The sequence below is a fragment of the Apteryx mantelli genome, chromosome 13 (genome assembly GCF_036417845.1).
Source record: "Apteryx mantelli isolate bAptMan1 chromosome 13, bAptMan1.hap1, whole genome shotgun sequence".
In the NCBI taxonomy this organism is placed as follows: domain Eukaryota; kingdom Metazoa; phylum Chordata; class Aves; order Apterygiformes; family Apterygidae; genus Apteryx; species Apteryx mantelli.
This window is the reverse complement of record NC_089990.1, coordinates 22,833,715-22,977,893: the sequence shown is the minus strand read 5'-3', so window position 1 is coordinate 22,977,893 and position 144,179 is coordinate 22,833,715. Positions and strand designations below refer to the sequence as shown.

Genomic DNA, 144,179 nt, shown 5'->3' with positions numbered 1-144,179 from the left:
AAATCACCCATTTGACCATTGGGCAAGGGCCAGCATTCACTGAGAACCTGGCTAGTGGCAGCACTTTCTCAGATTCCTCACAATGGGCTGCTTGAATTCGCTTTTTAACTACACAGAGGTCTGACATCAGCCTTTGCTGGCAAAATAGTCTCTAAAAAATGTCTGAGTACCTGGTGTGCTGCAGCTGCATATGTACACAGAAAGGTTCAAACGCAGCAGAGCCTCGAGGATTCAAATTTCTGATAGGGAGCCCCATTACAAATTAGCTATCGAGTAAAAAAGACCTAGATTTATTTAGAAACAAGAAAGAAAGGACAAAGCAGCGAAACATTTACTACAAACTGTAGTATCTCCACTCTTTCCTGAGCTCCATGTCTTCCTGCCCCATTTGTTTTCACCCACTGCATTCACCGACTGTTCCTCTGGAGTAGGGACCGTCATTTAGGACGTGCGTACTAGCCATCTGCATCCCATGCACACAAGGGGTCTCCTTCACTATATCTTAAATACCTACAACCACTTTTGTGCTGGAGCAGATGCTCAGCACTCATGTATATGGCCTCAGACATTGTTCTGGCACACCAAAAACAGGTTCTTGCATGAAATTAGCTTGTAAATACCCGCGAGGAGCAGAAGGGAGATGGATGTTAGGAAACAGGCATCCACACTGGTTACAAACACACACAGTATCAATCCGATATCTCATTTGCGTGTCAAAACAATCAAACGACAAAAGGCCAAACCGGAACTGTCGTCATGACTTTACATTTACAGCACCTACACGTGATTTTCCAAACGCTATCTGCAAAGAACTACCTCTGGAGAGAAACTGAGGCACCACGCTCAGCGATGCAGGCACGCTCACACCCCGAGACCGTGCCATAGCCACCGAGCTCTTTCGTTTCTGTCTGTGTTTACCTCATTTCTCTGCTCCATGCTAACTCACCAGAAAGCAGAAGCAGAGGAAAACTGCTTACAGATAAGCTGAAAATCAAACACAGAAGCAAGAGATGGCTTCATGCTATGGAGCCAGAGCAGTCAAGCGATGCTGCAGCAGTTGCTCCCAATATTTACATGGATTACTTTTCTTTCACTGGGAAAGGGTGCAGGGGACATGGGAGGCTGCGTGCAACAGTTGGAGGGTTCCGTAGGTCTGCTAATGCAGCCCTGGTATTTCCCTAAGGAACCCTTTTGGACTCAAATGGTCCTAAGGAAAAATTGGGCTAAGACGTGGTTAAAAAGACCGAGAGGGTCAGTCTCTGAAAAGTTCAGCTTGCAGCCACCTTTGTGCAGAACATCAGCACCAGCTCTCCTCCATCCGTGGCCAAATCCTGCTGTGTCCTCCCACCTATGTAACACCAGGCAGACGGGGAGCATGCAGCATAACTCTTCACTCTTTTTCTTCCCGTGTTCCTCCCAAACCTGATTCAATTTCCTATGCATCAAGACAAAAATCATATTAATCTGTAGGGGAAAAGCTAAGCTACTCAGACGATTTGCATCTGATCCCAAATTTCCTTCACACCCAGTGCGTACATTTTACAGATTTCCACCATAGCATGACTTTCATCCCTCCCTCCGCTCAGCACCTCCTTGTCTTGCAGTGCAAGATTGAAGTAGACAAGTGTGAAAGAATCATATAGGGCTCAACATCATTAGGCTCATTCTGAAAGCACAAGAGTTGACAGGTCTGAGGAAGCAACTTCCCGTTTTCCCCTGGGGCTCAGATTTGGGGGCACAGAGGTTGGGGAGGGAGAGGAAGATGTTTCAGAAAATAAAGCAGGGAGGCTGGGTGTTTGCCTTTTCCTTTGCAATCTTGGGGCAGTTGTAAGGCTACCAGGCAGTCAAAATTATAAAGAATTAAATAACTTCGAAAGCCTCGAGTTAAACATAAACCTAAACTGCGAAAACACAATGCAAGTTCAGCCTGTTAGAAATAATGTGCTGGGCAAAACATTAACACATTTACACTTGAAAGTTGTGAAAGAGTAGAATCATCCTGTTTAAAATGTATCAGTTAGATGAGATCTGATTTCAGGGCAGAGCATCCCACGGATACGTAAAAGAAAGTACTTGAATAGCCGTCATAACACAAACATTCATTTATTTTCTGCCAAATAAGATCAATGTCCTCTCTCTGCAAAATAATGCCCCCTGCAAAGTGCTCAAGTTCAACTTGTTCACAGCAAAAGAGGTCACAAAAATCAAATGCCCCAAAATGTTTAATTTATTAAACAGACTCAGTTGCACACTTCATGGTATTTGTCCTTAATTCAGACTACAATATTTGTACCAAAAACAAAACAAACAAAAAAACCCTCACATACCTTCATCTTAGAGTCTAGCAGATCAGCTTTGCCTGAACAGCACTTTTCCTGACCCAGGCAGTCACTGAAATCAGACTTCACCCACTGAAAAAGCCCGGTTGCCCAGCTGTTGAAAGCTCATGACACGACTATTTTATATGTAACTATTACCTTGTACTCACAGCAGCTAAACCCCACCATCCTTAGCGACCCAAGGAAGGTAAGTGGCATCTCTCAAATTAAATGAAATCAGCAGCTTACAGTAATAATCTTATCTTTTCTAAAGGAATTTTTATTTGTATGTGGAAAGCAAGAGCGAACTGCTGAGGATCAAGTCAAACACATCCCCTGCAGCCAACGCCATCAAAGAAGCAGGCAGCTACACCTTGTACAGGCTATAGCTTCTTGCTGGCCTTTTAGCTTCGCCTTTTCTGAAAGCTTAGCCATAACTCAGGCTAGACAACCCAGAGGCTCAGAGCAGAGCAGCAAGGCTCAGAGCAGAGAGGAAAGGACTCTGACACATAACCAAATTGAAGCGGTACTTCGAGGTACCAGTGGCATCTCTCAGCCTCGGAAACGTAAAGCACCAGAGCTCCAGAAGCAGATTTTTTAAGTTCAGAAGACCGACAGCCTCTTCCACCATATGTTTGGTTGCTAGTTAGGAAGGTTTGGCATTTTCGGGTAAGTGCTTCTTTTGAAACCCCCAGGTGAAGAGCAAATTTGAAATTCAGTGATGTTCTGCTTCCCAGCTCCCCAGTCTCCTGCTCCTCTGCCGTCCCAGCGCAGCCACGTGGGGACATGCTGGTCACCAAGTAGCTCACGGACTCGGTCCTTCAAGGACTGTTCTCAGAGGCCCTGAAGTCGTCTCAGTTTGACTCCCAGATTCCTTAGGACAGGAAAAGCTATATAAACATAACATCACCTACACAGCTCTGTAGTGCTACATTTTCCTAATAAATCCAAGATGGAATACTACATAAGCAAAGGCAATTGCTAAACTGTTTAGTTTAGTAGCAATGATAGTTCCTGTGATTTGCTCTTTTTCTTAACACTTCGGTTCACAAATTCATTAAGATGTATAAAAAATTAGCTTTATTTGCTCCAGACTAGATTTCTAATTCTTGTCGCTCCAAATAAAAGATTGAAAACATAACCAAAGTGCATCCAAAGGCTCAGAAACTAGAAGAGAAATAAAAAGCAAACTCAGGTTATTACTTCTGTAAAAAATATCACCTGATTGGGAGGGCAGGGCTTTTTCATGATTTTTTTAAATAAATACACCTGACAATACCGCTTACAATGGGAATACATATTCATTAATTTCCAGCCCAGTGTCAGCTTTCTAGATAATCCCCAAACAATGACTGTAAGAGAATACAGACACTCCAGACCATCGTTATGCCTCAGGTATCAAACGGCATCGATGAATAAGAGGTGGAATAAATATTTTAAAGGGGCTGCATGTAGCAAGTCTAATAGACGGGCTTTAGAAACCCACAGTTCCCCACCTGAGCGATTCGAGGCACACGGCGCAGTGACATTCAAAAGCCACGTCAGGTCTGCATTTCCAAAAGCGAGCCAAGATTTGTGGCGTTCCCATCTACGCCTTCCCTACATGAGCTATTCCAGCCGCTCAGCTTCCAGAGGATGGGCATTTGGCACTTCCCAAAATCATTCTTCCCCATCGCGCCTTGGTGCCTAACACTGACGCTTCTGAAAATCTGTTTCGTCTCTGTGTCTCAGTTCCTCAGCTACGACATGGGGACGTTTCCTCAACTGTAGTTTTGTAGTTCCTAAGGTTGCTGAGAGGAGTTGATTAATCAGCATTCAGAGCGTTTCTTGAAAAGAAAGCAAACGATGCATAGAAAATCTCTTATTTGTCGTTTACTGATCTCTGATGCACTTCAACCTGATTTTGGAGAAGTCCTGCCTGTTAAAATTAAAACCTGACAAGAAGAAACCCTTCCTGTTATTAAGGTGCTTGCCAAAAAACTCAATTGCTAATATAGCTGTGCAGCACAGAAAGCTGCTACTGAAACCTTTCATGTGTCTCTCTACACGTCAAACTCCCTTTTTCTTTCCTTTTATCTTCATATTTAGATAATTCTCACTAAAAGCAAGGTGGCCGTTCTGGCAAAATTACCATAGTGTCTCTTGATGGACTTTTAAGATATCTCCTGTTTGTTATACAGTACTTTGAATGTGCTTTGCCAAGAAACGAAACATTGTTTATTCTTGTATTAGGAAGACAAAGCGTCTCCCGCTTAAGCACTTCATCTCTCTTAAAACGTGCCGTGTAGCAGAAAGCGAGTGGCATAAGTGAAAGGAAGAGACTCCTAACTGCAATTGAATTTCAATTTCATTGATTAGTAGTATAGCCAGTATAAGGAGATTTAATGCCCAGCCTAGTGTAAATTGGATTCCAATTGCTATCTCTGTGTAAAAGGGGGTCTCACATAAAGGATTAAATGCAGGCCAAGGTTTCACAATGAACCCACTGGCTCATTCACAATCAGCTTTGTGTACTCATTAGAAAAGGGAGCTAATCACCCCAGTTTGTGCTGGTTTCAGAGCTGCAAGCACAAAGCACTCTGACCTCCCACTGAGAGGCACAGACAAAATATCCCATTTTCTCCCATGTATGAAAAACACTCATTTTGTGCCTCCAAAATTCAACGTTCTAATGGACCCAAAATAAAAAATAGCTACGGTGAGCAAGATTCAGCTACCTCTAACACCACGACTGTATTGCTTAATATTGGGGGGGAACTAGGGAAATTAAACATCTGTCCAGTGAGGACTCTGCGAGTGACCTAGTTTTGCCGCAGTGTGTGGCTTGTTTGTGAATGCACTACGAGCATGTGCAACGGCCCAAGCGTAGAAAATTCCAAAGCAATCACGCAGGTAACCAAAAAGATCTTCTACGTTTTCAAAGGCACGTAAAAACGCATTGACACACTTGGCGCAGCACAGAAAATCCGAGGAGTTAAACCAGAAGTTACACGTAGGAGAAGCAGGACGCTTTGCCGGCCAAGGTGAGTGAAAGCTTTTGCAGCAGCTAACGAGGCGCAGAGCAGGAGGTCGGTAGCCACACGGCGTGTTTACGGGCCCTGGGCCTGCCGGGGCTCCCCCGATGCCGGGCGGAGGCGCGCCTACGTGCATTGCACATCCTCGGCCTCCCTTCGCCTTCCCCCGGCAAAGCAGGCTGCCGCGAAGCGAAAGGCAGCAGAACAGCGGCCGCCCCGGCCCCCGCGATGGGGGTCACCCTCACGGGCAGGCGGGCGCCCAGGGGAACGGGCTGCTCTGCCAGGGCCCGCGCGCCCCGGCACGTTGCCCCGCGAGACGCCGCCGCGCGGCGAGGCTCGGTCTCGGCCGCTTCCCCCGCGTTGCCAGCACGCCGCTGGCCGCCCAATTTCCCCGAGCGGATCTGTACCGCTGCCCCTCCCGTTCACAATCTCGAAATGGCTCCGTGTCACTGCCGCGAAACGCAGGATCGGCAATGTGGCTGTGTATTTTTAGCATAACAAACGTTTTGTCCTTTTGGAGGGAAGTTAATTACCCTGTTTCCTCTTGCTCTTCAGCGGCTCTCCCGCTGCAGCCCGTCCCCCCCGCGCGCCGGGGAAGGGGCGACCCGGCGGCGAGGCATTTCGGCACCCGTGCGGGGCCAGGCCCCACCTGCGAGCAGCGCCGCCGGGCGCCCAGGGACGCGCAGAGCACACCGCGGGCAAGGACTGCTCCCAAAGCTCGGGAACAACGCCACATGTCAGAGGTCCCAGCCCAAATAACACGCGTGGGGTCTGTCCCCACGGCCCCACGAGCATGCAGCGACTTTCCGAGAAGAAACCTGCTCTACCCGCAAGCCCGAAGAGGGGGCCGCGGGCCCGCACACCAGCCGCACACCTCCCTGCCTTCCGCTCCGGGTTTCCCCCGCGTACGCTACGCGCGTCCCTGACACAGCGGGGCCCAGCTGCCGATAAAAGCCAGAAATGACGACGGTAATACAGGTGATAAGTGATGTCACGGTGACACCACTGACTGCTTGCAGGAACAGAGTAAAACGAGACGTGTTATTGCGCCGCAGAGCCGGTGGAAGAGACTCGGCCAGATCTCGCTCAGAGAGAGGCGTCACAGAAATCGTAGCGCTGCGCTCAAACGAATTCCATCCACGCCACGGAGCTTTGGGGGAAAAGTAAAACACAAGGCTAGCTTGTATCAGCAAAGATTAGATCTTTGAAACGGTCAGTCCTTGCAATGCATTAAGTCATCCTTTGGGTAGACCATAATCCTCGTTTTCCAAATTCTCGTTTACTCCTGGCGACAAAGAAAAGCACCCAGGCCGTAACAGCCATCCCTTCTCTTCCCAGCAAAGCGTCAAGTTTGAAATCCCAAGCAATCCCACACGATGGGCCTGATTAACACCACACGCTTGTTGTGCGGAACTGCCATTGCTAAAACCGAGGAAGCAGCAATTCCTCTCCCTCTGCCAAAGAGGGCCCCGACACCCCGCTCCGCAGGTGCGGCCCCGGGACAGCAACACGCACAGCTCCCCCAAGCAGCGGCCAACGCCGCGGCGCGCAACGCGCCTGGCACAGAAACGTCATGCAGGGACACGAACTTGAGAGGGGGTATTTAACGGGTTGGAGGAAATCCGCGGATCTCTGCGAAGGAAGAAGTCCGAAGCAGGACAGTCCCAAAATGGGCTGAAGGAGCACTCTCGGAGATGGAGACAGTTTCCTCCATCCACAGAGGCCCCAGTTGGGCAAATAAAATCTTCTGTCAGCAGCTGCACACAAAGTCTCCATCGCTGGAGGAGAAAACCTGATTGTGCGTACAGCTGAGAAGATTTTATCTGGTCACTACCTATTGGTGCATAATGCAGTCAGTAAAAATAGCTTAACCTAAAATCTCATTTTTCTTCCAAAAAAAATATATATATACATATATTTATATATATAAAACATATATATGGATGCAGGCCTATGGCACCTACTCTACTCCAGATTCATTTCCCTGCCAATTCTCACATAAACGGAAAATGTTTCATTAAACGATATCTATTGACAATAGGAAGTCAAGTGTCCTAGATGCATTTCAGCCAGACCAATTTTAAACTTTTTTTTTTTTAATGTATGAGGGAAAAACAAACATGAATGACAGAAAAAAAGTCATAGGGCATTAAAACTACCTTATGACATTTTAGACTGAATCATCCCCCACACTTAGTGAAAAAACAAAAATGTATTCTAAGTCCTTCCTGCAAAAATCCTTAACTGTGGAGTTGTAACACACAGGCCAGTTTCAAATTCCTGTGTCATTTAACAATATTAGACCTTAATTTATTGTCCCAGAAAGTCACTACTTAGCTTGATATTTCAAGCACATGATGCCTTCACGATATATTAAAGCACTTTTTTCAAAAATTTCACCTAGCATTTACCCGGCTCCACTAGCCCTCTGCAATGCACAAATGAATCTCTTTACTTCTCCATCAATATATTCACAAGATTCTCCCACCAAGATGATAATTCTCAATCTGCACTTATTTTCCAGATCATCAACTGGACTTCTGCACGGCTTACAACCTGGTCTTCGGCATTCTCAGCAAGAACAGCATTAGGCCCAATGATCGTTATCTCCATGACTTCAATTTTCCTCTCAGCCTCTTGCAATCTTAAACCAATGCTTTCCAACTTCTTATCCACTGCAGCATGAATAGCATCTCGCTTTTCTATAATGTCTGCCAACCACTTAGCAAGTCCAGCATTGCTTGATAAGCCAAATCCATGCCTCCTGACGGTATGAAACTGGAAGCACTGAAGCCTGACCCACCCAGCTAGAAGGAAGTTTGAAAGTGAAATATCACATCTTGGGCGTGTCCAGTCTTGCTCATTTTTCCCCAGCAGCTATTATTACTGAAGACAAACAGTAACCAGCATCGCATTCCCCGGATCAAAACACAACATAACAGCAACAACTGCAGGCTCCCAGAAGTTGCCCACCTTTGCGATACATCGATCAGCCTTCTTAAAGATGCACGCATAGGTTAATCGCAGTTGAGCCAGATTAATAAGCTTTTCAGTTCTATGTATTGGACTGCAAATGCCATGTATTATATTCCAATTCCAGAGGTAATACGGCAAGACAAACTGCGGGGACTATACAATTTGTCTTTCAGAACTAGGCGAGGACAGAACGGAGCCTGCTGCTCACAGGCTGCTTCCCGGGGTGCAGGCAGTTGTTAAGAGAACCAAAACACTGCAGTCATTTCCTCGCGACTTCGGTCGTGTAAATTCAAGGTGCACAAAACAGATTTCATACAGGCAGATACCTTCATAAATCATGGGGAGCTAGGAAAAAAAAAACTGTGTAGGTATAAAAACACAGATTATCTTCCTTAGAGTAATATGCTCATTGATTTCCCTATTAGAAAATAATTCTGAACCATCACATCAGGGTTCGGGAACGATGACACCTCAGCAGCTTAGTTTCCCCCGTGCTTCCCCATGTATTATGTTCAGTCCCAATGACAAAGATGATCTCTTATTTTAAACGTACCCTACTTTTTGCCAGTGATCTCCGAGGAACCAAGAAACCCTTTAAAATGAAGGCACTTTGTGGGGGAGCGCAGGAGGAGCGAGAATAGAAAGACATTCGGGCGTCTGGTGCTGCTCCTCGAGAGCCACTTGGCAAGGAGGCAACAACGATTCTGCAGCGCGTGGAGGACGCTATGATGGAGTGACTTCAGGCTACGATGAAATGCTACTTCACACAGCACGTGCCCCCAGCCTGCAAGTCGCTGGCACAAGAACGCAGAATCAAAGAGCCATGGTGGTGGGTCTTCTTTTCTTTAAGAGCCACGTAATTGTTATGACTAATAATAATGGACCTGTTCCTGCTCCCACTGTCCTCAATGGGAGCAAAATCAGGTTTGGCATTTTTAATTGTGCCTGCTAAAATGGAAGTTATCAAATGTCATGTTAAGGGAATATGGGGCATGATCCTGGACAGCGCAGAGTGCTCCAAGCCTGATTCGGTATCACACTTGAGCATATATATTTAAATACCTGCATGAATTTTGCTCATGTCTACAGGACTATTTTAGGTGTGCACTTAAATCACATGGCTGGATTGCAGCAGAAAGAGAGGTCCACTGTGGGCAAGAAGAAAGAATTCCCCCACCCACAGCTCATTTCCAAAGGGCTGAGAACATCGGGCAAGAGGGAGGTCCCGCCGGTCACAGCTGGAGGCAGTAAATGGCCTATCAATGGTCTCGCCCAACGCAGTCCTTGGTATTTACTTTATGGTCAGGTAGGTATGTGACCGAGGAGGGAATCAGGGTCAGACAGAACCAATTAGGCTCCAAGAGTCCAATCTTGAATTATATCCTTAAGGACTCCAAAGCATTTGTTGCCAGAGCTAGTGGATGTCTCATCCTATTTACATAATATATGACCTAATTTTGTGTTCACTGAGTATTTAATTACAGCCGATTGAATACAAAAATGACTCAAAACACTCTCAGCACTAATAATTAATGTTTTAATTGTGATTTTTTTTTTTTTTTTACATGCAACATTGGCTTTAAATATTTTGGGCATTGGAAAAAAAAAAAAAAAAGAAGAAATGAAAACGTGAAGCTTTTTCCGCAGTCAGCTCTGAATGGATGGGTGCTCACTCAACCCAGCGGCCTCCTCTTTCTCCACGGATACAGCAGCCAGGAATTTTGTATTTCACACTACCACAAAATTAATAATTCCAGTCCATTTTGTGAACTAGAACCTCTGTCAGTTCACTTATACAACTCTGTCCCTCTGGGACAGGGCCTTGTCAAGCCGTGGAGCATCATCCGTTTGCCTCAGGCAGAACCAAGAAACAACTGTGTTGAAAAGGATTCAAGCACAGCTGCTCAACAATTACTCTTGCAGCACAAGACAAAGTGTCTGTATGAGTAGCAGCTAGCTATTCATCAGGATTTGTAAGATACTTAATGGGAACCTCCTTAATAAGTGTATCTTTCCAATGTACATGGGGCTACATCACCCAACTGTTCACAGGCAACGCAATCATTAGTCCTGACCATTTCTGGTGGAAGAGTGGGAATCGCTTTATAATATGGTATTCCAGCTAATCAAAAGAATTTGTAAAGGGAAGACTATTTAATCAAGCCAGTTCAAAATGCTTCCAAAACTGGTTCACACTTCAGAGATAGTGAACAGCTGAAGAAAAAAAAAAAGAATAAAAAATTAGAAAGGGGGCTAATAATGGTAGGACCGTTCACATATCTTGAATTGGAAGGGTTTGTGTGTTCTTAATATATCAGGAACAAACTCTTCAAGGTGTCACAACCATAATGCAATAGAGAAGTAGCTGTCTTCCTGCAGCATATCAACAGATATACTCCGTGTATTTTCTTCCCCAGGAATGACTCAGATAACAATAGCAAGTTGCAAATTAAAATCATACCTGCACTATTTGAAAGCTGCAATCCTTTATAATTAAGGGGGGGTTGCTTGTTTGGGGGGGGGGGGAATCACACTTACAAAATGTTTATTTCAAGCATAAGTGCTCATTGTTTTTATCCCTTTTTTTAATAATGTCAGCTTTAAAAAAATTCTAAAAGGTCTTCTAAGCAGAGGTTTATCAAATAAAACAAAGCATTAGCCTGTAAACCACTGTTCCAGCAGGGCCGCAGAGCACTCAGAACATCTGCGATGTGTTAATCCCACCCAAAGCTATCCACCATTTGTTTTCACTTTAAACCAAGCAACTGGAAGAAATTAACTATTATTTCAGGAATTACCCTGTTTTACCGAAACGATAATCTCCTCCTCCCAATTCTTCTGCTGAAAACATAATTGCACTATTATTTGGATATAAATGAGTAATCAGATACGAAAAACCCCAAAGTTGTAGAAAGGTCTTTTAGATTTAAGGTCAATAAAAATTATTATGCTCAGCATTTCTCTCTCTCAAGATATTTATACCATGCGCATCACCTTGGTATCCAAGTTCAATATAAGAAAAGCAGAAATTTGTTCACATACAGCATATTTAATCTTCAAATGCTTGAAAAGCAACAGCCAATATTTGCAACTCCCTTGTGACATCTTAGAAGGAGCAACGTAAGTACACAGGTTAAAAGGCCATGTACAGAACAGGACTTATGTGCCTAGAACGGTGCTTAGACAGACTTCAGGCATATCAGCCAAAGCCCATGATTTTGGTAGACCCTGAATCTGCCAGCACCTACGCTGAGTGGCTATTCTCCCTATCCTCATTTAGCTTGAAGCTTCCCTCTGCATCTCTCCAATTCTGCGCAGCAATTCCCCTCCATCCGAGAAGCGAATTGAACACCTTGGTCTCCTCCTGCCTGGGCAAATCCTCTCATCAAGAAGCTGCTCTGGAATGTGTCCAGGTTCCAAACCCCAGGGGGTCAGAGATCAGTGGGGATTTCACATTCACATTCAGTTCTGTTGGTTTTTTTTTTTTTTTTTTTTTAAAATCACCTTGTTGGGTGTCAAACTCCTCTATGCACTGTCCAATGCTCTGTATAATAGCCGAAGCGTTTAACTCAGATTTTTGGGCCATATTCAGAGATCCAAGCACTTAAGAGTAAGATGTTGCTGCAGCCAAGACTTCTATTGAATTTAATCCCAAGTGACCCCTGACATCAGAGCCACAATGAGTAATCGAGCACTTACCAGCTAATGTCTTTTGGCAACACTCAGTACAATCATGAGGAAAAAAAAGGATCAGAGGCAAACTCTGGATTTTGCTCTTATAGAAATATGGTTCAATGTTACCTGCTTGGGTCCTTGGGAGGGATGAGACAGTGATGACTATAGAATCATTTAGTGCCTTTCGTTCGAACATGAACAAAAACAGCGGCTAGAGAAGACTATCTCAACAGTAACGTCACAGAAAGAGTGGCAGAATTGTCAACAGTAAAATATAGGCCTGTTTCTACCATCATTTGATGAGATATGAGACAGGTCCCCTGATCTGGAGGCCTGGGAGACTTCAGTGCGGAAGAAAGATCAACACTGCCTATAAATATGCTTTAACACATTATCTTTATTTCTTCCAATTCCTCAGATTAGATTTGGTTTCATTTTTAAATGGAAGTTAGATTTTCCTCAACTCTGAATGCTCATTCTTCCTCTACCAGTCATACATACTTACCTATTTCTGGATTCTTAGAAATGAACAGCATTTTGTAATTACTAGTCTTGATTAATATACACAGCCTCAACCAATATGTTATTTGACATCTAACTACAGAGCACCTAAACAAACTTACATCTTGCAGAAGTCCAGAACATGGGAAAAATTCAGGGAAAATGACTCTAAGGACTTGCTTTATTTGTTTATTTACTACCTAGTATTATTCACTTTCTTAATCAGCATTTTTCTTTGAAGGTTTTGTTCATTTTAATGGCAAATACACAATGCGACTCCATACACTAATGTGTTTTAGTAATTAACTCCTATAGAACTCATCGCTTCTGACTGGAGCTCAACAGACCAGGAAGAAACTTCCCAGCCTCTTGGGTTTACAAGGCCTAAAAACATTTTTAGGGAAGGAATACACGTGATATTATCTGAACATTAGGGAAGATTCAAAGGATGGCGGTTAATAACTAATGAGAAAGAGCTAATCTCTGACTTGATGGTCTCTTCAGTGGCTCCATGCCTGTGCCATACCCTTGCTTCCTTCTGCCCAGACCAAGGTTCTGCACTTACGATGGAGGGGGGGGGGGGAGGGGAGCATGAGGCTTCCTTTGTCTTTGGCACCTTTTGTAGTTTGTTTAGTATTTTAATGAAATATTTACTGTTCTCGTATTTTATGCTTTAATTATTTATTATTGAAGTCAGTTTAAAGAGCAGCTATACTCTGAAAAGTAGTTCTAAAAATGGTACCTTGGGGCTCCATATTTATTGTGGTTTAGAGACTTTCATCTCCAGTCTGCTCTGTTTGCAAGTCAGGAAGACACCTTCTCTAAGTGCACACTTGCCAAACTCAGCCCAGATGCTAACGTGCAAGATGAGCTTTTCATTGTCCTGACATCACTTCTGTCAAAGCGAGCGGTAAAGATTCGTTATGAATCAAACGCTGAAGCAGCAGCAAATATAGAAGCCGGCTCATTCTGCCACAGCCCTATCAAGAAAGGCCGCAGCGGTGGCTGAATGCATGTAAGAGCACACACGAAGCTGTCACACTTTACATAGGCTGTAACGGCTACGGTGTCAGCTGGGATCCACCGTACAAGCAGAAGGGACCATCACCACCCAGAGAACTTTAGAAAGAAAAGACAGGGAAGTGGGGACAGAGAAAACTGACTTGGTTTTGTGGCACTCGGAAACAAAACTGGGAACAGACCCCAAGGCGCCCTGGTTTCCAGTTCACAACAGGTTCTTCTGCAGACAAATCGACCTTCCCTTGGAGGTTGGCATTTTTATGCAGTCCCTATACTTCAGTTCTGCAGCATTTTAACCACCTTACGTGGGACTGCTGGATGCTTGGCAGATAAAGAATCATTCCACTCAACATACAGAAGATACAGTAAAATACAGCTACATGAAATGCAAATTTAAAGGTTGATCTTGCATGTTTTCTCAGCAAGAAGTATCCCATGGACATAAAAACCTATTGTGTTGGCAGGGCCTTACAAAACCATTCTTGCCCTAAAACTCCTTAGATTGTCTTCACAAGGAAAAAAAGGGCTCTCAAGATCTCACCTTAGGTAACACGGGGCAACTTTCAAAAAGTGAAGTCCTAACAAAGGTTCTAGTTTTTCACAAATTACCATAGTCAGACAAGCCTGAGGGTCCCTCTCACCTGCCAACAAGTTTGAAAACATGTTCCTCAGTCTTCACTAGAAATATAGCTTGTGGCAGCGATGACTCTGTTACCACGGACTCCGTGAGTCTGTTACTGGTGCTGCACAAGCACAGAACAAGATGATTTCAAACAGCTCACAATCCAACTCGATATCCATTCTTAGAAGAGAGGAGAATAGAAACAAACAGACCATACTGGTCAATATGACAGTCATTTGTCACCAGCTAAACTGTTGTCAGGTTTCGGGCATTTCATTTTTCCTCCTCTCAGCATCATGGCGAAGGGGATGATTAAGAAAGATACCGCAGCAACTCTGTGGATACTAAAGAGCACTCTCCCCGCGACAGAAAGCGACACATTTCTTTGAGTATTTAGCAAAGATGCAATGGAAGTGGACAGCACAAGTCCAACAAAGGCTCTTCTTAGAAAGATGATGGGTAAGATGAGACTTGGCCACAGAAGTGGAGACGACAGAGTCATGCCCAGTGCGAGAGGAAACGGGCTGGCGAATAGAGGGGCTGAGATGGTCAATGCCGTAATTTCCTCTACCGCACCTTAACGAGGCCAAGCAAAGAGCAAGTTTTTGTTCTCCTAGCGAAGGAGGATACCTGATGTCTCCCTGCAATAAGCAGAGGGGTGGGATGTCAGAGGAAACAGCAATCTCAATAGCTGTCTGCAGGCGCCTTTCTATTCATTCGCTTTGTTAAGTAAACTAGGATTTATTAGCAGTTGGAAAGAGGGGCAGTGGAGTGGATGAAGGGCAGCTCAGGCATCCAGTGGTACAGAGATAAGAGCAATAAAAGGCTCTGAAAGGTTAGCTATGCAGAGCCCAGAGGAGACTCTGTGCAAAACTCTTTTCCATGTGCAAAACCCATGCATTTGTTGTTGTAAACTCCTGTCTTCTAGGTGAAAAGAAAGAATGAGAGAGTCGGAGACAAGGGTGTGGTTATAAAAGAAAGTACAAAAGGTGAAAAAAGACTTTCTAGTCCATGCAAAAGGCATTGTTTGATTTAACTAATATTTTCTGCTGCTACACATGTATCCATCTAAACACCTAAATAATCATTTGCTGAAAAATACACTGCTATTATTTATTGAACATTGGATACAATGTAAAATTGGACCCTGAGAGTAATTACGAGGTTCAGGATAATGCTACTATTATTTCTGGTACTCAGTTTCTGTAAATAGTGTCTAATGCGTCTCAGAAGCTCACTATTAATCACAAAAAATAACGTGTCTCTGTCTAATTCATAAACTGTGAATACCAAATACTTGCACACTGATTTTAAGAACTCCATTTTTCCAAAGCTTCTTGAGGGCTCCTAAGGAATAGCATAAAACAGATACTTTGCATTTTCAAATTTAAAATTCTGGAAGAGGCTCTAGACCTAACACCAGACATTTATGAAACTGAAATTTTAACCATCTTAACATCCTTAATCTTCATAATGTTGAGTACATCACATTTCTTTGACAACTAATCAATCAAAGGCATCATACCTTCTGTAAAGCTGCCAATTTAGTCTCACTTTGCCCTCCCTCAACAATGGTTTATTTTCTAAAGAAACTTCACTGTTTGTACTACATATATGTAAAACATATAGCAGAATGGATAGGGAAATAACAAAGGAAGAAAAGCAGCCAACATAATATTGTATTACGCAAGAACATAACCAAGAAATCTATGGCTTCCATGGCCTCTAGTCAGCCAATGACTCTGCATCCAACAAGGGAAAGTTTGCTTCCTCTTGGCTCTAAGCAGGCTAAGAAACTGCAAAGAGGCAACCAAAGACCTGACAGCAGTAACAGGCTGTCCTGAATGAACAAAGATGAGCAGCTAACATTTCTGGCAGAGAAAAAGCAGCAGACAATTTTGAAATATAGTCTGTTAGTTATGCTCAGCATTCATGAGGATAACACTACCAAAAATAAAGCCACCGAGTACATAACTATTTGTCCCTGACCTGACATAAACGTCATAAAAGAAGGAGGAAGCGTGGAAAGAGTTCAACATTAAAAACCAACAAAAGCAACAGCAGGAAGCTACTCAAGGAAATGCCAGTTGCAAAAATCACAGCGAATCTCCCCCAAATATGAAACTGAACCTCAAGAGATGCCCACCAAGAACAGACATCTCCAGGGGAATTCTGCCTAGCAGAAAGGTAGATCCTCCTATCAAGTTCTGCTCTTCTGAAAAGCACAAGGGTTTTCAAAACAAGATTGATTTCCTTAATGGGAACAACAGCACAGACTAATTCCATTATTTTCAATGGAGCTGAATTTGAAAGGTCTATTCACGCGTAATGGTACCTTCTGGGGAAAAGGCAGCAAGGAATCAATTTTACAAACCACAGTGATTGAGTCCATTTAAAAAACAACAAAAACAATCAAACCTTTCACAACAATTCAAAGAGCAGTCGTCAAAAGCATCTGATAGCCACAAGAGCAGATCATCTTTGCGCCGGCAGATTTGGTACCTCACTGTTCCACCCCAACCCATGTATGCCCACAGATACTCTGAACCAACCACTGCTGCCTGCAAGGTTTCACACAGCTCCTGGAGGCACATTTCCCTCTAGACACCTCTACTGCAAGGAATGATGTCCCAGGACACGCTCTGGCTAACTGACCTAAATTAATGGTACAGTGCCATTCCTGCAAGGGTTCCTGATACAGCCGTGGCTTTGGGAAAAGAAGGGAGGGAGTGGAGAAAATACTGAGAAAGTATGTCTGGAGCCAAGGTGAGCCGACACTGACTGGTAGCTGATACAACGAAATAAAAAGATCCAGGCTATAAGCCACCCCTTCCATGTAAAAGCAGAGCTGTCTCACACCATCACAGTATTGCTCTCAATCATCTTTAAGAAGTATCCACGTATTTCAAACCTGAGCCTTTGAATTACTTACGAAGACAGGAGAGGAGGAAGGAAAGAAAGAAAGCTTTCACCTATGGTTAAAGTTTAAAGCTACCCTTGAGCTTGTTGGCAGAAATCTGCATTGAAAGGTAATAAATTTCTGAATTCAAAAGTGTGATTATCATATGATCTAAGTGTACGGCAATCTCTCAGTTTGTATTGTTAGATTTTCTTAGAGGCTATTCATAAATTTGACCAGAACTTTCAGGTTACCTTGATAGTATCCTTGACAAGCTATTAAGCATTGCTGTTAGATTTGGGTGGGTTACCGAATAACCTTTTCATACCACATTAGTGATCATAATTTGCTGAACTAACATTTCCTGCTGTTGCTGTTGAATATATCAAATCATTTTTGAGCTGCTGCTCAATCTTAAAAGCTTGTTACAATCCACCCTAGAGTAGGCTTCAATTTAGTGTTCTGGGCACAGAAATTCCACAGAGCTTCATGACAAAAAGCACTACATAAGTTTTACTACACTAACCCTGAAATAAAGCACTAAGTAGTGCTCAGCCCTACCAAGTCCTAAAAGGACTACAGATACCTCCCATTTCATTTCCACAAGTTACACCAAATATCTCCTCTTCAGAAATTCTCGTAGCTTGATTTTAGCTACGTTAGACACTTCCTTAAAACAATTATATTCTTACACTGCTCCATCAGAAAGACAAAAAGTTTAAACACAAACTAGAAAGTAAACATTTTCTCCATGATAAAAGGTATCCAACTTCAGATTTAAATACCTTCACTGATTACCATTATGTTTTGGGGTGTCTTGCAAGCATCACATAAAGAAACAGCAATTCCCCAGCAAAACGTCAAAAGCCTCCTCTGCCCCTGCCCAAGTCAAAGCGCCAAGATACCCTGGCTGAGAAACCGTGACTTCCCCGGCCTGTCCAGCATCAAGGAGCTTAGTCAAGATGAGAAGAAATTCTGATTAGTTCTCCACGCAGGCTTCAGCTCATAACGTCCTAGAGTTGGACCTCAGTGAGGGGCAGAAGTTATTGGATATTGATCTTTTTCCAAAAAGAAAGATGCAAATATTTTTAAACTCGCACTTACCCCCTCCCCAAGCAAAATCTGTATCCTACGCAGCTCAGGAAGCAGCTTTCAGCAGCAGACTCCTCTTGTTTTAAAAGGGCTAAACCAACTCCAGTGCTACTTCTGAAGTCCCGAACCGCTGCACTAGCAGGTAGCATGTCCTCACAGTTGTTATTCTTCCTGCTTATTCTAATGAATCTTGTTTACTCCAGTTGTGTGCACCTCCAGACAAAAATGGCTCTTCAGCTACTGTACATCTTATTTGTCCTTGCTTCGGCAATAAGCACTCACATCAATGAGTGTTTAAAACAGTGCAAAATTCAAAAGAAACTCCCCTAGGTGGTCTATGCATACAAATAAGAATATATTTTGTTTTTTTCATAAAAAGACACCCTGCAGGTTTCAAGCTTCTCTCACTGCAAGAGATATTCTCGGGCAACAATGCTGATGTGGTGTAACCTGATCCGTATCGCTGAGCCCTGCCTTTGTTTTTGGCAGTCCTCTTTCAAGGTGACTAAATTAAAGTGAAAGTATTATTCCAAGCAGCTCGACGAGGGGGCAACGCTGTTTTGCAAAATCTAAAAGGCTAAATAAGATGAAGCGGGCCTCCGAGCTAAAGAATCGGCTCATAAAAAAGAAAAGAAATCCACCCCGCTAACAGCCTATCACTGGTAATATCGGAACTGGAGAGATTACACTAGCCAGGAGAAACCACCACCTAACCTCCAAATCAGATTCACTCAAAACAAGCGCATTTAACAGACAAGGTTGTGGGTAGAGCTGAAGAAGCTGCTTCCCAGACTCTGTGACTGTATGGAAAACCCCTCAGTGAATCGGAGAATATGAACACAACCGGTTCAGAGCTTGTCAAGCAATACAGTAGGTCAGCCCAAAACAGCTGGCTTGCCACTCACCCCAGGACTTCCAAAAACAGTACGCGCAGCGCATACAAAGAGGCAAATGAAAAAATATATCTACGCTCGCCTTAAGTCTATGAGCCTGAAATTGCTAAGAAAAAATATTTTCTGTCTGCACCTGTGTGAAATTGAGATTGCGGATGTAAGTGCTCTTAACACTACGTACTATGGCACTAACTAATACACTAATCACTGAAGGATGTTCAACAGTCCTGTTAAAATGCAACAGTGAAAACCAGATTTCCTAATCTAAGATGACTCCCAAGATGATATGATGCAACATTCCTTCCCAGTAAAACAAGGGCTTGTCAATCTGGGCACCTATGTACGCCCTAAGCTAAGGCTCCGATACATAGGCACAGAGTCTGAGCGAGTTGGCCCGTGCCCGGTGCAAACACTCTGGCCACACGTAATGTGTCAACGCATGCTATTCTAGAGGTGCTAAAGCATATTTTCAGTTTTTCCACATGGTAAATTACCTCTGATAGAGGCATTCTTCACACACATCAAGACTGTCCTTGACATTCAAGCCCGCCGCACATAAGCCTTTCAGTTTGTCTAAAAACATCATCCTTAAATGACGCAGCAAGCAAAATACTCAAGATAGCCTTGGCAAGTCGTTGCTGGATCTTCGCACCACTCTGTAAACCCAGCAGGAGATTTGGAAGGCAAAATCTCCAGGTATGGTATCTCCCTCTGCTGCCAAAATAGACTCCTTGTGTTGGAGACGCCTCAACAGCTTCTGGCTCAATCCCTTTGCAGCAGAGTCTCAGCATTTGCCAAGTTGTCCTTCCTTGCAGGATCTCTTCCAGCCTTGAAGAAGCTGGAGAGTAAAACCACATGTATTTCCACATCCACATCCCAAAAGCAGGTAAAGCAGGCCACACAACCAGGACGTTCGTACAGAAAGTTGAGCACCGACAAAGGCATAGAAGAAACTATGTGGGTCACCGCACACTAACGAAGCGAGGGAAAGCTTTGGAGCCAGTGGCAGGACCGCAGGGAGGGTCCTGAGGAGGTATATTCAGTACTCTGCAATGAGCACGCACTACAGACGTGAGGCCAGACTGCTGCAAACTAAAATAGCTGCTGCATAAAAGGCACAGCCAGCTCTGCATATTCAAGATCAGAAGAAAGATAAATGATGAGATTCTCTGTGCTATGCACAAAAGCCAAAAATCACCAGTGCATTTATAGTTCAATATTCTCCTAATCCCATCTTTATTTCTAGTGCATAAATAAAGCTCATTACAAATGATTTTCTTCAGAAACCTACTAGAAACCCAAAATAATTCATGAATGTGCTGTTTGCATTTATACATCCTTGACACCCACTGTAAACATCAAAACAAGGAATTCAGTCAGCCACATTGGTTGTAACACATAATTTCTCTTTTCTCTGTGGATTCTGTCGCAGCTACATCCAGCGAACACCTCCAGCAGCATCTTTTATGTCACTGGGCATACCTGTACACACGTGCACACACACACTTTATGGGGATTCTTCTGAGTCCACCTCGCTTTCCCTCATGAGTGAAAGCATTTCATTACAATACACAGGATACATGCACTGCAGAACTTATTTATACGTTAAAAAACCCCAACAAATATTTTTTTTCATCCTGACCAAAGACAAAGCTACCTGTGTCATGCGCTTTCTTTGTTGCGGTATTGCAGGGTACCTCCTCTCCTCACTCACAGCACACGATACCGTTTGCCTAGCAGATGCAGTAAATTGTGCAGCTATGACATGTATCACACACACCAAGGACGGCTGCAGATGTGAAGGTGATGGAGGAGTCAAAGAGCACCACAGCCTCTCCCGCACTGCAAGATCTGGAGCATCTGCCAAACCAGCCCCTGCTCATACAGGAGGCCACAGCCCCCAGGATCTGCTGGGCAACTCCCTCCCTGCAAACAGGGGCAAGGTTGATAAAAGAGGCCTTGGTTTGCTTTCAGCATTTCCTTCCTTGAGTGCTTAGGCTGGATGAAGGCATTAATAAGCAAACTTAGGGATAGCATTTCCCACTTTTTTTTTTTTTTTTTTTTAAAGACCATCCACACACAAGACGACGCACACGACACCAAACAGACCAAGCACAGAATCCAAAAAGCAAAGCGAGATCTGAGCAGTCACAGCACATCTTGCGCAGAAGTATAAACGAAACTTAACTCACTGTCTCTCCTTGGAGCACGCGCTATCGTGGTGAAGTACAGTAACCAGCCTCGTTGCCTTTACTACTCTCTGATGACGGTGAAGCACAGTGGATGCATATAACCTCTGAAACATCTTTAGTCACAGGGTGTCTTCAGCACAGAATACAATGCAAGTAGTAGGTAGCAAAGTCTTACCAGGTGACAGTTTATCAGACACATGAGATTTTGGGGAGGAGGAAAGGATGCAGGGAGACAGGAGTGAAGACCTCTCCCCTTTGGGGTTGCACAGGGGGTGGGAGTCTAGCTGACGAGGAGCTGGTTCACGTCACTGGCCAACCCGTACCGGGCAAAAGGGGAGAGCTTCCAGCACTGGTTTGCTCAGCCCCTTCTCGAAGATCACAAGCCTAACAGCAAGGAAGACCTGCACAGCTCACACTGGTTTTGCTGGGCACATTCATAGCAGTGTTGACGGGGGCATGGCCACCCAAATGTGTAGAAACCAGATCTTCATCTGACAACATCCATCTTCACCAGCTCTCCAGGGGCTGAACCGGGCCACCTTAGACAAATTCACCACCACAGCCCGAGCTATTTCAAAACTCCCCTTCTGATGCATCTACATATTGTTAAGAATCAGGTACAACGAGGAACTCGTATTGCCTGCTCTGCACTGAAATTATATATATGCGGTTCTCCTGATTGCAAGCACAGGGTAAAATTAACCATCATCAATTTTCCTCAAAAGGAAACGTGTATGTCAGCCTTATGCCATCAACTGGTAGGACTTTCCTGTCTAGCTCTTGAATGCCAGTTATTTGTGCATGTTTGAATCGAGAGGTATGGCAGTTTATTAAAAAAAGAAGAAAAAAGAGAAAGAGAACTACCTTTAACACATTTGGAAATACAATTAAACAAATACAGCTTCACAAATGAGTAGTTCCTCTGTCCCCAAAATAAAAAAAAAAAGAAACTATAGTGCAAATTGGAATTCTGCCACTAATGGAAAAGAACGTATATTGCTTAAGAAATAACCCCACCATTTTTGCGTATATTCATTATTTCCAGTTTGGCCTCCCTAAATTAATCGGTTTTAATCTTCCCTGCTAAACTGGCACAATGTTGACTTCAGCTTTTTGGTGTCCATTTGTTCTACCACATGACATCACGAGACGCCTGCCAATAACACAGAGATGCCTAAAAGCCTTGAAATTCTTGGCTTTGGGACTCCAGGTTTTCTGAGAACTGTTAATTTACTTTGGCTTAAATCCTAGATTTTGGCTCCACTTGAAAAAAGTATTTCTCGCACAGTAATTAAACTTGTAGTGGACAGCACCGAAGCAATCGGAGACAAGCTCCAGAACGAATATATTGTCTAGTCACGTCTCCAGGGTTGCTCTCCTTGCAGCCGTGACAAGCAAGCAGTGCAGGAGCTGGGCACCTCCTTTGCAATGTAAGCTCTAATTAGACAATTAGGGGAGAAGAAATGGTGTTTTCATTAGACAAAACTTTATATATTATTATAAAATTAGAGAAAGCTTAGCTGTCCATTAAAAAGCAGCTTAAATTCAGTCCACATAAAATTCAGAACAAGTCACTGCAGCAGCAGCAGCCAAATTACCTTTTCCCAAGCAACCGCTCCCGCGAGCACAGACGCACCCTTTTGGGGGCGTAAAGCTCAAAGCGGGGGCACTGCGCCTCTCACCCCTGGCAGCGATCCTCCGTGGAACGACGACAAAGCCAGGGGATAGCACAAAGACAGCTTCCCGACTCTCGAAAATGTCAAGGATACACAGGCTGGGCCCCCGGCCTGCTCCTTCCCCGGAGCTTAATGGGAATTTGGCAGCATTGCACTGCACCGCGCAGGGAGCAGGGGGAGGAGAACAGAAATGGCACAAGACGGCAGGTTCAAATATGTTACAAAATAGTCTGCAAAAATAGCTGGACCTTGTAAGAAATATACTTCTCCATGGAAACCACCAGACGCTCTGAATTCTGGCAGACTAGAGAAAACGCGTTTGTATTATTAAAGGAAATGTCTATGTATTTGGGGTTTTATAATTCTAACCTTCAAAAAGAGAGTAGCAATTGCTGGGCTCAAGAACAGGGCAGCTAAACTTCCTAGACCCTTCTCTTCTCTCCCTCTTCCCACCCAGTGACACTGTAATTCCTGGGGAACAGAAGGACAGGGGGGGAATTACTTTGCAGTTCTCTGCACTACTTTTAATTACAGATACGGAATGGAAAGAAGGGGGGGGGGGAGAAAAAAAGACACCCCAGGGTTTTAAAACACCTGTCCATACAAAGACGACACTTCCACGTATTTAGGTGTGGAACGGAGCAAAGCAATATTCCCGCAGTGCATTAAAGAGTACGAGGTACAGCTTTCAGCATCTGGGTATTCCAAAACCCCAGTACTCCAGCAAGCACAAGATGAGCCATTACTATTCTCTCCCTCACCCAAAACAGTTTCCACTTCGGATGCCAGGTGGGGAACTATAGATTAATTAACTCCCAACTGGCACTGATGGGATAATTATACTCGCCTGTCTCTGGATTTCACTATTTCCAGCTGAACTGCCACACCAGAAAACAAACCCTAACGCAGAACCTCCGCTTCTCCACTGCGTCCCAACAAAGCAGGGACCTGGTACCTATGGAGTCCGGCATACACGATTCTAAAGAAGTTAATAGAATATTTTTAAAGAAATAAAAGTGATGCAGCCTCAAAACATGAAAGGGATGGGCTACAAAGGAGCACTCATATAGAGAGCAATTATATTTTTGATATCTAATGGTTCTGCCTCAGGAAGCAAGAGCTGGCTAGCATCGAGCTGTATAAAAGAAAGGATTATGGGCTCACAGAAAAAGAATGCCATTTTGATTTGAAACCTACCAAAGCATAGGGCCAATTTGTTATTTTAACTCACAGTGCTTAATTCCTATAACAAGCCAGAATGCCATTAAGTAAGAAAAATACATGAAATACTTCTGGTACAAGAAATTAAAAATAACCTCACTTTTCATCAATGACTGTTCACTGAATGGGCCATTTTTTCCTTCTTGAAACCATCTTGTGTTTTCCCAATACATCTCTGCTACTCAGTATTTCCACAGGCAAAGGAAAAAAAAAAAACACAGAAAAAGACCCAAAGTTGTAAATTCATTTCTGAGTACCTGCTACTCCACACCACTCCTCAAGGCAGTTTATGATAAGTTCCAGCCGAGCGAGTCCAAACCCACCTGTATCGTACGGGGATCTCACAGCCTGGTCTCAGCCGAGCTTCCTGACCCCGGGTGATTTCTGTTAGCTCCTGTACACATTTGCATTTGTGCAAATTCATGACTTTCCCACCAACATCAAAAGCAGTTCCCATATGCATTTCTGTGATTTCTTCCCCATCATGTAAAACGCCCTTCCCTGTCTCGTCCAGTCCCACCAAACCACCACCTCCTTCACTCCTCCTAGCTCGGCCACTAGCCGGTTATCGCATTCATGCGTCGTCTCCCACGCTGCTTCTGTGGATGTTTCTGCTGACCTCAGAGCAGCAGGAGGGGACCGTCTGCTCCCGCGGAAGGGAGGCGCGAGGTGCGCTCCTTGCAACAGAGAAGGCGGCTCCGGATCCCACCCCGAGGCCGTACCTGCCTCACCCCCACTTCTTCCAACTGAAAACGCTTGCAGAAAGACCTCCAAGGAGCGGCAGGAGAAGACGCTCCGTTGCGGTAGGCTCTCGCAATGCCGCCTGGGTTAATGGAGCTACGAGCGACGCCAGCCGACTTTCTGCCCCTCGCTTTACTGTCGGCGCCTGCAAGAGTGGCATCAACACATTACCAGGGTTTAAAGTCCTCCAAACCCTCCCTTCCATTCATTTTACGCTGCATCTTGTCATATTTGTGAACAGTTCGGAGACTCTGTATTACCCGAGACGACCACCACGCTTATGGAATGGTAATGACACTTCAGCAGCACTAACTGATCACCTGGAAAGTCTTTGTGTTGACCAGTCAGGAGAGTAACTACGCTCAACCGCTGTAGCAACACAGCCTCCAATTTAACGGGGCATTTCCAGCTTGAAATTCTAAAACAATTCTCTTATTTAACCCAAATTTGGGAACATTGCAAACTTCAGTTTGCATCGGAAGCGTAAGCCACCTTGCAGGCTCCCTCTTTCGCACAGTGGCACGTACGCTGGTGCCATATATTTACCATAATCAGGATTTTAAAATAAACTCACAGCATTTAATCCGCAGGCCTACTACTCATCAACATGGGCAAAATACATAGTTTGCATAAGAAGAAAAAGATTTAGCTCTTCCTCAATTCAAGAAATTAAAGGATAATCTCCAATTATTTGGAATAGTTTTGTAGTCTAACATCTCAATTTGCCATTTTACTTTTACAGTAGTCTTTTCTTTCTTTGTGTGTTTTTTTTGAAGTGTCTTGTGTCCAAGATTATTAAAAAAATTATACAAAAATCTGACTCCTGCTCCCTATTTTACAGAAGGGGTATGTTCAGTGTGCTTAGTTTCAAAGCAATATGGAATATGATCTACTAAAAATATAGATATATATTCTTTCAGCATTAGTCCATTAAAAATAAATAATCAGTGCTAACGAGCAGACAAGCAACCCGTCTACACAGAGTCTGCACATGATCATTAGCAACAGGCGACATCTCCAGCAAAGGTCTAACGGAGAGAAACAGGCCACCGCGCAGCACAGGACTGGGGAACCACATCCACACCCAAAACCAGACGTTTCTTTACTCTTTGCTGGGGCGCGTTTCAGGCAGATCAATTCGCTGCTCAACCCTAGGAACACGCGAGCGGGCACGAAGGCAGGCGGCGGTCGCAGGCTGGGACAAGTGAGCCTGCTTCTTGGTGGCCCCGGCACGCGGGGCGTAAGGGACTCGCGCCGTCGCGGCCGCAGCCGGCCCTGGAGGGACGGCGCCCTGGCAGCAGCGCGTGCGGCGATCCCACCCGCAGCCAGCGTCCGGGGGCTCGCGGGGACGCGCACAGCCACAGGGACCGCCAGCTAGTCCTCGCGGGCAGCCTGCGCCGAGGGAGCCAGGCTCTCGCAGCTCAATGCTCCCACGTGGCTGAAGAAAACCCAAGCGCAGCTGAGGGTGTCCTGCTCAGAGACAGGCTAAAAATTGGCCATTTTAAGTTTTTGAAGCTTTTTAACACAAACAGTTCCAACAACAAATGGTCAGACTTCAGGTATTTGGGCTTTGCCCAAGGTATTAACACACACATTTTCTTCAAGATAACTCTTAAGCCAGTGTTCTTGCATAATCATTTACAAAACTATTTAGAAAGAAGTGCTGGTGTGAAACGTCTTGGTGGACACGCTAACCAGGAGCACAGACCGCAGCACGGCCGCCGCGTTACACCAGCTAGGAAGCACCCTGCTCTCCCATTACAACCCCGCTCGGGCTCGAAGGAAATTGCTCTTTGCCTCATGTATCTTGAGAATGGGAGTGTGTTTTGCTCTCCCCCTCATACAACAGCGAAACACTTTGGGGACCATATTTAATATACACCTGAAGTCATCCTTGGTCAGTGGGGACCTAAGTAGACCTGCAAATCCTGCTAGCAATGGGTATGCTCACCCTGTACAACACGAGGCCGTGGAAAACCCACCTTGGGTTCAAGTGCTTAAACAAGCTTGGCCACCTCCACCCCGGACTGCACGTAGCACAGCTGTAATCACTGGAATTTATACCTAAACGTGCTCTGCAAAATTACTTGTGTCCATAAAGTCCTCAGCAGAACCTTAGAGCTTGCAATAGCCAGCTCATGGCAGCTTTGGGTGAAATACAGGTAGGGAGAGGGCCCCGCGGCGTCGCTCCACGTGTGGGAGAGGGGCAGGCACCACGGCCATGGCCCCGGCCCGGCAAGCTCTGCTACAGCCCAGCGCAGCGCCCGCAAGCTCGGCCGTTGGTACCAGGCCCTGAAACATATGGTTGAAATTCAAGCAGCCTCCGAGTACAAAGGAATCGATCATCCCTGCCTCGCCGCACAGAGGAGGAAGGGAACATGATAAATGCTGACTGCCAAAGGACTTACTAGTCAACAAGTAGGTGACATTATCTCTATGCATTATCTGGATCCTTAACCCAAAGGAACAAGCCCTACAAAGTTTTGCCTGCCTTTTGAATACCAGTTGGGGGGGGGGGGGGAGAAAAAAAATCAGAACGAAACCCACAGCTCTAGCCAACGTCGCTAAGTAGGAGGACGTCTGATTTGATGTAGCTCTGCAAGCAGAAAGAGCGGTGCAACTCACTGGTGCGCACAGCTCGCCTCCAGCTGCAGCCTCGGCGCACGCAGGGGCCGCCGTAGGGCGGTCAGGACCATCTGACCTGCAGCGACCATCCAGCCTTGCGTTTCTAGAGTTTGCACCAACGCTACAGAGCAGAGATTTCACGGCAAAGACAGGAGTTGCTTCATCTCATGACTGCCAAGGCACTACGCAGCACAACTCTTACTCCATTTATACTTTTATGTCAGCAGCTAGTCAGCTTCAAGGGTTAATCCACTGGTACGTTATGTTTTTATCTAAATTTAACTAGGTAAAAAAAAAAAAAAATCACAGCCCCAGGGTTAGCACAAAGTATACTAATTTGTGTTGTATTATCATCACGCGTCTGATAAGCAGGCTTTACTGCATCTCACAAAACTAATGCTTTTTCTGCTTTACAAAAAAGAGCACTGTGCTGGAGCCTACTTGCAAATGGGACTCAGATGAAACCCAGAAACATGGGGTTTTTCCTGCTATCATTTCTTCCAAAACAATCATTCCCAGCTGTGTTTGAAACTCCTCATTTTTGTTAGGTAAATTCTAGCTAAATAAATACACTGGTAATGGTTAACAAGCTATCTTCTGACAAGACTGATAATCCATTTATACAAGTTCATGTGTGAGCCAAAAAAACCACTCACATAACATGCACGTTATTCTTCAGGAAGAGGAAAGATAGCCTCATGTCACACTCCCGCTATCCCAGCCCACTCCACTCCACCAAAAATGCCATCCTCATCTGTCCATTCACGTGCTTGCCACAAAAATCCCATCTCTGCCAGGCATAATAAAAAGCAACATAGAAAAACTCATGGAAATAACTTCTGTGAAAACTGAGAGATGGTATCAATGACAGAAGGAAAGATGTTCTAGGGAGAGATGCAATACTAAATGTCACTTATTTTCTATTATGAAATACTAGCTGTACTTCCTTAGGTGACATCTTTCGCTGACATCAAGGCCAATCTCTATGGCCATCACCTTCTCCTCCTATAAACCCCCTTGAAAACCCAGCATCTCTGAAACTTTACATTAAATTAGCCAAAGGGATGAAGTGAGGGAACGTCACGTTATCATTAAAAAGAATTTTTTTTAACCCACCTGAAAATCAAGCCATCAAATAGCCATTTAGGTCACTTCACTCCCTTCTTCCGTCTTTTCTTTCCTTATTCTGTGCCCAGTCCCCGGTTCGCACACGGGAGCCTGCTAGAGCAGCTACCTGCCGATGGCACCAAGACGCTGCCAACCCCGAAGGGGCTTCGGGGCACAATCGCAGTTCACCCAACGCACCCCCACAACGTAACGGATTCTGATGCGTTTGTATATTTGGGGGATGGAGGTCACTCTGTTGACTCATTTTGGCTGGCATTTACAGAACAGAGTGAGCATTAAATAAGATTTTGGTACCTAACTCTGGCCCCTTTCAGGATTCTCCCGTAAAAAAAATCTACTCTGCAGGACTACCTTTTAAGCAGAAAGTCTGATTTTATTTTCCTGAATCCATAAAAAAATGTAGAAGGGATTTTCCAGCTATCTTCTGATGTTTATAATGGCTTTTCAGAAGTGAGAAAATGACTTTCCAGCAAAACAGAGACATTTTATATAATAAGATCTGTCAAAAGCACAGACTAGTTAAAAATTTGCTAATTTTTTCAAATCACAGTAACCTCAGACGGGGGATGAAACCACAGCAGGTCCATAACTTGCAGGCAGAAACGTGGTTTTCACATTGATGTCTCATGAACAATCAGTTAAAGGGGATGGAAGAAGAGGAAAGCAAATTCACAGGTTTAAGCTGATGAAGCATCTTTCTGTACAGCTATGGATATAAAGAAATTACTTTAAAAATGAAATTTAAAGCAAGAAAAAAAAAGTGTGTTTTGACCTTCATTAGTTATTTATGTGGTATGAAGTAACTTTATACATCTGCCCTAAGCAGCTTTCTCCCCTTAATTGGAAGAATCAGGTTTTCTCCCTGCCCCTCAAGGACCTTGCAAGGCCTGATGGGTCAGCAGGAGGTGGAAACCCGAACTTCAGCGAGCCTTCCAGACCGCAGGGAGTCCTCTGCCCTTAGACACCTTGTAAAATGAAGCTCCGGTGCCTCACGCACACCTACTTTGTTTATACGCAAACGGGGGAGGCAGGGGGATCGCTGAGACATTTGTGAGGATCCATTGGCAGCGCGCTGCCCACGGCATGGGTCAAAAGCAAAATAAAATGTTTGCTTTGCAAAGTTCACCATTCAAGAGACCCTCTGAGCAGGGCAGCGGGGAAAGGGAAGGCAGCCGAAAGGAGCTGGCTCCGAAAGAAAGGCCAGCGCTGAGCGGGCACAGCAACAGCCAAGGAGGCCAGCAAAAGGCTTTCAGAAGGCTGCAAGGGGGATGGGAAGATCATTTTACACCGTTTTGTGTTTAAAGACACCTCCAAATTCTTCCTGATCCTGCGGCCGTTTCCCTGAACTCTTTGCCTTTCCTATAAAGTTGAATGTGGAGCAAAAAACTAATAGATGGAGCTATTAAACTTCTTCTCTATGGTTCCAGCTTTGATTTACAGAACAAAACCAATTCAGGCCAGAGGAAATAAACTTCATCGCTGTTAACATGGTGAGAAACTTTGGTGCGGCAAACAGCTTCTCTGTTGTTTGCGTTTTCCCAACATCAAGTTCAGTTTTCTCTTGTTTTCCTTTCTAAAAGTCCCCAAGAGGGCAGGAGATAATTGAAACGCAGCCTACTTATCCGCACGGTGCTCTCAGGCATTTCATTCTGTTACACCAGCCAAATTAAGATTTGAGCATTTAAACATTTCCCACAAACTTGCTCCTCCCCCTCCAAGCACCTCTGCAGTTTCAGGCAGTGAGAAACACCCGGGAAGCAGCGCTCCGGCTGCACCCGGAGCGGGCACAGTGGCCGGCGCGGCGCCCGCCCAGCCTCGGAGCAGGTGCCGGCCCAGGGGCTCCGCGAGGAGGACCGCCGGGACTTCCCGGCCGCCTCACCGCTGCCGTGGCCACACGTTTGCAAGGCTCAGATGAGACACACAGGTTCATAATCCACCTATCCAGACAAAATAAACACGGTGCTCTTTCCCTCCCGCTCAAGGGAGGAGGTGAAACTCTTCAGAAACACGTTTCAATACGGTCAGCAATATTTGGTGGCCTCATTTAGACCAACGTAAAGATGTGGCTGCAAAGCAGCTAACTCCCATTTCACTGCCCTGTGTTTGCAAACCTGCCCGGAGGAGACTTCCTTCCTCCTTCTCCTTTCATCACCGCGTGGAAAGCGGGGGCCCGCTGCCACGCCATGGGGCACACGTGCACGCTCACGCTCACGCCCAAGACGGCTTCCCGGCCGTTCCCAGCAGACCTGGAGGGCGCGTTTTCCGGCAGGTGGGACGGGACCCACGCAGGCTCTTGCTCAGGAACGTCAGGGCTGAGCTCCCGCCCGGCCCGCTGGACCTCAGCCCACCCGCAGCAGAGCGACGGACGGACAGACTCCCCCGTGCCCCTGGAGGATGAGTGGCAGATCCCACTCTGCCCCGCGGGCAGCTTCCTCGGGGTAACTTATGCCTCCCCTGCTGCCACCATGGCGGCGGCAGCAGCAGGGCGCCACAGGCTGCCGAGGTCCGGCCACGGCCGCGGTGACTGGTTTGCTCTGCTACCAAGTCCCTTGCAGGAGCGATTCAAAGCCTTGCCTGATTATACACAGTCTGCACGTGTGCAATGTGTATAATTAAAACTACAATGACAAAAATAAAACCGCACTGGAAACGACACATAGTTCATACTGAGGAGACCAAAAAAAGGAGGGGAGGAGCGGGGGGAGAAAGGCCCAGAAATGGCAACCTGGAGCAGCTCAGTTACCTGGGAGATCACACCGCTCCCCAGGCTACACTATCTGCTATTTTCTCGCACTAATATGATGTCAAATTCCAAAACCGTGTGAAGGTTGTTCACAGTTAAAGGTTCTGCTTCTAAAGATCAAGAGATCTCAGGCTCTGAAGAACTCAGTATGAGCCACATTCACATGCACAACTCATTGATAAAAATAATGCCCAGCTCTTCGGCTGGCGCTTTTCATCTGCCAATCCACAAGCAAGGAGAGACCGGGGAGGACGGGATCATTAAAATTGCAAAGCTAAGACAGTGAGCTAACGTGACTTGTCCAAAAATCATCCTTGCAGAGGTGAGCAGAGAAAACCCATCAGTGCAGAGCTTCATTCCACCAGTTTCTGCTGTGGACTTATACCCCTCAATGCCCCAAAGAAGCCACGGTTCATTAGCTGGACATCCTGCCAGTAGCTAAGACCATTTCATAGTCAATTTTTAATGGCTTTAAACTCTCTGATGTCAAAGCAAGTACTTCCCAAAACTACATACTTTTTTCTTCTACTTTTAGAGAATTTAAGTGAAGAATATTCATCGGTATTCTGTCCACTGCTTGGGCAGGTGAGGGGAGGTAGGTGTTCAGCACCAAAAGTATAATCAAGCGTTCAGATAGGCTTAGGAGTTTTAAAGCGAGACACCTGTAATAAAAGCAATCACAGTCAAGAAACTACTAAGAAGAGCAGTAATGGGATTATCTGTCAACACAAACAAAAGGATAAACACAAGCAGAACCATCAGTCCCTGAAACCTAATTCTTGTGTATTTAAACTGAGACTATGGAAAGGAGATTAAAGAATCTAAGGATCAAATAAGAAATTATTGATTGTAAGAGTCTTGCTTTAAACAAAATATTTGTTTATGGCTTAAGCTAACCAGCACATGAAGTCTATGGCAGTAGCTAATTTAACAAGAGATGCCACGAAACTCCACCATCCCCATCAAGCAGCCCACCACAAAGGGTCGGCCAGGAATACGGCAAGCGCTCAAATTAATGCCCAGGGAAACCTCCCTCCGTTGCCCCATTTGAGAAGCAGCAGCAGGGATGGGGGGGAAAAAGGAAAAAAAAAAAATCACAATACAGCTGAAACCAAGCACACAGTTGCATTCAAACCCCCTTTCACTCTGCCAGCTTTGCTTGCGTGAACAAGGCCAAAGTTGGAATGTTCTTCTGTAGAGTCTGAGAACGGGGAAACCAGTGGAGGTTTCTAATGCCAGCATTTCTCCCGAGGAGCCCTCAAACACTGCAATCTGCACGCAGTCTCCGTCGCGTTATGAACAACACTAAACAAAGATTGACTTAGCTCTGCCATCTGACACTGTCTGGAAAATGAAGTTCTGCAATTTAAAACATGCTATTAGTGTTGTCTCTTAAAAATGGTAACAGCTGGACCTAAGACGGGTGCACGCGAGCAGAGGCACATGCGCACACAGCCTCTCCCCGCTGCCGCGCACGCAGGCTGCAGCTGAGCGCGTGCATGCGAGGAAGGTATGTTTTTATTCCTCCCACTCTTTCACAGTAAACCTTGCCAGCTGCCCTCTTACCTTTCATATGTTCAGTACAGCTGCCAAGGCTCAATCCAGATGAAAGGTTTTAAGCATGACACAGAAACATCTACTCCACTTCACTTTCAATCTAATTACTGGATTCACCTGAGTGCATGTAGGAGGGAAGAGAGGGGCCTGGGAGCGGGAAGAGGCTGTGGCAGCTCCCAGTTAATTTGATGGGACCCAACTTCTGATCCAATTAAAATTCAGCTTTTGGGGACTGGCAGGACTATTTTCATTGCTGCCAATCCCAAATACCCAGATAACTGCTCCTGAAAGCCCACAGCTCTGTGCCTTCTTAGGGCCTGATCCCTTGGCTGCTATGATTAATGAAAAGATCTTTACTTACTTAATAGGATGGGATCAGGCCCTTATGACCCGAAGCGGCTCAGCGATGCCTACCAAGCTGACAGGTCAGCCATGGGGAAGGCTGGCCTCCAGTAAGGGGACCTGCCAGGCTCTTGTATAACGGGAGATTTTATTTCCCTCCCTGCCCTCTGCGCCACAGTAACAGAAACCCAAACATTGCCGCCCCACAGAAGGATTTCCCCACGCGGGTTTTGGATTTTCCCCCTGCCTGTTTCAGGGAGCCGTTCCCATCTCGTTACAAAATGCCCGAAGTCCACGCTAATCGCTCCCTGTACAGCACACACAATTATGAGCTCCCAAAGAGGAGCGTATAATAGAGCAGAAGGCTCCATATTCATATTCTTATGCAACTGTGCCTCTCTGCACATGACTGAGGAGATTTTCTGCAAACAGTTTAGCTATCCACCTAATGCTTACTTAATGGAAGTGTTTTCAGAAAAACACTACAAGAATTTTCAAATAGAAACAATTAGCATTCACAGTAATTTGCATCTACTCTTCCCCATTTCTAAAGCAGTGCTCTGCTTTAATATTAACCCCTGCTTGTTCAGAGACCAGTGCAGAGCCTACAGGAACAATTAAATTCCATGGTGCAAAGACTACATTGCAACGTACCACTGCTTGAAACGTAGGGGCACCATCCCTTGTTTTTAAAATGTTCTCTATATAAGCAAGCAGCTTTCGTCATGCCACGGCTATTCTCACCAGCACTCCATTTCCTAATTCATTTTCCTAAGCATCCACGAACCTCTGCAAGGGACTATTGATCAGATTTACAAGTATTCGCCAAATCATTCCCATCTCACCTAAGGGGCTTTGACTACACTACAGGAGGAGACCAAAGAAGCCAAGTTCCTCAGGAGGCTGAAAGGACCCTGGTCCCTGGGGTAGGCAGGGGGACGGAAAGGTCTCATTAGCCTGAAATTTTGATGCAGGCTCATTTTGAAGGCCAGCTATCTTGTGGACTATTAAATCTTGGAAATCATGCTAAATACCTTTAAACCAGAAAGTCTGGGTTTTCCAAAACATGAAACAGTATGTCCTACCTTTGAGTGTTTATGAAATATGAGAACATGAATATCTCACCATGTGGATTATTCCTCTGAAGACCCCCCATGCCTTGTACTCACAAGGCAGTTGGTGGCCCAAGCCGGTCGGCCCCTGGGGGAGGCACCACTTGTTGCACCTACATAACACGCAGGAAGGTGAGTGCATGGGGAAGAGAGGAAGCACAGCATAATTCCCACGAAACAAGACTGTATTTGCAAAGGTGCCCAGGAGAGTTACGGCTCAATCAACACAAGATGAGCATACTCTACGAGGCAAAGAAGAAAGGGAACAGCTTCTTATTATAACACAGCATCTTTCTGCTGCCTAGCGCAGAGCTCCACAAGATAGAGGCTTTTTTTTTTTTTTTGGTCTTCTAAAGCCCTAAAGGATTCCATGAAAAAAAGTCCAAGTTTAAAGACTCCGCATCTGACAGCATCTAAGCAGAGACCACTTGTGTAATGCAATGCTGTCCCCTGTGTAGGTGCACTACTATTCAGTCTTTAAGAGATCACATACTACTTCTCCTGCAGGACCCCTGCCTCCTTCAGCTCGCTGGTTTGATGGGAAGCAGCAAGTGATGCAAAACAAATGGGAAAAGTCTTGTCAGTCTCTGTCTTATTTGGTACTAAGTTCTATTTGTAATGTCGGCAGGGCAGATTTCAATTTATACTTATGTTACTAAAACATTTGAGTTTCGTAAACAAGATGGCTGGTGCGCCACAGAGAGGCAGGAATACAAGGAGGGTCTGCATCGCTCAGAACACCTCCTGGGGCATTTGGGATGAGCGCAGTGTCCAGGTATAAATGTCTAAGCATTTACTGAATGCTACCCAAACAGAAGTAATATACATAATCAACAAAATAGTGGGTTGTTTAAACCATTACAAAGAAAACTACACAACTAATGGGTTTCTGACTATTTCTCTTTGCAAAACATATCATTTTAACATGGGCATGGAAGGGCTTTTGGGGAAGGGTGGCTTTTGTTTGTTTTTTAAGGAAAAAAAAGTCCAGATAGCGTTATATTACTAAATTATCAAAACATGTCTGGTTTTGGTAAAAGGCACAACAGACTGAACAATGTAGTCCCACAACGGCATCCCCCAACAAGGTAAATTCAACAGGCCCAGGCTAGCGATAAATGAATGCCAGGTGAGGGCTGCTAACCAAATACAGAGAGACCCCCCCCTCCCTTGCTTTCTGCTACCCAAGATCATTTCAAAGCCTGCAGGCAAGTAGTAACTCCAGCAAGTGTGCATAGGGGGAAGGCTATATGCCATCATCATCCTCCAAGCAGCCAGCCACAGGAACCGAGCAGCAGATCCACACCGGCACTCCTGCTGCAGAGCACGAACGCTTCTCGCGTGTTTGCACTTCTTCCTCCACACCAAAACAAATACATTTCAAGATAAACCTCAGAGAGAGGTGATCCTAAACATCATGCTTGGCTCTGCCAACACCTTCCTTTGCCTACAACTTGGTATAACCAGTAAGTAATTGCAGAACGTAACAGAAACAACAGCAGAGATGTGAGGATGCTCACTGCGTTGCTATTTCCCACAGACACTAAGCTCCAAATAATGCTCCGAAAGCTGCATCATTCACGCCTTTTTTCCCGTGAGCTCAATTAAAGATCTGCTCGACCTGCCTACATGCAAAATTCAGCAGTGTGGAGAACTTTGAAATGCATTATAACCTGCTTTGGAATGGCCACTGGATCATTAATTCCCTACTTCAATGGAAATGTTTAAAATCCACGCAAGAACTGAAAAGGAGAACTGTCACCGCCAGTTTGGTGTTGCACGTTGTACAATGTTGCATCGTAAATGCTTCACGCTGCCACTAGCGGCTACGTACGCCGCGGTGCAGCTTCCATTTTCTTAACAGCATCAGTGAGATCCATGCACCGACAACAAAACAGTTTTAAAAAAACCTCTGCTGGACTCAGAAGACTGCAAGGCCCAGTGTGGGCTCCAGAATAAAATTTAAAAAGGAAGGGTTTTTGTAGCTACAGAAAAATGATTATTTCCCCAAAAAGCTTCCTTAAGGAACTAACTTCTGCCACATGATTTTTCCCTTTTAACACACATAAAACCTATATCTGCCTTTTTGTGCCTGATGCAATGCTGAGGTCAACTGTCCAAAATACAAAGGAAGCAGAGATCTCTGCAGAGATTAAAACACAACTCATCCTAAGATTGCCTTTGGTTCACTACAGCCTTTTGTAAGCACATGCTTAAAGACCTTGCTAAATAAACTGCACACCACATACATCCAGAATGACTTTCCTAACTCCAGGTTTTGAGAACGGAAAGGTTGCATGCAGCTAAAGCACTTCTCAAAACACTTCTCAAATAATAATTTATCCTCGTGATATTCCTTTAAGCTAGGCACGAACTATTATCCCCTTTTTGCAGATGGGAAGTCATAAGAAAAGGTTAAGGAACACTTTCCTGAGAATCCAACAACCTGCAACATGGTGTTCAAATTGTTCAAACACCTCCGAAACTCTAAACAGCAACAACAACAACAAATAATCCAAACTGGGATTAAATTTCAGGAGTTCCTGTTACATGTATTAACGGGAGTGCCTAAAGACCAAACAATGAAAGGAGGCCACAGTGCAAAGTTATGTACAAAAAGTAGTTGATAGTCCTTGTCAAAACAGGTTAAAGTCCAAACAGGGCAGCACTAGCACACTAGGGCAGGAAAGGGAGTCGAGCTAACCAATACAGCCTATCCGGTGAGCTGGCAACAAATGATTAGCTGCTGACATGATTAATTTTATTGATTAGCATAGCTGGAAAGGTAAAAGATTAGGAAAGACAAATGAAGAAAATGAGGTACCCAGCAGAGGAAGAGAAGAAAAGATCTGGAGCGAAGATGAGGAGAAAAGCAAGAGGAATATCTGGTGTTGCCTGTCTCCTCTCTCAGTTCCTCCCCACGGCCGCAGACTTGCGCCTCCCTGAACATAACACAGGCCTTCAGGCAAAATTTCTCCCCGGCTCAGTGAGAAACTGAGCCCCGAACTACAAACTTCTGTATTTTCTGAACTAAGAGGTCTTGGCCACTGCAACAGCCCAACGCAGGGTGTTTTCTGGATGTGTTCACCCCCCTCCCTATGAGTTATCCTGGCTGCCACAGAACAAAGCAAAGATCATTTTTTGCCTGCATCCCACAATACTGCTTTTTTCTTAAAAATCCACGTAGACTGTGAATTCCCCACGCGCCCGGCGAAAGGCCCGTCCCAGCTGCACCCAGCGCTTTCTTGCTGGTTGAGACGAGGACAGCGCCGGAGCCTGCGTGTCTGTGGCTGGCAGTCTGCTGTTTGGAAAGCTGTCCGCCCCCTGAGGAACAGTCTTCCACGTACCTGTGGGCTGGAGGCTTGTGATGGATTAACTTTGTAAATGATGAATTCAGATCTGGTTTCTGTCTTCATCTCTTTCTACAGAAGGTGCCAGCAAGGTGACTGGAGGCCTCATCGTGCTCGGGGTTTATTTGCGATTTCTCTGCTTTGTTTTTGGAGGAGGGGAGATGGAGAGAAGGCAGCTGTACCACGGCTGCCGAGGCAGCAGGGTAACGGTCTTGTTTTCAGGATCTGGACTTGGAAAGCCAAAGCAGCTTAATATGCGTGCGAACTTCCTAAGTACTGATTGCAGGAAAACAACATTGCATTTTTTTTAAAGGTCAATGCCTGTACAAGCACACATTTTGCACGGGTGAAAGTGATTTCCATGACACACTGAACAAAAGAGTGACAAGAATGTACAATACACATAAAATGTTAGCATCCCAGGTAAAAAGGAAAATTGCTACTTTTTGATTTGCAGATTTCTGGGGAAGTGTTTTCTAAAGCAACTTTTATATTTCACAAATTAATATCTCATTTTTTTAAATGCACTTTGTTTAGGAAAATCACCTGAAAGCCTATTCGAGATGACAAATATTATATCAGCAACAACGGAAAATAAAGGCTTAGGCAAACATATATACTCAAAACATTGCTCTTTTTCATTGGTTGCAGTCACTTACTCTAGTAACACTGTCATGCTGGGAAAATGATCTTTTGTCTATAACTGGTACATAGCTATTAAGCATTTTAGCATGTACCTATGATATTTTTCTTCTTCAGTGTGTAGCTCTACTTAGGCAGAAAAAAGAGAGGGGGAAAAAAAGAAATCAGCATTTATGTTTGGATAGGAAGTTCATAAAGCAAACATACAGTCAACAGCGAGATAGTGTTTACATTGCAGAAAGAGAGAGGATTAAAAAAGCTTTTAAACAGAAGCACAAACAGCTACCCCACTACAAAACCTATCGTGATGCCACGTCTACAGTGAGTATCCTGGGTCACTCACTAAACAACAAGGGTTATTTAGTGAACAAGAGAAGCAAGAAATTGTCCTGGCAATCCCCAGCCTGGGGATGCTGCTGAAATAGTAAGTACTGAAGCACAGATTTCTCAATCTGCAAATTGTCCCTACCAACCAAAACAACTATGTGCTTGGGTTTTTTAAAAAAAGAAAAGCAAACCTTGAAGACTCTGACCAGAAAGCAAGTTCAAGTGGACACCCGCAGGAGTGATCAGCAACCAGAGCAGGGCAGGGAAGAAGAAGTGGGGAGGAAGAGCACAAGAGACATCCTTCACTTTACTATTCTAAGGTGTAAAGACTTCTCCATCATGACAGATTTTTTTAAGAAGCTATCACACATTCATAACACTAATTGATTTTCATAGAGAAGAGAGCAGATGAGGTCTCTTTGGGAACTGCCTGCTACATTTCTGCTTGAAAGGAGATCACTGCTGGTGTGCCTCAGCTCCTTCATAAAAAATTTAATTAACAATATCTCCAAGAAGGAAACCACAGTTAGGTCTCCAGCTATCATGTGACTACCAGCACTCTGATGCACTGTGACAAATTAAAGCTAAGCAAACGATACCTGTCGCACGTTGAGCTGCCTGCATGTTATCGTCTGGACAGATTCGTGGGGAGGAGCAAAAATGCAACGGGAAACAGGAACAGGCACAAAGGGACCGAAGATGCCGGCACTCAGCCTGCTGGTGACAAGTTGTTTTCCTATCTGCCACTTCTCACGGCTGCACGTTTCTATCTGCGACCCAGCGGCGATGCCAGAAAGCAAACGCTTAACAAACCACGATTCCAGCTGATCTTTGCAAAATTACATTTCGGGAAGAGCAGAGATGGTGCCTATGAGCCCTCTGCTCTCGGAAGCAGAGGGAGGCCTGCAGAAACGGAGCCTCGCGCGTCCCTCAGGAGAGGCGCTGCACCGTCATGACTAAACACAGCCAGAAATAGCAAGCCACCATGTGCCGGTCTGGAAGGCCCATCTGGCCTGGCGATGGAGGAGAGGAGGCAAGAGTGGATTTCTCTCTTCCTCCTCCCCACTGCCACCCTCCCTGCCTTCCCCTTCGGGAGCTTCCAGCCCGGGAGCCTTCGGTCCTTCAGCAAACTGAAAGCGGCGAGGAAGAGCTCTCAAAATAGCAAGAGGCCCGATACTATAAACAGATTATTAAAATCACTTCTTTCTGCACACAGACTCCAGGCTCGCATGCAGTAGAAGGGAGCTCGCATGTTTAAATTTTCCCAACTGCACAGTAATTAGTGCTGATTTACAAGCTGACGGGCAGCGGATAGCATCAGCGCTGTGTTTTTAGGGCTCGCTTTGTTGCCATTGGAAAACTTTTACCATTGCAGACACGATACCAATACGCTTGATTTATTATCTATAACGTCAAAATTGAAAAGGTTAATCACCAGTATTAGTCAGTGAAAATTAGGCAAGTCTGAGAGATTATCACTTGAATACTGACGATGACACTGGAACCAGAGGAACGGGAGGAAAGCAGGCGCGCTCGGGCCCGTCACGCTGAGCGACGGCAGCGCGCCCTCCGTCCCTGCCTCAACAGGCCTCCCGCAGTCCTGACTGCGGACAGTCGGCCACACCATCGCCATCCCGTAGAAAGATTAGAGAATAGAAAGGGCCTCCACGAAACAAAGATTATGCAAAAAGCACGAAATACATTTTTTTAAGCGCTACTTTACGCAGCCTCAGAAGCCTTAGTAAGGTGCACGGGAGCTATTTGCACTGCACGTGACATTGCTGAGTTCAGCACTGTTGAGAGCAGGGGCAAGGCGATGCGAGGGCGCTCGCAAGGCTGACGAAATGCAGTTGTTCATGCTGTGCTGAGGGCCACAGACCCATCGGAAATGGCTCCGACACAGGGAACGGTTTAGGAACTGGAGTTATAAGAGAATCGTGAAACAGATGTCCAGACGAGTTGCACTCATTACACGTCCTACGCCACTTGCACAAACCGCGCGTGTAAGTCCTGGTGTCCTGGCCAAGTTCCCATCTGTACACTAATAGTGAGGCTCCATATGTGTAATGTTTCCTATAATTTCATCTGGAGATTACGTTCTTCAATTTCAGCACTAAATTGAAGTATAACAACTGCTTTGATTCACCTCAGAGGAAACTGTATTTCAGTCTTGGGTAAATTTATCCTTAAGAATGAGCTGCAGACTTCAGCTATGCTAAAGCTCTTTTGAAAGGCCGGGGGAGGGAAGAGAACAGTACAAATATACTAACTATCTACCTATCTCATCTCCAAGACAGCTGGCAGCACTATCTTTTTTCTTTAGTAGTTCAAAAAAAAAACACGGGATGCAAGAACTACTATTTTTATATGCGGAGTTAACATAAACATCATAGCTTTAGTCAAAAAGCCCTGTCAAACTGGCAATCTGGAAGAGAACGGCTGCCGAGCGCCCTGCTGCAGTGCTGACCGCCCTGCAGTTATCAAAAAGGGGGAGAACCTACTGCTGGCAAATGCCAACACAGTCCCCTTCCTAGGGAGAAAGACGGGACCTATGTATAGCAGCAGCACGTTTAGCTTGATGCATCTGTCACTGGTTTAGATGTGAAAAATTCCACCGGTCCCAACGTTTCTGGAATATGCAAATACTGTTTTGGGATAACAAACAGTAAAGCACATTTGCAAAAATATACAAAATTGAGGAAAAAAGACAAGAAATTATTCAATATTTGAAAATTAGATCAAGATGTTTTTGGCAGGAAGGTCAAAAGTAAAATTAAACCACAGCTTTTAATTACTGTGATAGACATACCATCAATGCGATGCACAATGCCATTCGTTACTGTATTTCCATATGAATACCCACCTCACTTATCCCAGTGCTGGAGGTCTATTCTAGCCTGAAACATGGGATTGAAAAATCAAAGCCCTGGCTCTACTTCGGGATCTATTTTACACTACTTTCCAAAACAAACAAAAAAATGTTTTAATTATACATAGGTTTTATTGCTTATGTAAAAATTAAATGAGACTGTGTCTCGCAGTTGCTGATCACTCATCCCATATGTGTTTGGAGGTTGGGAGACACTTTAAGAAGCGAGTTGAGGGGGAAGGGGAGAAATCATGTGTTTAATAAATATGTCTATTGACCATTTTCAAGGTACAGCAGCCTTTTAAAAAACATGTTTACTGTGCAGATTATATGCCATGTTATGCTCATCAAAGCAGGCTTTAATTTCACCATTTCCATGTAATCAACTATGTCTTAGTGATTTTTTATTTTAGAAAGAGGTAAACTTGAAAAGACTTGTATTTAAATCAGTTACTAAAATTTGAGTTCTGCCTAACAAGCCACTGTAGCAACTGTTTTTTCTATCTTTTTATTTATTAAGTACAGCAGTCCAATGGTCAGGAAGACATGCAAATTTAACATAAAATATTCATAATCAGTGCAGTATCTCCAAGAAACAAACCCAGAAATGGAATGGGGAACCTCACTGTGAGAGGTACAGTAAAGGTAGAGTTTAGCCTGTAAAACACCGCTCAAAATGAGACAGGTAGTACTAATAATGATGGGATAAAAAAATCTCCCAGTTCATGCACAAAGGTCAGAGTCTAGCCTGCACGTAATTCAACATTTGAGGCTTTTGTCATTTAAAGTGTGCGCAAAAGCTTACCAAGAGATAAAATAATGTCTTTCCTAAAGGGCCACATGACCAATAATTAGAGGTGGTGTTAAGTGTTTTCTGTCTCGCTCTTAATAAATAAATAAATGAATAAACAGAAGAAACAAAAACCAAAAAAACACCAACAGCACTCTGGGGGGGAACAAACCATATGTTTTCTCACAATGCTAAGGGATGGAAACTCAGCAATTAAAGAGTTAAGAGATGCTCTAAAAGTAACTCACCCTGATATGCCGAGAATTTGCTGGGATCTCACGGAGAACTGGGTGATTCTTACATACCATATGTTCTGTAAACGCTTGTAACAACACGGAGGGGAACCGAGGATGGAATTCCACACCTTGCTTTCCGAATTTCCCTGCTTTCTTTAAAAGAACAAAGTCCAACGGACAAAACCGGTGTCTGGAAGCTCCGTGACTGAGCAGCTCTCACCGGCTGCAATGAGGCCCGCTGCACTGCGAAGGTGCACGCAGCTCCGGCACCCGTGCCAGCCTTGACCTCGCTGCACCAGCGCCGGCACCGCTCCGGCACGGCTGCGGCAGGGCCAGGGACCGCCGCGGCACCGCACAGCACAAACCCCGGGCTCCCAGCGCGCCTTGCCCCCCACCCCAGCACCCTGTTGCCAGAGTCGCGTTGTTCACGTTTCACGTTGTCACTTCAGTCAACGTGAAAGATGCCATCACCTTCACTGGATAGAAGACTGGACACCAAAGGCGCTTTTTTATTCTGGTTTGCTTTTTTCCCCACAGCTGGTATCTAGGATATAGTAACTAACCTCGGAATAAACTGCAGCGAAGGCAAGGCAGCCGCACTATTACGTTAGCAAGGCAAGGTAAACCTAGGAATCGCCATTGGTGTTAACCTCCGCTTGCTATAAATAAAATACTTTCTCGTCCCTTGGCTTTTATTACCTTAGCTAACTCGGGCAAACACGTAACTGCGCGCAGCTGTCAGCTCCCACAGCCCAGCCGCTGCAGAGTCCCGCGCCAGCTCTTTCAAACATCGCTGGCACCACAAAACCACCCATCTTAAACCCGCAGACAGAACTGCTGGGTACACAGGAGACTTGAGGTTGCTTCTTGTCCCCTGCACCTTTCTTCGAGGCAGAACTCTCTCACAGTCGAACTCATACAGTGGCAAAAACATCCTGCAGCAACAAAAGCGAACAAAAGCATAAATCGGAGCGAGCAGATACCGCCGTATCGCAGTGCACTGTGCGTCCGAGCACGCGTGAACTTACTTCTTCAAGAGTTTTCTCATCAAGAATTCATTAGTGATGAAAAACACACAGTGAATATAATCATTTAATTTTACTTTTTTTATTGCATGGCAGTTATCTGGACAAGATTATAAAATAGAAGGCAAATCCTGTTTTTAAATCTATTATAATTTAGCAGATTTTGTATTCAATTTACATATGATGTCTATCCCAATTTCCCCCTTGGAATGTACAAATAACAAAAATTTCATTTGGGGAAAAGTGTTCTCTACTGTAGCTATGTGAAAAATCTAAACAAAATTGGAAAAACTGTTTGAATTTATTTATACAAATAACTTCGCAAAAATAGCCTGGAAAAATACAAGAACCCTGATGATCTTTTCTCAGTATTGCTTATTTTGAATGCTACTTGCAATACTGGGAGGTAAAAAAGCGTTCTTACAAACAACAAATTTTGAAGGTGATGACATCCCTTTGCAAACAGTAGCTGCTGCCAACAACTAGCCACATATTTTCTTTTTTCCTCTCTACCATACCTTCACTTTTAAGGAACACTCTTTTTAATTAGAACGAGAACTCATTAAATGGAAGGCCACGGGATTGCATCCTAAAAACCACTTGCATGGTAGATAAATGCTGCATTCTTGCCCAGAGAGTCTTTGTTTTTAACAAAAAAAACAAACAAAACAAAAAACACCACTTCTCCAACATCCAGAAAGTAAAGGGAGGGGGGAGGAACCAACTCCAGATTCAATCTCTACCTCTTGGCCAAAGTACCTGGATGCCCTTTTTGAAATCATTAGCTGAGAATCGGTTATTAGTGGCATTCAAAATGTTTTTAGATAACCTCAGTTGCAAAAATTCTGTAATGCATTTCTCACAGAGGCATACAAAAATATGTAAAATGTGAAAGCAAACATCCACTTGAATGTCAAAACGTTCATTTCAGGGTGCTTGAACTGCTTTTCACACTAAATTACTATACACAAGTATAGGCAGTATGACATTTTTTGAGGAGAAGGAGTTGAAGGGAAGGAAGAGGTTGGTTGCTTGCAATGGGCTTGTCTTTTCTTCGCAGACTTGATACATGAGATTTTTAGAGTTAACACCTCCTTTGAGATGAGCCTCTGAAGCTAATGTCTCACTCTGCCATAAATTCAGTACAAAATGAATTAAGAGATTAATTCACACATTGAAGGTCATATAAATATCTACAAGGACTGGAAACAATTTTATAGTGGAAAAGAAAAAGATTAAACCCACAAGAAAATAAAAAGGGTCACTGTAATATTGCTGCCGAAGAGCAAACTGGTGCCAGACAAGAACCACATGAATTTAAGATAGCATGCTCAGTCAAATACCCATCACAACCCGAACATCAGTCCCAGCTGCAAATCAACGTGACAACGCGGCCCTTTGAACTAGTAACGCAGAACTATCCCTGTGCTCATGCGCACTAAAGGCAGCAGCAAGTGCAAAACATGAAAAGTTTGGAAGTTGGAGCGCTTCAGAGTAAACTAGTTGGTTTTAGCTAATATTTGAAAAATGCTGTCAGCGATGAACGAGCACAGCCTAAGAATTTCCCCCACACACATCTCAACTGCAGTCCGGAGCAGCTGCGGTGCTTCCTGAAGACAAAGGTAGTGGACACTAAATGCCAGAAGAGGGGACGTTACAAAGGGATAATACATGCACACAGCATGCACTCCACACTCAAACTGTTTATCAGATTGTAACAGCACTGCGGCATCCAGGAGCGTGGATGTGCTGTTTTGTTCACATTTTAATGTGCCATCTTGCAGTAGATGCTTGCACAGCAGAGTAAATACAATCTCTATATATACCCTGTGTGGGCGTCAGGGGTTATTTCTGACTGTCTTCATTACACTTCATTGCCAATTTAAATATATTTTAAAAAAAAACTCAAAAATTCTCAAAGTGATTTCAGTCTGATTTTTATAATTATTTCCAGAACCTTTTCATTATGCAATTTCAAACACTGAAAGCTCTTCCTTTTACAAAGTTATCCTTGATGCAAGTCAAGCAAACCAGACGAGCTAAACCTTCTCCCCCCTCCTGCTTTGCTAATAAATACAGACAGGAATAACATTCGCAATGTTTAGCCCTGAGAACAGTTTAATAATAATGCTGCATCTTGCTTTATAAGGAGGGAGCTAAAAAAGAAACTCAAAGTCTTAATAGGTAGAAATATTGTGCTTCAATTGCAATAAATAAATAGTGCTGAACTGTAGAAACGTACTGATAGCAACATGCTGAAAGATGTGGGTTCTGGTAACCCTCAAGCTAAAGCCGATTAGGTTTTGTTACATAGGTCCTTTGTGTATTTTTGTGCTGCTATACCAGTTAAATTGACCTCTGCAGGCATGTGTGTTACTTTTATTGTTTAATGGCTTCACATTTTAAACCTAACTTAAGCTAGCAAAACAAAAACAAAAACAAAAAAAAACCCACCTTCCACTCTTGCCCATGTGCGAAGCCTGTCTGTGAAAAGGGAGATCTCCGCGCACGAATACCAGAAACTAAAACGCAGGGGCCGCCGAACGATCGGCACAACGGCAGCGGGATGCCGGGGCTCGCGGAAGGACCTGTGTTCGTGGCGATGTGGTTGCCCCACGGCACCGCGCTAGAGCGGCGAGGCAAAGGCCTCCCACGCCTTGCTGCGGGCCACAGCAAACGTTTCGGGGAGGATGGGGAATCTGCACAATGCCGCAACGAAACCGCACGAAGCTCAACACAAGGCAAAAATTCTTCCCAGCGTTTCCTTGTTTCTGACAGTTGTTCGTGCATAATCGGCTCTGCTACAAGTAAAGAACGGTAAACACAAATCCAGCCGCTTCCGTTTCACCGAGGCCAGCCCAGCACCAGAGCCCACGCTGCCATATTGCACACGCCGTATTTCCTCCCGGCAGCCGCCACGACCGCGGCCAGCAGGCCCACTGCTCTGCTCTGTGAGGTGATTAAAAAAACAGTAATAAAATAGAGAGGCCTGAGCAGTTTACGATAGGTGTCTCGTACTGAAGGAAGCGAAGGAGTCCAGCGAGCACGCCCACACCAAACCAACCCCCTCAGCTGGAACAGGCCGTGGGGAGGGCCTCCGCCAGAGAGAGGGGTGCAGAAAAGAGGAAAACTTGGTACCAAACGTGCTCAAGCTGAAACACCTTTATTTGCTCAGTTAGAGCAGCCTGACCTTGGGGAGACACCATTAGGTAGCTAAAGGGAAGTTTTAGCCAAGTTCTAAATATGTACTTTTTCTGAAGCTCCTAGGAAGCAGAATTAGTCAGTTTGGCTACAGGCCATAAAACATAATTACTTATGTGAAATATGTTTAAATATGTAACTACAATTGCTAATGGGAGAGCCTCGCACCATAAATACAGAGGGATTCCACGGCCTAGCAGCTCAGATGCAGGCAGAAAGCTGTAGATAATTCTCAAAGGAATAAGCTTCTCTTTAGAAAAAGACTTCAGAAATGAAAATCTAATTAATAGGTATACAATGTTAAAATGCAATCAGGCACTGATAAGGAAGGAGGGCGAAAACGGTAAATTTTTAGAACACATGGCCTCTCTCTCAAAAAATAAAAATAAAAATGCTCAGCTACTATGCAAAGCAAAGCAAAGCAAGAGGAATTTATTAACACAGTAACAGCCAGTCTCTTCCTTCAGAAGGTTCAGTGGTCACTAGAAAAGTAGCTTTCACTGGAGACACAAGAGAGCCACTGAAAAACTTCAGAGACACTGCAGAGCAGTAACAAACCTTTGAGATATTAAAATAAAAGAATGGTATATTAAGCGATGTGGTAAACGCAATTTGTCATTTAGCACTGTGAATCTATGGATTTTAATGACAGGGTCTCATTTACATTTAACAATCAGTGTACTAGAACATTTCTTGGAAACTGGGGATATTTTCTTGTCTCAGTAGGAATATATAGAAATTTCTTCTTGATTAACAATGGAGTAAAGGAGTTCTGCCCCGAAATCTCAGTCCTTTAGTTTCTCTCTAGAGCTGGATGAATATCAACATACCAAACTGCAATCCTGACAAGAAAGCTCTCCAAAATTCAGTTGTTTGCAATAATTATGTATTTAACAATTCTTCCACAAGAATAATATTTTAAATCACCTTATGATTTATTGTTCATTTAAACCACATATCTGCTTTAAAAACATTAAAAGCATATCTTGTTTTTAATAGTACATTTTGGATGTGACTTTCAAAAGCACTTACAGCAACTTAGAAGCATAAATCCCACTGATACTCAATGGTATCTGTGCCCTTAATGTCTATAGCCATTACTGAAAATCTCATTCTTTTCCAGAGCTTTGGAATTATTCCAGAGGTTGTATACATAGAAAGAAATGGCAAGTGTCACAAGATATTTTGTATTTTACTACAACACTATGCAGCTTTAGGACAGAAGTCAAGAATGAGAAATCCACAGAGCTAAAACTATAATGGGGAGTTCAGGACAAAGGGAGTGACCCGAGTCCAACTTAGCCAGTAAATTTAGGGTATGGTCAATCCTTATTGCATCCAAGCTGGCAAAAGCAGGATCCTCCTTCTTCCTCATTCTCACAAAGGCTGCAACAGAAACCACCGTCGGACCAACAGAACCCAGGTAGGAACTGGCCAAGCTGCAATGTCTCCCAAAAATCCTTCCACCAGTGGCAGTGCCCTGACAACTACGTACCAGAAACATCATCTCCCACTTCAACAAGAATAATCAAGGCTTCAGACCTTCATTATAACTAATTTAAACTCTTAAACAGTTTAGCTAGGCCACTTGAAATTTACACCTTTTGATAGCCCTAACTAGTTTTTGTGCAGTAGAGGAAACCCCAATCCTGAAAACATCAACCTTATTTACTCGGAGGTGTTCCTGCAATCCTCCCGTGTTGCTCCAGCAGAAGCTGAGCTTCAGCAGCGCTGACAATGAACCGCTGGTGTATAGCGGACTGGCAACGTCACCTCCTCGCGTTGAGCATGACCTGGATGGGATGACTACTAAGCTGCCAAGAGCCCCTGGCAATATTAGCTGTACTTAATCAGTGGAGCTCAGATGGCTGACATGCAACTGTGGAAAATTTTAAGGAAGCTGCAAGTGTATATGCAATTTTAAATGGACTGGACAAACCAGTTTTCAGTGTTTTTTTTAGCCACCACTGCTTCAAGCTTTCCTAGATTGTGGAGAGTACTATAAACCAAATGACTTCAACATTAATTCATGAATGAACATTCACTAGGTCCTAGCCCAAGGAACAGGTTAATCTCCAAGCAGCTATAGCGAACCTAGTTGAACTGTATGATTCAGTACGAACACACGAGCTTTTCACAAAAATAACTAATCTCTGTACCCTGATTCTCATCACCCTCACTCTGGCAATTCTTGGGAGTTGAGAGCCTAGAGCACCTCTGAAAAACCGGACCACTGACTTCCCCCTCTCAACTTTACCTTCTGTGAAAAAGGGATGAAAAGATTCCTTCAAGAAGATAACTAGTACCTAGCCACGGCCACAGCAGTGGGCCACTGGCCACAGCAAGGGCCACTGCCCTTACTTTTACAGTAGATCTGGCTAAAATTGATGGACACCAAGAGCAGGTAGCACCTGTAGGCAGTTACACAGACATTTGATGTTTCTGTGTCAAGTTTCTACAAAGCACAAGAATTCTTTATGAAGCAAAGCACATGGAGTTTGCTCCTAACAGACTTGGAAGTTGTACTGTTACGTTGTCATTAAGAGAGAAGTAAGAGTAGACAAGAAACTTCCCAGAGAACATGAAGGAAAATTTACACTCCAAACATCTGCTTATAAATCATTTACAGTCAAGCTTTTTACAAAAGCCTCTATCTTTTTGATTCCCTCCTCTTCCCTTTTAGATCATCACTTTTGGCCCGCTAATTTAATTTCTTGAACATTTGTGTGCACTTACTGGTTTGACTGCATATTGGCTTAAGCTAATGACAAACTCCAGGTAGTTGTATAACAAAAGAGCCAGACCATAATGAATTTTACGGTGTGCCAACATTACAGGCTACTGTATTCTGTAAAAGGCTATTGCAGGCAATAAAAGAGTCCTGCAAGAGCTCCATGTGAATGACTTCACTCTGCTTCGCAGCCCCAGCGGTTCTGTGTCCTGCCAGAGCATGGTCACTTCCAGCACCTCGCTGGCTCATGCATCTCTACTCTGTATTACCACGGGCAGTTTGAGACACGGTCTCAGTGCCAGAAATGCCAAGAATACAAGGCAGGGGAAGCGAGGGAGACAAAGCAAGCAGACAGGCAGTACTCAAGCTTCCCTGCCAGCACCATTACAGGCCAGTGTGATCATCCATCACTGAACAGACACCCAGACTCTCCGGTAACGGAACAAAGGTGTGAGCTGAACTTGTGTTTACCAAACGATACAGTGAGCCTTTGGTAATCACAGCTGCAAGCTTCACTTCTCCTTAAAACTAGCACCGGTAGCTGTGCAAAACTTGACTTGCCAGATGTGTCCAGACTCATATCTTGATACTCAAAAGTGACGATCTCCATAGAGCATCTCAAACTGGTGAAGAGTTTCCTTCTAAATTGTCACCTACAAATGGAGATGGGGGTGTGATGTTGCCTGTATCTCCAGCTCTTTCCTTCAGGCTCAGAGTAATCATCCAGAGTGTCATCCAAAACTTTTTGGCTGGACTACCTTTTTCCCCCAAGGGGGAGGGAGGGCAAGAACAAAGCAATTGCACTACAGATTCAGAAGAGGAATGGTCATTCCTCCTGCCCCAACACCAACATTAGCTCTAATCCTCCCACAGCAAGCATTTAAATCTGAGTTGCAGTCTAACCCAGACACCCAGCACATACTGTGAAACCCCGACCGTCTGGGTCAAACACATGCATCTGGCAAGTGACTTTTGCCTCTTGATTAAAATTGCTGATCCAGTATTAAATGAGCTATATATCATTTCCATGTGCCCTTGACTCTTTCTCTTACAGTCATGTTCTTGGACATACTTAAAATATGCTTTGAGATTCTCTCAAGAGAATGCACCTGAGTTCTTGAATCAGAATCTTGAATAGGCTCACTGCAAACACACTGTTCAACCCACTTAATCCTTAATTAGAGTTTCATTTTTTAACGTAAGGCTTCAACAGTCAGCAGAGGAGAAACATGTTAAAAGCATGCCAAGCCACTAAGGATTTTTTTATATGCAACATTTGTACTGTTGTGGCCATACCATTACTACATTGCTTTTACAGTCACATCACCGTAATCAACCACCCAGTATGGACGCAGTCACACCACTTTGGCAGCAATTATACAAGTATAGCCTATTCTTGTGGGACAGATAACAGTGCACCTCCAACTAATGCATCTCTGTAAGGGCTTCCACAGAAGGAATTGCACTGTTTGCTGCAAGTAAAAGGGAGTGAGGAGAGGAATCGCCCTTCATTAAAATACTTAACTAGCACAAAATTTGTATGCAAAGACAACTATCTACAGAAAAGACAACCAACATCTGCTTTGAGCCAAAAAATAATGATCGTGTCTCCTTACATCTCATGTTGTTACCCCACAAATCCAGTATTTTTACGCAAAGCAGAGAAAAGAGCAATCTACCTCTCAGAGCACTACTGTGGAAGTTAACACGGGACTACAGAAGAGACCTGGCTCAAGCAGGGCTCTCCAAGCTTTGCAGTCAGACCTACCCACTAGGTCCTTACTGTTGTCACAGGACATACTATTTACATACACAGTTTCATATAGCTCTCAAGTAAGAGCTAATGTCCATAATTATCAACTGAGGTAGGTGGAAACAAGACCAAGTATGAAAGAAGGGTTTCATCAGTTTAACTCATTTAGTTGAAGATGCCTGGGATAAGCCATTACAACTTCAATGTGCAGACAAGGATAGGAACAGCAAAGCAGCTGTTGTGGGGAACACAGTGCACTTCGCAATCTTTCATTTTGTTCTCCATAGTTGTCTCAAATGGAGAAAATATCCACTGCTGGGAATCAGTAAAGGTTTGAGTTTTAACTCAAAATCCGAGTTTGAAATACTAGAGTAATTTTTAAAAACTCTCCCACAAGATATTATTAGAAGTCAAACATTAAACTCACAGTTGCAAAACACTTAAAACCACTGGGAAGAAAAAGCGCTTAAAAAAAAAAAAAAAAGACAAGACATTCATCATGTTTTAGGACTAAAAGTATATCTTCTAGCTCATTTGATTACACTATTAAATACCTTGCATGGGCACTTCCTATCCTTATGGGCACCTGTCAGCAATCCAAAAGCAACTTTAACTGAGGTCAGTCACTGAATTCTTAACTCTCTCTCTCATACATCTGGTCACCGCAGCGGGAAGCTAGTGAGCCCATGGGATGTCCTGCCACTAACTATCCAACGTGAGAGGCTGAATGATTTCAGGAGTCGAACTATGCATTTTGTGAAATGACAAAAGTCATGATTGACATCATTCTTGGAAAAGATCTCTTCCGTGTGCAGTGAAGCCTTTCCCGTCAACTGTTAAAGTCATTCTTGTAAGTATGCACTGTACACAAATTTTATTAATAATGGATATTTCCAAGGTGTGCTCCTCCTGGATTTCTGCCTTTCTTTTGATACTGTACCTCTGTTTTGTATTTATTAAACAGACTTGAATTTGAAAGAAAAATCAAAATATTGCAAAGCAAAGCACCAATATTAATAGCTTACAATGTACTGACGATGTAGACAAAAGCATTCACTTTATTCCTTTCAAATTACAAAATATAAGTGAGTCCAACTTACTTTTAAATTACATAATTGGCTTGTTCTATGCCTGCCTTTTTTTCCCCAGAACTACAAGATGGTCTACCACATACTGTATGAAAGGAATCCATAGAGCTTTAAAAACAATAAAGAGCACTCCAATACATGCTGCTCTGTTTTCATCATTTGCTACGCACTCCACCAGCAGTCAATTCTCCAACTGTTCCAGAGCCCATTGAGTGTCTCCATTAAATTCAGTAGGAAATAGACTTCTAAGATGGGGAGGACTCAGATATTCTCTGTTCCTGACAGCATCTTTCTGAGAACTGCTATTTTTAATGATATTTACTACTGATAATCCTATAATCTGCAGCAATATCGAATTAAGTATTTCTTTCTTTTAATTTCTGCAGTTACATTTATTTGACAACAATTTTGTGGACCACAGGTTCACGGAGAAGGGAAATCTAGTTAACAATTTATATTGAACTCCCATCAAGTGGCAGGCAGTGGTACTGCTGCTGACGCGTTCTCATTCCTTCAACTCATCCATTTGAAACACCAAGTCCCCTCCCCCTCATTTACTTTTATATCTTGTTTTATTAAGGTATTTAAACTATAACCATCTTATATGTATCTATTCGTAACCCCTTTCCATTGAGCAACCACATCTCTCTACTTGTTGTCCTAATTAAGACTTGCTGTTTAAGCTTACACCACTTATGTTCAACCTGTGAAGGAACATGGGAAGACTTAAACCAAACAATCTCATTTTCCTTTTAATTCCCATAAAAAGCCTTTTTTCTGTTATTGCAGAATAAAAGCTACAATGGGATAGGCCTGGGTGTCCAAGGCCTCCATGTTCTCTAGATTTGTTCTCCAGGATTTTGAAAAGACAGCAAGAATTGGATGGGAGATTTTGCTAACCTTGAATGAAAATCCTGGGTATGTTTACTGGAAACACAAAAACAGTGAAAGACAGGAGTCAGCAGGTTTGGGGTTTTTTTTTTCCTACGGGGTATGCCTATGCATAAGATATCATCTACCTAGCCAACTTAAAATAGTCTCTCTTTCCTGCGTACATTCTAGGAGGAACAAAGTTACCTTTGTTAAGGTGAAGTTGTTGCAAGATTGTTAGACTTAGCAGGCCATAAGAAACATCATGAAATGTTGAACTTTCCTTCTTGATAACCAAAGTCCAGTTTAAAACCAACCAAATAAGAAGGAATCGTTTTGTTCTACACAACTTATCCTGGTTCCAGCAAATAAAAGTTTATACAAAAAAAAATTACCAATATATAAAATATTAATTTTTTTTCCTGAGGAGTGTAATTTCAAGACAATCTGTTACACAGCATTACCCAACCCAGTCAAATGCTTTCTTTGCATCAGGAATAAGAAAGTCTGGTTCCTGTTGCTTCACCAAAATGCATTCAGTTCAGTGTACGTAAAGACTGTATGAAGGCCACCTTCACATAATCAAGGCTGGCTGACATTACTGTATTCACTGAAAGACTACAGTTGCCTTTCATACTACTGCTTTAGTACATACTACGAATACATTAAAAAGGAAACAGATATATAGGTCCACAGTGATCTGGATTTGCTTTTGATATATTAGTATCTTGGCAGTTTGATGCATGCTTTCCAGAAGACAACTCATAGTATATTTTTAAAAATAAGGGAACTACACTTGCTCTTCATTGAATTTTTTTAAACTATTTGGCTAGATGGGCATGTAATTCTTTATAGCCCTTTCAGTTGACGATATTATGCCTTTCATGCATCAACTTCTTGCAATGCAACAAATTTTACTTGAAACATCTGTGCTCCAAGATATGTATGTTGTGATATACAAAAGCTGACATGGAAATCCAGAAAAGCAAATTTAATAAATTACTTGCTCAGAGAACAATATCAAGAATGTCTTAAGACCTGAAAAGCACACTTCGTATGAGACACTCAAGGAGAAAAGATTATTTATCTTATCAAAAAGAAAGTCAAATGATGAATAATTATGAAGTATAATTATATAGGCAGTATGGAGATATATGATCACAGACAAAGGCATGAGAGCTGATAGCCATAGTCCTCAAATTTCAGACTGGAAATATGGCTAATAAAAAGCTGAGAATCTAACCTGAAGTTAATATTCTACCTCTCATGACTGTGGAAATTTTGAAGGTATACCCTGAACACCCAATAGTCAGAAAACAAATAGAAGAAGCTAGCTTTTCTTACTATAAATTGCAACATTATTTTTTTTAAATGCTTGTGCTTCTATGTGCTTGCTTTTATGGAATTCACATGGAGATTTGCTCCTCATAGAAAACAGTCTTTTTTTTTTTAGCTAACATTATTTGCCAACCTTCCTTTTCACTGTTTAGCATCATAATTTCCCCCTTTCATTTATACATTCTCTGCTGATTGTGTTCATGAAAATCTTCTGAATTCTTCATTCTTCTCCTCCCTTTTCACCCTTCCCAGTACACACATTTTCCTTAACACAGCTGAACACATGAAGCAACCCAACAATTTGGCCACTTCCCATCAGGGAACATCACTAGCATCTAGAATATATTTAAGAATATATTTTTAATTTGTGACTATCACTCCATCGGCAGTGCTTTCCTCATTCAGTGTCCTCCGCAGATGGGCAGGTGCCCACACCAAGGAGCATGATCTGGCATGCATAATGCTGCCAATACCAATTCTACATACTGACCACAAATGCTTACAGCCTACCAGCACCCGCTCTGTTCTAGGGAAAGAAAACCAGTGTTTTCAATAAAACCCAGCCTCTCCTCTGCAGGATGCAGCTTTCTGCATATATCTGCTAACAATATCTCAGTATTTCTCCACCCCTTTCCCATGTTTTTCCCTTTTGTCAAACTCTCCAGCATTTGTTCTGGGATCTAATTAAGGTCCCTTATCACCACGGCAAGAGGGGGGCAAGGTCTAATAAAACAGCATTAATGAACTGATTGTTTTCATTGGGCACATACAGAGTTGTAATCCCCAAAACTGGTACATATCTACACTTGAACATTAATAAATAAATAAATAAATAAATAAAATTAAATGAGGTCTGTGTTGTTTATATTTTTACAAGAGTTTAACTAGAAGCCCATGTAAAACTGGCACAATCCAACAGCACATAAGAACTTATTTTTAATGGGAAATTTATTCTGATTAGGACAGCCAACTTCATTTTCTCTTCTAAGAACATGCAGAAGCCTTGTGTCTACCATCTGACTCTCCTTCAAAGAGATGAGTTTCCTGTAAACTTCTTCAGTTAGATGTAATCTTTTTAGGTAATTCAGAACCTCTTCCCACCTTTTCTGGGTTATTAAATCTATTAACATCCCAGGATATTATTATGCAAGTACTGCTCATCTCCATTACGTGGCAGAATTAGAAGAGAGCTATCAGAACCCAAGCCTGCCCTATTTCATCTTATTCTCAGTGTGAATTCAGATATCAGAAGCAAGATAACCTTTATGGAATGCAGCTTTCCATAGTGAAGAGCAAGACAAGAAGGAAAGGAGAACAGAAGAACACGACCACTAGGGGAAAGTAACATTTATAGGCATTTTAGGTGAGTAAAGGAGAGGGCACGGTATTTTTGTGCCCAGCTGGAATAAATTTTTCACTCCTCCCTATTTTCTTCCCCTTGATCTCTCCCTTCAATTTTAATCCAACTTTCAGTCACACTTGAGGATTTTAATACCACCTACAGTCGACCTAGATCAACACTCAGAAGGACGCCCTCCAAAAAATGTCTAGTTTAAATGCTACAGAATGCGTTCTTCGTAACTCTACTGCCTCTTAGTTTAGGTTCAACTGGCTCCCCAGATGCTTTTTGAAGGAACTGCTAAAACAGGTCACTTTTTGACAGGAAATCAATCCTGGCCAACAGTAATCGGCAGAAAGATCTCTCCACCTTTTACTGGAATAGAAATCTTTTAAAGAATATCATGAACCTTTTAATTAAACACAATAACTCCTTAATGTCATAAAGAAGGACAGAAAGCTTTATGGACAAAACTTTCAAAGATTGCCTTATTTTTTCAGCATTTAGAATATCCAATCTGAACTGTGTGTGGCCTGTTTTAGAGAAGAGACACTAGCAGCTGGCTGTTCCAAAAGGCTTCAAATAAAGTTTCAAAGACATTCATCCTTAAGGAATGCACCTGTGGTCACCATCCCTATCTCAGGGAAGGGGATAAGGGTAGTATTTCTTATCTCAAGATTTCATGTCACAGCTCCAAGTCCAACCTTCCTACACTTGTTAGCCCATTTCCTTCTCAACTTTCTCAAAAAGATGCAGCTAGCATTGTAAGATCTGTAAGAAACCCTCCAGTCTAAACGCCGTCTTTAAATAGACTTCAGGGAGTATCATCACAAATATGTCTCTAAGGATAAATGATCCACAGACATTGCTCTGCTGGGAAAGCAATAACCCTGAAGTTTCATCAGCAAAAGACTTTTTGCCTCCTATTCATATTTTGTAGTAATAACATACATACTGAAATTTTAAGTTTCCAATACAGGATAAAATACAGTGATTTATCAAAAAAAAAAAAAAAGTCTGTATACTGAAAGAGTAAAGGGATGCCACACAGAAATAACACAAAAAATGTTAATAGTCAACTCTAACAGAGAGGAAATACTTTTGTTAAAAGAAATAGAAAAGTGTTTTCAAAGCAATAGTTATAATAACACTCAGCACTTAAACTTTTCTGTTTCAATATACTTTGCAAACCTTAATTAATTTTCATAATACTCCTGGGAAGCAAACACATTCATATTAATAGTTCCATTAAACAAGTGGGGTCAGCAGGGCAGAAAAACTGCGTCACTGTCCCATGGCCAACGGAGAAGTTAGCGTCAGTGCTAGGGCTGGAACTCAGAGTTTCTTGGCTCATATGCTCAGACCACTAAGTGATATCTCCTTTGCATTTTAAATACAAACCTACTCTCAAATACCTCTTCTGTTTATCCCTCTTGCTTCCTCCTCAGCACTCTGCAGTATCAAAATGAAAACTTCTGTATGCACCACCAAAAATACCAACCTCCATCACTCCTCTCTTCAGCAACCATCTTCATGCTTCTTCATCTGCTAGCTTAAGGCAGCATGAAGAGCTCCCCATCAAAATCTAGAAAGCCACCAACTGCTTTGACCCCTTGTCAAATGTTCTACTGCCATGATGCATTTTGGAGACTACAGCCTAATATCAGTGAGGGAGACAGTAACTTATGCTTACTGCTTCAGAGCATAAATTCAGGTGCATCTTCTATCCCATCTATTTGTTAAGTATTTGGCTCCTGAGTTCAACCTGCTTGGTCATCTTCTGGACAATGCACCATTTTCTAGAGTAAAGGGGTTCTTATCTTGCCCACTGAGAGGACCCTGCAGTAGAGCATTAGGCAGCACAAATAAAGCTTGTCATATGCTATTTGTTCTCTCATCCTCCCTGCAGGAGAGAAGCAAGCGCAATGCTTGTGAGAGTTTTTAATAAATATATGTTTGCACTCAATGTAGCACAATGAGACCATCATGTACAACTGATAATAATATAAATACTATTATACATGTTGCTATGTGATTATGCTAGATGGCAAAGGCAAGGAAACATCCCTCACATTCAGACCAGAGTTGTAAGTTTTGTAGTTGTCCTTTGTTCCAATGTTCATGGCTCCGCTCTCTTGAGCAAGCATTTGTTTCAAGAAATAGCTTTCTCATCATAGAGTAGATTGACACTAGAAAGTTTCATTGTGCCAGAGAAGCAAAGTTGCCAGCTACAGTCTCGTACAGGCTTGTTAGGTCTTTCAACTCTCATATGCACAAGTCTCCGAGTTCCCTGTGGGTAAGACATTGAACCCCATTCAAAACCGGGTGAGAGGTCAACAAAAAAAGGAACTGGGTTGCAGTGGGCTATAGTGCTGCGGGATGCACCACAACTTCCTCTCTCCACTCAAGTCTTCTAAATGCCGAAGACTTCATGACCTGGTACACTGCACTGCTGTTATGCAGCCCAGAGGGACTGAAAAACTAAGATGAAGTCATCATTCACCACCATGAGACAGTCTCCTAACCACCCAGAGATGACAGAAAGCCTTACTCAAATGTACTGCTACACTTACCATCAGAGTCTAATTCAGGAGCATTCCTCAGCGGCAGCCTGAACGGACTGCAATGGGGGTATGCTTTTAGCCAGAGACTTCTTCACAGCTAAAACTCAGGGTTTTCCTTTTCCCACCAAAGCCTATGTATCACTTGTTTTCAGCTTATATTTTGGAGACAGAAACTGACATTTATAATGTTTCTTTTACAAGAGTGCTCAACCTAATTTTATTTTTGGCACAACTGTAGTACAGCTACTTCTTATAAGAACGCACAATTAATGGATAACTTTTCAAAATGAAAATGGCCATGAAATAAGGCTCATTAGTCTACAAAACAGTTGATCGAATAATCATTTTTTGGATCAAGTTCTCCTCGAATGTAAATCCATTTAAGTTCACAAATGCCACACAATTATAACTTTGGCCTATTGGCTTTATTCAGCCAGCGTACTTCAAATCCTAAGTCCTATACTTACACAGACGCTCTCCATATACATTCAAAAAATTAAATAAACATAATGTAGATGAAGTAGTAAACAGATTTGTAATGAGTGTTACTTGTCCCTGTCAACTGACTGTGCTCTGATGAATAATGCTGTTAAAACGGATCAGATCGCCCACCAACTATGATCACAGTCTTCCCATGTCCAAAAGCCATGTGCTTCTCCAATTAATTGCTCAAAACTAATTGTCAGATGTAATTTTCAGTCAGCAGTTTCTTCTTGCCTTCCTCCTCCTTAATATATTCTGTTCACATGCATTCCCTACAGCACCTGACTTGCTCAGCAATCTTTTCTCCCTTCCTTACACATCCATGCATTATGTCTTAGACCTAATCTCTCCTTACAGCTTTTGAGCAGAACTCTTCTAGGCAGCTGACATTTAAATAAGTTCTGTATTGACTTTCCTCTGCTGTACCTCAAGTCCTTCTTGTTTTCCTTATGTTCATATTCCTATTCAGCTCAGTGTAGCTATTTCCGAGAATAACAGAAGCAGAGCTTGACTGATAATCAATAAATACCTTTACCCTGTAATTCCTCAGACATACAGCACAGAAGGAGATTCCCCTCTCCTCAGATGCATATTCACTATTTTGGATAAACTTATAAAGGCAGAAAAAGGTTTTCCCAAATCTGCAGCATGTTTTCAGACAACACTAAGCCTGTGAACTTTCCTTTAACTCACATTAAACTGATACAACTTTTAATTAAAAAAGTAATTTTGAAAAATTGCTTGTGCAGCGTGTAAGGTGATGTTCAGACAGCATCACTGATCCCTGGAGTTCTGCAGCCTTGAGTTTAATAAACTGAATTTTCAAAAGTAAACACAGCTTGCATCGGCATGAACCTTCTATTTTAGACAAATATCCTTCATTCATTTCTTTTTAGCCAAAAGAGTAAGTTTTCAGAGCACTACTCCATATACTAAGCATTACATAGGTTTCACTGGACACTAGAAAGGGAGAATCTTTCAATATCCTTAAGGAGCTTTGTCCAACTACTAGCAAAAGAAGCCTTGACTTTAATAGAGTGAGGCAGGCAGGAAGATAAGATGCCCTCAATCATATCAAAGATCATAGTATCGACACCCAGCTCCAACATGGCTGTAATAACAAAAGGCCATTAAAGCCTGGCTGTGGGAGTCAAGCCCAAAGTCACTGCCCCCGTCTTTCTCGCTGAAGAAAACACCAGGCCCAAGGATTTTGATAAAATTTATATCTGAGATTGTGTGTAATCCTACAATCACACAGCAGCTCCAGCCTGCTACAACTATAATTTAAGGTTTATTTTGCTTAATTTATTATTTTCCCTAGTAGGTAATCCAGCAGGGGGGAAGGGCAAAGGGGAGAACAAAAACAAAACTCAAACTAAAATATTCTGCTCCAGGCAGAAACAAGTCAAAAATACTTTCAGGTTTTCTTTTGTTTGGTTTCATAACTGTTCACTTGTTCTTTTTGTAAGTATTTTTAAATAAATCATTTGAATTATCTTTAATGTATCAGGAGTTCAAAAGGATGCTTAATGAAAGTGGATGTTATTCCCCCTTTTACCTTCTCAGTTTATCACAATTATCCTATTATCCTACACACACGTGTGCATGCACACTCACAGGCACACACCCACACACAGACACACACCCGCACACAAGGGATGAGAACAAGATTCTTCAGCTCGTTTCATGGCTGCATTTCTAGCAGGTCATTAATTTCTCTTCGAACTGGTTTGCTCCTCTATACAATAAGCAGAGGTGGATTGTGTGGCTTAACTGGTGTTTATAAAACAAATAGGCACCAAACATTCCGTTATCAATTCAATGATATTAAATATAAATATAGTATTTACCATTTTCATCTTTACTTATTTTGCATTTGTAACATTTTAAAACTTCTAATGTCATTAGAAATGCCAAAAGGAGAAGACTCTCTATTCTCATACCTATTCCACCAAGAAACTGCAGGTCTGCATGTAATTTTTTCTACCACTGAAACCCAGGATATTTCTAACTGTATTTCTTCAGTCAAACCTTCACAAGAAGGCCGCTTTGAAAGTTCTGTTTTCATTTGCAATAATATAAATACTTAAATATTCAGCGCTACCCGTGCTGAGTGATGTACTGCACTTTTAGTTTCCCTTAACCCTCAGCACCATTTCTGATTATCCTGTGAAACTTAACTTTGGACAACATCTTATTGTATGAAATATACTTTCAGATTAGGTCTCAGCTGTACAAAATACTCAAGCATCTGCTTAAGCTTTAAGCATGCAAATACTTCACTGAGTTCTGATTTGAGGTTATCTGATAACGTATACAACACAAACTCCAAATGATACAATACTAATTCTTTACCTGAAGAGCTCCACGTTGTAGATCAGCCTTTCAGAGATGTGCTAGTTTCAGCTGTAACAAGCTCTTCACACTTTCTAAAACTAATGGGCTCCATGCATTCATCTCTGCAGAGGATAAATTCTTTTCCTCCCTTTCCCTTTTAAATATGCCAGGCAATGTTACAAAAAGTAACATCTGTGCCACAGTTATGCAATAAGCAGCATGACTGCCATTATATTACACACTACAAAGAATGACTGAACTGAAAAAGGGCACCTTAAACCTTGAAATCAGGGAAGTTTCCAGTACAACCGTTCCTTGCTTATCCTAAACTCCCTGTTTTGCTGCCCATCTTCATTGATGTTTCATGGCTACCAATAGGAAGTTGCAGTATCCATGCTCTGAACCACACAAGCAGATTGAATCTGGCTGGAAAGGGCTTAAACATTCAGAAGAATTCTTCATTAAGAAGATGAAGAATCCCAAAGTGGTTTTAGTATGTATGTATTTTATTGGAGTATACACAGTACTGCATATTTTCTTGCAACAATTAGCAAACCTTCTCTTTCCATAAATATAGGTCAACAGAGCTAAACTCTGTTTTTGCCTCAACTCCCACTTTAAATGCACAAAGAATTTTATTTTTAGGGAGCAGAATGAAAGGAACGGTCTGCTTCATGCTATTATGTACCCAGCCAAGGATCTCAAAGAGTTTGTTTGGGCTTTAAAAACAAAACAGAAAACCCTTGGCATTTGTCAGACTAAAACCATTTTTCTTTGGTCTTTACACAACTATCCTTTCCAGATTTGAATAAATAACATCAAACAAATTCTTTTGACTTCCATTACCATGAAATGCACAGAAGTCATTCAAGGAGAGGAAAAACAATGTAGGAAAACATTCGTTAGCAAAGGACTAAGAGTACCACCCTGCATGACCACTGTCAGACCTGAAAACGTTCTTTCCGACTGCTCCAGAACCCTTTTGTTATTCAAGCAGTCTATAATGCCTAGGAAAGAAACACTTCAGGCTACCACAAAGAACAAGTTTAGGAGCTAACAGTACAGGGTATCGCTTTATGCTTTATCTGTAAACAGATGGGGGGAGGGGGATTGAGGGTATTAACAAAATAACAAAAATATTGACTAAAAAACAAGGTCACCTTGACCCTTCGTTTACTCACACTTGCAAATTTAGGTGTGATTTAACCTGCTACCTTCAGCAAATGCCCAGCCTAACTAAGACTATACTGCATATCCTTTCATCCCCTTTCATTTGAATGCCACTCCACACAACACAGGATGAGAATTCATAGGATACTGACAGCAGCAGATTTTATATATTTTGTATTTATTATAGGTTGGAATGAGAAAACTAACCCCTACGGTTTCACATAAAATTTAAGGCACCACACAATCATTAAGCATTTCAAATATGATGTTTGTGCTCCACCATGCACAAATTTATCGATCAGTCCATACCACATTGCACAAACAGCTTCAAAGCACAATTTATGCAGTATTTCCCTTTCCTCCCCACCAGCACCACTGACATTTCACACCTACTATGTCCTTCCAGCACCACCACCTATCCCTTCTAGGGGTCATCTTCCTCCACTCTTAGCTCTTCAGCTGGCTTTCGGAAGGCTGGGTCTGAATGCCCCAAGATCAAGACAATACTTTGGTTTTTTGTTCACCATTCATATTGCAGAACTTAACTTCCAAAACATTAACCAACTGCAGTAGCTGAAGAGCTAATTCATGACACTTCTAAATACATCTTCAACTAATCTTTAGGAAGGAACCTAACGCTGAACTACCCCTAGTAACTCTTTAATTTGTCCAAGCATCTAAGGAGAGGAAAACCAAAGCTAAACTAACTACACCAGCACACCTTAACATGCCATCAGACTGTACATATAAAGGCGAGCATAGCAAACTAGGGAGGAAGGAAAGATGTAGCTAATGACAAAAAAAAGTCTTATAGAGATTGCTGCTGGAGAGCCTGGGATACCACAGAGTTTGCTTAATACATTAATCAGAAATCAATAATTCCATACACCACTAACCATGTAACAGTCAACACATCAGTCACAAACTAATTCTGCGTTCAGTTCTGCATCATAACTAATATCCATCCTTCCTCCAGAAACAGAAATGCTTCAGAAGAGTAAAACCAGCACTACACTCCATTGATCATTAAGCACTACGTCTTAAACAAGCTCTACAGAATAAGAAAGAATTGTGGAAGCAGAATGGAGCTAAGAGCTTGAGGCTATATACGCTGACAGGAACTACAAACTTAGGGTAAGCCTGGAAGATAACTTTGGGTTGCCTACTACCGCAACAAATTCTGAGACTGAATGATCAACCTGATCAAAAAACTCACCCTTTCAATCCTGAGACTTCTTGGAAACATAACAGATTCACATTTTAAAAGGTTGGTATTTGTAACAACTAAGACAAGGAAAGGCCCAGGTCAAACTGAGAAAGAAACAGGCAAGGAATTAACAGAAATTAAAGAAAGAAACAGGCACAATAAACAAAAATGGATCTATTGCAGTACAAACTCTCCATCAAATAACCTAACCAGACAAATAAGACAATTAAGTAAGCGAAGGTTACTGGGTTAGGACAAATTATTTCTTCTGCAGGAGGTTTCAGCTGACAGGTTTCTCTGCATTTGCCATGCCTGAGTGGATCAACCACACGGATTCTCTGCTTCAGCTAAACCTGTAGACCTCGTGGCATGTAATGGTCCTCAATTCCAATATTATAAGTTAACTATGTTGCTTGCATCACAGTCTGCTGTACTTCTGCCCAAGCTGGCAAAGTCTACCTGATGTATTTCAAAATTAATATAACACACACACACACACACACACACACACAAGACAAACCACTACATGGACAGATGATTTTGATATAGAGGACATCTGCAGATACAGACATAAACAAACCATGGGAAATTATTGCATCTTGCTCCCTACAGAGACAGCGGTGTCAAGATAGGGGTTTGCTCGTTTGTTTTAATATGAACTGAAAAATTGTGGTCAACAGCAGACTCTCCATTCCAATCTTCCAGAAAATTCCACCCAGACCTACAAATTAAAGGCACAGCAATCTATCAAGTAAATCCATTGGTATAATGTATTCAAAACATTTTTAAAAAAAAACACCCACAACAATTTGTAGCTAGAACAAACCCACTCCCTAGCAATTTTGTTCACACAAATGACAACAACGACCACCTTGAAAAATGAAACTCTAATTTTTACCCTTGAGGCTCACAAAGACCCAAGAGTATCAAATGTTTCATTCCCAGAAACAACATGAAATAACGCTAAGCATCCATCTGTATTTCGACCAAAATACTAGCATGAACTTTAAAATCATTTCAGAGTTTTAAAACATGACCTCGCAGCTATAGCAAAGACTGCTGCTAGCTGACCACACAGATACCCAATTCCTTTTGTCTTTGTTAAATTCCCACCCACCGCTTTTATTTCCATGAAATGGTTAAATATTTCTCTAAAGTTATTCAGCAGCTATGAAGGTCAAGTATTGTCCTAACTGGAAAAGCTCCTGTTGCAAACGAGCACACCTTTAAAAGCTGCACGTGCTTCAGCTTGCTACCAGCCACAGAGTAAAACCTTAATCACAGGAGAAAATGGCAGTAAATGCATGACAGAGGACACACACCTGGTCTATATAGTACAGTGAATGCTTGGAGAGAATCCAGCTGACCCAGCTAAAGACCTGAAAATTGGGGCCAATGCAATGGATGGGAAAGAACTTTTTTTTTTTTTGTTTGGATGTATAAAACTTATAGTTTCAGCTAAAATACTAAAAATTAAAAAAGAGCTTCAGTGGCACTTCTGAAGAATAAGAAAAAGGCTTTGGAAGCTTTAGATTTGAAGCTTCACAAGCTTCTTATGAAAAATGCAAGCTTTGAAAAACTTCTGAAGATTTAATATTCTTACTTTGGGCTCTTCTACTGCCAACGGACTATGGATGCTGTAACTAATAAAAAATAATTAATGCCAATAAACAGGCCTTTCATAAGGCCTCAGCTTCTCTTCTCCATCAAAGACTGAAGTCATTCATTGGTACATTGTGCAGGAAACAAAATCCATAGAGCCTGTGGTCTTTACATTTGGCTTTCTGCACTCTAACTCCCAATTAAAAGTCCTTCCCAAGGCACAAAACTCCTGAGCACGAGGACAGGAATTGATTTTTAAGCATGCTGCTCCAAGGGCAACTCTTGAGCACAGCAGAGACCCTACCTACAAGAGGACTGTGAAAGAGCTGGGAGTTTGTGCACCAGCCTGTCAGAAAGCCTAGGTCTTACGTGAGCAATGAAATGGCCAGATGGTTTTTCAGCAGTGCTCAGCACTGAGCAGTACCTCATGGCTCACCAAGCCATTTCTTGGCACTTCTGAAAGTCTAGCCATTTCCTGTAAGGTTCACAGTAAGAGCTGATCACTTTGATAATCTTGGTCTGTAAGCCTGAATATCCTCAAAAATACAACTATCTCACCACACACTTTCAGCAATCCAGAAAAAGTATTGTCACAATGCTTGGGTTTTAGCTCATGTAAAGGTCCTTATCTGGGTGGGAGAAACAGAAAATGCCTCAAATATCTTATTTTAGAATCCTGAAACTCCCCTCTCAAAACTCGCACACTGGAGAAGTGCGTAACAGCTTCAAATAGTAACGATAAACACCACAAAGCAGTAAAGACAACCTTCATGAAACGAAACAACAACCTGTGCACAAGTAAGCATCCTGCATAACACAGGCGTCCGTAAAGAGGTTCTACATAAGCAAGGTGAAAAAGCTGACAAACTGGCAATAAACCCAAACACCGTGCAAGGGTACAACCTCTGTCATTCCTGCCAACTGGAGCTCTGAAATGAAGTCTGGAATCTGCAGTGCTGCAGAACGTGACAACCAGAAGTCAGACCTCAAGCTCTCCCAGGCTCAGGGCAGAGACAAAAGCATGCTTCGGTCTCCCGTCTAGGGATAACAAAGCTATTTGCAAAAACAGTAATACTGGTGATGATAATGACAATTCATGGAGGTGTTAAGGCTGATTCAATAAATGAATGAACTGGGGTCATTTCCAAGTAATTCCAGGCCTTCTAGCCCAGCACACTATGGTCATACTTGCCCCAGGCACAATAGCAAGACACTCAGAAAAGAAGATCAATCAGAAACTTCTAGTGGGAGCATCCATCCATATTATGAAGATATTGGCACAATCAAAAGAAAAAAGAAAGGAGAAACACAAGATCAGTAAAAGGAAACAATCAGCCAGCAGAACTTTCTATCATGGGAGATTTCTGAGACAAGGGTTTAGATAAATTAGACAAATAGCGCATTTCGTAATCAAAAGAGTTTCCAGAGCTTTGTTAAAACCAAACAAGACTGACAGCATGAGCTCACATCGCTGGGCTTAAGTCACCTTCTAAATATTTAAAGGTTGGAAGAAAACTCTGCCTGGGGTTAATAATCCCCCATGACTGCCCTCTCCCAGACCTCCTTACAGGGTCTTCTGACGCAGCTCGTTCAGACCCTTCCTGGGACAGGAGGGCACTGGGTTACATCCCTATATTATTCAAAAAGCTGACGTAACGATGCAGACACAGAGCCAGCTCATATGTATCAATGTTTAGAGACTGCATAATCATCCAGCTCATCCCATGCGAAAGCTATATTAAAACACCTTCTGTATACAAGAAAATCTAGAGATTTAAAGTTTTAACACAAGCTAACAAACACCAGGGATGAAAGAAATCCTGGGATGAAAGATCTCCATGACACCTGCTTTGAATAAAAAGACATTGCTACAAAAATATCAGAGACCTGCTGGTCTAGAGCCTTTGCAACATGTCATTCCCCAGACATCAATTTGCAATAAAGGCACACAAAAGCAGTATTACATAGATCATACCATTCCCCTAGAACTGCAAACAAAATATACCCAGAACTACTACCCAACTGTCCAAAGTACTACTGAACTAAAGCAACCTTATTTTGCTGTTTTTAAGAAGACTTTGTTAAGGACAACGCAGGCAGCCAGGTTCAACGCTGTTTTGCAGAACAGACAGTTCCTTCCATAACCTTCGCTCCAGCCTAACTTTACTAGATACCCACAAATCACATGCTGATGGGTGTGAAACTGATATTAACACATTTGCACTGATAGCAAGACAGCTTACCCTAAATTTGTGCATCTCAGAAAAAATCCATGCCCAACCCCTGGATACTCAAACTAATTATCTTTGCTTTCTGAACTTCACCACTTTCTACGCAACACCATAACAGGTTATAATTATTTAATGTTTGTATTGTAATAGCACATAGTAGCCCTAAAAATCAAAAAGGGCTGAGATCCTACTGAGCTACTGGCACCACATCCATGTAACAGATGCAGCAAGTCCATCTCCCAGAACAGCTTGGACCCTTGTACAGGAGACACAACAGGTGCATACAACTAATTCTAAGGAAAAAGGGACAAACAAGATACCACTGCAACGTGGTTCGCTCAGTTTTATGCCACATGGCTCATTTACTCACTGCTGGCAGCTTCTACAAAATCAGGCTTCTCAAGCACCTGACTGTATACATAGGTAATGATTATAAAGTTAACTCAAGCGGGGCTAAAAGTACACAAAGATCTAGCATAAAAAAAAAAACAACAAAAAAAGTGCAATCCTCTCCCAGGTGAAAGTACAGAATCTGGCATGTAACAGGTGGATTATATTAAAGTTATTTTATTCCCAATTCTCAAAATGTGTTTTTTTAATTCGCTCACATACCAAAAACTGTCATTACTGAGAAGCAATAGCAATTTTACTATGTTTGACACTCAGAGTACCCGCCTCTCTCAGGGCTAAACACAAAACCAGTTACTGCAGCACCTGCACAGTTTCCACATATGGTGGAATGACCAGGACAAGGTCCATAGTGTTTCCGGTTCTTCTCCCTTGATTCTGCCCGAGAAAGAGGTTACTTCCTAACATTGCTTTTTGTTTGTTTGTGATGGGGCATAAGCTTTGAGGGGATCGCTCATTGTTTGTTTTGCTTGGGGAAATCAGCACGGTTGGTTTGGTGATATTATTACTTTGGTTACAATGGAAAAGCCTTATTATCCGAGAACTACTACCGCTCTTTCTAAAGATGGTTGCATCCTAGACCTAGAATGGAAAACCGAGTGAGATTCCTTTATTTGGGAATACCTTGTCCCCTTATATATGTTTTGCAAACATATACAAGTCTTCTCACATTTTTTCTTTCCAAGCATAGGAAAGAAAAGATGCATAATCAGCTGACCACAAAAACATCCACTAGGCACCACCATCTCAAAAGAGAAGGACATTGTCAAAATACTGCCCTATATCAATGTATTTACTGTCCCTGTACCAGCTTCTAAAGTTAAAATCTATTGGTAACAATCTTTTTCTTTTTTATCTGAAAGAGACTTCTCACAACTCAGAACTCAACAACTAAATGGGCTGGCTGAGCCTCTACTCCAAAAGGCAACAGCAAATAAAAAATAAAAAATAAAAAAACCCACCACCATCACTACCCCAAAACCAGAACAACTTGGTGAGGTGCAGCAAGGGCAGAGGAGAAAAAATGAATGGGGAAGCTGACTGGTTGCTCCCCTTTTCTGCCTCCCTTTTATTTCTGCTGAGTGTAGTAACACTTGAACTGGCTCTCTTTATTTTCAGCCGGATGTACACTTTCAAAGATACTGTACTACTGTGTAGGCCAACCAGGCACTCTCTTTCTTCCCTTAGTTAGAGCTTTTGGGAAAATAATTATTCACCAGAACTGCCATCATGAACAGAGAAAGCTAAATCAATGTAGCTTTGTATGGGCCATTGCCACTGCAAAGCAAATACTCAATCAAGACATGGATCAGTGAGAATTTTATCACTAGCAATCCTTATGCACATCTTTGTGTATTTTTAATATCCATCTTATCACCTGGTGTGTCCCCTCCCTCCCTGTGCTCCTGCACCCCATTCTCCCCACAGATTTCTCTCGAGTCAGTGGCAGTTATAGGGCTTGGCCATAAGATTCAGACGCTCAGTAAAAACATCTTAAATATAGAGCCAGGTTTATTCCCTTTTAAAAAAAAATAAAGCATTGGTGCATAGCAGATTTATTCACTGAACAGGTTGATTTATTTAACAGACTTGACATACATCAAACCCTACTACGGGCTTACATAATTGTTATCCATCTAACAGGTATGGCTCTTTTGTCAAATATTTGTTTAAAAAAGTGATTCACTAAAGATTGCTGCCCTGTGCCCGGTTCACATACCCTAACAAACACCGTCTTGTACAGGGCATTAGCCGAAGTGACTTTAAATTGCATCCTACCTGAGTGCTGTGTTTTTTACTTTCAGTTTTCCTGCCTTACCTGAACTAAAAAAAAAGTGTGTACATATAACATATACATACTCACACAGAGGTGTGTATATGCACACACGCACACACATGCACAGTTCACTTTCCAGCAGAGACACTTTGCTGTAGGCACAGTGGTTACTGCATTACCATACTGTTCTAGTGATAACAGCAGGTACCTAAAACACTGAGAATGCACATCTGAATACCAGGATGTTGATGGTTGCAAAGAGATTTCAGGCAAGCTGGCCAGAGGGGCCAACGTGGGGCAAAAAGGACGAACAAACCGCCAAGTGGCAATGGGGGAAAGCTGAGGAAGCATTTAAAAGCCACAAGCCCGTTTTGTTTTAACATGAGGAGGCACATCCAGCCCCTCACTCGCACACGCGCATCTCTCCCCTCCAGCCCCTTTTGCCACATACATCCACAACATACATCTGCAAATTCCCCAATGGGTAAACGTATTAACAATTTGGTGCTTATTTTGAGTGGGAGGTGAAATGCGGAATATCATTTCAGAGAGAAAATGCAGAACCTTTGCTTTAATCACTAGTCCCATTACAGCTTGTTTGGGTTAATACATTATAAAATGCATCACTTGCAAGCAGCACAGTTCATTTTAAAAACGAAGATTCCTTTTTTTTTTTTTCCCTTTTCTTTTCAGGACCATTAAAACACACACACAGGTCGTATCTTACGCTTAGTAAGCAAAACACATTACTGCTGCCACTGTTGCACAAACGTACAAGCAGTTCAGAAATTAAGACACTGAAATAAAAATGTACGAACCCAATTTGCTATTGCTCACTAGACAGATGGTTAATTATATTCACAGCCGCATTTTTCACTGGGATAGAGTTTCAGACAATGAGCCAGTTTTATTTGATTAGCCAGTTTTCCAGTTTAATATGTGCAACGACAGTTACTTTCATGGTCGGGGCTTTTTTTTGTTGTTGTTGTTCTCGCTAAGAAATACGGCTTAAGTAAGTGTAAATTCTTCCCGGCATTCAAAACGTCATTGCTGTAAATAAAAACCCAGTCATATGCTGCGCGGGGCGTGCGGAGCGCCAGGGAGGCGCGCAGCCAGCACCAACGGCCTAGCGGAGTTGGGGCGCCGCGGCCGCGCCGCGCTCCCCGCCCGCCCCCGGCGCCTTCAGGTGCTGCCCGGAGCCGCCGCCGCCGCCGCGCCGCCGCCGCGGGGGAAGGGCCGAAGCCCCCGCCGGGGGGCGGACAACAAACTTGCCCCACACGCACACGCCGCCGCGCAGCAGCGGCCGGCCGCCCGCCCTCCTCCGCGCACCGGCACGGCCCCCCCGCCCGCGCCCCCCCCAACGGCCAACGGCCGCCGCGCGGCGGCCCCGCGCCCTCCCCCGCCGCCGGCCGCGGGGGCGCAACTTCGCCTCAGGCCTCCGCGCCCACCCGCGCGCGGCCCTGCCGCAGGCCGCCTCGCCGGGCGGCATTTGCATCCCCCCCCGGCTCCGCGCTCCCCTCACGCCGCCTCCCGAGCGAGCAACTCCCGCGGGGGGGGCGCCGCCGCGGCGGGACTCACCTCAGCGCCGGGCCTGCGAGGGAGGCGGCCGCGCGGGGCCGGCGGGTCCCCCCGCCCGCCAGGCGGTGTCGGCGGCGGCGGCTGCGGCGCTCAGCGCTGCTCCATGCGCCCGGGGCCCCGGCGCGTGCAGGTGGACGCGCCCGCCCCCCCCCCGCGCGCGCCGGCCCCCGCCCCTCCCCCCGCGCGCGCCGGCCCCCGCCCCTCCCCCCTCCCCCCGCCGCCGCCGCCGCCGCCGCCGCCGCCGCCGCCTCAGGGCCGTCGGCGGAGCCAGCGCTCCCGCGGCCCCCTCAGCGCCCTGCCGCCGGGCGGCTCACAGCGCGGGCCGCCGCCGCCGGGCGCCCCCCCGGCCCGGCCTGCCCCCCGCGCCGCGCATCCAGCCCGCGCTCCCTACGGGGGGGCGGCTCCCTCCTCGCCCCGCCGCCGCCGCCGCCTCCTCCTCCTCCGCCGCGGCTGCTCCTTCCTCGCCGCCTCCTCCTCCCCCGCCCAGGTTGCTTTTTCCCATTCAGAAGGTGCCGGGGAGCGCCGCCGCCGCCGCTGCCATTGTTCCCTCTGCCGCGGGACCGGCTCCGCGCCCCCGCCCCGCCGCGCCGCGCCGCGCTGCGCGGGCCGCCGCGGGAGCGCGCACCGCGCCGCCACCGGCCATAAAGGGCGCGGCCCCGCCGCCGCCGCCCGGCCCGGCCCGGCCCGGCGCCGCCGCGGGCAGCGGGGCGGGGCGCGGCCGCCTCACCTGCCGCCGGGGCAGGTGCCGCCGTCACCGCGGGGCCGCGGCCGGGGCCGCCGCAGCATCGCGCCGCGCAACCCATCGTGTCGCGGCCGGGACCGGGCCGAGGCGCGGCGGGAGCGGCGCAGAGCAGAGGGGCCCCGGCCCCGGCCTCGACCCCGGCTCCGACCCCGCGGGGCAGCGCCCAAAAAGCCCCCAGCGACACCCCCCCCCCACGGGGAAAGCTCGGTTTTGAGACCAGATTAGGGACCGCGGGAGGGGAAATCAGGAAGAGCGAAGTGATGGTACGGTTATTGCGGCGCTTCTTGCGGGGGGCAGAGAAAACCGAAGCGGCGAAGGACGAGCCTGCTCGTGCGAAAAGGGGGAGGGAGGACGCGTCACCGTGGCGTTTGGGCCAGTCAACTTCCACTCGCCCCTCGTTTTTCTTCCGCAGAGGAATTAAAGGAGAGAGGAGCAGGTAGCTTACGGGAAACGCTTGCACCGTGGGCCGTTTTGTTACGGCGCGTGTAAAGTCGGGGTATACCGCTGCTAATTCAGAGCACAAACGTGAAACGTTAATTTTCTTAAGGGTAATAAGTGCCAAAATAAAGAGGGGGAATGGGGAGCGCAATTAATATTAAAGAACTGAATGAACTTGCAACCCCTGATGTGAAAATGAAAATAAGTAACAGTTTCTAAAACACTGGTCTACCTTCCTATTTTCACTGAAATTAAGATGATTAAATTTCAAGATTGCTTAGCATTTCTTGGGACACTAGCCCTCAGCCACGCTATCCCACATCTGTCTGCTTCACAGATAGCCTGACCTCGCGTTAGCGAGCACGGGCTCCTCAGACCGTCCCCAAACTTCACTGCAGCTGCAAACAGAGGTGCAGCGTAACCAAAGGGGAGAAGGCAGGGAGCCGCGAGACACTGCCCTTCGCAGCGTGGGACACTGAGGACACGCGAAGCCATCTACCTCTACAGAGCATGTGAGTTTATAAAATACATCCATTCTCACAGGAGCCCCAAAATAGCTTTAGTATTGCAGCACTATTTCTACACGACATCTGCAGAACTGCTAACTTCACACATGTACCATATCCAGTAATTATTGCACTGGGAACTGGAGGAAAGTTTTGTTATTACAACTTCTGAATCAACAGAATTGCTTAGTAAATAAAAAAAATAGAACCAGAAACAAGGATTTTAACTGCAATTAAAGAAAAGCAACATGAATATTATCCTTTCGGTTTAATTAAGTTTGCTATGATATTTAGCACAGTTCCTTACTTCCTGAAGGTTCCCATTTTAAAGTTACCATTTTTCATTTACAAAAAAACTGCTGCTTTTCCATGCTGCATGACACAAACATAAGCAGTCTAAAAAATTGATTAGGTAATATTGTGACTGAGATATTTTAAAATATCAAACACTTCAGTTCTTGTTCTCGTGGCATCTGAAACCAGGGCCCAATATGCCTATGTGCATACGCAGTAATAAAATGGGAATCGTGAATGGCAATATATATAATGCTACCTGAATTCAGAATGCTTTACATATCATTTAGCTTTCAGTAATCTTACAAAATAAGCAAATAATCATTTGTTCTTTGTTACTGGGTACCCAGGATGTGCCATATGTTGCATACAAATGCAAAATGATTCACTCCCACTGCTCGAAGTATTATGTCCTGATGTAGAAACAGAGGCAGGCATTAAGTGATTTGACTAAGGCCACAGAGCAAGTCACTGTCATAGCAATAGCAGCTCCCAGTCCTATCCTCAGTTATGGTTTTCCTCTCCAACATCATCATCATTCAAGTTGCCGTGGAAATTCCATATTTTAGTTTCCTAAGCTTTGTACATTTGAAATATATACCATAAAACTGCATTTAATTTCACACACCCCCATTTTATTTCCACAACAGAAAAATTAAAGTAGTATAAATGAGTAATTAATCAGGGTCAGATGAGACTGTGACTGCATTTGGAAGAGCTCACTGAAGTGAATGTATATTTGGATGTGTTCATTAGTTCGGTCACTCATTTCAAAATTTCACAAACTCAGGGGAGTTTTCACCCACAGTCATTCCTCCCCAGTGCCGATCCTTCATTTCCTCCCCGCAGCGCACTCACATACAAGCTATTCCCTTCAAAAGTGCTACCAAAGAGAGACAAGCAAATCTGGCAGCTCCTCTGCTAAGCCTTGCTGCAGAAGCGTGGAGCGCACTGCAGCCCTGCACCCCGCAGCAAACGGGAAGTGCGTGACTAGAAGCACGGGGGCACTGGCACCAAATTTGTCAGACCTGCTGAACTCCTGATGTCTTTAGAAAGGAGACAGCAGTGGTGGTGTACGCAGGGAGGCTGGCAACTACAGCCATCAGCTGTAGGTGTACAATCACCTAGAGGAGATTAGACACAAGTGTGGGGAGAGCCTTCTTGGAGGTGAAAAGATACATTCAATTAAATAAACATTGCACCTGGATCTAGTTTAGAAGCCAACTCAGGTATTTATTTAAATGCCTTCTTTTAGAAAGTACACAGGCATAAGGCTCAAAGATCATCCTTGTAGCTGTGATACAATGTGATGTCTTGAGTTTCACTTACCCACATGCTACTCATTTAAGGTACTTCATTTACAGAGCTACCACAATATTAACCAATCAGCAGCATAAAATTCTGTACAGCATCTTGGGCAATCTTAAAAACTAACAGCGTGTGGACTATGATTTTTATGTACTGCCACAAACAGATGTAGAAAGTGCACTGACTTGATGGAAGTGCAGCTACCCGCCTTGGCTGGGTATTAATTTTCCAGACTGTCAAATAAAAGATTCACAGGTGTGAGAACAAGGTTCTAAGAAAACTCCTTTTGGCAGGAAGAGATCAACAAAACCCTGAGCTAGGCAAGATTGTAATGCCATCCACTGCCTCACTCTGCCCTCCCGCACACACTCATTGCTCTCCTGACCTTCGCAATACAGTGTAGCTGCAACATGCATCGTAATCAGTTGCTACAACCTGGAAGATGGAGCAGATCAGACATTTACATTTGTCCCATCCTCGCAGCTGTCTTCACACAAAATCCTTATGTCCAGACACGCACATGCTTTGAGCCTAGGCTTGCTTGTCTGTCTAGGAAGCAGGAGTTAGGGTCAAAAAATAGCGGAACCTGGAGTACAGTAATAGTCCCATGCCGTGGTAATTTCCAATTTCCAAAGTACCTATTTCCAGATCATTCTTTCTGCCTCATTTCCTAAAGCACAGGAACCTCATTGAGGCATACCGAATAAGGGGTAAATCCTTCATTTTGCATGGCCTGATTCATTTCTGCAATATACAGCACCTTAGCTAAACCATAGTAAAGAGTTAGCCAGAGGCTCACAGGAGGATTCTGGTTTGCCTGTAGCACAAGCACAACACAAGTGTGATTCTGGAAGAACTTCTCAAACTCTGCACTCTTGGGTAAGCCTAGAAACCATGGCAATCTGTGGTTCAATCAAAGGGCTGCCCAGACATTACCATCTTAAAAAAAAGAGAGCAAAAGGCAGCTGGACAACAGTCAGCATGTCCCATCTATCTCGCCCTACTGCAAAAGGCTGGAGAGGATTCTTCCCATGCCCCATCAGACTTTCAGGACCAGCTTCTGAACAAGGAGGATGTCATTTAGACCACTGGCAGAGAGAGACAGAGGTGACATACGTGTTAAAGGAAGGCTCAGCAGCAAAACAGTAGGAACGGACTCCAGTATGGGTGTCAGGGTTAGACCGAAGCTCCTGAGCAGGTTGCTCGAGCTGGCAGGCCAGACAACAAACTGCAAATGTGTCAGTCACGGAGATGCGCATCCAATTAATCTTTCCTCTGTGCTGTTACCAAAGGCAGGTCTGTATTTCCTGCATTTACACAACAGAGCCACAGCTTCTCTTCCATGCATGACCCACACCCTGACAGAGCTAAATTTGAAAAGGGGGGGGGAGGGGGGACAGTTAACAGAGAAGAAGAGAGGCCAGAAAGTTGTGGACACCTGGCCTAGTCCTGCTGCATGATGCAGCCCCAACACCACAGCCCCTCCTGAACCATGTCATGGCCCTCTGTATGTGTCCACCACATCTGACAGACCACAGGATTGCCTCATGCACTGGAAAACAAACCACTTGAGGTCTGTATCTTCGGGTAATCATCTAAATTGGGGATGGAGCCAGGGAACAGCCTGCTGAAAAGACAACATCAGAGTTGCATCTAGAAATCACACCGTGAATGAAACAATTTTTATAGCATTATAGTAAAAAAGTTATTGGAACGGGAGATGCTCCATGCAGCAGGGTGGTTTTGATTGAGGCAGATGAGGAAGTTGCCCTATCTCCTCCTTTCCTAGTTCCTGATGTGTGATTCAAAACTGATCGTCTGCTGCAGGAAATAATTCTGAGCCTGCAAACAGTGACTCATTCTTACTGAGGCTGAAGAAATTACTGAAGAAACAAAGCTGGGATTATGAACTGCCAAATACTAACTTCTGCTTTGCTGTTACACCTGGCAAGCCTCAGAGCTTTATCAACACAGCCATTGAAATGCTACCCTCAACAGTGTTTCATTATAGACTCCAGTGGTTGCAGAAAGACAGGCTCCTTCAGCACTCTTCGACCTCTCTGCGTACCTCTCCCAGTGTGCTGTCTAAGAGGAGCTGGAGAAACGCTGCTGCTACACAGTCCATACGTCCTCCTCGTCCTGACTGGTGACATTTCAGAAACGCTCAGACAGGAGAAACCTCAAGGCCATTGCTGACCTTTCTGGGCAAGACAAATTTCTGACATGCCTGACAGCTATATCTGGGAGGAAGGCAAGGAGGGTCCAGGTTAGTTTTTCAGCCTTCTCCATTCCTTGATACGCTCTTCCCTTGATTGGTCAACCCCCCCCCTCCATCCAAAAAAACCAACCCTCCCTTGCTACAGCAAGAAAAAACTCTATTGCGAGGCTAAAAAAACTCTTATTCTAATCAGAAAGTTCCAGTAGATTAATACTGTCTGAGGCTCCCATGGCCCAGCATAACATTAAAACTGTGTTGCTAATAGGCTCTAATTCCCCAAATTAGTTCATACCTATTCCTCTGTTTTCCCCCCAACTCCCTCCAGACATTTCAACTTTAAACTGTAAAACTTAAAATCTGCTTAAATTGTACATTTGTCTTACCATGCTTCCATGGCCAAACACCTGATTATTGGTGGCTTCTGAACAGGAGGAAATAAAAGCATACATTTGTGCCCTGGCCAAGACGAATGCTCTGTGGACAGAAGGTTCTGTGTTCTTTCATTTCCTTGGCAGGGCTAACCACCTTGGCCACTTTAGGGGAGGCTGCTGTATTAGCAGGGGAAAAGAAAAGAAAAAAAAAAGAAAAAGAAAAAGGAAGAAAAAAAAAGACTTAAGAATTGTCTGGTGTATTTACAGTGAGCCAGAGCACAGGTTAGAACAAAACCTGGAGAAGGCAGAAGCAACAGGATATGTAAAAGGAGAAAGTCAAGGTGAAGGAAAGAGGTATTAATACACTGAACACTGGTTTCTGAGAGAGCAGGACCAAATGCAGCAGCAGGTGCTGTTGAGCAGCTTAGCATTTTGATAGCCACCAAGTTGAAACTCCCAATTACACATCAACGGGGTCCCAGAGTTTCTTCTGCACCCCCACATCCTTCAGCCCCTGAGGGGACACCACCACCGATGAACACAAAATGTCATGGTTAGATGATATTGACTCATTTGACTTAAGGCTCCCATGTTTGTCTAAAATTTCACCATGGGTACACCGAGCCCAACACATTCTGCGCACACTGAATTTACTGCTCAGGCACTGATCCTTGGGCCAGCACACATTCAGAAAGTATGAGACATGCTGTGGATTCATTATAGATTTGGTCTACTCACAGGCAGTAGATCTAGTGACCCAGGTTATGTTAGACTCCTCCACTATGTGCGCTAGACTAGTGATCTGCAGATACACCACAGATGTTTCTGAATATCCCATGGTCTAAACCCAGTCATTGCTTTGGCCAAGCTGCCAGACATCTAGAAATCCTGGATGAGCATGGCAGAGTTGAAAGAACTGGTGAAGACTCTTCACTAACACTGATTTCTTTTAGCACTGTCATCTTTCATGTTATGCTGTTTTCTCTGGGGTGGGCTGCATGGAAACAGAAGAAAGTTAAGTCCTGTTTATTTCTGATAGAGTTGTTACTTGTAGTGTTCTAGTAAATAATTTGATTTCTTTAGGAAATATTAAGCACCTGGGGCCTAGAGATCTCTTACACTTTACACTCTTGCTTCCAGTATGAAGGATGCTCCAGTAGTGGAGAGGTTACCGATAGCTTAACAGATGAAAATGGCTGTTTTTAATGCAGACATGGCAACAACCTAACACAGTCGCGTTCGTCAAAGCAGCAATTAGGATGGCAAGACCAGTCTATGAAAATAAATCCAAACGTCAAGAAATACATAAAGGTAAATACATCTTTCCAGCAAAACTGTTCTCTAAAATGAATGTTCATGAAAAAAATCATTTCCTTTGAACCTAAACATCTTGAAATTGTTTTCCTGAAACAGAAATTTTGGTAAATTCTACAAGTCAGCTTGCAATTCACCTTTCTGTCAGCCTAGAGAATTACTAAAGTTTAGTTCTCACCTCATTTAACGCCCTCCCACCCCTCTCCCCCATTATGCAATTTAATTAAAGTGAGAGCAACAGTTTTGCTGAATATGCAGCAGCCTGGTCACCATATTTTAATGCGGGGGGGGGGGGAGAAAAAGGCTATTCTATTTAAGGTTCAAGCATTTAATACAAGGCTTCACTGATGTGCAGAAGACTGAGTCCTCTCCAGCAGATTTGCAAACAAAGAATACCTTTCTCTCATGTCTTGGATGTGCCCACATCTAACTGAAGAGAAAGGTACAAATCTTGGGGGTTTCCTCCCTATTTTTCTTCAGGATTGTAGTTCATTAACTACAATAAATGCAATTTCATTGATGTGCATTAACCAATGACTTTCATATTACTGCTACTGTCTCCAATCAAAGAACCATTTATGGAAAACAAGGGCAGAGGGAACAACATGGTTTGGCAGCTTTAAGATTATAAGCCCAAAGCTTTATACCCTCTGTCTTATATTTTTACATTAAAGTATCATGAGATATTACCATATTTTTCATTATTATTTGTGGCACTAAATACTGCAGCACAGTGCCAGATGGCTAATATTCAGAATAAAAATAATCTTAGAAAGACTCAATGAGAATATAACAGCATGCATTCATCCTGCTTTCCTAATGCACCCAGTTAAAATATTAGCAGACTTAAAATCTGATTTTCCAATTAAAAAGAAAGCATATTATAGAATTATATATATACACACATGCGTGCATATATATGTAAAATATAGATTTCCTTTCCATTTTATTTGCATGTTTCAAAGGTCTTAACATAATACACATCCACATATTCTTTCACTATTTGGAAGGTTAGTCTGCCCAGTGAAGAAAACCAAATAGTTTTAAAATGCATTAGGAACATAAGCACAAACCTTTTTCCAGAGATTGTTATTGGTACAAAATACTTTTTTTTTTTTAAATATATAAACAGCTTGAGTCCTAAACTTAACCAGATGGAAACGTGCCTACAAAGAGTTGGATCTAATTCAGAAGAGACTGACAGCCAATAGATGAGCCAATTTAGACCATCGTATGCCAAAAATGGTCAATCATGTTATCTTATGTGTGACTCTACTGTGGCAGATGCCAGCTCTATCCAAACAACTTTAAGTATCTTTTTGGAAGACAGGATTATTTTACACACATTTTAAAAAATTCATAATAATGCTTGATTTTTCTGGAAGCATTCCACTTAGTTTCAGCATTTTCACAGGAGATTTTTATTTATTAATTTATTTTAAGGTTATTTTTATAGCCTAATAGAATAAATGCTTTACAATCCAACCAAGGATGATTAAAAAAACTAAACTGCAGTTCAGTAGCAGTCCCCAATTTATTTTAATACTAATAAGAGGAAAGCTCCTACACCTGTGCAAATCAAGTCATCTTCTTCAGACCAAATGTTTACTTTTGGAAACCAAAAAAAGGGGATAGTAGGCATAGATTAAATGCACTTCCTGCATCCCTCAGCAGCTTCCCTAAAATAAAGACTAAAATGCAAATTAAAGGACATCTTTATGGTGAATGATTACAAGCAAAGCATTTTGTGTGTGTGTGTGTGTGTGTGTGTGTGTGCACGTGCATGTGCAATTCACAGTCTCTCAGGCAATTTTTTTTTTTAACCTTCCAGAAGGGAGACTGACAGGTATGCTGTTAATCTGCCCCAGACTGCAACAGGAAAGGTCTTCCTCCATCTCCGCGGTAACCTTTACACTCCCTCTAGGGAATGTAGCGCTGGTATGCTTACTTTTTTTTCCATCTTGCACCTAATTTGAATAAGAATAGTCAAAAAGGGGAAGAGACTTATTCAGTTATTTGTCCAGCCTGACAGCATAGGACTGTTCATAGGCATCGCATAACCTGTATTTAAGCTCTATATACGCTGTCAGCGTGCTCTCTGTTTAAATTCAGTCTAAACTTTAGCTTCACACTAAAGCCCTAGGAGGTCTCAGGTGATGAGATTTTCTGTCTGTTAGATTGAAAGCTACAGAAACCAGTGTAAACACTTAGAAAATCATCTTCTTTTAGAGAACACCTTGAAAGGCCACATTTTAAAAAAATTAATGTCTTCAAATCTATTGTTTCTATAGAGAATAAAGCAAGTTGTTCTTCCAAAAAAGAGGGCAGCAGTTCTGCTGCATAGCCTGTAGTTTGGGTGTCTTCTTGACAATCATGCACAAAGTTGCAATTTCATTTTCCATTGGTATAGCAGGTAATTGCACTGCCTGTGTGAAGTAACCTAACCTCATATGGCATGAAGGAGCCAGACGACTGATCTACAGGATTTAAGGCCAGGTTTCAATTTCCAACCTATCTTCATACAATCTGTTCTGATGACAGTCCCGAGATTTTGAGATCCATGGACATTAATCTAGAGTGAACTCTAACAGGACATTTGGAAGGTTTTGGAGATATTTCTTATAGGGAAAATATACATTCTGAATTGCGTGATCATTTTCTTACATTGTTCCTGCTTCTTTTCAAAAAGACAGTGGTGAATGACATGTGACCAGAGAGCTTGATTGTGATGCTGGCGTTGCACTGGAGACAACTCTTACAGAAAGGTTCAGCCACACTGAAGATTCATGTATACTTCCTGGTCATACAACATGCAATCTTCAGCTGATGAAAAGACAAGGGTCGAGGTAACCACACCTTGCTCACATCAAGCTTTTCCCTAACTAGTCCTAGCTAGTTTGCTGATTATGTTGTTCTTGTATCTTGGCAGCACATTGGGCTCCACTCTACAACCACTCCAAGATGTTTCAGCTAATCCTCACAGAGCAATCCAACACCACAGAAGGTGACCATTGACTTTTTTGTTTGATAGTTGCACAGGAAAAACAGATGTCTAGGATTCACTTCTTGGAGGAACTGCTAGACTCAGCATAATCTATAGTAATTTTTCCTCTCCCCTTCCCCACCCCAAAACGTCTATGAAAATGCATTTCACTTTGGTGGAAGTTCTCATCTGAAGAGTAGCCTTGAGTTCAGCTCTACAATCAGGTTTCCATAACTGGACTGGTGACATATTACTCGTATTAAAGCACCTGGACAGCAAGATGGAGCCCCTGTGGGAGCCTCTTCTTAGTACATGAGGTCTTTTGTCTTGCTCAAGTAGATACACATGGAAGTTGCATAGCTGCCAGTAGGTATACCATTGTTTCATATTGTACTATTTTTGACACTTTCAGAAACAGACCACGACATCAGTGCCATGTACTGCAGACAGATCCACAAAGGCCAGTTTTCAGTTCACACTGGAGAGCGGCTTCAAGGTGACTCATCAGTAGGATCAAAGATACTTTGTCCCAGTCTGACTCAAGGCTGGTCAGAAGGTAGGCAGCTCTTGGAAAGAACCACAAGCTCCTGCAGAAGCTCTTGAAAAGAACGGTAACAAGTTACATGAGACGTTTTACCACCTAGGCAGGTTTTGTTTTTTAAAAAATTAGTTCATTTCCTCTGTTTATTGATAGCTAGTCAGTGAGTAAAGAAACATGTTAGTCAACCACAGCCAGGCTGATCACAGCTTTTCAGCTGTGGTCGATAAATATCTGGCCCAAGAGCAATCGGAGGCTTAGACAGTGCCAAGAGCTTCCCTTCACATACTTACTATGTACTCTTAGCTGTTGCCCACCTTTCTTCTATGATCAGTGACTCTAAGACTGGTTGCCATAGCTTGGTGATTATCCTGTACTGTTAGGAATACCTTGCTGTTTGCTCACTACCAGCAAGTCCAATTTTTTTCTGTGGCCATGTTCTTATTTTGCACCTATTTTTAGAGAAGCTCACTGTCTGAATTTAGTTGGCTACGTTGCCACTACCTGGTAAACCAATGTTTTGTGCAGTTCCTGTGCAGCCATTCTAACCGGTCTTAAAGCAGGTTCAGTAATAAGGACTTGAGAACAAACGTATATTAAAACAGATTGATGTTGCCCACAAAATAAATCAGAGGAAACTTTCTTCCTACCCAGGAAACTATCAGGAGCCACATACTTGTCACAATAAATGAATCTAGCAGGAATCTTTTTTTTTTTTTTTTTTTTTTGGTAGAAAGACACAGCTCTTCTGCTCAACTGGTTACAGTGATACAACTTGCGAATTCAAGGCCTCCTACACTTAGATGACATACATGCACCTGTGAGCTTACATCTCTTCTAATTCTGTCCATTTCATTTTAAATTGTCATTGAGTTGCTTTGAACCATAAAGCCATTAGTCTGTGTTCAATTCCCATGTAGACAGCACTGGTCAGGTCAAAGCACTCAACAGCAAGGACTCCATGAGGTTCCCATCTTCTCCTTTCCTGTTCCCTGCTAAGTTCATAGGTTAAGTATATTCACTTCATTATTTCCTGCAGCCAGAGAGAAACAATCAGATGAGTAACTACTTTTTAATCTGTCTCAAGCATTAGAAATGCATTGTGGTCATTCATATAGAAATTCACCTGAATGTCAACATGAGTCTTTGAGGAGGTCTTTTGGCTCCCACTTCAGGACACAGCTACTCCGTTTCCATGACATACCACTTTCATCTCACTGCAGTCGATAGGAAAAACAAATGTACTTAACAGATATTTCATAAACAGTCTCCAGATTGTCACTTCTTCCCAACATTTTCCAGTTGATTGTTATTACAAGACTCATGTAAGTCACCAGCAAGCAGTGCAGTCCCTTTTTCTGCTCATCATGTTCCGACTGGTGGCGTGAGCTGTCAGACTGTAAACTCAGAGTTGTCAAACAGCTACAATTTGCGGTTTTAGTAAAACAGCTTAGCATTCCTTTGAGCAAACTACTTACAAGAAATATATTCAGTGGAATTTAAGGTCTGTAAAAGCCTATGCAGTTTTCTAGTTAGAACAGGATCGGTACAGAACCACTCAAATGTCAGTAAAGCAAGTTTTGGTCCAAATCAGAAAGACTGCCATAAGAGATGACCTTGTATTTCAAGAATAAATTTCCACTGAGACTTTGTTATCTGAGACTAACAACATAACCATTTGAAGGATTTGATTTTTTAAACACCTATTAAGATCACTTGGACACTTACTTGCTAGAACTTGACTACTTTCTAGTAGGCCAAATCACAGCTAGAAAGTTTTGCCCCTTAAATTAAAATAAAACAAAACCCACAAGACAGTTCATCAGAAAGCACAGTTTTCACCAACTTCTGGAGCTATTTTCCATATTTCCCCATTGTTTTCACAAGTGTTACATGTATTTGACTTGCTGTAAAATATTTTTATGCTATTTATATGAGGCAATATTTTCAAAATTGCAGTCCACCTCCAGTTGTTTCCTGTTCCTCCTTTGATTAACTGTAGTCTGTGTTTATATTTAGTACATGTATAGGCACACATGACTTGATGGTGTAACATCAAGGTTTCATCTGTATGAGTTAGGAACCAAGCACATCACTTGCGTGTGAATCACATACAGATCATCTCCTCCAAGAAGAGAAAATGTTTAAACATACCACTCAGCTGTGCATTCTACACAAAGCACACGTTACAGGCTTTAGCGTGGATAAATACTGCCAAGATTGTGTCTCAGAGCTGTTGCCTCATGGCAGTCTCCAGCTAACTCTGGTGGGGTTACAGTAACTAATGCACCAACCCATGACATGAAACGCACAAAGGAAGCCTTAGAGATTTTTAAGAAACCTACAGCCACTTTTTGGTACAAAATACTTTGTGACTTGAAGATCTAATATCTGATAACAATTCCAACCACTGGTTTTACTGGGAGCTCAGCTTAGGCAACAGCAAGTGCTTTTATAAACCCCACCCTAAAGTCACACATCCTGTTAGCATGTAAGAAAACCTCTTGTTTAGAGGCAGCTAAATCTTCTCCATGCTGAGACTCAGTAGGACATAAAATTCCACATCTGGTGAAGGAAGCTTTCTGTGGTCAGCTGAAGATTTCTAACATCAAAAATTCCAGAGGATTGATATGAAAGGCTAATGGGACTGTATTCAATCGACTAAGTATTACAGAGATGCAGCACCCAAGCACACATCTGAACATACAGACACGCTCTTTACAGCAGCACTAAGCAGAGATGCAGGGTTCTAGCAAACACTAATTTTCAGTGGACATAACATTCAAAATTACTCTTTTCACACTGCATGAATTGTTTGCATGTATCACTTTCTGCAAGACTATCTCTGGCCATTCTGGAAGCACTACTACGTAACACGATCACATACAGAGACTCTATTGAAAAATCAGGTGCCTGCACAGCCCGAATAATGCACAAAACAGTGGACAAAAGACAGCACTGAGTAGGTTGCTGTTATTAGCTGCCTCATATTTCAGGCTACTTACCTGCCCAAAGCGGAAAAAGCAGATGCTGTGGCAGAGCTCACTGAGCAGCATTTCATAAAGCAAACCTGTCCCCGCAAGACAGCTGCTGCACGAGAGGTGCAAACCCGGCACAAGGGCCTTCATTGTGCTGTGTCCCATCCCACTGAGGTCGCCTGAACAAAGTCCTTTGAAAGACAGCACTCTTCCATAGCACGCAAGGGAAAAAAAGAAACCGCCCTGAGAGAGAAGCTGGCAATGCTTCCTCAAGTTTACAGACAGGAAGGCTTTCAGGGAGAATTATAGAAGAACTAGAGCAGAATTACAGCCCAGGTACGGAGACAAGCAAGGAAGAGGAGGCAACAGAGCTGACTAAGGTAATGTTTAAGGAGAAATGCATGCAACAGCTGTAAGGAAAACCCCAGGAAGCAGCCACTGTTATGCAAGGCCAAGATTATCACGCCCAAGTACAGGTGATTCCTCTTTGTTTAGTTAAAAGTTGTAAGATTCAAGAGTAAGAATACAGCAAAACTCTGACTGTACTCTTGGGATAGCAAACATAAGTAGCACTTCTCCTTTGCATTTGAGGGACTGAGGGACTTTTTTTTTCTTTCCCCTCTCCCCCTATCACCTCTCTGAATTTCTCTTCCTCTACCATTTATATTTAAATACTTTAAAAAAAAAAGTTACTGTATTATACAACTTAGGGTCATTAATCTATTTTTGCCCTGGAAACTTAGGAAACAACGTTTGCGCAGGCAAGTGACATATTCAGTAACATCCTCTATAGCCTTTCTATGGTGTACACACGTCACACACAACTGAACATGAATCAATTCCCTCCACACCCTCCAAAATAAACTTCAGGTGTTCAATGATACAATTTTTTCAGGTTACTAATCTTTTCAAATCCCTCCCAGTCTCCACTCTAAACAATTCTCAGATATATACATGCACTTTCTACAAGCATACAAGTCTGGATCGAGCCATTACAGAGCCCAAATCTGCCGAAGTTTTCCACTCTTAATGCTACAGACATTTGTGACACCCACTGTGCAACCTGTGGGAGAGCTGGCCATATAGACTAGACACCCATCTACTTCATAAGGCAGCTTCCCCATGTAAGTAATAGTATATTGCTAATTTGCATTTTAGTTGTGCTTAACTTGCTAATATTTCAATAAGCCCTTCCTTAGAGCTTCCTTCCAGCAGAGGCTAGAGAATTGTCATAAAACTCAACCGGGTGCGGGTGAGATCTTACAATCCTAGGTCCAAACACCCAAATCCCATTACCAGCACAATCCCCAACGCAGGTTTCTTAGGAAACCAATGCGAAGTTTGCACAGGGTAGAAGAAAAATCTCCAGCCTAAAATAGTTTTGCCCTGTGCTCTTCCCCCTCCCTCGTACCTTGCCAAATACCTTTGATTTCTTGAATCACCTAACAATTAACAGTATCACCAAGCCATGACACTCATTACCTTTCACAAATTCTACAAATGCTCATTTTACCAGAAAGCTTTCCCTGGTTTTCATTGTGAATAAGTTCAATCTTCTCCTGTGTGTGTTCTCCAAAAGCCAGTAATGTTTTCAAATCTCCAAAAAAATAAAGGTCCTTACACTGTTGTGTGAAAATACACGTAGCCCATTTCGCAATTCATGCACCAACAGTATTTGAAACCTTCATTCCCAGTTATGGACCAGCTTGATGTTCACATTCCATTTTCTCTAACAAGCTTAAAATGAAAACTTTTCCTCTTTTCACACTCCACTTTTCAAAATATTTATTGGTGTTTGCACAAGGCCTCTGAAGTCCTCAGATTTCATTTGTGGAGCATTTTACAGCACATTCGGAGGACACAACACAAGCCGATATATAGTGTTCAAGCTTGTTTCTTCATCTCTGTAATGCAAGGGAGAATTTCTCTCCTTTTCCCCCTCCCCTCTCTCAGATAAAGCTGATAGCTTTATAAGGCACATTTTATGTTACATAAATGCTTTACTTGACAATTTTATAAAGGGCTACAAAGCATTGAAAACTGGAAATGAAATGTGTGGGGAGCTGAGATGTCACATTAATCTTTCAGCTTTGGGGATGCTATTTTAAATTCTGCCCTAAGTCACAAGTAAAAATGTATTTTTCCTCTTTTTTCAAATAATAAATACGCTGTGCCACTTGGTACAATTGGCACTTCTCATTTGAGAAAGAGATGCTGGAATAAAACCCTAAGTTATCTAAGGTCAAGATTACATTGCAACTGTCAAATGTGGGAAAAACATAGCATAGCAGCTCTATGAATTCACAGACTCAGTTACCCAGACAAACCATATTCCACCAGCCCCACTTTCACTAGCACCCAGTCACTTAAAGTTAGTCATAATTTATTCTCGTGGGACTTGCCTTAAAGTCTCTTTGGGAAGTTACGATTAGCCTTGCACGCAGCAGTCTCCTTGCTTGCTGGTATCAGCAGTAACACTATGTAAAAAGGATCATAACGGGATGGACCAAATGTCCGTCTAGCCCAGCCCTCCGTGACTGATGGTATGCACCAGTTTCTTCGGCTCTTTCCTTAAGCATCCCCCGGACAGCATACAGCTTCCAAGCATTTGGGCAATGCTCAGCAGGCCCAGCACACAAACGCAGATGGATTCTGGCAGCATCCTGGGGCGATCGGGCAGTATAAAGCTCAGGTCCTTTCTCTGCGTTCAGCAGAAGTTAATCAAAAGTTACATAACAGGAATTTAAAAATATATTTTTCAGGGACTAACCATTTGAGGATTTCCTTAAGAAAGCAAGAACAGATGTACACACTGACTATAGTCAAAAAGTATGCCAAAGTCTAGAAAATTCAGCTCTGCAAGATGCTTAGATATTTACAATTTGCCTCCATCACCATTTCATCAATGATGTCACCATTTCATCAGTGACAACTATCCATCACAGTACTGCCAAATCCCTTTGCAACTTTTTCTTTAAAGAAAATTCCCTAGCTCCTTCTGAGAAATATGACAAATTCATCAACATGCAGTTAAGAAAACATGCAGTTGCCATCAAAGCTCTTATCCTGTGTGCAGACCAAAGCTATAATTTCCAGCAGAGGTCAGGACTGAAGGTAGGGAAAGAGCATTTAGATGGTCCACTGACCAAAATAAATGTCACGGAAAATTCCTCACTGGAAAACAGTAGATAATCAATAGAATACTAAATTGTTACTTCTGCAACTATTGTTTGAACACAGATGGGTTGTTAAATGAGCATGGTAACCTCAAAATGATTCCCAATTTATGTGACAATTATAAAGTGCTGGATTTGTAATTACTGTTTTCCTTGATGCACACATGCAACTCAAATTAGCATTAATAAAGTTACATGTATACACTGAAGAAGAAAAAAACCCACTCCCACTATAGCTCTTTCCCCTCAAAAATTAATGAAAGTATTTTTTTGTCACTCAACATTTATGGAATATTCCTGCACAGTATCATTCAAAGATTTAAAGATATAGTAAATGAACATTTAGAAAGAACAGCTGGAAGTTCCTCTAGTCATACTTGGGGAACAACAAACACACAAACAAAAACCCCAATCTGCTCCCAGATCTCACAATTCGTCATTCCAGACATAACAGCGCACTTTGCAAGACCACGCAGGGCTCACCTACAACTGCTTGAAACAGAGCAACAGCACGACCAGTGGCTATTGCAGCTCAGATCAATATGGTGTAAGTGCACTATCAAAATTGTGTGTCACTAAATAAAAGCTACTTCCTGCTTTCTCAGTTGATAATGAAAAGCTAGCGTTATAGCAGCACAAAAAATTCAATCACGAATTAGGCAGTGTCAGGTCAAGAGCAGGGCTCAAGCAAATTCTTAAAACAGCTCTGCTTCTGCTGTTCACCAGTTCAGCGATGAGGAGGTAAAACAGTCTACTTTCATAAAGATATGATGTAGTATTTCAAAATAAGTAATAGTCAAGCTTTTAACAAGAATTTTCATTCTCATCGGCACGATGCCTCTAATGTGAGTGTTCTTCACATGTTTTTGCAGCTTGATATGTTGAAAATTAAGGGCATATAAAAGCTGAGGGGGAACAGGATTTGGGTGCACTGTACGAACTTACCTTTCTCTGACTGATCATCTGGAGTTTGGTTGCCTAATGCTAACCCACAGCCCTATAATTTGCTATCAGCTTCACTGTCATTACCAAGCACTGCAAACAATCACTTTTACCAAAAAAGCCAATTCAAAGCTTCCCTTTCTGGGTGGGAGAGCCACACTCCCATAGCTGTTATTAAAATCATCGCTATTCTTATTCCATAAGAGTGACTGACAAAATATCTGTTTCCCCTGGAAATTGCTGCAAAGCTGAAGGAGTCATTTTAACAGGACACCCATGTCTATTCACAAAGATAAATCCTTTATTTAGTAATAATTACCTATACACAGATGAACAACAAGAGTCAGGGTAAGAAGTCTTCCAGCAGATGTTTATACAGTGTGGTTTTAAACTAGCCTTTTTTTGTTGAACATCTATCATCTTACTGTACAATGTGTATTTTACATTTCCATCTTCAAAAGAAACTTGAACATAATTTAAAATTTGAATTTTGAGAGATGTACGCAACTACTAATCCACATAACAGCACTGCTGAGAGTAAACTGAGAGGTCATCTGCAAGCAGCAAGTTATGAACTGCCATTTTTGAAAACCAAAACCAACCAAAAACCTCAAACCACAAGTTTGCTAACTTGGAGGTTAGAATAGCCAAAGAAAGATGGTTTGTGTCTTCACATTCTGTGCTCAGTAAGTTCTTGCATGGGAATTAAAATTAAATTCTGCAAGTTTAGAGTCAATAGATGAATATGCACTGCAAGAACCAATCTTTTTTTTTCCTGTCCACTTTTCACAGACATACACATTTCCTAAAAATAAAAAAATAAAAAAAAAGGAGAATGAGGGAAAAAATAAATGGCTTTTTGACTGCAAAATGGCAAACAGTTATTTTATAATGGTAGTAATTACTTTAATTTTGAAAAACAACCTGCTACAAATCCAGCAAAGTTCCAAGAATATGAAAAGCTGCTGTTCAGAAAAGTGATGTTCCGGCTTACAGAACAGCAGAATTACCAAGATTCACAGAGGCTGTCAGAGAGCTTCAAAATATATCATTTTTCTGTAACAAACTGTAAGGCTTTTTAAAGAGATGCCATATATATAGTCTCAAGGCTATATATACAGATCTTATTCAAGTCTCCAAAGCTGTGACTCTCCCAGTCAGCAAGTGTCATAAATGTCTGCCTAAAATAGTGATTTTTGGAGTCATGGCATACGAATTAAAAAAAAAAAAAGAAAAAAAAAGCCAGAGGAAAGATTTCATCTTCTTGTAACCAAGAGAGTTACCAAGTATTGCCTCTACTTCCTTGAGATGCCTGCTCACATGTAAAGCATAGCACTAAGTATTTTGTTCTTGCATCTGTTTGATAGATTAGTGGGAGGTTGTGGCAGCAGAGACTCCTGCTCTTTTGCAACTCTTCAGCTGTGCAACAACTTTTTCTGGTTTTCTAGGAAGCTTTTCCCATTTAATTTGGGAAGGTAAGCGGGAGGGAAGCCAAAAGAAAGCAAAAACCCTTTTGCTATCATCAGTACAGAAGTCTTCCCCCTTCCATTTACTGCGTGCTGCTGCTAAATTTACAATGGTAAAGTGTATTTTTTGTAACCTGTGCCTAAAAAGCAGATAAATAAGCACAGAGAGCATTCAAATAAAGCCATGAGCAAGTCAGGAATGTTCATCTAGCAACTCTGTGGCACAGGAAATTCTCAGTCATCTCCCGAAGTCACTGAAAGTCTTTAAAATAAATATTCTACTGTATCACGAGCCTTCTTTTTAGAAAATGCCTTTAAGAGTTGCCTCCTGCCACCCAGTTCGCTGGACAAAGCTGCAGCATAGGGATTGGCTTAAAAAAAAAAAAAAGATGGCAGAGATAGACAACAGTCTTACAGCCATATGAAACCCTTTACGGACTTAACCGAACTTTGATCGTTACTGATATTTACCATCCAAAAATGCTCCCTTCTCCCACACCTCTTGGAGTACTTGCAAAATCGGTCCTCAGTGATTAAGTACATCAGCTTTGTATCATCACTTATTCATCTGAATACTTCCTCCCCTCCACAAACACAAGCAAAATTGGCATTCAGATGGCTCCTGGTTTCAGAGTACTTAAAAGCCCGCAAGGCTGGTTTGCGTTCTCTCTTTAGACAGTCACTGGACTTTCAGAGCCCTGTCACGTTGGCCACTGCTCATGGGGTGGGGGAACCACCTTCTCCTCCATCTTTCAGGCTAGTGACATCTCTAAAGCTTGTGCCACAGGAAAAAGGTGTTCAGGATTGAAATATTACTATTTACAGCCTTTGTACATTATCTGCTGCATGCAACAGTAGACAAATTGTTTAATTCCCAAACTAGCTCTTGGGGTAGGAGGGGTGTTGGGGTTTTGTTAGCCACCGAAGAGGAAAGGGAGAAGCCTCAACTGTTGCTAACTGTTTCTGGCAGTTCAGAGATAACTGCACCTTTATAATCTACCACACTGCTATTACAAACTAAAAAAAGGAGACACTTGGTGAAAATAAAAGGAAGATGGGAAATTAAAATAATTCTGGACTGCCACTACACTAACAAGGCTTTACTTTGCTTCTACGCTCCAAGAATGAGAGCAAAAGTCCTTGCATTTGATGTTATTGTTAAAATAATTTTTACCTGAGGATTAATAACATTTTATTTTCTTGCATCATTTTAATAGTGAGAAAATGAATGGCTAGCAGAAAAGATAAAGGTTTAGCTCCCTGTAAGTTACTGTTGTTATATTCAGCTGTAAAGAAAGCTATAACCAAAAAAAAAACCAAAAAAAACCCCACCAACCAACAGTATTTGCAGCTAAGTTTTCAGAAGCACCACATTCAGTACTTTGCTTTGCTAGTGCCCACAGAGACATCTTGCGCCTGATTTACAAACATAACTTCAGTGTAATTATACTGTTATAATTCCCCAGAAAAATGTTATTTTTAAACATCAAGAAATGTCCTTTTTCTTATTAAAAAAATCTATCTATCTATATATCTATATCTATAGATATAGATACGCATATCTCAAATGAGGAATTATACCAGCATAACTACTGATAAACAGATATGGGAAATCTCCCAGGAGAGGTCAGGCCTAAACATACGATCCTGTGGTGTGCTGCGAGTCACAGAAATTGAGGTTTCTTGACACTGAAGAAGTTTTGTCTCCTGAAGTAGTGAGGTCATTGGAGCAACATTATCCAGGTCGATTTCTCATACATTAATGACATAATATAAATTTATGGTAGTCTTCATTGAATCTTAATTGCTCCCTAAGACCATGACTGAAATCAAGGCAAGTGCATTCTGTGGTCACTCATTCTGCTTTGACTTCTACTGCGAAGCAGATGTTGAGGATGCAGAATTCTGAACTCTGATTTCTTTTTCATTTAAGAGAAGGCTTCCAATTGTTAATATTTACACATTTTGCATGTATTCTGTGAAGTCACACTATATTTTTTCAATTTCAGATTTTTGTCAGCTCTTAGAACTTTTAGTTCTCTTTTAAAAGAATACTAATGCACTTCCTGGATAGTCCAATATGAAAGGTGCTTTGGAGCAGCGGGATGGATTATTTCAATACTTAGTTTGCTACTAGAAGCCTCTAATATTTTGTTAGGGCTCTTAAGTTTCACAAGGAAGAGAATTTCAAACCAGAGCACCCCTGAAGAATTTAAATTGCATCTTCCTCACTAGCAAATGAGTTCAAATTAGCCCAACTACAATTAAAACATGACTTATCAGCCATTAATGATGAGAAATAATGTAAATTGAGCACAAATCTGTTTACAATTTAATGATCCATCTCAAGCAACTACCAGGAGAATTTACCAATACCTAAAAACTGCCATAAAATATACTGTTAGTTAGAAGTAATTTTAAAGTTTTTTTCAAAAAGCTCAGCTCTTGCAAATGCCATTGAATATCAGGGATCTGTAAAGATGCAGAAATAAGACTTCTTTGGTTGAAGTTATGTTCCTCTGAGAAACAGTAAAACCCCAAAACTGCAAAACCCAGGAAGTTTTTGAATCATGAGTTAAAACCAAGAGCTGTGCCTCACTGCAACCTTGTGCATTTTTAACTTGTTATAGAAGATTAATCCAGGATCATACTTAGCAAGAACAGTTTCCACAGCCTTTCACACTATTGATAATTTCTTCTTGCAGCTTCTTCCTCTCCTCCTCTTTGGACATCTGATTGTTTCTCTCTTCCCATTTCTGATTGTTACTACTATTTCGCATTTTGCTGCTCTGCGTATGCCACATCTCATAATAGAGATTGCTCGGGCTTGCAAGGAGGTCTGTGTGTCTACCACGTTCCACAACTTTACCCTGCAAAAGAAGTGGAAGAAGTCAGCAATCAACATTACCAGATCTTCAGGACTATTAGCACTGCCAACAAATGGCCCACGGCTTCACGGTGCGGCTCACAGCGATTCGGAATGAGGAGAAGGCTGGGGCCGCAAAGGAAGACCGAACGCACGGAGCACTGCGTTCTGGGTTACACAGCATGGGGAAAACAAGGGCCTGTATTCTTAAACTTATGTAAAGAGGAGTATAGACTCCTTTTCTCAACCTGGACAAGATTTAAAGCCTACCAACATGAAAAGGTTTACTATTTAAACCGGAAGTACTATTTAAAATAAACGTAGAACTTCTTCCAGACAGCGAGGTGTTAAAGTGCAAAAGGCACATGGATGTACCAAGACAAACTGCATTTATCTCTACTCGATAAGAAACACAGTTGAGCTACACTGAAAAAAGAGAGCACACACAAAGGGATTTGTGGCAGTTAAGCCAAAAACATTTAAAATCAGATTCTAAAAGCAATTAATGTAAGTCATGTTTTCAGAAGGGGCCTCAGTTGCTTCTGTCGTTAGAAGTGCCATCATGAAAACTAAGCGAGCAGCTCAGTTCATCTGTGCTCTCTGTTTTGGAAGAACAACACTGATTTATTGACTATCATATTGTGGAAAGGGGAAGGAAGAAGAGGAGGGGAAAACCCAAACCCTCCAGACAGCCAAGCACTATTCTGCAAAACAGACACCTATCTTTTTCATTTGAGAGAGACATTTACATCCACTGACTTAAACTTAAAATAATTTATTCATTCTCTACCTATTCTTTCTTTTGGGAAAAAACAGTATTCTATAGACAGCTACACGGACTTTGTATTAGTTCCAAATTCTGATCTACAATTAAATCTACCTCCTTGTGACAGCTGCTGATGAACATGCTGAGAAACAAAATTAGGTCTTGTCACTTTTATTAGTAGTCGTGCTGGTGAAATCTTAACAAATATGTAGTTGGCCAACATAACCGCAGAACTTATTTAAAAACGCTAAGTAGGTTAATTTAGAGAGTTCACTGCAGTGGAGACCAGGCTTATGAATTAAACTATTTTTATAACTTTCACAGTTGCCAGAAATTTAACTTCTCTGTTCAGCTTTGCAGCGTTAAAATCATTATTGTTAATGCAGTATTTGTTTACTCAATTATTCTGATTTTACCTAGGCAAAGCTGCTGAAATTACGATGCAATATTTAACATCGCTGAGCAAAAACAGTCGCAGTTTTCCTGCCTCTTTTCCATTACTGCTCCTCATTTAGCTGGCTGTTAAAGCAGCGCTCATCAAGCCGGGACAGCAAGAGGCAGCCTGCTGCCGCGCAAATGTCAGCGAGGCCTCACGAAGCAGCCGGACACCCGAAAGCCACGTGCCACGCTGCCTCGCTCATTCACAATCTCTTTCACACTGAAACCATTCAGGAAAGCGAGCACCCTAGCCGTTTTACAGTTTTAGGTTGTGTTTTTATTTTTAACAGTTACACTGTAACACAAAACACACTCCTAGTAAACTGTGAAAACAACAACAACAACAAAAAAATCGCAGATTGCCTTATAACATGTTAAAAAACATTTGCAAGATGTTGTAACATGCAGTTACATAAAGGATACACCTTAGGAAATGATTTTTCAGCCAAAGCAGAAAAAACAAGCAGAACAAAAGCGAACAAAATATCTACAGAGAAGCATGAGTGAGTTTATTCTACTACTTAATTTTTAGATTCATATGATGCTGAGCTTTGTACAGCAAAGATGGCCAGGAACATCACCATTTCATCAGATTTTGTTCTAATTTCCCATTAAATCGTTTCGTGTACTATATGAATTTTTTTTTTTAATATGTGCACATTTAAGTCACCAAATACACCTATATACACAAGCATAGAAAACAACTAAAAGGAATGCAGAGCTGAATTTAACATCTACTACCAGCAGATTACAGCACTATGTTTTCAGCATTATCAGTTAAAAAAGTAACTATGAAGTTATTTTAAGGACATTTATTTATTTTAAATCTATAGCCAAATATGGGTAAGAGAAGAAAATAGACTCAGGACAGACTGAATATAAGGTAAGTGCTGAACAGTGATGTTAATCGATCAAATGTTGAAAGGGGTGTGTGTGTTTAAGGTAGACATACAGTACAGGAAGGGAATGATTACAATTTTCTAGAGCTACAGCAGAGAACAGTGCTCAGATTTCTAACATAATTAGGCTGAACAAGCCTACAACAGCTTTATCTGCATGGAAACAGAGCATGCTGTCCTCTCTCTTCCCATTGCAAAAAAACCCAGTGGATGCATATGAAAGCCACTCACTGTATAATGAGAACGAAGCATAAATTGGGGGAAAACATTAGGAGCCCAAACGGATAGGAGCATATAATAAACTAAAAATACGCAACATTAAACCATTCCCAGCTCATCAAGTGAAATTTGTAATAATCCATATAAAGTACATGTAATTAAATGTACTGTGCAAACAAAGTAATAATACACACAACAAAAAAATCACAGAAAGGTTTCTACAGCTGATAAACTGTTAGTTGCAAAGAAGAGAAATATAAGTAGTAAAGCTTGGGCGAGATTTTTTAAACACGGTTCATTTCCAAAGGCAGAGCTTTCAGTAGCTCGGTAAGGGTTTTACTATTTCAGAGCGTACACATAAACTCTTTACAATGACATTATGCCAAAGTTATATTTCACAGGGTGATAGCCTCACCTGATCGAGGACAATGATCTCGTCCGCATCAACTACTGTTGACAACCTGTGGGCAATGAAGACTGATGTTCGGTGCTTCACCATGTCCCTCATGGCACTCAGGATATTCTGTAAGATTAAAATATAGGCACGCGCTTACACATTCCTAGGTAGTATGAAAAGAAATAAAATGCTGTCTAGAAATATTCAAATTATTTTAAATGAGTGTTGAGAAACATCTCCAAAACTGCTGTAGTTTTGCAGTATGAAACAGCTAGGAGCATTTATAGAAGAAGCAAAGAAAGCTCAAGAATGAACCACTTGGGGCTCTGACAGCATCCTCAAAATTGCAAAAAAGCTTATATTCATAGAAAAAAAAAAGATATCCCAATGGATGAAAGAAGAGAAGTGTTACTTGATTTCAGGAAAATTTCCTTGGGCATTCAGAAGCATCATCAAAAGCAGTTAAGGCACCTGAAAATAATGATAATACACTTCCCAAATGAAGAAAGTTAAAGGCAAAATATCCCTCTCAATACTATGCCAATGTGGAACAGGAAGCTTAAAAAAAATTGTTGGAATCACTTCCTACCTGCCACTGACTTGGCGTATACTTTTCCACCTCCCCACACTGCATCCAGATGCAGGCAGCACCAACTGGGAGTTTGTGCTCTTGCTACAGTAAGTGAAGCGCCCGTTTTGTTTTCCTGGAAAAACGCTAGGCTTTGTCAAAAAACATGCTGATCACCTAACATACTTTTGTGGGAAGGACTCGTTTTTATTTGCCGTCTTTAAAATGCAGCTCTACTGTGTAACCTTCAGCTTTGCTTATGATTCTTGCAATAAATACAGCCAAGTGAAAGAATGAGGTATTATTCTGGAGAATTGTGTTAAGAACATTTCCAGTCAATACGAGGGAGCACAGTCGGGAATCATTATTTGAAAGCTGTACTATATAGATGTACAGTATGTACCTTAGCTTCTTCGCATCTGGAAAATGGAAGTAATTTAGCGATTACAGGTCAGTAAATTTGCTCAATAATCTGCAGAAGTGAAGACAAACATACACAGAGCACTGGTTTTAGATGACACTAGTTGTGAAATTAATGCTGCTGCTGAGAGTTTAGCGTTTAAGCAAAGACGCAGTTGTGAAGCCGGCCGCAGTTGCTGTGGCAGTGTCATGACATCTGTGTCACAACCCTCTGAGGTTTCACGGCCCTTCCTGTGAAGGGAATACAAATTAACAGCAGCGCCGCAGGTTACGCCTACCTGATTTGCATCTCAGAAAGATGCTGCACAACGAACAAGGGGTTTTCTGTCTCGCTTCATATCAAAATCGTTTAAGACTTATTTTTAAATGAATACTAGATGCCAACTAAACACCTTTTAAAGCGGACTGCAAAGCTTCATACGTCACGGCCAAATATTTGCAACCGTTTCAAGAGATGCATGTTTAATGGTGAGCAGCACCTCGGAGCCCAAACCAGAAGCTGCACCCAGAGACAGAACCGATATTCTTCCCTCTGCCTGAGGTGGACGAGGCTCGGATCTCTTGCTCTGGCCGCTAGGAAAAGGGATTAGCCATAGGGTCACTTAACTAATATCAGGGAAACACATGATAGCAATCAGGCAGGAAGAACAGGGTGCTTTCTGAGAAGGAAAGAACAAGGAAGAAGTATCTGGATCAGACATCATTACACCACTTAAGTTTTATATTTCTTTCTGCCAATTTACCTCTTCTGTAATCGAATCTAAAGATGATGTGGCTTCATCGTAGAGAAAAATAAGCGGCTCCTTTAGCATCGCTCTAGCGATTGCAACTCTTTGCTTTTCTCCTCCTGAAAAAGGGGAGGGGAAGGGAAAGGGGATGAAAAAGAAAAAAGTTACAATCGTGACCTGCAGGATATTCTAAATTCAACAGCAGAGGTGTGTCTGTTCAAGTCTTTTCAATATACATCATAGTTACTACTGATACAAGTCTGCATACAGGTTACATAAGATACAGCGCAGGTTCTTGCTGCAGGTAAATAAAGTGATTCAAGATTGTTTCTTTTTAGAAAAAGAGGGCGAACTATTTCATAGATGCTACAAGGCAAGAGCCTGGTACAGGTAACTAGAAACGACAGGCTACAGTAACTCTTTCCACACAGCAGGGAGGCACGGGCTCTTCCGCCTGCTCTCCCGCACGCTACGTCCCGCGCAGCAGGCGCATAAATACGCCCCGTCTTCTCACGCAAGCAAACAAGGCTACGCGACTACTGTGTTCTCTTTTATTTCACGCACCTTGCACATATACTTTTTCTTTCCAGTCTCTCCTTGAAATTCATCCAACTTTCCACTGCTCTATAACCTGAATTAAGTGTCCAAAACTAACAGCTTTAACGAGTGAATTTCATTAAGAAATACAATTAACACAGCACTGAAAACCATCTTCATTATGCAACGTACTGCCTGCTGCTTTTTGATGTAAGTGCTTTCAGAATGATTTCCTTCCTTCACAATTCTTACAGACAACTGATCTCCCCAAGAATAACTTATGACAAGTTTTATAGACAGGAAAACAGGTGCATTTGAGGACTTAAAATCTGCTAAGCGTTTGGTATGCAAGGCAAACATTTAACATTTGTGCGCTTGCCCTCCTCTGTTTTATTCAAGACTGTGCAAGATTCTATTTAACACCATTATATTCTTATTAATGTTCCATTCCTATCAGGAGAGAAAATGCTTTAATAAACCATTTAGAGGCTGATAATCTTGGTGCAGTTCAAGATTTAAATTATCTTTGGTGGAACTCAGAAGTAATTAGAATTGTACAATTTACTTAGTCTATTTTAATACACTCTCCCGCTCTCCCCTCCTTTAAAGCATGTTCAACTGACAGCTCAGCAACATTTTTCTGAAAGACATGCACTGATATCAAAAATCCAAGGCCTTTTCTTGCATTTGCAGCATATAGACTCATTCATGTTCTTCCCATCCACATGCAGGACAGCAGCATTTGAACGGTTTTGCCCCCAAGGTCAGGGTTTCCAATTGCTCTGGCTTTGTCTATGAGACATCCACCGTAAAGCACTGAAACGCATGCTACTCGAAAAAGCTCAAACTTTTAATTATTTACTCTTGAGGAATCAATCATTGAGACCACTGAGACCTGCACTAAACGCTTATTTGATTTTATCATTTAAACTGATAAAGTTCTTAATGCAATGAAGACTTCCTTAGGCCTGTTATTTTTGGTACCACACCAGCAAGGCAAACCACACTAAGGGAGACACGCTTAGGCTTCCTAACCACCCCAGCATACTGCCATTAGGGAGTTTCGTTTGTATTCAGATTCTCGCCAGTCAATTAAAAAAAATTTTTTTTTTAATATCAGACAGCACTTCGAAAATACAATTTTACAAAGCTCAGTTCCAAAAATATGTAAGCTCTTCCTTTACTGGAAGAAAGGAATCTTTAATATAGCAGGGGTGCAAATTCTGCATACAGAGAGGATCCAATTTACATATTATTGCTTAAATTAACCACTTGCTCCTCTCAACAGATTTAAATATCCGTAGAAAAAGGGCCCGAAATTAAGACTGCAGCAATTACTGGCCCCACACATTACCACCTTGCACCACTGTTCACACATCCGGGACCCGAGATAATTCTTAGTATCATCACTGCCTTTCACTGAGACATCTACCATGTCAGTGATCCCCAAAATCTCACTTTTTCCCCACCATGAATTTAAAATACCTGGATTTCAAAGAGGACCACTTAAATTCACAAACCTTTCACCCCCTCTATTCCTCCCTCAAAAAGGTCAAATCCAGGCAGGACTCTGTGTATTGCTCAGACGAGGAGGGCAAGAAGTCTCACCCAATTCCAAAAGCTAACTGTTAACCAGACTCGGGAATGAATAATATATATCTTTACAACAATTTGAGGAGCCGTTCTACTCCCCAGAAAAATGCAGGGCTTCAAGGTAACAGATGCTGTATTTTTACAGAGCTATTGAGGAAACTCAGAGGTAGCATCTGACATATCTAATCAATTAAACAATAAAACTGCTGACAGTCAACTTCTGGCCATTGTAACTCATTACCAATGAAAGCGTTACTCTAACACAGGCACGTGCAAGGCGGTGGACACTTCAGCTTCACGTTTCGACCTAAAGCACCGTCTCAAAGGGGAGCCTGCGAACGAAGGCCCAGACCCGCGCCACGTGCTGAGCACTTGCAACTGCATTTCGGATCAGTTCAGCGCGCAGCCTGGGGAAGCCCAGGAGGGGCAGACGTTTCGGAGAGCCTCAGACTCCTGTAGCCTGGCTGCAACATCGCCTCAGCTTGTTTATGGTTATTGCTTGCCAATACTCATCTAATTTGTTGGAAATAAAGAGGCTGAAGCTGCTACTTCAGTGTCACCTGCACACGCTGAGCTCTCTTTGCCACAAATTCACTTCACTGTCTTTCTACTGGTAAGAGATTTACATACCCTTTCTGTTTTAATACAGACAAAAAGGGGGTAAAACCCACATTTCCCTCCACTTTCTAAGCACGACCTCCGTTAAAGCATTGTTAGATGAGCGCTTACCGCCATCGCTGCGGTAGCGCACAAGGAAGGATGGAGCGGAGGACAACCAGTGTGCGGGAAGGCTCTGCTAGAGGAGCCTTGGGGTCAGGAGGGAAGCCCAGCCCGCACGCACACACCCACGTGCCCAACCCCGCTTCTTCCCTGGATTTGGGACATGGGACGTGTTTCAAGACAAACCCCAAGCCTTTCCAAACCTGTTGTTGGTCAAATCCTCTTTCGAGGGAGTTTTGGGAGACAGGCAGCACTAGAGACATCTTTCACCTTCGTGGTTGTGGTTCTTCACAGTGCTGCCAGTGCTTATTTCGTATTTTTTACCCGCTCACCCAGATTTGTGCCACGTATTTTCTTTCCCTTCTAGCCTTCCCCGTGCTCCCCTTTCCACCAACGCGCACACGTTCCCAACAGCGTCAGGCACCCAGCTCGCCACCGCACCACCACAGCCGCACGGGAAACGGCTGACCCGTTCGAGTCTAGCAGCCGGCGGCTGTCCGTGGGGTCAGGGCGGAAGCAACGTCACCAGCGCTGCCCCGCGAGCTTACAGTTTGCCAGAAAGCAAGGCCTGGCGTTCAGGCGGCCTCGGTCAGAGGGCACACGCGTTGCGCGGTACCGCCGGGCGACGGCCTCTCCTCCCGCAGAGCGGCGGTTGAATTGCGCGCGTGCTGCAGTCTGTCCCCTCTCCCTCGCCGCGCGCGGTTCAGCGTTACGCTACCTGCCTTGTCAAAACCCTTCCAAACACTTTCAGCAATGACCTCGCGTTTATCTAAATTAACTCTAAGCTTATATTTAAGAAAAAGATAGAAAGCCAGTGTGAAAAACTGCGCCCTACCACTATTCCTACTGGCTAGCAAGTCTGAGAAAACCACAGTGTGTTTTGCTTTCTCGGAACGGAGGGCAGGAAATGGCTTTAATGAACTTTGCAGCCACCACTTGCACTCCTCGTAATACCCACCAAGGACGGAAACCAAATCCATCAGTGAATTAAATGGGGAAATCTCATTAAATGATTATCCCGTTCTATCTTGCATCATATAGCCATAAAAAAAACCCCACAACTTTAAATGCTATAAGAGGATAGGATAAAGACTTATCTAAAATAAAATATTTCTCCACCTAATAATAATATATCCTTCAACCAAACAAAACAGGAATTTTGATTGTTTCATTCCGTGTATATTTAGTGTCACATCCATGTGCTAGACAACATCAATAGCTTTCTTTCAATGCAATTTTAGCCTAAGAGATTTAAGACTGAAAGTGTTTCAATGGAATCTAGTTACTATCTAAAAGTTATACTTAGAGATAAACTTAGTACTTTTAAAATCCTAAATCCCCCATTAAAAACAGAGAAAGAATAAGGCAAATGATTTAGAAATTTCCCAGGTCCCAAATGATCGCTTATCTCACATTATCATTCCCTTACAAAAAGAGTATTTGCTTTCAAGCATCATCTTCCCTAAAAAATAGTGTGTGCAATTTTAATAGACAATTTTAATAGAGTCACATGAGAACCATGAGTGTAGAGACAGACATCTGGAGAGAAGGAGGAGGAGTAAACTGTGATTTTGTAAAAAATGGTGCCAAAAGGCTGATATGACACAGGGCAGCTTGGCTAATACCATGATGCAACGTGTAAAGTCGCATAACTGTCCTGCACTAGATAGGGTGCCTATCCGCCTACGGAGGAACTCGGAGAACCTAAACTCAGGCTATTTGGATTTCAATATTAAGGTTGCTTTATACAAATCCACAGCTTGTAGATATACTGCCACAGTTTATGCTGCTTATTTATTTATTTTTAAACATAATTCAAAAATGACAAGACTTGAAAGCACTTTTATTATGAAAAGGGCCTAAAATTAGTATGTGGCAACAACATATCCCATAGTATTACTTACTACAAAAACAAAAATTTAGATTTCAGCTGCTAGAAGTCTAGATTTAAAGATCAACATTTGGAAGGTCTGTGCATAGGTAAGTCTGTACCATCACACATGCAAAGCACACATACACAGAGTTCTCAATTCTATTCATATGTATTCTACAACCCAAATATATTACAGTAAGACCATTTTTACTTAGACACATCTATGTGCTTACATATCACCTCATTTAACACTATCCCCTGAAAATACATCCCTTTAAATATCTTGTAGATCACAGCTGTCTAAAACTACAGTATAGTAATACTTAGCCCTGCACTTACGTTATAATGTAAATGAGCTAAAAGCAAGTCTAACTGATGAACAAACTATACATTGAACTTTGAGCTAGCAAAAGGGATGCAAAGAACATTTGCACCTAAGGACCCACCTGAGAGCTTGAGTCCTCGTTCACCAACCTGCGTGTTGTAACCATTCGGCATTCGCAGAATGGCATCGTGGATTCCTGCCAGCTTCGCTACTGCGTACACCTCCTCCGGTGTCGCACCGATATTGCCATAGAGTAGATTGTAATAGATAGTATTATGGAAGAGAACAGCATCCTACATTTATAGAAAGAACATTTTAAACAAGAAATTATGAACACTAGTTTACAAACTCTGTCCCCAACCCTTGAAAGAAACCAATACAAAATAGCTTGTATTTTTCCACAAACGCTTGAAGTTGAGTACTTGGGAAATTTCATTTCCCCCCAAATGGGAAGGAGACATTTCATTGTGTCCTAAATATACGTCACATATACTTTTACAGTTTTGCTAACTCATAAAGGTGATAATCAGCTATAAAGGTAAATCGCTTCATGAGAAACAGCCTCCAGCTTTAAGAGGCTTATGCACTTTTCCAGCATTAGATCTATATGATGCACATAAAAATGTGGTAATATTTCCTGAGAAAATTAAGTACAGTGACTTTCAAAGGAACTAGATGATATCACTGTGTTACGACTGGCTTTTATTGAACCACAGTGTCAGAATATCAAGAATTACCATTACATTTAGGGAGAGTGAAACGTATTATACCTGGGGTACAACTCCTATTGCCTTTCTCAGACTTTCCAAACTGACATCTTGTATGTTCTGTCCAGCAACATAAATATTTCCTTTCTGAGGTTCATAGAAACGAAATAATAATCTCACAATTGTGCTTTTCCTGAAATGGAAAGAGAATTGAAGGCAACATTAAATTCTTAATTTATCGTTTGCAAGTCTCCAGTCAAAATATTGATGTCACAGACAAAAGTAATAAAAAGCAAAACAAGAACAAACTCATTTAAAAAACGCCAATCAATGATGCAGAATTTTGCATGTAGTCCATTTACCCACCCTGACCCACTACCTCCTACAATGGCCACTTTCTTTCCTGCAGGGACTTCAAAAGATACTCCAGCAAGGACTTTCTGCCCCTCAAGGTATTCAAAATGCACATTATCAAAGGCGATGGCAGCAGTCTGTGGTGTGATCTGCAGGGGTGGAGCCAGCTCTTTGTCCTATTAAAAGAAGAGTGCCACTTTATATGCTGCCCAGAAAGTATTTCAAGCAGTTCAACAAGCTAAACAGTCCATTTCCTAACTCAGAAGAAGGCAAATAGACACTCTAGCTTGGATATGTTGAAAATTATGATCAGCCACACAGGTAAAATTGGTTTATTAATCCTTTTCCCCAAAGAAGGCAAAAATTTCTGCTGTAAACATTCCGCTTCACAGCTTCTGCAGTAATAAATTCTGCATCATTAATTACAAATAAAAATTTAAGCACAAGGCATGAACGCTCAAATAAAAACCTCAGTACAAACACAGCTTCTGTGAAGCAGCTTTTGCTCTCACTGCAAGGTTCTGCAAGAAAAAAGCAGCAGCTATCGCACTAACTGCACTTGAAGAGGACACAGAGCAGCATCCTTGCACAGCATCCCTTTCTTGAACAGAAGTTAATCTGAACGGTATCGAACAGGGTGAAACGATAGCATTACTACAAAACAGCCCTATTAAATACACAGATACTTTAAGGAAAACAAGCTACTACTTACTTTAATCCTGGTATCTACGCTGAGCAGTGTAAACAAGGTGTTCATATCTATGAGTGCTTGTCTTGTCTCTCTGTATACTGTTCCCAAGAAGTTTAGGGGCAGAGAAAGCTGGAACAGCAATCCATTGACCATTACAAGGTCTCCGACAGACAGGCTCCCTTCAGACAGAACGAATGGGGAAGAATAAGGGGACTTGAAAGGTGGCCTTGTTAGCAAGCACAAAAATAGTCTGAAAAATTCAGTTTAGTTTCTGTTAGCCCATTTCTAAAGCCAAATGTTTAAACAGTAAACAAAATACATTCCTAGAGGATCAGATTTTAGCTAGGCAGGTACCTGAAAGGAATAGTAATGTTTGTATGGATTTCATTAATAAAGATAAAATAGCACCTGAAAAATAGGACAAGCAAGCATATTAGGAAATTCACAGAAAATACCGTATTGCAAAGTTGTAAACCACCACTGGGTGACAAACATAAAGGGTCCTCCCTAAGTTAGAAGCTTGGGGAAAAGGGAGGAATAATATACAAGAACAAGCAAGCAGGAAAGACAAGAACTTTGAATCTTAGGAACAACTATAGACAAATCCAAATGCTGGGATGTGTCATAAGCAAGAGAGAGGGCTTCCAACACTATAAAACAGAGTTGCTAATATGTGTTGTGAGAACCTCTGAGCAGCCTAATATCAAATACATTGATCAAGAAATGACTCGGGATGCGACACACTAGCTAAAGGGAAGTGCCAAGCCAATTCGACTGAAACAGGTCAGGAAAGATGATCTAAAGACACATTTCCAGTGTCCTGCTTTAGGGCCATTCTAAATTTTCTTAAGAAAAGCCATAAATTGCACCTATCGACTCACCCGTTCACTCTTGCCTGTCTAGCATCTCTTAACAAAAGCAAATACAGACGCAAGAGAGACAACGTGATAAAAACAGGTACCCTTCAAACGCGGCTGGATGCTAATGGAGTGCTTAAATATCAGTGCTGCTGCTCTGAACTGCCTCCCTTCAGCTGAGCCTCCTCTCGATACTGCATTCGCCTACAAGCTCGTCTTCCTAAACAAGCAGGCTTTGTTCTATGTAGTATCTAAGACAAATATGGGGGGGGGGTCTCCTAACATATGGAAACAGTTTTTTTAATAAAGTCTTTTCATTAGTCTAAGGGAAATGAAGGACACTGGTAACAAAGCTGTACGAGACAAAGCACAGGTACATACACAGTGCGGAAAAGTCCTGATTCTTGCCAGCGTGGGAAAGAAGGGTGAAAAGGACCTTTTTAGAAGTTAAATTCTTCCCCCATGTATTTGTATTCATCAGCATAAATGCTGCTTTCATAATCCTTCATTCACTACACTTGCCTAAGTTATATTTTCATAGACTCTAAATACCAAACTTTAAAAACGCTTCTAATAAAATAAAGTTACTACTGAATATATCACAGAACAAAACGCTGCAAGATGCAGAAATACTCTTAAAGAAGGACTCTCAAGCAAAAACTCTCAAAACAAACCGTCATATCAACCATAAGTGAATTAAAACAAACAAAAAACCTACATCATCTCTATTACGGATGAATTAAGGTAAAAGAGAATCTTTTTGAGCTTACAGACAGATCAGTTACCTGCAACAATGCCCTGGCTAGCAAGCACCATGATGGCCGTTAAGCCAATGCTAAATATAGCACTTTGTCCAAAATTCAGCAGAGCTAGAGTAGAGGTAGTCTTCAGGGAGGCGTTTTCATAGGTCTTCAAGAATCCATCATACCGTTGGGCTTCATATTTTTCATTATTGAAATACTGTGATACACACAAAAATAAATGTCATTCTCAATATACAAAACTGTATTTAACTTATTATAAAATTTAGTGTAACACACTACATGCAGACACACGCGCATGCCTTCAACACTTCCAACAACTAAAGAGAAAAAATGATCAAAGACCAGGATATGAAGGCAAAGCCATGAAGAGACAAGGTCACTCCACAGATGAGCAAACCCAGCACCTCCTGCACTGGGAAAGGAGACAGTACAGAGACCCCCGCCATGCTCATAACGTAGCAACACACTGGGTGTCTCTCTTGTAAAACTTCTACCTAATTCATGTCTAAACCATCACCACTCCCCACCCCCAAAAAAACAAACAAAAACCCCAGCTACCACTCTATACTAAAAAGGAGAAAAAGTTACTGCCCTCTTTGCCAGAACATCCTTGTTGCTTTGAGGATGACAAGGTCTCTGCTTCTCGTACAATGTCTACTTTTGGGTAGAGATTGCTCATCTTTCCAATTATAGCTCTCCAATTAACAGAAACATAAACTCAGCATGATTCTGGACAAATTCAAAGCTATCCACAGGAATTTTTAACAGCAGCTGTAAAAGGACCAGTAGGCACCCGTGAACATTGCAATGGAGTGCTACAGAGAGCAACAGGCGACGAGCACAGCACACATGCTCGCTGGAGAAGACGACACTTCACAGGCTTACACTCAGAAGATAATTTTAGCAAACAAATGAACAGAATTCTCTCCAAGCCTCTAAGTCTGCATTTTGCAGAAACTAAAGGTCAAGGCTATTCAGTCATGAAGGAAGCTTCTCACTCTTTACCAACAAATGGGATTTTTTAAGCCCAAATGATTTTGATGCTACAGTGTTTATACTCTTCAAATGAATCATGTTTTCAAAACCATGCTATTGTTTCAAACCCACAGCCACACAAAAGATGAACCTTATGACTCACTCTGCTGAGGCTGGGAGATGCAAGACAAGGCTGGGACAAGCAAGACAAAGAGCCCAGCAGTACAGATCGGTCTTACCTTCACAGTCTCATAATTTAGCAGCGAGTCAATTGCAGCATTACCTGCATCGTTATCGGCTTTGTTCATTTCGATTCGAAACCTAGTCCTGTAAAAGGAAGGTTTAATACAGTCAGGAGCAGTGGCCAAGGCAACGCTCCGCGTACGCGGCTGAATCCGGGCGGGCGCCTCACCTCCACTGCGTAATTCCTATCGTGAATGCTGCGTACGCTCCGAGTGTCCCCAGGGTCACTAACGCAAACTCTGCGCCACATTTGTAATACTAGAAGATTAAAGTAAAATAAGTAAAGTCATAAGAATATTCAAACGTTACTGTTGTCTCAAAATTATGAGACCGTAGCCTGAAGAGACAAACTCTGAAGGTCCCTCCCAACACATCCCTTGCAAATAAAGGTTTAAATACCGGCTGAAATTACAAGGAAAGTAACACTGAGCCTAGCAAAGGGAGGACATAGATAAAAGAGAGAGGTGGAGATAACCACGAGCAAGTGGATAGCACAATACTGGAAAAGGGTCTTTTAAAACTTTTCTGTTATCAAAAATAAATATTTGTTTCTACGATTGTGGGGAGATTTTAAAAGAAAGGTGTAGCCTGCGGACAAATAAACAAACGACCTTGCAAAACCATTTAGGAAGGGTTTTCTCTACTTCAGGGTACATCAGGATAGAAAAGCCAAAAGAAAAATTAAGGTATCATGGTATGGTAGCTATTAGCCAGCTTGATTTGCACCTGTCAAAGGTTAAAGATTTAACCAAATACCAAAAGGGGTTTTAACACGTATTGTTATGTTGACATTTGATTAAGTCCTTCAGAAGAAAAGGGGAATAAACAAAACGAGATTCTTTCTTTTAACTTAGTCTAAGCTTCATAACTGAGATTTAAACTTTGGCATATCCTGATTTCAAAAGACAGTAAGTTTCATTTATAAAACAAAATTTAAAATTGAACTTACTAAGTTTGAAACCTGCAAGAAAGAGAAGCCTATTTTCCAGAAGATAATTTGCACTTCTAAGTTCTAGATAAGGGAAAAGCAGCATCTAAAAGGAAGCCAATAATTACTCCCTCCCCTCGACACACTGATACATAACACTTCTGGACATTCACATCTTTCCTCCTCAATATTTACCCAGATACATTTGACATTTGCGTGCAGTTTGCTTTTCTGATTTCATTTTTTCTAACAATGCTGAAGAAAAACATTAAAAACTATCCACATAAACGACTGACTGCAGACAGGTGCTAAACATGGAAATGATTTAAAATAAGCAGATTTAAAATAACCAATATTTGAAAACCATGGATTGTTCTCCTTCAGAGCAGTTACTTTTGCAACCACCAACTAGTAAATTCAGTGATTGCTCTTCTTAACACCTAGACTTTGGCCAAAGAAATTCAGTTCATTAATCCCAAAAGAGACAATTGCAACTCATGAAGAAACAACACTCACCAGAATTCCACTGACTAGCGCCACTTCAAACATGGTAGGTCCCAGATTAAACACTAAAGCACTAAGAACAAAACTGATGCCTCTCGTTCCTCTGTCGATGGTTTTGGAGAGGGCTCCGGTCTGCCTGCTTAGGTGGAATGCCAAGTCCAGGTTATGAAGGTGCAGGAAAACATTCTTTGCTATCCTTCTGATTGAATTTTGAGCTACTTTCCCGAATACTGCATTTCGAGCTTCGTTAAATAACGCCGCCCCAGCTCTTGAGATACCGTCTAGAAAAGATTAAAACAATCGAAAATTTTTTTCCAGCTTGCCTTCTTGCATAAAATTACCATATTAGACTCATTCTTCATATATTTTCAACGTTTTTTCTTTAAAGGTGATTTATCCAAAATTTTGCACACTTTCATTTATAACCATTGTACACACATTTTAAAGTTTCTCTTGCAGCTGTTTGGTGCAAAGGGTAGAATTTATAACTGAAAATCATTTCTATAAGCATTATTTCATTTTATAGCTGAAACACTAGAGCCAAGGTCACAGAGCACTGGAACCAGATGTCAACAGGGAGGTAGTTATAGAATAACTGTCCCAATGCTTCGCAGTGCAGAGGTCCAGAGCTCTGCTGTCCCACCACCTTCCTGGAGAAGGTTAACCCCTGCCAACGGATTCGGGAATCCCACTTACAGCCGATGAGAACAGCAGTTGCCACGGTTGCGACTGTGTTTGGTGCATCACTCAGGTTCAGCATGTTTCCAGACATCTGGTTGAGGTTGTCTACTGCATATTTAAACATGAAAGGAACCAATATATTCATGGCCTAAAAGCATAAGAACACCAATTAGTCAGGATGCATTAAAACATTTATCTGTGTAGCATGAATATATTTTCCTGAAATAGCTGTACTATGATATTTAGTTCTTCACCACTTAGAGCTGGTGGGGCGGCACTCTTGATTTCCAAGACAACATTTTCCATACTAAGATGTCTCTGCTCTCGGGGTTGCAGGGTTAGTTTGTGTCCCCCGCTGGCTTCTATCCTACCCAAACTGTGCACTGCAAAAGCACCTGAACCAAGTCTGAGCACTCATTAAAGCAGTGGCACGCTTGGGAAACGCAAGTAGCAGACACTGCATGACGCATTTACAGTGGCACTAAATTATGCTGTCATTACAGGTTGCTTGCAAGATCTTTACTATATTGGCAACAACTACTACACAAAGAAAAAAAACCAAAAAAACCTCCACACGTTGGTAACTGTGGGTCAGTCAACATATATAAAATCAAAGCTCTACTGAAGCCAAAGGGAAAAAGTTAATTTATCTTTTGTCTCTTCTGACAGTTAGTATTACCTCAATATTTAACTCATGCTTTCCATTTGCAATGTCACTGTAAACACTAACTTTATATCTACATTAACCTTAACACTTGACAGAGCGGCACAAATGACTTACCAAAAGTCTACAAGACACTCTGAATTACTTTAACAATGTGAGCTTTCAAATAAAATATCAACATCACATCCACAACCCTAACATATATGTCACTAGATGTTTTTGTAAGAGCACCAGAACCCAAACACACCTCCTCAAACAGTGGCATTTCCTCTACGTGCTAAAGGGAAGAAAGCTCGCTACGTACATAAATCAATTGAAGTGCAAATGAAAAATCCTACAACTGTAGCATAAAAAAATTCTGAAAACCTTTAAAACAAACAAAAATCCAGAGTCTTGTTAATGTTGCATTATTACACCACTCATTTATACCAATATTTTTAAAAAATGACAAATAACTTCAATTAATAGGATTCATCAATTAAAATTCCTTCTAACTATAAATATTTCAAAATAAGGTGTGCAAGCTTCTTAGCAGCTGAACAAGTCTTAAGACATAACGATGGCAGATGTTAAAATACTTTACAGTGAACTGACTTGATTTTTTTTTGTATTGTGAAAAAGAATTTGTGGGTGGACAACAAATTATTTTACATAATAAGAAAAAAAAAACAAAGCAGGTTGACAATGCTATTTCAGTTCTCTCCCCCAGATGTTTTGTGCCTTGTATTTGAACTGTGTTTAGGGATGCCAGTCAGAGATGAAAGCCCCATAAAAAAAACTGTGTAAATTAACTGGATAAAGAGTAAACTAAGTTTTAAGTGAAAAAAGTGGTAGAGTCTTATCACAGCAGTACAAACCAAAGTTGGAAGACAGGCTTTTAGTGGTTATAACAACTATCCCAGTATCAAACATTCTCAGTATTCAAAATTACAGTAATTAATGGAAAACCGGGTTTTTGGAAATGCTAAATTTTTAAACTATGGTATTAAAGAAAATACTGTCAGTTGATTTCTTGAATTGGGGAGAAGGGGGGTGTTTTTTGAAGAACTGTTTAAACTTCAGGCAAAAGTTCTAGCGCAGATGAGGAAGGAGTCCTCCTTCTCCCCTTTCTTGCCGTCTTTCCCCCCCCAAAAGATACTATGCAGAAAAACAGTGGACAGCCGACCCCGCAGTACAGCATAACCCAGACGATGCCCGAGAGGAGACCGATGAGATCTGAGAGCACCTAGGTGAGCTGATTATCGGTTAGCTTGGGCTGAAAAGAAGAAAACGGCTGAAAGATCAGGTCCTGCTTCCAACACGCTCCTTTGAAAACGTATCCAGTGCAGGGCTGAGTGTCATTCAGCAACATTTCCTCCCTCCCTTTAACAGACCAGAATTGGGGAAAAATATAAAGACCCAAAGTTAGCTCTATCTGCAGAAAGCCAACAAATACCATCAAAGCAGCAGCATACTATAATGACAGATAACTGCAATTATACAGGTTACTCTCATTACATGCTTAAACTTCAAGCGTAAAGCCCCACACAGAACTCGGGCTGCATTAGCAGGGATTCTGGATCTCTGCAATACTGGAATCCACCTCCCCCCCCTTTCCCCAATGTAATAAAAAAAGCCTGCTATTCCCTTCAGAGTTACTGAAACTCAATTTTTTGGTAGCATTTTGTTCTTAATAAAGAAGAATATACTACCACCTGTGTGATAAGGATGACCAGCATGACAAAGCGTGGGTTTTCCTGGGAGAGCCTACTCAGTAGAAAATAAGAGTATTGTAATGCAGATTGTCTTGATTTGCTGCACATTCTCACAAATCCCTCTGCAGGGATTTTACTCTTCAGTAGACTAGGCTACACTACAGGTAGTTTAGAAATAGAACCACAGATATATTTTAAAGTCCATTTAAAGAAAAGAGATGTATTCTTTAAACTGCAGTTCTCCACTCGCAATTAATTTTACTGGCAACAGCCTACAATTTTGCAGAAATGTCTCCTTTCACATCAATATAATTCCACCCAATAGAGTTTTAAATGAAATTTAAAGCCTGGTCTCAGGTTATAGTTGTTCTGACTCCTGGAGGGTGAAGCTTGAATAAGAGCAAGGCAGCATGGTGTTGCATTTCATTAGTAATCAACACAGTCTGCTTTCCAGTCATTAAAAAAGTTAATCTTACAAAGTTTATAGCAAGCGAGATGAGAGCCCATCATTAGAAGCGGGCCTTTCCTGCCCAACTTGTTAAGTCAATGAGATCAAGTTCACACTAATGGCAACAAAATTTCAGCCTTCGACACAAACTCACAGCTATCTCTTTAGCAGCCTACATTTGCCGGCAGAGAATTTAAAGCTTTAAGCACACGCAGGTACTCTATAAAAAGCAACCATGCAAAACGTCTTAATTGTCTTATGCGGTATATGGGTATAGGTTTCCCTCCTCTTCCTAATGCCTGAAAGCTTGAGAACAATTCCTACTAAAAAGACCCCTTTAACAAAAATTTACACATTTTGTTTGTAATTTGGAATTAATAACTAATCCTTACCTGAACTTATTGGCAAGTATAAGCAAATACAACAACGCATGAAGTCATCCCAGCTCAACTGTGCACATTCAACAGCATATTATACATCATGTTTAAATGGGTTTAAACATTTTTTAAATAATTGCGCTATTTTAGGTTGACAATGCATCACCTCTATTCCCATGTGGGAACGCACCACTTTTAGGGCAAACTGAGTTCTTTCATCTCACACTTCCCAGTTTTTTGTGTTTAATAAAGATAACGAATTAGTGACAGGCTGAGCACCCAGCATGATAAAACTGGTCTACAGTGAACTCTTCTTTAGCCAATAATTCAATGAGAAACATTAAAATGAAGAAGGCTGAATTTATCTCTGGGCCAGTATAAAAGCACACCTCCGTATCCACTGTGCAACAGCTCCATTTGTGGAAGCATGAATGGAAAACTCCATCCCTTGCAGAGGCCAAGCTCCTAGAAAAGCTACAAAATACGGTCCAAAGGAAGGAAGGAGCCTCTAGCTTCATGCCTTCTTTGAAATCACAGATAATCTGAAACATAATTTTTCCAAGAAGAGACACACAAAAGAACCCTTATATTTAGAAATACCTTTCACCTGAAACCTCCCCAAAAACTAAGAGGGTTGCTAAAGGTTTAATGAAATTGTCTAATTCCATGTAATTAGAAGAAGGGCTCAAACACAAAGATCATACGTACATACTTAATTGATTAGATAGATACCGTCATCTTTGCACATAGATAAAACTTACAGTGCAAAACCTGTGTCTTGCCTTTTTAGTCAAGCAATTTCTTCTGAAGCTTACAGGATTAACCATCAGTAGAAATGCAGACAGTCTGAAAGATTTCTCTGGCTCATGAATAACACATATTTGGTCCACGACCAAAAAGCCAAGAAACGTTACAGACTGACAGAGGTGATGAGAAATTTTGTCAGATTCATGTGTCTAGACTAGCTCTGAAGGAGCCAGAGCCCTTTTTCTTCTTGTGCCACATAAGAAAAAGGGAAGAAGCAGAAAAATAAGTGTTCGCAATATATATCCCAGTAAAGAGGACAAAAAACAGGAGGGGGAAGGTGCAAGAAAAGACAGATATCTAAAATCTGTGCAGGTTAATCTGTGTCTGAAAACACAGATAATGTCTTGTGTACTCCTCTCACCTGTCTTCCTGTTGCATCTTTCAGATCGCGCAAGTCTAGATAGGCTATAAATATTTAAGATAGAAATTTAAAGCGTGTCATAATACAATAAATCTTCCAAGAAAAAGAGACCTTACTAGCCCAGGAGCAGACTCCCTCCTGTCAGCTCCTAGTCATAAAAAGCTATACAAACAGTTCACTTTGAAGGCTAACAATATTTCTAGCAGTTATGTGTAGACAGGAAGGAACCAAAAATCACAATAATTTGTTCAATGACAGGCAACGGGGCCCCACAAAAGGAGTCAAGACAGATTATAACTGCAGGCTCTTCAGCAACTACAAGACACAAACTGGCTTTTGTTTCGAAATTGAATTTTATTCAACTGGAAGACTGAAAGAGAAATAAGAAATTATTCCACAAGCAGGTGGAGGAGGAGGAGGTGGTACAGTCTCCAACCGCTTTGTGTTTTGTGGGTAAGTAAGCCCACGTCAAACAGGGTGCGAACTCCAAGTTTCTTCCTGCAGCTGGGGATTTTACAACCCACCTCTCCTCTCCTCGGTGGATTCTCTCGACTTTCCTTACAATAAAATTGAACTCACCCTCCAGTCTCTCTCTTGTAACTGGAAACCTAACTTTATAAATATAGAGGTATAAAACCCCACCCAACTCTTTTGTCAAATTCAGATTAAATTGGCCAAAAGGCTTTAAAAAGCATTTCTTAAGGGGAAGAGTGATTAGTAGCAGGCATCATGATTGTATAGTTCTCTTTGCAAAACCCTGAAGAACAGGTTATAAAAACCCAAACTAAGGATGTAAATCTCCCGGACGCAGACAAGTACATAATGAGCAGAGCAAAGCAGGACAGCATTGCAGCGAGAGGAAAGACACGCTAGCGTTTTTGTGCCGACACAACCGTATAGCAATCAGCTTTAAAAAACTGCCTGTGCGGTGCGGCAAGTACGTTGTAATTAATCTCAGGAGCAGTCAGAACAAAGGGCTCCCAAATGAGAAAATGAGGAAACTGCACAGGGTTATACGTGGTCCAGGCAAGTTACAGGTAAACTATTGCGTTTAATTCTCTATAGGACAAAGTGACCTTTAGCTTACTCTGGAAGAAAAACGGATGATCAGAGCTCAGACACATGATGGACTTACTATAGCTGTACGACAAACTATTGTATGTCACTTATGTTGCAATAACTAGATGCATACTTAGTGTGTGTAAAATATGAAGCAATTTAAGAAAATTTACTCCACAAAGGAAGAGTGGGCACAGCCCAGCTGACAAGGGGTAACTTGTCAAATAGCAGCTACTCAATAACGTGTGTGTTCTGGCATAGCTTTGTAATGATAAAAACAAAACAACATTAGCAAAGAATAGCTAGAAGACATCCACAAAACCTTTTGCCCCAGGCAGTTACAATATATATTCCACAGAGCACTAGCTGTATGTTTTCCTAATGAAATTCTTGTTTGTTAAAATAGAAGTGAAAATGCTCGTTTTGGCAAACATCTAAAGCCTGGGCAAAGCTCAGCAGGTTTCCTGCTCGCCTTCCTGGAAGCTGCTCTGGATATTGCACAGAATCTGAAGTAGGAAAATGAAGAAGTATTCACAACGTATATCCCGGTAAAGGAGATAAAAAACGGGAGGGGGAAGGTGCAAGAAGAAAAGCCAGATATTGTACAGAATCTGAAGTAGGAAATTTGAGAGAACACTAGTGAGAGATCCAAGCACGCAGTTACTTCCCCAGAGAAAGTGCAATTAAATGCCTGATTTTCTGGCAGGGGGGCTGAGGAAAGTGTCTTTCTCAATAGAAAATTTCAGTTTTATACCAAACGTATGGTTTGCATTTTGACCAGCTGCAGTTCAATCTTCTTGACATGCCAAACTAGGAACAAATGAGCAAAAAAATCACTAACTAGTGACGACCGCAGTGATGAAGCGCCACTATAAGAAACGCCACCGAACAATTATTTCCAAGTCTGAAGAAACAGAAAGCCTTAATTGGCTACCTACCAGGTACTAAGTATCTACCAGGAGACTTCTGTGACTGAGAATAAAAAGCACCACTGATGCCAAGACAGAAATTACTTACTCTGGTGAAAAAAGTTTGAGCATCGCCAATTTGCTGTCCCAGACTGTGCAAAAAAACCCCAATATTTGTGAAACCAGTGAAGGGCAGAAACAGCCCCCAAGCAAACCAGATTTCTTGATTATCTCAGGTAACACTATAAAACCATGTACAGATGGATGCTTAATAAAAGGAGTCCCCAGTACAGAGCTATTTGCACAAGTCAGGCACATCCTGGCCATCAATTTTGTTTTGTCTGCATGCCAGAAAGCTGCCTGGAACATTATTACATTTCCTAAAAGCAAGGTACTATGCTGCCACATGCAGGATCACACTCTGGATTAACATTCTCCATCATATTCATACACAAACTGGGAGAGCAGGAGAAAGAAGAGAAAAGAGAAAGAAAATACTTCAGACTTCTTTCAAAAGTGCCTTCAGATTATTATCTACAACACTATTAAAAGGCTTTAAAAGGAAATTCGGCTAGACACCAGGGGAATCTTCACATCCATTCGGTTAAATGGGGAATTCTAAAAAGTTTATTTGTACATGTATGTCACATTCTGCATATTGCCAGCTGTCTTATCAGCAATTTCCTGAGCAGCAGCAGAAAACAAACTATCTACTGGAGACAGTACCAGCCAGCATGTGACGGATTGCTTGTAGGTGAAAGCGCTGTAGACCCAAAGATTGGCCTTTCGTCTTCAGCTCAAACAGATGAACACAGTTCTCTTCCATGTACTCTTCTTTTATCGCCTACATAGCTTCAGTTTGTTTCTTCTCTCTCTTTTCATAACATGGCAATGTTGCTGAATGCTGATAAGGAAATACAGTGCAACTAGCCTAGAGTGTTAAAACTCATTGCTAAGTACGACCCACTTTAGCTCATCCCAGCAAGAGCCTAATATTAGCCTTATGTAGGGTAAAAACTGCCATATTGAGAAGGAAGCCAGTTCAGCTATCTCAATAATAGTAGCAAAATTTGCTCCCAGCATTTTGTAATCAAAGATTTATATTTGTTTTCTAAAGCAAAAGATTTTGTGCACAAAGTTCGCATTGAACTATTTCTACAATGTTTGCACAAAATTTGCATTATATCCTCCCTTAATTTGTGGAAAGCTTTTGCATGCTTATGTTCTTCCAAGAACTAGTAAACACTAGCTTTGCTGCAGTAAGAGTATAACACACGATGAAGTAAAGGTAGGAGCAATCCTCTGTTTCATAACAAAAGGACTACACGTAACAGTTGAACAGAAGTATGGTCCAATACAAAAGTAATAAATTATGTAGCTTCTTTCACATTATGACACCAGAGGAGTCCCTGAACCACTAGAAATTGCACTGTCATCTCGCAGAGAGCTGGAATTTCACTGGAGCCGAAGTCCCCTTTTCAGTGGTGTGGCGAGAGCTGTGAGTGGATACGACCAAGCTGCTTAACTGCACAGCTGAACAGGGGCACAGAGCCTTGGAGAAATCCTGTTTGATAAACACAGATCTTCTCTGTTTGTGTGGTGCTGTAAGCAACCTTTAACTCGTGTTTATCCCTTTCACATAACTTATAAATCTTCCATAATAATGTAATGGATTAATCAGCAATTGAAAAATCCTGGACTGAACTAATGTGAGCAATGCAAATAACACATCTGATCTTCATCATCTCCCCAATCACACACATGCATATCACAGGCATAAACACACAGTTAAACAAAAAAAACCTACATCTCTAATACTATATGGGAATACAGTATACAGGAAGCAGTCATAACATTGCAAGAGCCTTATAAATTAAAAAAAAGTTACTCCCTGCAAGAACTCCAGCTGAACAATAACTATCACAGTACAATGAAGTATCTGCTCTTACCTTTGCGCTTGCTAAAAACCCCAGAGAGATGGCTACTCTGGCTCGCAGATCCGGTCTATCTTTGGGCCACACATAAGACAACATTGCTTGGATAATCTTCTTGGCATCTATCTCTTTCAACTATTGGAAATAAAAAAAACAAAGGCATCACATTACAAAGACCCCAGAAACAAACACCAAATTGTGAGAAGCAAAATAACAGCATAAATAAAAGCAAGCTTTACACATCTGGATCATTTTTATGTTTTATTAGATGGGCAAAAGAAGCTACACTTCACAATGTTTGAGACTGGGACAGCCTATTAAAAACATTAAGCTATAAGTTTTTAGGGTCACATTATGACATGCTGGTAGAATAGATGAATTGTTCTCAATTCACATGTCCTCAGGAGTGCAAGTACAGCTGTAAACAGAATACAGAGAAAGTCACAATTCTTCGTAACTGAAATACTTCACAGAACAAATAAACCATCCCTTCCTTTCCAGCTCCAAGATTTCTGTACAAAATACAAGGGCTTGGTGCTCATTCTTAGGAAGCTGTTTTAACTACAGAAACAACCAGAGAGAAAACAAAACAAAGGAAAAAAATGAAAGAGAGTATGAAGTAACGAAAAAGGCAAGAAAAAAAATCTGAAAGGACTACAAGAACCATAAGCAGTTTGGAGATTAAGCGAGTTGCAATAAAATGCAGCATTCAGGAAAAAAAATCACTAGCATTGTAATAACCCAAATCTCTGAAACTAAACACTTCCACAGTGAAATTTTAAGCTGACTTGAAAATAATTTCAAACACATAACTTGGCTGCATTACTACAAATTTAAGCATCGTTTTTACTTGGTTTGGTCATTTTACTCCATTTACAGAGAAGTGACAAACACCCTTATTCTGTCCATAACTTTCAGGAAGGCAGAGGATAGTGTTTCAACGGGGGCACAAAAGTTATGGCTACAGGCAAGAAAACTATTCTAGCTGGCTCAACTGGGCAGAAAATGCAACCGCTTCATTAACAGCAAGGGCTCTGGAGCTGGGTCATCAAGAGGCTGTTAGGATGTAACGTACCTGGCCACAGGCTAACGTAACCATTTCTTTTTAATGGGGTCTTGTTTTCCTTCTGCAAACCTCAAGCTTCCTTCTAAATGAGACCACAGCTCATAACAAGTCTGCAAAATATCTGTGTCTTTACAAAAATAAATAAATAAAACAAAACATTTTTTATGTATGGATGTATATCGTTTTTAAAAGTTATGTGAGATGTATTTCAATAAACTCCAAAGCTAAATATACTATCTGAAGCCTAAACCATGCTATCCAACTGAGAACAACAGAACACGCAGTATTGCAGAGCAAAAGTATTGACAACTCATTTTTCTGTGTTGGACACCCTTGGATAATCTTGAATGACATGAAGGTTATCTAAAGCTGAAGGGAGGCCAGCAACCAGCAGCTAATCTTTCCATTTCAGGCCATATTTTGTGGGGGTGAAGGGCAGATGGAAGAGAAAGTTAGCCCACACCTTTTTAAGATGACTTTTCATAACAGAAGTCAGCCCAAAGAGAGAGTTTTACAATATCTTTTAATGTTTCCCCCACTGGTTTGTATACTTCAAATGCTCCCTTCCCAGTTCGGGGAATAAAACAAACCAGAATGAAAACTCCCTGTGAAGCCCCAGTTTGCAAAGACTGCTGAAGCAGCCACTGAAGCCAGTCCTGCAAACGCAAGCTTTTAAAAGCACAGAAAAATTCAGCTCAGTGTTTCTAATCACAGCTTCAAAGACAAAAGGATAAGAAATATTGTAGATATTTTGTCAGCAGCAGCAAACATATTTGAGCATCACAAAGTACAAGCACATTCTAGGTGGCTTAAAAAACAGATATTTGTATTATTTCTACGCAGAGGGCACAAAACAATATTTCTCTGTTGTGCCCTACCCATTCAGGAGATGGAGGATACATGAATTTGTACCCTTTGAGCTAAGGATAGGCATAAACAGCCTCGTTATTTCAAACATTTAGAAAATACCTTTGACCACCACTTACAGGTTAAAAGGAAGAAAAAAAAATGGTATCACATTAACACAGAGCTACTTGTGCAACCACAGGTCTAATTATATGTTGCTATTGGCTAGTCAGACTCTGTGCAGAAGAGCTATTGGAAAGAAAGAAATGCACTGGCTGCAGACAAGGAATCCATTTCAGCTTCTCCGCAGCTCTGAACGGTGACAGAACTAAATAATCTGTTCAGAAAAAAAAGAGTCAGAAAGGCAGCCAGTCATTTGCCAAAGGCCTTGTCAAAGGGACAAGGAGAAATATCAAAGGAGGTACAAAATGCCCATTATATCAAAGTTTACCATGAAATAAGTGTTGCTACCTTTGTACAGAAACATGAGTTTAAAATGCTTTCAGTATGCAGGTGGTAACGTTAAGAATGAAAATGAGCAATCTGTTCCATGGACTCAGGCCCTTTTACTTGATTCTCTATGGTACATAAAAAGGTTAAGACACAGGTGTTTGTTTTATCTCCTTTTAAGTGGCAGTTACGTTCTGTATCTTCTTCCAAGCCTTATCTCTACAGAAATGGACAGAATGGAAGGAAAAATGGTAGATTTATAATACAGCAGGTAGCAGGCAAGAAAAGGCTTTTCCTCCTCTCTCCTCTTTTCTTTTCAGACTCATCATGCTTTTAAAACACCCTACCAACCATTGAAGACTACTTGCAAAGGAACGAGCACCGAGCACCTTCTGTATCCATTTGCATTTGAGCTGTCAGTGCTGATGAGGAAAAGACGACGCTGTTGTGGCCCCGCGCTCGCTCACGAAGCTGCATGGTCCCCGGTATCGCGCCAGCCCGAGCTTCCCTACGCCTGCACGAGCTGCCGCTGCAAACCACGGCCGGCGTGGCGGGCTGCTGCCTTCTTCCTGCCTGCTCTCCTCCCTTCCCAGCCCCCAGCTGTACAGTCTCTGCCCACTTCTCGCCCCAGCTCTGGAGCTCACGACACACCTTGATGGAGGGATTCAGTTTATGAAACTGGCAGGAAACTTCTCAGTGCTGGTTGCAGGGTTTCAGCTTGGGAAAGAGATTAATCTGCAAGTTTGGCAGCATGAGGAAAAGCACGGCTGAGAGCCCAAACTCTCTTCTTCGGTAGCAGCAGGCACTTAGACCGTCCCAGTTCATGATAAGCAGTTTGCTCCGAGTGAAGTAGCATTAGTTGATGGGGGGGACGGGGGGGACGCGGGCGTCCTCCCATTTGGATGGGTTATTTCTCAGCTAGATCACTTCACACTAGCTGGCTACCAGGCCGTACAAAGCTTCGGAACAAGACGCTTGAGAAAGGAATCTCTCCTCCTTCCTCACCCAGTTGCCTTAGCTTAAACCATACGTCAAACTAGGGCCTGACTTTTCCTTCTGAACTTGGTAAAACAGTCCCTAGCCTCTGTCTCAGTCCTGCCCATCCGTCCATGGAGGGCGAGCAACGACCAGCAGACTAAAGAGCAACAGAGGAAGACGGTGGTAGGGGGCAGGCTAATTATCAGAGCTCCAGCACGACTATCTGTGTCTTCATAAGAAAGTAACATATGACTGCGTGGCAACAAGTCAGACCCCACAGCTTTTATTCCTAGCTATTCCGTGTACAGAATGCTATCACACACAATAAACAAACTGAAGATGGTAAAAAACAGTATTTTTTCCAGTTTCAGTCCTCCGCACGTTGGCCACTGTGCCAAGTAAAAGGGATTTGTAACAAAACAGATGCATGCGCTTCTATTCTAGTCGCTTGTAAAACGAGGATCACACCTACCACCCTCCGCCCTCCTCGTTTATCATTAGCGTTCAGGCCTGCGTCCCCCGAAGGTGCCACAGAAGGCGCAATTTAAACAGCTGTCCCAAAGTCCGTTTCCAGAACGAACATGCTGGTTTGTCAAAATTTTTTGAGAAAAGACTCAGGTGTAATACAGCTGACATGTATACCAGCTGCAGTTTTCCTAAAAGCATAAGCCTAGGAAAAAAAAAAAATTCCCACACAGTAATTTGGGTGCCGGTACTTTGATGCACTGAATATAATTGCAAACCGTCACCGCAGAAGCCATTACCAACCCAATTTCAGAGCCCATTATGAGGCCTATTACGAGTGCAAGGACTGCACTTGTAATATCAGATTTCCTGATATTACTTTGTTTTTGCCCAAAACCTCTGGGCTTTTGCACCCACTGTTACTGTTTTTTCCTCTCTTCATGCATTTCACCACTTCTACAGCTAATTCTTACTGCTTTCTCCTGGACAATGCTTAACAGCCAATATTTGCTTAGTTAGGCAATATCCATAATTAGCAATTTCCTGTAGTAACTGCATTACAGCTACATTTATTGGAATAAAAAAAGTCAGGGGACTGGATTACGCTGGAATAGCTACAAATAATGCATGAGCATAGAACGCAGACCAACAAAAATATCAATTGACAATAAAATTTGACTATCACATTCCTAGCAAGTTTTAATGAAACACCCACCCTTAATATTAGCATATTTTGGCAAACAGAACCTTGCTTTTCCTTTCTGATCAGAAAAAAATGAAGTTTAAGTTTTGAATGATGCCAAACTGTAGACCTTTGAAAAGTAATCACTGCAAAGAAAATACACAAGATAAGGATTAAACAGGTTTGTCCTGAAAGTTGCCCTTCACATTTGAAGGGGTTCAGTCGAAAAAGCTCTGCATTTCAGGAAGTTGCTTTTTCAAGAAAAAAATAAAAACCTTGTGGTGTTTTTGAAGGTGGGTCAACTGTGAAATTGTCTGTGAAACGGATTTGCAACAGCACCATGTGAAGGTGGGCTTGTCTTAAGTGTAAGATCTCTTTTCCATGGAGATGTGAAAAATGAAGTTCTGACAGCCAATAGAAAAATATTCGGCTGATCAACATGCCCAGGAGAACAGAAATTATAGTAGGAAAAAAGAAAAAAAAATACAAAAAACCCCAAGAAAATCCCAACTGACGCATGACAACTGGAGTTGAAAGACGGGATAATGCTGCCCTCCCTGTTACAGAGGGAATACAATCCATAATGTAATTAGGGTAAATAGGGAGAAGAATAGCCTGCTAGCTTGAACTGTGTTTTGCCTAGAAGATCTTTGAAAGAGCCTGCAAATATTGCAAGAAGGTTGTAAAATGTCTCTAAAATTAATCTTACGCATAGGGCCAGTAGAGCTACCTACTGAAAAAGCCCGATTCTTCCACCTCCCCCTTGTGCCTTATGCAGAGAAGATCAGAGATGCTTACCACAGCAAACTCTGCATGCTTCACGTAACCAAACTGTCTGTTATTACTCAAGTATCCAATTTCAGCAAGCTCCCTCCTGACTTCTGACTGTAGCACAAACAGGTCTGAATTCACTGAAGGAATAACTCTCAGACCAAAACTGAAGAGGAAATTGTAGGTACAACTGTTTGATTCTTTTAGGAATGAGTCTGTGGAAAACGCATAGTCGGAACTGTTAAACACGAGCAAACCAGACCTCTGAATAGCCCTAAGACACCTGGGTTCTGCAAGGAGTTTTTAAGCTCGCTAGTCTTAGGAACATTCCTCTCAAGTTTGAACAAGTTATAATCATTATGCGGTATCAGTCTGAAAACACGCAAAGCGTCAGAAATAAGTCTGCATATGTAACTTTCATTTTCTCACTTCCTAACTTGAGTGCTTTGATTTTGCAATTTTCATAATGCAAAATTTTACAGTGTTATTTTAACTAAAAGCCTGCCTATTTTTATAACTGTAATCATGTGGTCTAATAAAAGATACTGCTTCTCCCCACACACCCATCATCATCATTTTAACATAGGTGCTTCCTGAATATAAATACAGTAAAAATACATCAGATGCATTAACATTAAATCAAAGTGATTAGACATGCACAGTAAACAGTTAATTACTCCCCCTGCCCCCACTTCAACTGCAATGGCAACACCTGATGCACTGGCTTGTATCCACAAACTAATCCCTGCCAGCACGAATGTCAAGTCACAGAGAATATCAGTCACAAACAAGAATAAGTAACCACACTAAATTACAAAGGAACATACCTACCATGGAAAAAAATCTAACACATTGCAAGCAGATTTCAAAGGAATGTGTGAAACTGGGGTTCTATTTTTAATAAAACAACTGAAGCACTTTAAAACAGTTATTACAAACATTTGGTGATTTAAGAGCTAGTAAGCCAACACTGACAATTAAACAGTATCTACTGTGCTACAGTGTTCACATATTATCTAGCAATACAGTTTCTCACAAATTGCTATGGGGGGGGGTTCAGCTTTTTTTTTTTTCTTTTTTTTTTTCTTTTTTTAAGGTGAACATATTTTTGATTTAAAAAGCAATACTAATTAAGCAAATTTTTTTTACCCCTTCCTTTGGATCTGTGTGAAGTCCTCCACCTGCATGACCATGCCAACACATTCTCTTTTCTATCAGTTGCCACCTCTGGAGCATCTGTGTGAAAAAGAAAAGTCAATTTGCAGGACCTCAGGAAACATGCTTTTAAAAGCCAATGAAGAAAGAAGAACTCCTGATTTGTCTTCCTTCCCTCCCCCTCAACTGTATCAGCTTGATTTAATACAGGATATTACATCTCTCTACAAACCTTGCCTCACCTGAAGGAAACAATAATAAGAAAGGGACCATAAATCTAGCAGTAAAGAGCATGTTGCAAGCAGCCAGCAGGTAAAGACAAAAGAGCCTTAAATGTTTAAGTTAAAAGGACAACTACAAACTTAAAAGTGGAGTGAAGAATGTAGAAAAGAAAAGAAAGTCTTAGAGGATGATATTCCTCTGATACATTAAAAAATAAAATGGAACACACTTATGCAACAAACCTCTTTCCACGTATGTAAAGATTAACTTTAATCTTGGAAGCAAAATTAATAAATAAATCAGCTTCACACTTTTCTTTCTGATCAGGACAAGGACAAGTCAATCTGGTCCAGAACTCCTGCTGCAATCCACCACGTACAGGCGCAGTTAGGATAAGGTTTTTTAGCACATTTTAAACATCTTTTAAAAACAAATGCTCAATTATCATAGCATGTGGCCAAGATTCCATGCTAACACGGAGAAAGAAAAGTTCTAAGTTTATAATTCTGATAGCTATGTTAAGAAAAATAATTCACTGCCCCTGGGAGTTCCTCCACATTCAATTCCAAAGTGTCTGCCACAAACAATGGATGTGTTAAAGCTTTTCAGGAATCCACGCTTTGTTTAAAAGATTTGCCACATGTCAGCAACTTCCAGATTCAAGTTCTGTAAAAGGCTCTTTAGAAATCTCATTTTATATATATGGTTTGATAGCAGAAATCAGGATTTCCTGAGTTAAAGTTACATTTTTCTTATTTAAAAAAGAACATCATCAAAAAACATCTAAGTGAATTTTATGCTTTGAAGTCCCAAGGACTGTCAAAATAGCTTCGCTTCTTCAGTCAGTTCTGTGAGTGGCTGTTCTTTATTAAAAGAACCCTCTCCCCCCAAATCAAGACAAATACATTTTCTAGTTTCATTCAGACCAAATGTACTACTTCAAAATGTATGTCATAATTTTCCAGGAGCAGTAAAAGTTACATCTTCCTTATGTTTACATTGGCGTTAGGCTAAGCAGACCTCGAAGGAATAAGAACCTGACATCCTGGCACTCAATGATGAGCAACAAGTTTGCTAAGTGTCTTGACGTTCCCCAAACTATGCAGAATTTTGAAGCAATAAAGCCCTACATACTCAAGGAAAGCTCGCCGCCTTCTATACAATTTTTTGCAAGTCAGACCACATGAATCCAAGGGTCAACAAGCAAAAGTTACATATCTAAGATCTTTTCTTTTAAGTTACTATGATAGCATTGGCTTTGAGAGATTCAGAAAGACTTCTTGAGGAAAGTGCAGTCTGAAGGTTTTAAGCCAAGTTCTCCCTTTTCTAGAGGCAGAGATATAAATTGCAATTTAACTTGCTGCATTTAGAAACCACAGAGAAATTATTAAAAAAAAAAAATGAAAGTAATGCAACAAACTGAAAGATGCACCAAGGGCTTGAGTTTCCTCCCACCTGCAAGTAGGAAGGAAGAAAACAATTTATACCTACCTCTGAAGCATCTAATAACGGTCTTGAATAACCTCTCCCCAGACTCTGCCATGATGTTTGTTTGCATATTGGTGGAATCTACAGAAGAGAAAGGAAAAACAAAAAGTGAAAACGGAGCAGTGCAGAGCATGCACTTCGCATTCACAGAATATTCATCTAGCTTATGTAAACATGCATAGCATGGGAACAAGGCAGAGGGCTTTGGGGTTTTTTTGACAACCGACCACAGAAAAATAAAAGGAAAACTGGCGGGGAGCAGGTGTGAAATAAATTGCATTCAACCATTAAAAATGCTAAATGACAATGAACCTTTCCCTTCCCCAAGTCCACACTCCCATCAGACTTCTTTTCTTTTGTATCGTGAAAGCCCCAAAGTTTTCTCTTTCTTCTCACTTTGTTCTCCTCCCCAGTTGTCTTTTGAATTCTTTTCAGATATTCTTCTTTTGTTCTGTTTTTCATTATGAATTATTATTCTTAGGCTTATAGGTTTTGCCATTTTCAGCCTCTCCTAGCTCAGCTGATACCATGCTTGGCTCACAGACCGCAAGGCTAGTCAAAGCCACCACTCCTGACTGGGAAGCACGGGGAGCATCAGAAATTACAGCAGGGCTGGCTGCAGGCAGACAGGATACAAAGTACATTCATTCAGACACGTGTCAAGGCATATTTAACAGGCATACAGTTAGGCACCAACCCTAGCATGTTTTGCATATCATAAAAAGCAATTTTCCATAAGAATTTCACATGACCATTTTTTTTCGCTAGGGGGACTAGCTGGCAGTGCTTGCTCAATGGCAAAACACAGGCCCCTTTTTTGGTTAGCAATGATGGTTCCACATCTTCGACATATTCAGTAATGAAGACAACCACTTATCCCCAAAGCTTATTCCCGCTTTCAGACATTCTGGTACTTCTAAACCACGCAGGCTGTATGTATCCCACTAACCAGGATTTTACTGCTTTGTTGCAATATTAGCCATACAGCTCACACTATATAAAAATCAATATTACAGAGCAAAATAGCAAAAGAACAGCTCATCAGTCCAAGGCAAAGGACCAAAGTCAGAAAAAAAATTTAGCTTGATCAGAAAGGAAAATAATTTTAACCTTAACAAACAGCAGCACTGCCATAAATATATGTTTTGTATACCTTGCATTAAGCTTTCTTTTGCTCTGGTCCTAACACACAACATGCAAGTTCACGATTTAGTCAGTCTCTTGCAAGAAAGTGAAGCTAATTCCCCACCTACACCTTTCACCTTCATATGGGACCTGCTCATTCCAGACACCGCAATTACATGACATTACGTACAGAGAAAGAACAAACATTTTGGAATTGTGTTTTGCACTCAGTAGGGCTAATTGACCTGGGTGAATTGCTGTGCTGATGCTTCCAAGACCTGAGTTAAATGAAGAAGCTTCAATTTTAAGGTGCTTCGTTGCAGATACACTCATAACAGTTTCACGCCAACGCTCAAGACTCCGTCTAAGCTGCTGAGGAAAGCAAACGCAGATCCAAACGAACACACTAGCCATAGGAACAGTGACAGCTTCATAAACAGAAAATATAATGGAAGAAGACAAGGACTTCAAGAATCTCAGCACATTGCAAACTACTGCAAATCAACTAACTGCTATGAAGACACGGTTATTTTGGATGAAAGGTCCCGCTAACGCACAGGAGGAGGAGTGAGCACTGTAGGCAGTTAACCACTATTGTGGCATCCGGCAACAAAGTAGAGTCTAACGCTAAATTAAGCTGCACAGCCAATACAAAAGGCAGTGGCATTCTCAAATTCAGTGAAGGCAATTAAATTATCTCAATACAACTCCGACCGCTTCCCCAGACAGGGGCCATTGAGAAGCACGGATTAAACCATGACAATTTGGAATTTATAGTGGAGACATGATCCAGGGCGAGAGCCACAATACCAAGAGCAGCAAAACTCTATATGCACACCCATTAGACCCCGGGTTAATCGGTTCCTGTGTCCTACAGAGTAGTGTACGATCAGCATATTGAAACCCTCAGTGTCTCTATGCCAGCATTTTATTTCCTTTAAATACATGATACTCATAAAAGATTATTGGGATACCATGCCAAAGAGGTTTAGGAGCTGACCACAACTTCATTTTGGCTTTTCTTAAGACAGCACAGCTGGAACTTCTCCTGAGTAATACCATCCTCTCCTGCTTGGCTTTGCAAGAAAAAGAACATATCAATTTTGCATTATTATAAGAGTTGAAATTCAGGTTTTTAATTCAGAATTCGTTTTTTCATTGTGGATTCCTAGTGCACAAGAGTAGACAACTGATGCTCCAATGGCTAATGGAAAGAAAGTAATTACTGTTCTTCAAGAATGTACTTAAATGCCACCATAAGCAATATTTTATTAATAGTTTATATCCTTTGACCCTGAAATCCACAAAGTTCTCTTCTGCCTGAAGCATGAGAGAAACATAATACTGTAGAAGTAAGTTTACTAAAACACCGACAGATCTGCTCTCAATTATTGTGTTAAACAGCCTACTTAGCTGACTGAAGCTATAAACTGTCGCGGGGTTAACAGATGAATATAGTAAAAAGGTCACATGATTTGCACAAGCTGCCTAAGAAAATTTAAGTTCTTCATTTTCAGTCTCATGCCTTGAAGGCTGGAGGTTTCAATCCTCTCCCAAGCTCCTGCTGAAAATCAAGTCTCAGCAGACAAACTGAGAATTAAACATTGACAAGGTGAACATTACTCACCCAGCAGATCTTCTAGCTGTTACAGCATTAGCAACCAAACAGCCCAAGGAGCGGGACGGAAGCTCACGCTGGCGCCCTCCCTGTATCCCCTAGGCAGGCCTAGGGTTCCACTGTCTCTCGCTGCACCTCTTTCGCAACAGAGCAAAGGAAAGGCATGCTTGTACCTTACTACGACATAAAAATAGTTTATTACTGCTTTGAAGGAGCAGGAGCAAGTCCTGTTTGTTTCTGAACTTCTTAAGAAATTACACAGGAAACTAATTCTGACATTCCTCAATTTCTGAATGCCTGACTTTGCAACCATTATGTTCTTTAGTTTATTTTTGGATATGATTCCATATACTTTAAAGGATGAAACAGATGTCTAGCACTAATCGCACATAAAAGTCATGTTCCTAAAGTTTCATGACTGTGGATTGTAGGTAAAACACTATAAACGCAAACAAACAATTGGGATTAAACACATTTGCTCAAGGCCAAATCCCTACTTTGAAGCTTCTCTACTGAATTTCCAACGTACTGTTCCAGGGCACATTGGCGAGACAGCCAGAGCACATGCAGAGATTACTGTACTAATCTAACGGGGATTTTTAACTGATTGTAATAGAAAAGATAAATGAAGGTAGGATTCAAGTACCTATGCAGTATTCAAGCCCCACTGCTAACTTCACTGAGAGCTGTATAAAGCGAGAAAGGAAGAGATGAATGGGAAAGAGGAGAGGAAGACAGCAAAAAAGCTGAAAACATCCTGGCAGGCAGAATACACTGACTTTGCAAATTGGACTAAACTGCCACCAACACAAACAGGGAACACTACAACTAAGCTTAACAACGGCCAGTTTGCAATTGCTCTGGGCGTCTACCCAGAACAAACGAGACCACAACGGTAACAAAAAGCTACCTTAAGGAGCTTTCCCAGAATATTTTCTTATTAATATACATTCGCCTCCGGCTTATTTTGGTAAAGCCCATCTCCAGGGCAGAACAGCAAACCCCCCTAGCATCGTAGCAGGCATCCCGATGCACAGCACCGCACCACCTAGCCCAGGGAGGCTTGCTAACACGCTGGGGGACCCCAGCATCTCCCAAACGAGTTTCAGATCAAGTTCCCATACTTCCACCTGTTCTACTTCGTGAACATCCTTCCTTGCAATGGTTTTCAATAGTATTAGATGTGCACTTTCATAGACACAAACAGGAGAACATTGATCTGTTCAGCAGCGATGCTTCCTCTATAAAGGGATTTTGAAAACTGAAGCAATTTCAACTACAATATGTTATTATGCACACATCTGTCAGCTACGAGACTGGAAGAAAGGTCTTACAATGAAACTAACTCTTAGGGAATTAATTTCTGGTCTTGCTGTATTTCTTGAACATGGTATGTGCTCTGCTTAGAAGATGAGACTGTTGACTCATACTTCCCATGTGTCTAACTGTCCAGCTGCACTATCAGAAAGCCTAGAGAGGGGAATTCAGCAACACACGGACACAGGAAATGAAGTGATGCCCAGACAGTGAGCACTAGGAGAATTCTGAAGGACAGAGCAGGCTTTTGTAGGGGCGGGGGAATGCAAAACATAAATAAGTTTAACCAAAATACCTGAAACTTCTCTTACAACAATTCCTAGAGCAAGGGCTATTATGAAATTCTGCACAAGAACATGCTCTTTATCACACATCATGTAGCAGCTGGAAGGCCAAGATAATGCAAGGAAAAAAGTCACTTCTATTTTTACTGTTACACTTTATGATAATTTATGCAGCCTTGCTTTTTACAATTGCCAAAGTCAACTCTGAAAGGAAACCCTCAGTGTATTTCTTGACTTAGGAAGATTCATGGTAAAACAATTATCCTCAGCTAAAGGTTGCTGGGTTTTTCAGTCACATGATCTTTTTCTCCATTTAAGTTTTAGAGAGAATAGAATTTACTATTGCTTTTATTTTGAATGCAGGTAAACTGCACCACAAAAAAATACTAAGCTTCCTAGACAAAAGTATAGCCCTTGTTTGGTCACTTTTCAAAGTTCACGAAGCAGGCCACATCCAAGAGGCTGGTTCTCAGTATTTCTACCAAGCAGAGATCTTAAAACAAGAGCTCTGGCACGATGAACCCCATGCCTCCTCCAGCCACAGGAGGGGGAAGGGGAAGGAGTTACATTTGTAGAAATACAAAGCAATCTCAATACTAAGAACTGGAGCCTGATCACAGTTCCACAGCGCGTCAGGCACACAACAGGCACAGTCATTTACAATGTTTGTTCTTCCCCTTCATAAGTTTATCCATCTTCCTCTCCAGGACACAAATGTCGCATCTCTTATTACTCAGAAAAGCAAGACTGATCAAACTACTGAAAAACCTAAGAGTGAGGGAAGAAAGACATGGGTTATCATCTGTAATGCAACAGCACCCAAACAGCTTATTACATTTAAATCCTATTGTACTAAATGCCACAGAAAATACATATATTGTTCTGGCTCTTACAAAAGCTTACAATCAACCCAGAAACAACGAAGACGGGGGAGATGGAGTACTGCATGGATGCAACATAAGTAGAAGCATAACTGGCAAAGGTTCCAACTCCATCCTTTTTAAACAAACGATTAACTCTGCTTATGTGGTCATATTCCACCATATTTTTTTCTTCCTTTAAAATAATCACAATTTTTCTCGTGAGTTAAGCTATATCTGCGCTGCTTACCAATCAGAGCTGTAAAAGGCGCAGTTCTTGGCTGACACGGCCGTGCTGTCACAAACCTCTGCTATTTGCATACTTACACAAATAAAAGCTGTGAACTTTTAAAAGTTCAGAAGAAAAGAAGAAGAAAAGAACTGTGCTTGTACAGTTTAGTTTGCTCATGAAAGCAGATTCTACTGCAGCAGTGGAAAACACAGTGTTGCTGGTATAACTATGTCACATCAGGCATGCCTTCCTGGGAAGGCACTTACTATTTAGGAACATTTTGGGGAAGACACGTTGTTAAAGCCAACTACCTGGATTTTTCACCTGGCTGGGTCCCTGCCAGCCTCCTATTCCATACGACATTAGGAAGCTGGATCATGGGCATTTATTTCACATTTCCTGCCCTTTGGTGATAGTCAGCCAGCTAGTGCAAAACCTAATCCACGTCTGATACCTACAGGACCGCAGTAAAGGAAATGTAGGAGCTTTCCCACACTCAAAAGAACCTACACTAAAACATGCAAAGGAAAAAGAATAAACATCAGAAAGACAGGTTAGGTAGTTCCTCCTTCTTTGCTGTTACTCTAGCATGCAAGATTGTAATTACAAGAGCTCAACAACTTTATTCTTCAAGCAACTCTGCAGTGCCCAAAGAGCGCAAGTCCAAGTGACCGTAAAAAAGCCCCTAGCCCAAACTAAGCTGACAGTCATCACGTGGTAACCCGGAGACTCCCACAAGAATACATGCTATATAGCACGCTGACTTCATTAAATCTTATTCCCAGATGACTGTGAGGCACGCAGCTTAAGGTAGTTCTAAACAAAACTAAGTTGTTTTAAACGTTTAAAAAAAAAAAGTTTGTTCCTTTTGATTTTTTTTAAAAGACATAGAAAAGGTTTCGGAATTTGCCCATTAGAAAGATTCAGTCCACATTAATGTTTAAACATAAAAAAGCACAATCAAATACTGAAACTAAAAACAGGGTGCATATACTTGTTTCCAAAAATTTCATTTTTAAATGCTGAATTACCTAATTGATAAAAGTCACCAGCTAATCACCTTGAACTACAGTTTACTGAAGTGCTCAGCCAGCTTTTGTCAGCTGCTTCTGCTGGTGCAAACATTTCTTGAACTAGCTGAAAAACTGAAAAGAGAAAAGGGGAACTGAAACAGCAGAACAGTGCTTTTTCCCTTGTCAACAGATTAATGAAAGGTTAAGGAATGATGCCTCCTAGTCCCAAAATTTTGAAGGACATCAGAACAAAAAAAAAAAAAAAAAAAAAAACTAGGACACTCAGTTTGAGCCTCCTCTTGGATCATAATTAAGTAAATTGGTTTGGACTGCACACCACACTTACACAAAATACATTGCCTATTTGTCATGTGTGGTACAAAATTTGTTTAAAAAAAGTAAACTCTTGGGTGTGCACTTAAGTTCTAATTTTCTTCCCAATAGAGCTTGATGCAGAAGTGAAGTAAAAGTTAATCACCAGACTGAAAAAAAAAAAGAAAAAAAAAAAAGCAGCATACTTTGTCAAGGAAATGCGTAAACTAACAAGCCAAACAAATCAATGCATCTGTAAAGTACAGATATAGCTTTAGCCTTCTGGTTCAGAAAACTTAGTGTAAAGCAGCATTTATCAACAGGTGGCAATTAAAACTAACAAGCAAGAATCAGCATTTTCTTGTAAAAATAAAAACATTCAAAAGCAAAATAGGATTAAGATAAATACTTTTATACACCACCATGCTTACACAGTTGTTTATTCATTGACATTTAAAGCAAGTTTCCAGAAACACTGGACAACACTAAGTACTGAGATATCGTAATATATCCAAATACATGGACAAAAATTTGGTCAACATCAACTCCAAGCTTCTTTCTTACACAAGTTTCAAGATTAAAACTCCCAACAATTTACTGTTTCACTCCTGCTCATCTAAATATTAAGAACTAGACTTTAGCCTGCGACCAAATTCTGCCTGTCACAGGCAGTTAATCAGGGCAGATGATAATGAAAAGCTAGTCATAAACAGTCGTACTCTGAGGAAAGAAAAAAAAAGGCTTAAGATGATTATCAAACAAAAATAATAGCTCTCCGAGAGTCCAGGGAAAGCTCATTTATTCAATCTTTGAGATACAGTTCCTTCGCTCACTTTGAAAACTGGACTCATTCAATTTGAGGTATGCACTCAATTCTTTATTTTTAACAAAAAAAAAAAGAAAAAGAAAAGAAAAACCACTCATTGGAACTTGTCACCACAGCCTTCCACTGCTGACAGAAAGATTTCCTGTTTGTACATTAGGTATAACCGTCCTCTTGAGCATGAATTTGTACCATCCAAACGCCGCAGCAATCATTAACAGAAAACTATAGTCAAACATGTTTCACACCCCTTTGGCATTAGCACAAAGGAGGGCACGTTTTTGCCGGAACAGTTACCAGCACAACCAAACTGCAATTTCACTAAGGATTTTGCTATTAAGATCCAAACAAAGAAAATGGAAACTGTTTAGGTTTTAAAAGGTGCTCAGATTTAACCTTCTAACACTGTGCTACTAGCAAGCTATGGAATGCCACACACTTTTGAATTTATACAAATAGAAATGTGGGACCAAGCAGGCAGAACTACTGCTCAAGTGCTGAGAAACTGATGGAGATAAGAATGGAAAATGTCACGAAGGGAAAAGAGTGGTAACACAGAGTTGACTCCTTATTGATTTAGAAAAGAAAAAAAGGGAGACAAAATAAACGAAAACTACGTATTCCAGCACTGAGAATGAGAAGTTAACTTCAAAATTGTCTTCTCAACATAGATCTCTTAATCCCATTTTTAAATACAAAAAATACTTCAAAAAGTAAGGCACATAATTGATGCCAAATAAAAGCATGGTTTTACCTTCCCAATCTGACATTACCAGCGATTTTCCTATGAAAAGCAGCTTAGTATAAGGACAAGCCAATCTTCTTAAACTTACACGTTTAACACACACATTAGGGAGCCAGTGGGAAGAGGATCGCACAGGAGGAGGGACGCAGGGAATGGCAGTGGCTCTCAGGATCCGACTGCAAGGAGGGCTTTGGGCTGGGAAGGCAGGTTGGTGCCAGGGTGGCCTGCTGATGATAGTCTTGGATTTCCCCGTCACACAGCTCCTCCCAGCATCCAGGGTCTGGATTGCTCAGCAGCATCCGAATCAGTACAGTCTTGCTGCCGGTCATGCAACATCGCTTCCTTTACAAATCTTTCTGCAGACCATGAACCAAAGACAGACCAATTTTTGGCTAGGTGAGCGATACATAAGAAACTGTAACACAGTTCTGCTACAAGATTCTGCCAGTCACAAAGCTCTGACAGTCTTCTGAGCTCAACTGCCGCGGAAGCTGAGCCTTCCACCATCGCTAAAGGAAGAGGTTAATCATCAGGTTAAACAAAAGTGTCAGAAGAGAACTAGCCCTCTAAATTAAACTTCACTTTGAAAGATAAAGCCACATAAAACACAAGTCTGCTACTACATCGTGGCAAAAACACGTGGGCCAACAGAGGATGCCCTAAAGCAACACCACCGCAAACCAGCTCCTGTCACCTATATTTAAAATCCATTTAGATGCAGAGCACAGGTCAAGAGGCAAAGGCCAGCTAGGGCAAAGGCAGGCAGGCACCCGGGGACGGTTTCTCGGACACAACGCGCGAGGCAGCCCCGAGGGGCTCGCCGGAGGGCAGGTGCAGCAACGGCCCCGGCGCGCTACGCAGGCGCGGAACCATGGGCCGGACGGGGAAGCCTAACGGCAGCCGCGAGCTCTTCCCCTTCCCTCCGGGGGGGCGAAACGCGCTCTCCGTGCCCGGTGCTCTAACCCAGGCCTCCAGCACCGCTCACGGAGGGAGGACGGCGGGTTTCTGTGCCCCCGCCCAGCCCAGGTTACCGGGGCCCAGCCGGCCCCAGGCGCCACCAGCCCGGCCCGCGCGCGGCCCCGCCGCCCTCCGCCGCCGCCAAGGGAAGGACGCGCCGAGCCGCCCGCCGGCCCTCCGCGGCGCCCGCCCGCACGCACCTGGCCGCTCCGCGGGGCCGCCCGGGCCCGCTGCCGCCCGCTCCCCACCGCCCAGCCGTGCGCGCAGGCGGCGGCCGCCGGAGACCGCGGAAGGGCGAGGGCCAGCAGCAGCCGCCGCTTGCGGCAGGCGACCGCCGCCAGGCTCCGCGGAGCCCCGAGCAGCGCCATCTTGGGAGGGAGCGCGCGCAGGGGGTTGTGGGACGCGGGCGGACTGGCCGGGAGGAGAGGGGCGGGGCGGGGAAATGGGCGGGGCGAGGCCCGGGGCGGGGAAATGGGCGGGGCGGGGCGAGGCCCGGGGGCGGGGCGGGGGCGGGGCCCGCCCGGTGCCGCCCCTCGGCAGCGCCTTCCCCGCGCGGGCCTTTGGCGGCCGCGAGCGTCGCCCGCTTCGTGTTTTCCTTAGCGCGGAGCAGCACCGACTTTTTTCTTTCAGTACCGATCTTTGCCTGACATAGTTTAAAAGTTCTGGAGCAAGCACTGACTGCGTAAGAAATACGCGTATTCCCCTCATGAAACGCGCGTGGGAAAGCCTGGTGCTCCGGCTGGGTGCTGGACATGACGCTCGCCGCGTATCCCAAGCCGAAAAACGTTTCGGAAGACGGGTGCGGAGGAGGGCATTGCTCTCCAAAGGGACGCTAAAAGTGCCAAACACTAACAGCTCGGTGTGCAGGCAACCAAGGGGCGGCTGTACCCCGTGCTGTGACATTCAGGGAGGGTGCGAAGTTATTTACGATGGTACAAGGAAGGAGCACTAGAAGTAATGGGATAAAATTAAATATAGGAAAGTTAAAGGTAAATATCTGGCACATAATTATTCTGATGGAAATGTAATAGGCAACTAAATGTGACGGGGAGAGTGACTATCCCCTCATCTAGGGTATTTAAAATTAAAATGGAGACGACATGAGGAAATGGTCTGAACTGAAAAATCTGCCGTCAGATATAATGGCTATGTTGCTTTCTGATAGAAAACTGTATAATTAATAATTTTAATATTCTATTATTATGAACTGAGCAAACAGCTTTATAATTTCTCTCTTATATACTAATGTATATAATTTTACTTTTCTCTACTTTCAAGGTGATTAGAGTACTTAATATATTTGAAAATGTTTTCCCTGCGAATCTTGCCTTTGCCTGCTGTTCTTTAATAACTCCCCAGTGCTGCTGGTTTTACTTCCTTCCCCTACTGTTTTCACTCTTTTTCCAGTTCTGATCTTATAACTCTTTTTCTTTGTCCTTTGGATATCAAAAATGCTTATTGGTATCTGTACAAGGCAGTGTACAAACCATGAGAGCGCCACAGATAGCTAACAGAAGAGGTTTTTTTAACTTATAGTGTTTAAATACGTGGTGCTGCTTGCCATGAAAAGACCATCTAGATAGTGCCTCTCCACTAAAGCCATGCAGATTTAGCTGCAGAAGCAGACCAAGGCCACAAATCGATCCACGCCCCAGAGTCTGCAGTCAGAAGAGATGACGGAGGGAGTTTGACAGAAGAAAGAGGAGCTCAGAGAGTGGAAATGACTCACCACAAGGATCCGCGAAGCGAATCCAAAAAGATGTCTGGTCTGGACTTCGTCACACACCCCCCCCCCCAGAGCACTGCAGAGCGCCGTCCCTCTCCTCCTGAAACACTAAAACGCTAAATGCTAAAATCCTGTGGCAAAGCGATTCCGTACCGGCCTGAGAGGTGCGCACGGGTATGCTCCGGAGCATCGCCTCCAGGCCTGCCAAGAGCCGTGCAGGCAGCAAAACAGGTCCAGAGAACAACCTCGGTGCACCCTAACGCGTTATGCAGACGTATCTGCAAGCTTTCAGCTTCCCCAACAGTAAAGTGAAGAAAAAAAAAATGAAGATACCCCTGACATATTGGGTATTGATATGAAGGCTAATTTGTTAATGTTTTCACAACACTTTGAAAGCATCATCTGGCTAATAAAGGATATTATAAATGGGTATTTAGTTTTTTTTTTTTTTTCTGTAGGAACTATACATCAGGGTATAGTGCAGAAACACAAGAATTCTGCTGTGGAGATGCATATTACAGACCTCATAAAAACAAGGCATTTCAGCGGCAATAAGCTGCAATTAATTTATTCCATTTATTTCAAAATAGATGAATAGGAGGAAAATGCAGTCAGAATGGACAAAAAATGACACATGCAGATGGATGTGAATTACAAAATATAGGGCAGAATGAAAGAATAAATTGTGCAATAAAACTGAGAAAACAAGAGGTTTTATATAAAGCTAAAAAAATTGGTTTAAGTCATTCCCATAGTCACATTAATTCAGCCATTCTGCAAACAGCATCAAATGTTATCAGAGAATCCTCAAAGCCAGGGCTGATATCCTTCCTTATAAACTCATTCTCATCCTGAATTTGCTTGATTATGACTGTGTTTAATCCTGATTAAGAAATAGTAACAAGCCACATGCTTATTTATAGCCTTGTAAAAAGCAGAGCTGCCAACCTGCATGTTTAAATGAAGCACAAGTTTCACTGTATGAAGAAGAATGTATCCAAGTGGAGGAAGTATTACTGATAGGCAGTGATAGGCTTGTGACTTTTTTCTATTTAAGTACTGGAAGAACTATTAAAACAAATTCCATTTATTGCCTGGACAGAAGACAGCTCCAACCCACTCCACCCAAGGAAAAAAGCACAGCATCATGGTAGTCTAAACCCTTCAGGAGCTGTGTTAAAGTCAGTTATGAAGCCTAAGTTAAGAATCACAGGAAATTCTTGGAAGAGAAAGGTCTGAATAAAACGCTGGGGACAGCTTGGATGTGCACATCCCAGCTCAAGATCCCCTTCAGTGAATGCTAAACCCAGGACAAGAGCTTCGCTTATGGATCGCAGCCACAAAGCTATGCCACCATCTGTCAGCTGGATAGTGGGAGGAAACGGAGAAAATCTCAGAGCCGATCTAGAGCATAGCTAGATATAAGCATGTTTTTAACGTATTGCTTTATGCCTGCCTCTAAATATAGTAACTGTGTTGTTAATATATGGACTACCATATCTAGTTTCTTCCTTCATTTTTACCTTCTATTTATCTTGTGCCTGGGATGGTTTCAAGGAATTTGGTAAACATTAAAACAGTCCCCTGGTATGGGCATGATGGTCCTCAAGTCCAGGTTATTGCTATATTTCCCAGGGCTTTGCATGATTTACAGTTTTTACAGGCAATGAGAAAAGTACAGGCATATCTCTACGAAGCTTCACAAACCAATCACCTCTGGAGCTGGTAATAGGTGTTGATGTGGAAGAGATGTCTTTCTGTGATTAAATTAAGTAGAAGCTCATTAGGATTCAGCAAGAGAGCGGTGATGGTGCTGCACACCGAGGGATCCCAGCGAGCTGGTAACAACTGAGAATTAGTGTAACCACATAGGGTGTAACTCTTTATTTACAACCAGCCTGTTTTAGTACTTACATATAACGAATTATTGCACTAATAACAAGTAGTATTTATTCTTTCAGCCAAAGGATGCACCTTTTCCGGTATGCCCGACAGCCTTTCAGTTCTGCAGTCTTAAACAAACTGACGCATTTTTGCTCTTGGTTCACAGTTTCACCCTGGAGAAACCTCGAGACTTCCAATTACTCTGACTAGTGGTCATTTTTTAAGTATGCCAGACCTTCAATAAAAAGAAACCTAAACTACATTGCAGCAGGATATTAAAACTCTCTAGCATTATGTCCTCAAATCTCTATGTTCTCTGTTTCCTAAGGGTGGCAGCTCTGGCCTCATTTAGATCCTCACAGTTTTGACAGCTTGGCACACAGATGTATGAAATGTCTTAGCAATGTAAGTGGAATAAAACTATCTGTAAAAATGCATCAAGGCTATGCTCACAGGAGATTTGTACTATGGCAGAGAACTACTTGAAGTGGAATATACACAGCAGTGAAATCCTGAGCTTTACATGTAAAATATCGAGATTGCGAATATGCACAAATACAGGGGTTAAGCTTGTGTCTTACAATAAAACCACTGGAGTCAGTCACATTCTGTCAGTTATGTACAGGGAACTGTTAACAAATGGCATTAAAAAGATACGAAACTGGTTTTATTATTTAGAGTTTATTAAAGGTTTGAAATTCTTTCTCTTCAAAGGTGTTTAACACGATTATAACATTGTAATGAACTTCACTTACAGTGACAAGTACTTATTTCTTCCAACTGTAAAAAGCAGAGAATAATTTCATAAAAACTATTTATAGAACTAAGATTTATAATTATTAAATGTTCCTATAAAATGGATAGGATCAACACTGTGTGCCAAATAATAAGTATGCCAAAGGGGGACTGAAACCTGTATTTCACATGGTAACGTTGACAATTCCAGTTGTGGCAGACATCAGACTAAATGAAAGTGCCCCCAGAGTTGTGGAAATCAAAATCTAATCAGAAGTCAGGCTAGAGGATAAAGAAAAGTGACAATACTCGATCTTAATTTACAATCAACAGTATAGGAAGGGTGTAAACACAAGGAGAAGAGTGCTTCAGTGAAGCATATGAACAAAAATGGAATCAATGGAAGGAAATTAATGAAAATTAAAAATGGGAAAATAGGATAAGGTTGCAGAGAGGGGAGAAAACCCCTTACTCTCAGTAGAGGGATGTAAAATTAGTTTTGACAGCTAGGAAACATGCTGAAAGGAATGGTCTTGGTTTGGAAACGGTGACATATCATTTATTTCTAAAATTATGAGCTCCTATTAATCCTCAGACCTTGCCTTTAAGAACAGAGCAGCTGCATATATATTAAGGATAGTGTGAATTACAACTTTTAGTCAAATTAAATAACTAAAACAAATAAGCTGTACTTAAATGGTATGATTACATTACAAAAAAAAATGGCATTTAGGTTTTCTCCTTAAAAAGCATGTTCTTGTTAACATTAAGCAAGATTCTTCTATTTTACAAAGCTGTCTGTCATCTAAATGTTTAAAAGAATGTAGCATGCTGTGCTGGAGTTTAGATTTTTTCCCATTCATTTGAGACTTCAGGTATGCATTGCTATACAGTTTATATATATTTTTACTGCATAGTGCATAAATGACTGACCAGAATTTCTTAGGACACTTTAAGATAAAGATTTTCAGTGACGTTATTTTACTTTTTAAACTAAAATTATGATTTATTCCTCATTGGACATGATACCCCTTCCCCCCCCCCCCCCACAAGTGTATCAAAGCCTAAAACAGCAACTGGCAGACAACAGACAAGTATTATAGAAAATATGCAGGTAGAAAGATAGATTTTTCACCATGGTTTGTCCTATGTTTTGCAAAGGCAAACAGCTTATATGCTCTATGAACATATTGTTAGCCATCTTTTTACAAATAATTTAAAATGTATCGTAAAGTCAGTTATTTTACAGACATCACATGGCTACAAAACTATCTAAAATCCTAACCAGAATGCCAACTGCTGCAAAAAAATTTGTTTAACCTCTCACATTATAACCACAAGCACCTTAATTACCAGTGACTAATGATTTGGAGTATTTCCATTTTTGTTACTTCAAACACTTTAAGAGATCTGGATTTTAAGGCTATGGTGAACATGTGTCTTTTGAAGAATTACACTCCATTACAATGTCTCAAGACAACCAAGGGAAAAAAAAAAGCCATCCAAAATTAGTAACTAAAGAAAGAATTCTGTATCTCAGTGAAATATTATGAGGTCACACTGACAGCGTGCAAAATCACATGCAAAATCGGTAGCACAGTATTTGTTTAATATTATGTGGCTGATGACTGTTTCAGCTGGTTAAGAGGCGATGAAGAATAATTTGATGACTCACTCATGTTTCTGAGGATTCCTTGAGCTTTAAATGCCTCGAGCATTAACAGCTTCACTAGGCAGTTAGTAAAGAGGCTTACAATGTAACACCATGAATTTTCCTCAAATAAGGATAGTTTATTTATGCTTTCCTTCTGTTGTTCTCGAATACTTTTTCATAATAAGTAATATGGAAGAGCTAATTATTTAAACATACACTAAGGATCAGCATCAATGTATGAACACTGTACACTATATGAACCTAAAAATAAATTCTCCTGTTTGCTGGTAATGAAGGCAGTGACTAGAGCAGATGGCTAGTCTACAGCATTAAATGAAAAAAAATGCAAGATAACAGTACATTTACTCTTAAATGAGAACAGAACATGAGAATAATTTTTTTTCATATCACTACATTTTCCAATAGAGCCTTATTGAAAATGGAATTGCAAATGTATGTAATGCAATGCATTGAAAAATAATCAGACCATTCATTTAACAGTAAACAGTGAATTCATTACCAGCTTGATAAGAGACACAGTCCTGCAACACACACTAACATAACTGTATCTTTAAAGATATAATCTGCGACTGTGTTTTTATATCAGCACGAGAGAGGATTTTTAAGCACAGATCTACAGGGAGGGGAAAAACACTCATTAAACCTCTTGCATGAATTAGTCTCACCAGAAGGCAAATTCTTGTAATTGTCGCAAGGAATTTAATTGGGCTGCGGTGAGTATGGAATGCTTTATGAAAGCTGCTAATAAAGATCTAGGAGAGAATTAATTCATGCCTTTATCCAACAGTCAGCAACACTGGTTTGAACAGTACTGGGATGCTCCAACCCTCGCAGCTTCTGAGAAATAACAAGGACACTGAGCTTTCAGACTCATATTCTTAGCGTATCCCAAGTTAGGGGCCTTCAGGTGGGTAAAGGCATGTATGGCAAGGGCTTCAGAGGTTTTGGCATTTTAGAGGAGAGGCATCCAGCCGACGTGTTGGCAGAAACCGCTTATGAGAATCATCCACTGGGACTTACTCACACCTGAGATAACTGCAAATGCGTGGTGGTGTTTTTCCTGTTATAACTTTTTTTTTTTTAAGCCATTGTGTATTTATCTTATTTTTTTATTCATTCAGGACAAATTACAGGAACTGTTTGGGCCATAGGAAATCTGACCTAAACTCATCAAGGGCGAACCTCCTCACACAACGAGTATCCAACAGATGGAAGTTGGTATAACGAGATTTGTGGAGACTGCATACCTTTTTTCAGCAAGAGGAAATCTTTCTCGGCGATATTTTCAAGCAGGCATGCACTGTGATATATTTCTATCGGCCTGGAGAAGAGAAGGTTGAGTGATGATACAAGTGCCATCTTCAACTACCTTAAGTACGTTTTTAGAGAAAAGGCACCAGATTCTTCCCATGGGTACACAAAAGACGAGATGCAACAGTTGCACACTGTAACAAGGGAAATTCCAGCAGGATGTTAGGGAAATAAAATCACAGTAAAAGTAGTTAAGTTCTCGAGTGAACATACGAAATCTCCGCTCCTGGAGGTCTTATGACTGGATGAGACCCTGAGCACCCTGATTTGACTTTGAAGGTAGCGCTGTTTGGAATAGATGACTGGCAGAGGTCATTTACAAACTAAATTATTCTGCAAAAGTATGATGTTTAATCAGGGGAAATGACTTCTAGAAGAAAGCAAATATTAAAAATAAGTATGGCTAAATATTTGTGCATATAAAACTGGATATTCGTATCAACAGTGTTTATGGCTTGAGGGATTTTTTGATTGTTTTGGTGCTTTCTGTAAGCATTTTGTTACAGGGTTTTTCAAATAAGTATTCAGGAAGATTCACATACACAAAGTAGGTGAGCTCTTATTTGGGCAACAAAAGTGAAGTTAAGCCAATCAGATCAAGTAAAGCAGAATGTGATTTTACTAACTCATCACAGAAATTAAGAACAAGTTAATTTTTGTAAATAGCGCATGGCTTGAAATTTGTCTTTGTAAACTGTTACTTGAGCGACTGGAAATATAGAATGTGTCCAACAAATATTGCGATAGGATCACATTTGTCTTCAAACTAATCTAACTGAATCTTCAAACAAACTAATTGTTCAGTGTTAACAGTTGCAATCAGTATACAGTTAACATTTTTTTTTTAAGAAAGTGCTATTTTCTCCCCAATTCTTAGCTTTAGCATGGGGCATGTGAATATAAAATACTTTTATTTTCTGTATAATTCATGCTCCCTCAAATCTCTGCCTGTCACTTTGATAGCAGGTTTGACATCAGCATAGGCAGAGTTACACACAAGCCAGTTGCTACTAAACGGAGAAAATGAACTCAGGAGGGAAACAATAAAAGAGCTGCGTCAGTATGAAAATCACCAAGAAGAAAATATATACATTCAATCTACGCTATCCACTTAGTCTTTCTATACTATGAAATGAACTTTCAGATATTAAGGGTAGTACTGGAAAAAACATTCAGAAGCTTTTTGCTGTTGTTTTTTGCCTGTACCATGAATGGATTGTCTTCCCTTCTCTTCTTAGCTCTTCCCATCTGTGTGTTATCTTGCTTGCCGTCTGTTCAATATATTTTCTTGTCCTCAGTGAACTAGAAGTTTTAACTCTAAATATGAAGCAGTTAAAGTCTGATATATTGACATGAATTACTGGCCATGCAGTGTTGCCTAATTAACAGTTTGCATTTTAGAAGTTTCATTACTTGGTTAAAAATAAGCATTCAGAGAACAGTAACTAGGATACAGCACAATTCACACGAGTCTGAAATTTGAGTTTTGACAGTTAACAAACCTCAAGCCAAAAAAAAAAAAAAAAGAGAGAAAAAAAATCAACTGACCTGGCTGTATGGTCAGGAAGATGGAATTTAATGCCTCATCTTATTAATC

The 144,179-nt window shown here is 42.0% G+C and overlaps 1 protein-coding gene across 9 annotated transcripts; it reads right to left on the bottom strand.

Moving 5' to 3' along the window:
- Nucleotides 1-43,453: 43,453 nt before the first annotated feature.
- On the bottom strand, nt 43,454-135,619 carry ABCB7 (ATP binding cassette subfamily B member 7). Of its 9 annotated transcripts, XR_010885580.1 has the most exons (18): nt 135,452-135,619; nt 125,969-126,046; nt 124,250-124,336; nt 117,858-117,977; nt 109,606-109,738; nt 108,922-109,190; nt 107,647-107,735; nt 107,474-107,561; nt 106,281-106,455; nt 104,660-104,817; nt 103,960-104,123; nt 103,657-103,786; nt 103,008-103,179; nt 97,854-97,957; nt 96,141-96,248; nt 93,189-93,407; nt 83,102-83,192; nt 79,395-83,008 (listed from the first exon to the last, which is right to left on the bottom strand). XR_010885580.1 is itself a non-coding variant. In XM_067304355.1 (17 exons), the coding sequence occupies exons 1-16, from the start codon at nt 135,617-135,619 to the stop codon at nt 93,189-93,191; spliced, it is 2,262 nt and encodes a 753-aa protein (XP_067160456.1). In that variant the 3' UTR covers nt 43,454-43,496. The 9 variants fall into 9 exon arrangements, 8 of the variants coding, with proteins under 8 accessions (XP_067160456.1, XP_067160454.1, XP_067160453.1 ...); XM_067304355.1 differs by lacking the exons at nt 79,395-83,008; nt 83,102-83,192 and adding an exon at nt 43,454-43,496; XM_067304353.1 differs by having other exon boundaries at nt 79,395-83,192.
- Nucleotides 135,620-144,179: the final 8,560 nt, after the last annotated feature.

Coding starts and splice junctions, on each gene's coding strand:
- ABCB7 (XM_067304355.1), bottom strand. CDS start 135,619: ATGGCGCTGCTCGGGGCTCCGCGGAGCCTGGCGGCGGTCGCCTGCCGC. Junction 104,124..104,659: donor GCGTAGATACCAGGATTAAA/GTAAGTAGTAGC, acceptor TTCTTTTAATAG/GACAAAGAGCTGGCTCCACC. Junction 93,408..96,140: donor AGATCATTGTCCTCGATCAG/GTGAGGCTATCA, acceptor CTTCTTTTGCAG/GGTAAAGTTGTGGAACGTGG.